The sequence below is a fragment of the Tauraco erythrolophus genome, chromosome 4 (genome assembly GCF_009769465.1).
Source record: "Tauraco erythrolophus isolate bTauEry1 chromosome 4, bTauEry1.pri, whole genome shotgun sequence".
NCBI classification, from domain to species: domain Eukaryota; kingdom Metazoa; phylum Chordata; class Aves; order Musophagiformes; family Musophagidae; genus Tauraco; species Tauraco erythrolophus.
In genome coordinates, this window is record NC_141468.1 from 54482281 (window position 1) to 54626459 (window position 144179).

The window sequence follows — 144179 nt, forward strand, 5'->3', positions numbered from 1 at the left end:
TTAACTCTATCCCAGCCAAAACCAGCACACTGGGATATGGTCATGACTTATTCTTTAAAATACTTTAAAATTGAGGTTTTGACTTTAAGGAGGTAACAGAAATACTGCAGATATTTTTATGTGGAGATGGATATCCCTAACGTTTATGAAGTGCTTTTCATTAGAAATATCCTAATTCACTTTTTAAGCTTTTATGTCTAGGTATGGACCTGCCTATTTTGCGATTCTTTGTAGAATCTATTCATTAGCACAAAGTCATGTAGATGAGTCTCAAAGTTCTTTGGATAAAGAAAGAAAAAGAACATTTCCAAATATTGAACCAAGTATAAATTGATGTACCATCATCTCCTTGAAAGTGCAGAAAGCTTGTGACAAGAACTTTGATCTTTTGGACCATACTTATTATCTCTTTGGAGTGTCAACACTCAAACTGTGATAAAATGTCAGTGGCAATGCTATCCATTTTTGTGCTGATCACTTTCACAGAGATATTCAGCAACTGAGCCTATTTCTCAATCCCAGGTCATTTTTGAAGCACTAAATCCTTCATCCCTTTTTTCTGTGCAACTGCAGAAATTTCTTCCTGCTAAAATGACATTGATCATGCACTCTTAAAACAAAATGTACTTATTTAATACAAAATGTGAAGCAGGTGTGATTATGCATTTTAATATAAAGTTCTGCCTCATTTAAAAAAAGAAGATTAGCAGTGCTCTCCGTAATGGAGGAAAAGGAAATTGAATTTAATATCGGGGAATATTTTACTGACTGTCTTACCAACTCACATATGGTTCAATAAAATTTGTCAGGAGCTGTGGAAGTACTTCCAATCTGTCTGGTAAAGTACCACAATAATAGAAGACTTTGACAAAAGTCAAACTATAGATCTGGCTGCAGGTTTTGAAGCAGGAACTATTTAACCAAGATTAGGGTCAGAACCACCAGGTGGGTACATTGTACTTCCAATCTATTTTTAAGTAGATAATGATCTGGAAAACCTGAGCAAGACTTAGGTGTGGGCATACATGTGTGTGCCTGTAACATGAATATATGCCTTCTCGAATGCCAGTCTCTAGTAGTGTTTTGTTAGTGCTTCAAGGTCTGACGTACTGCAGACCTGAGGGAGTAGCATAACCAAGAATTCCTTCCTTGCCTGTGAAATGACTCTGTCATGTTTCAGGGATTGGAAGACCCGAGTGTTCAGGAGCTCCAGTAGCCTTCCTTGTGCTGTGGTGTCATTCTAGCTCCCAGATGTGACCACTTGCAGGGAGCGAAAGAGGCACTAGAGGAGGTCTAGGGGGATTAGCAAGCTGCCTAGGACTTTAATTCCAAACAAAATAGGGAACTGCTGACGTGGCCATGGTGAACAAAAGTGACAAAGGAGATGTGATTAGATTAGACTTCTGCTTACTTAAGTGGAATTCAAGTAGACCAGGCATGTAAGTGGAAGTCAACAGAGTCAAAGTGAATATTAACTATTTTTTTTTCCCCAAAGATTGTGTAATTTCCATCCTAGACTTTGGAAAAGAACTAGTGCACGTTGCTGTAGGACTAGTAAAAAAGGTAGGTGTGGACATATAACAAATCTATCATGTATGTTCTAAAAAGAAAAATCTAAACAAAACCTCAGCCAGCCAATAGAACATATATTTATATATAATTATTTAAGGCTTGAGGATAATGCAAAGTGGGATAAATGCTGCAGAGGTTTACTAAAGGTTCATTATGTCAGGCAGAGAGAATATCTTTCTTTGCTAAAATTAATGTATTTCTAGACCAAGGAGGTGTGGTTGACATCATCTGTCTGATTGGATATCTGGAAATGAATATCTGGCTATTAATAGTCAAAACTGAAAAACTGGGGATTAGTATAAGTAAAATATGTAATTAGCTAAAGAAGAAACAACACTGGTTAGTGCTGAATGAGAAAGTGCGGGGTTGTGTAGGTGTCACTACTAGAGTTCTTGATGGATGCGTCTTGTCATCAGTCTTAAATTTTTCCTGAAGTGACTTGGACACTGAAAGTGAGTTGATGAAATTTGGTGATGTGGAGAAAGGAGGAGTTGGGTCAATTAGCTGATCACAGAATGACTAAGTCACTATTTTTATACATCAGTTGGAAAGGGAAATGAAAAATCTCAGAATGGATTTGAATTTGATTCTGTACAGAAAAAGGAAGTATTTGTCATTATTCAGCACAATGGAGAGGTCCCTGTTAAAAGTGCTAGTTGACAATTTTGTTTACTTCTCAGGAAATAAACTTATACGTTTGGGTTAGCAAACTCTGAGACAGAATATTCTTTTTTCATTCCAAGGGAAAGAACAGTTCATTTAGTGTAAAAGACGAGACTAACACATGAACAAGTTGGTATAACCTGTATGTGATAAATTTGGAATAAACCCGGAGATTAGAGGCTTTCTAAAATCACAGTAGGGAGGTTTTACCTTCTCATCAGTGCAAGAGAGTGAAATAGTTTGAAGATGGTGTTGGAAGAAAACTTTATGAAAAAAATTTTGCAAAACATTATGCACAATAGTGGAGAACTGGGCTAGGTAAAAGCCCAAGAGGTGCTGGGCCATCAAGATTCATCAGCCTGTTCAGGAAGGATGAAAATATGAACATGGTTGCATAAGTTGAACTCTTGTCTTTCAAGAAATCTGGTAGTTTCTGTGTCCCTCTTCTGCTGAGGTTATTTGGAAGAGAGGATGAAAAGGAAGGGAAGGCTACTTTCATCCTTTTTTTGGTCATGTGGTAATTGATTTGAGAATCATCTGGAAGAAGTGGTTTGTTGAACGTGCATGTCACAACCGCCACCCATGCTGACCCTGATTGTACTGAGAGCTGGAAAATGTAAATCTCTGCAGCTGGACTCAGTGTCTCAGCCCCCTGAGCTGACATAACTAGAGCAGTTGGACTGATGTTGGAGACCGTTTGACCTTCTGTATGTTGCTATGTAGTTTTTAGGGATGTAACTTCTTTTAGATAAAACCCAGTTAGACAGTTGTTACAAGGAGCACTGTGTAACTGGTGGAAATAGCAGAACTAAACTTAGACAAGATTACTTGTCTGGGAACTTACTACACCAATTGTGAGCAGCAGCTTGGAGCGCTCACCAACCACAAAAGGTCGACCAGCCTGGGAAATGCTCCCTGTCTCGTAAAACTCGTTCACCTCAGCCTGGCCACCTCAGGGACATCTGACCATGCAGGATCTCCAGGGATGTGTGGAACTAAGCTTGCGTGGCCAGAACCGATGCTGGTAATACCCTATTCCTCCCAATTTGTGATGATCGCTGCTCCTCCTGGCAAGGAGAGGGGAAGCAGAGATAACCACGTTTCTATAGTTTTGTATTGTTTTATGCATTACTGATTGCTCCTTCACAGGGGCAATGAACGTAAAAAAAATATTTCATGTGTATCTAGCTATTTTGTAGTTATTAATACATGTGCTTAGTTTGTCGTGACCTAAGCTGCAAAGTTAGGCTCAGTGTCATAACAGATCCTTTTCTTTTGCCAATAAGAACCTAAGAGGTATGAACTTTACTTTACATGGAAATGAGCCCAATAATGCACTAATATGAGGAAAAAAAGGACAGGGAAAGTGTTTTCGGAGACTTTACCCTGCGTGCTTGTTGATAGGAAGCAAGGATTCTTCTGCAAATTAAGCTGACTACCGTTAGATTTGACACAGTGCTGAACGGTTTGCTACGCGGGCTTGCACACCTTTGCCAACGCGAGCAGAACATTTTTCCTGTAGAATCAATTTGCGAGAACAGATCAGAGAGAATTGGAGAGAAACGGTACAAAGGGGGAGACCGAGGGAAGGATGGTGCAGATAAGGAGGGAGAAGGAAGCAGAATATCAAAAAGATGGAAGGAAGAAAAGGATGGAGATAAGCAGGGATAAGGGATACACAATGGAGGGCTGAAAAAAGAGGAGAGGGCATGAGGGAAGACAAGCAGACAGAAGAGGGTGTGCATGAGTGCCTATAGGAGTTGCTAGAAAAGGCTCATGTGCAGCAGAAGCAGAGAAAGATGCAGGATGGATGCACGTACTGGGGGAGGGGGAGAGGCAGTGAATACACACAGCAGGAGGGGAGAGAGAGAGAGAGATGGCAAACATGCATATAGGAGTGGCGGGAGAAATAGTGGATGTACACAGCAGGGAGAGAGCAAGTGAGAGAGACACACAGCAGATGCACACAGCAGGGGGGAGAAACGCATAGAACTGGGAGGGAGAGAGCAGCGCAGGGAAAGTATCAGGAAGTCACAACAAAATTAAACAATAAAATAATAAGAAATCATAAAAATCACACTTCGAACATTTGTCATTATTTAACACAGGAAATCAAGTGACTTTGAAGAGAATTTACAGTAGTTAAAAATTTTAAGCCCTTCAAATGTTAATAGTGTTTGGTTTGGAATAAGACTATGCTTGAATTAATGAATTCCTCTTTGCATTCGCAGCAAAGCAGATGTCTGCTTTCCGTGTCTGACAGGGGACCCAATCCATTGCTTTTTGACGTCAATAGGACTGTGGCTCTTTCAAGGGCGTGCATTTATCTTGTCAATGTGCTCTCACCAACCAGCCTGTCTTCTCTGCTCTGATCTCGCACAGGTGAGGAAGGTGGCTGGGAAACGTCATCACTTAAACTTTGTGGAATCTAACAGCTGTCGGATGCCTCTCAATCCTCTTGTGTGTATTTGGGCACTGATCCTCATTAATCAGTGCAGCATGCAGTTGAGGGGAGGTCACTGTGATGTGCCTCCACGTGTGGCTTATCACGGTACCAATGGCACAGACAAGGTTAGACCACCTTGATGGTAAGCAGAAAGCAGTATAAATATCAGAGCAGTCAAACCATAAGATTGGTTAAGGGACAGCTTGTGGAGGATTTTTTTTTTTCTTTTATTGGATTAGATTATGTATATCTTTTCCCAGTTTCTGTGGAAAATATACAAAAAAGCTCCAACAATTTTTATGAGCATAACGTAAACTGCACTGGTATGCATATGGAGGGAACCCTGGCACTGGAGTGATTTTGTTATTACAACTGTTCAAAAAGTTACTCCTCTCTGACTGAGCTGATAATTTAATAGACAATCTATAAGGGAACAAAGTAGCATGGGAAAAGTGACTCAAAGGGAGACACTTTTCACTTGTGAAGAGACAGTGTCGGTACGGCAAAGGCACGGGAAGCTGTAGGTTGAAGAAGCTGTTTCTCAACAAAGCAGGGTTTCTTCACCGGGAGAGGGGGCTTCTGTGTGGAAGAAATGGGGTGTTGCTGGAAAACTTGGCCTCTCATGACTGTTTTTGTGGGTGGAATCACAGGAATGCACTTAAGATGGGCAGTAGCATGGAAAGAACTGCTAGGAAAGTCTCTCTCTCCTCCAAATGCTTTATACCCCCTGAAATAAATTTATTCCCATGGGTGTGAGAAAGGCTCCTCAACATAGCGTTGAATGGAGGCTTTTGAAGGGAGAGTTACCAGCGTCCAAATTCATGGGACAAAGTGAGCACAGCCAGTGTATCCATGCAGACCTGTGCCTTTTATCAGGGAATGGGAATACAAGGCTTCAGTGAAAAGTAGAAGTATAATGACCGGATTACTCTAAGGTGGGAACATAGAAAAAGATGCTCAAAAAGCAATAAGTGCTCTTATTCATATCACCATTTTCCTCCCTTCTGAATTCTTACTTCTTCTAAAAGCTCAGAGAGAGAAGATTTATTTTCTCGAGGTTTCATTTAACCTCTGCAGTATGTTCTGTGGTTGCTGCTGTCCTCCTGCAGTGTAAGGGGTTTCAAGGAGTGCTGTGCTCTCTGGCCAAGCAGACCTAGCGAAAAGGAGAAAAAGTGGGTGAAATATGAGGGTTTCAAGAGAGAAGATGTATACGTCAGAGGCTCATGTCAAAATGGCAATGCTATAGGCCATCCTGAGAAATTAGGAAGTCTTAGAAGGGTCTGTTTGTCTCTTGTCCAGATTTGGAAGGATCTCACTGCCCGTTTCTTTCTGCCATAGTGAAGTCTATGTGTGTGATTTGACAAATAACGTGGAAAAGTAGGGAGGGAGAGACCCCTACCACGAGAACTTGACTTTTTGTATAAATGGAACCAGAAATAAATATGGAGAAAAGTGGTTGGACTGATGTATTCAGTTAGATTTTAATGTGTCTGAAAAGGTAGTTCAGAGACAAGCTGGCCCTTCTGCTTCTGTATGCATTGGTACCTGCTCCAAGGGTCCATTAGTGCTCTTAGCCTAAGTGCCGTATGCATTCACTGCCTGTAAACATACCTCCCTCAGTCTCCTACTGGCTCAGGGTTGTGAGTTTCCTCTCTTTTTTTCTGAACTGGATGGGCAGGAAGATTTTGTTTAGACACTGTTGGAGTGGGGAGAGGTTCGGTTTGAACTACAGTCATGGCCATCTCCATCCTCAGAGGCTCCGTTCTCCGGTAGCATCAGCCCAGGCTTTTGTCGCTCTGTGCCCTCACGCTGCTTTGAATGCAGCATGATGTTACCGAGTCGTTTGAACGAGCAAAACAAATGCTGATGAATAAGAGCTCTCTTGTGCATATGTGCAGCCGCGTTTTCGGGGGGCTGCTGGGGCTGAGGCAGGGGGATGTCCTTGCACCGCTTCCATGGGCCCTGTGCAAAGCCATCTGAAGCTGATGGGAAGATGTGGCTTCAAGCTGGGCCCACCATTCGTAAACAATTAAATAATTGCTTTTGGAATGCTAAAAATAGCTAAGGTATTCGTATTGTCTCTTCCCATGTTGCCATAATAAGTTTAGTCTCTCTTCTTAGATGCTTTAAATTTCTACGTGACATTCAATGGAAAAATCTTGTTAGTCCAGATGTTTGAATAGGACTTGGAAAAAACCTCCCTTTAGAGATTCCCATAATTCTGTTTTGTAACCAATGTGAGCCTGGAAAAGCAAGGATTATCTTGGGCAATTCAAGTGTGACAAGACGAGCTGAATCTTATTATCAGAAAGAAAAAAAAAAAAAGAGACTAAAATACAAGGGCATCAGTAAATGGTGGTGATTTGAAAATCCAGTAGATACAGTGTCAGAGGGCCTGTTGTAAAATCAAAAGCTTAGCTGAGAGTTTCAGATGGATGAGAGGGGATAACTCTGTGAAGCAAACATTGCTTCTAAACAGAACTCGTGTACGAGTGTTGTGGTGCCAGGAGCTGGGTACCACGATTGCTCTGTAATTCTCTAATGAAATCTCTGCTTTTCAATAACTGTTATTTTAATTTTTTAAAGATATGCTTATATATTAATAGCATAACCAGCTACATTGTGAAATATATTCTACTGCATATGTAAGTAATACCTCATAAAAAAAAAAATCTTGTTTATGAAGTGGATGCTATGAAGATTTAATTCTGGAGGGACGACCTTTAGAAATACCTATAAAATACTAAAACCTTTCTGTTTTTCATCAGCTGCTCTGTTGAAATTAATTTTACAGAAAATCAAATTAGATGCTGTTTGTTTAACTACCTGAACTGTAGCAGTTACGTGCCAGATAGAGGAGTGTTTTGAATATAAAATAGTTCAAAATTAAGTCATTTTAAAATGAGAATTAATACTGTGAGAAAACCTCAGTCCCCTTCAGCTCTGATTAGTGACTGTGTGATACTTAAAGGGATAGACTTGAATATTAATATGGTTGATGTGTCCTACCTTAAATCTAGTCTATAAAATATAAAATTAGACATAAAGCATAAATCACATCTCATTCTGTCATTTCATAACATGTTCTGGGGTTTTTTTGGGTGCTTTTTAAAGAGGGGAGTGTTGTTTGTTTTTAACTTCAGCATTAGCAGTGTTGTGATATAAATTATGCTTCGTATTCAGAATGAAATTAGAGGACCTTATCTGGATGTTGATTGCAATTTTGCTGATTTTTGTTCAGGACTATGTGGTCTGCAGACACTATAGCCTCTTTTCTCCTGTCACCAAGCAGAAGAAAAAATACTGAATTCTCACACGTGCTGAAAGACGGGCAGGAAGAGACAGAGAGGAAGAGAGCAGAAAGTAAAATGGCAAGTAAGGGAAAAGAGTGGTGAAATGCAGCTGAATTTCTGTGCACTTATGCAGCACAAACTGAGACATGTGCAGCAACGTGACAAAAATGTCAATTATGACCGTGTCACTGCTGGTAACTAAAAGGAAAGGCCTGCTCAGCTTCTGTGTTTCTTGATATGTAGCAATACATTGTATGCATAGCGTTTTGCTTTCAGTTATGTTATCGAAACTGAATTTAGATAATGCCATAATTGCAAATATATTACAAAGAAGGAAAAGATAAAAGGTTTATATATGCTTTCAGACCTATCTGACCTTCCATGTCTCACTTGACAGTTGGAAGCAGTTAGAACATACCATGCAATTTTTGGAGTCTTTTAGTACTACATTCTTAGCAGGTGTTTTTGGGATATGGTTTAGTGGGAGATTAGGGACAGTTGGACTGGATGATCTCTAAGGTCATTTCCAACCTAGAAAATCTATGAAATCTATGTCAGTTAGTGATACAATATGCACAAAATGTATCTTAGTGACCTTATTTTAAAAAAACTTTTTATTCTTATTTTTATTTTCAATATTAATTACAGATTCTGAGAATATTTCTCTAATTCTGTTTTAATTTCTTCTACACTTAGTCATTGTATTAAATCAGTAAGAACCTTCCTTTCTGATGTCTTTGTGTCTAGGGGCTTGGCATAAGAATAAGAATTCAGAGCATCATCTTCTTTCTTCCCCCCCCCTCGGACTTTTTTAGAAAATGGTTACAATGTTGACTTCCTGAAATAGACTAAATACAAAAAAACATGTTTAAGCTCTAAGAATTGCATGGTAGCAATATATTGTAATTAATTTTCCTCAATTAATTGCTTACACTATATTAATGTATCAGATTCAATTCTGATAAATGCAACTTTCCTTGTTTTCTAAATGTACTCCTACTTCTGAAATTAGTTAAAAATAAACATGACAGTTACAGATAAGATAAAATCTGACACTGGGCATGTTCAGAAAATTATGTTCTTGAATAAATGCATTATAGTCTTGCAAAGCCCTTATTTACATGAATATGTCAAATATCATGTTGACCACATTTATTGCTTCTCAGAGAGAACTTTCAAGTTAGAAATTTAGAGTATTATGTATTTCTGAACAACTCTTTCTTTAAATTTTCCCTACAGAGAAATCCTTTTAAAATTTAAACCTTCCTTCTACAAATTAAATCATAGCAAATTGTAGTAGATCAAAATATTGCTGCATTGTTGGTAAATTTCTTTCTCTGAGGAGACAAAATATGGGGTTTTTTACAGGTGAAGTATATTCATGTGCTAGAAGTTGCAAAAGGTGTCAGCACAACTGAAAAGATACAATGTAGTGTTTTGTGCCTTAATTTTGTTCGTATTATTAAAAGTTAAAAGATAAAGGAACAGAAATTTATCTTAAGTGTACAGTGGCCAGTTAAAACATATTTTAAAAACAACCTCCTCTCTCCCTAAACCCTCATGGTATAGTCAATTAGTCAGAGAAGAAAATCATGACTGGGCAAATTGCCTCATTCCTCCTTGCAAAGTCATAGAATCATAGAATAGTTTGGCTTGGAAGGGACCTCAAAGATCATCTAGTTCCAACCCCCCTGCCATGGGCAGGGACACCTTCCCCTAGATCAGGTTGCTCAAAGTCTCATCCAACCTGGCCTTGAACACCTTCAGGGATGGGGCATCCCTGTCTTCTCTGGGCAACCTGTTCCAGTGCCTCACCACCTTCAGAGTGAAGAATTTATTTCTTGTGTCTAATCTAAATCTCCCCTCTTTCAGTTTAAATCCATTGCCCCTTGTCCTATCACTACATGCCCTTGTAAAAAGTCCCTCTCCAGCTTTCCTGTAGGCCCCCTTTAGGTACTGGAAGGCTACTATAAGATCTCCCCGGAGCCTTCTCTTCTCCAGGCTGAAGAACTCCAGCTCTCTCAACCTGTCTTCATAGGAGAGGTGCTTCAGCCTTCGGATCATCTTTGGGGTCCTCCTCTGGACCCACTCCAACAGTTTCATGTCCTTCTTGTGTTGGGGACTTCAGAGCTGAATGCAGTATTCCAGGTGGGATCTCACGAGAGCATAGTAGAGGGGCAGGATGACCTCCCTCAACCTGCTGGCCATGCTTTGCTGTGTAAGTAACATATTCCATAATCCATCAAGCCACTGCTTTGTCTTTAGTATCCTGTTTTGGCCGTACTATGTTATTTACAGGAAAATGCAAGAAATATTTTATTGGATGACAGTGAAATACACTGTTTAGATAAATTCTTCCTACCCAGTTAATGAATACTTACTTGGCTCCTCTCTTGAAGGACACTTGATGATCTGGGGAAAAAAGAAAAGGCCCACTTAAGTTTCTGGCTTCTATGATTTCTTGTGGCATTCAACTTTTAAAACTAAATTTGTGTAATAAAATCAAGTATTTCTTTTCAAGAGGCTAAAAATGCATTACTACATTTAAAAATTCCTTTTTTGTGTGTGTGCTGAGAAGAATTAGCCACTCATGCCTACTCTTCACTGTGTGTATATTTATTATTTTTACATGCAGAAACCCTAACTTAGGAGACTCCTGACCAGCTCCGACGTCTCAGCTACAGAGAAGGAAAGCTGTCATGTCCTGTATGCTGTGCTGTTTGCTTTTTGCCATCAGTCAGGGCAGGTCAGTTTTCTAATTATAAGGTGAAAAGCCATGGGTACAGCATGAGAGATAAGGAATGGGAATAGAGAAGACAAAACCTGTTAGTATGCCTTTCTAAATCAGTGGTAGGAATGATGTTTGAAATGCGCAGTGCAATGTTGTATCAACCTGTTTCACACAAAAATGTTGGAGAGCATAGAGAAAAATCTGAGCATGAAAACCATTTATTTTTGAAAGTAGAAATAAAAAAAGTCTGAAATTATCATGTCTTCAAAAAGATGATTTTGATAGTTCTTGTTAGTCTTTTTTTCATAACAACAGAATATTCAGTAAAACAGTAAGGTGATAAATTCCCAACGTTTGAAAGAGTTCTTCCAGAGGGCTGCTCCGGTATAGTACTGAAAATAAATCAAATGAATAAAATGTGATGTAGTGGGGAATGGTTAACACGCCTTTTCAGCTTTTGAAGAAGGAAATATAGTTCTAATTTACTTTACATTTCAGCATATTTTTTCTCAAGTTCTTTATCAAATGGTCTTAGGATATAACCCAAGAAAGTGTACCTAGATGACTTTCTATATGAGGGCAGACTTAACAGGAACTTTAAGCATAGAAGAGGTACCTGTGTGGGAAGTGCTGTGGTAGAGGTGAATACAAAGATGATTGCTGCAGAAGGGATAAATAGGGACTAGCTGTTCATCATCTTCTGTAAGAACCAGGGGAATCCAGTGTAATTATAACCTAGTAGGCTTAGATAGGGGGAAAAAAAAACCACCACAGCAGTTGTTTTTTTTCCCCGAACTACAGAATTTAAACTGTGGAATACATCTCTCTACTATTTTTGGAAGGTCAAAAGTACAGACTGATTTAAAAAGAGACTGGAAAATCAACAGAGAACTGGCTAATGAGTAGCTATTAAAGACAGTGGTGTGCACGCAACCTATGACTCGGGAGATTCCTCATTTACTTAATGAAATGTATTTTGTACGTTCCGCAATGCTAGCAGCTATGGAGATGGGCTACATACTAGATGGACTGATGTTCTGATCTGCAGTTACATTTTCTAAATTCCAAATTTGTATATGGCTATATGTACAAAAATCCTCGCTTTATTTTTTTTTTCCAGAGCCTAACAAAGATCCAAAATCACTTACTGTAGTGTATCCCCATGAGATACTCTGCAGAAAACATAGGTTGCTGTGTGGTTTGTTGATACCTGTTTTCTACTTGATAAAGGTGCATTGCAACATCAAGACCAAAGATGATAGTGTTCTACTGCTGAACTGGTTGGGTACCGTAATATTAACAATTGTTCTTGCTCTGAAAAACACTTGAGGATGTGATGAGGAGGAATGTTTTGAAAAGCTAACTTTCTCTATCTTAAGAGATACTTACATTAAAGTTTCTAGTGGCGATTACACTCCCGTTGCATTCTGCCTAGAAACTGCTGATTGCATTACTGAGTGATGATTGAACCTCTGGAAGTGTTATAATGTACGCACTGTTGGTGCATGGCGTGGCAGAAAGCAATATCCTTCTATATCCCAGTTCAAGACTGAGGAAGTAAATACACTGTGTGGTTTTGAGTAATTACTTGCACTCTCTTCATGAATCTATGTCTCTGCAATTTATTTAAACATAAACAACTCTCTGGTTGCCTCTGACAGTTTGGCTTTTCTCTTCAAAATTTTTTGGTAGAAGAATGCTTTCTCCTGTTCTGCAAGTGTTTAGTTGCTCATCAACCTATCCAACCTGTCATTTTTTGAGAGCCCGGTTGGGCAGCAGTCGGAACAGAAGCCTGTCGTTGGAGGCCTCCTGCACATTGGGCTACAAATGAAAGAAAGGTCTAGTTTTTGTCCGTTATGTTATATTTGTGACTATTAATATTTTGCCTTATTTGAAGAAAATGTTTATTAAATTATATTTAAATGTACTTATTTAAATGTAAAATGTAGAAAGGTTAATCGGGCAATCATATGTAGATTCAAGTACGACAGTCCTTGAAAAAGTGTATATTATAAAGCATAAGTATTATCAAGTGTACAAACAGTAAATAAAAAATAATTCCTAGTGTATGGATCTGATCCTTTAGAGAAACACACCTGACTGGGAAATGGTGAATTTATACCTTTAGTGAATCACCTGCTGGATAAGCATAACAAATAAAACAGTTGTTTGCTATGTAGGACTTCAGTATAACAGCAGAGCCAAAGATTATGTTTTTATCCACTTGTATCAGCAGAATGCTTAGCGTTATACTCAATTTTCAGCACATATTTATATTTCATTGGCCTCTGAACTGGAAGTGAAGCATATGCCTATGTGGTTTGCTGAACAGTGGTGGACCACAGGACGCTTGAATGCTTTTGTGTGCTTAGGCTTAATCAAGAAGTGTATCTGGAATGTAGGATGTATCTAGCAATCAATATGTTATTGGTTTGACAGATCTCAAATTCAGCTTGTTTTTAGCACAGCAGTGTGTTTTCACTGGAGCAGTCTGCTTTGACTTGTAGAGTTTTATGCTTGTGTAGAGACTCTCTTGTATAACTTTCCTTTCAAAAGGAAACTAAATAAATTAAAAAAAAAAAAAGCCACAAAACAACTCCCCAAAACCCAAATGAGGAAGAACAACTGCGTAACTCTGAAGGGAAGAGCTGTGCTTTGTTCTAAGGTTAAAAAGGAAAATTGAAACAAAGGAAGGACCATTTGATAGAATATAGGATGTTCAGGTAAAATGAAGTCAAGTTTTATCTGTGATGAAGAAGATACCTACTGTCTAGCAAGCACGGTCTGAAGAAGACATAATAACTAATAACTTATCTGTACCTGGGTTATTAGGATAAGTCTGCAGATAAAGATATGTGTATAATGGAAGCTTCAAAAGCTGCAAATCTGATGTGATAAATGATTCAAAGTACCACACATTAGCTTAGATTTTAATGTTTGTAAAATGAATGAAACAATACATCTATATGCCAAAGCCATATTATCATAAACGTATTTGCCAAAATAGAAGACATAAATTGCACTTAAATTTAGTAATTTGTGATGGTATGCTTGAATGTATCTTCCTGATTAAATGTGAACAATTGCTCCTTTAAGGTAAAGGTCTGTGTACGTGTGATTAATCAGATTGAAATGACAGGGCGGACAGCTCATGCCATGCCTAGTTATCAGAATGATTGATTTTAGTCGATGCTGCTGGATGAAAAAATATCTGTTAATAACTACAGCTGCAAAACTCCTGATGTCACTGATAGCACAAATCACTTCTCACATTCTGTATTATCTGGCTCATTTGCAGATATGGAGCATACAAACTGATCCATTGGAACGCAAAATTATATCGTGCAGATTAATGCAAGAGGGATGACTGCAAAGTGCGTTGCATGAGTAGTGTAAGAAGCTGAAAATTGCTGCTGTTGTAGCTGTCATAGACGTTATTTTCTTTGGTATGTGTGGAGTTTCTGCTGTCAGGCTTTTATCCTGCGGACTGTTTGTGCTGTACCTCTCTTCCTGCTTAAAATAGAAAATCAGTCACTGAACCTGGGTGCTATTAAACGTTCTTAGAATAGTTTTTAACTAACTTGATTGATTTGCACTTTCTGATGAAAGAACATTTGGTTGTTTATTGCAGGCTCTGAACAAACATGTTGTTCCAAAATCAACAAATAAGATTACAAATTGCATTACATCAACAGAATTGTTTACCGTAGGTATATTCCTTGCCATATAGTATTTATCTGTTTAGTTGATATGTTTTTATTTTGAAAGATCTGGAGTTTGTCTTCATCAAACATCGTGTCTTATCTGCATTTTGCAGGGGTTAATAGGAAATGTGGGTGTCTTATGGACCTCAGAGCAGGAGGGGGACAACAAATAATCTTACATGTTTGGTAGGATGCCCTGTTCTTGCATTCTCTATTTACTACTGCTGCAAAAATCTGCCTATCCATTTGTACTGCTTCCTTTTCTCCCTTTTCCCATCTGTCCAAGGTGCTTAGCACTCAAAGGTGGAATAAGCTGATGTTTTTGGTTTGGTTTGGTTTGTTTTTTTTTTCCCCAGTCTGTCATGTCCATAAACTGAGAATGAACATAGGGCTGAGAGAAGTGCAAATCCAGTGTTAAGTGCTTCTCTCTCTCCCCCAGTAAATTCACCCCTTGTTCTAAATCCAGCCCCTTACCCAGTCTTTCTTCACTAGCTTTTCATCTGCCATTCCCCGTTCACTCAGAGCGGCGCATTTCATATACCTCCAAACCCAAAAACCTTTGCAGGTTCTCATAGTCCCCTGTCTCCCCAGAATTCACAAATGCATCTGTTTTCAGGAAGCACATACAATGGTGGTCTGAAATTCTGGGGTTCTTTCTTTCTCCAAATGATAAAATTGTCCTTTGCTTTTTCAAGCTTCTCCTTTCTGCTTCACAGGTAAGTTCTTCAATTTAAAAAAATATTTATATAAAACCCCCCAGACTTCTTGAATGAGTATGCTTTTTCATCATTCTGCTGTTTAATTATGGCTGGTATTCTGCAGAAGACCAGAGTGTGGTCATAAGGATACCAGTTAGCCTCAACATTTTATAGATGTAAATGACAGGCAAAAAATGTTCAGTTACAAGAAAGCGGAGATGATTCTTGCTTAGTAGGATATTAAAGCATTACTGTCATTATTATTTGTTCTTATTTCTCCAGAGGACCTCGGTCTTGATTATGATTCCGTTGCTGTAAGTGCCTCTATCAATCACAGGGAGATCAAGTCCTTGCCTGAAGATGTGCATATAAAGATACCCCATACAGCAGCATGCCCTGAAGGAGCTTGATGGTAATTTCACAGGTGCCAAATATATTAATGTGAGTTCAGGTAGACTGGCATGTTTCTGAAGTCTGAGATATTTCAAGATTAAAACTTCTATATATTTATTTATTTTAATTATTCCTGTGATTCTCCCAGGAGTAACTGTGAGGCAGAAACAAAAGACTTGCCTGCCTTTCAGATCTGCAACCTTCTGAACTTTGAATGGAAGGGTAACATGGTATATATGAGTATGACTTTATATAATAATTTTCATTGTTGAAGAATTTTTTATAAACATTAACAACATAACCCTCAGCAATGTCTCTGTGGATATTGCCCTTTTATACATTGAGAAAAGATGTGTGGGAATTCTGTGTTAGATGCTTTCATCACAGGAATGGAAAACTGAGGATGAATCCTTGCCACTAGTGCGATTTACTTAGGAATTTACTGAGGAATCATCCCTTAATCTAAAAGTCATAACATTTTAAATAACAAACTTTTGATATTCAGAATGGACTCAGTAACCCCCTGACTGATAATTCTGAAATACTGTTGGCCACAGATACCCATAAATTACCTTCCCTCACTTTCCTTTCATACAAATAATGAACATTGCACTAAGCTGCCAATATGCTTTTGTCTTTTTTTTGAGCAAAAGAGTAATAGTTGACTTTAAGCTTGCTCATGTGTGTATGGTGTTCCTGAGTTCACGGTTTGATTTGTTTGCAGATACAGCAGTGAGAACTGAGAAGATATGTTTCAAATACTGTCAGTTGTTTTCATGTGCGAGAAGAATCCCAGCCATGAAGTAATCTGGACTGAGAGGAGACAGGAGTTCTTGGCCACAGTCTTTTACTAACATGAGTAAGCTGTTGCTTTGGCCATAAGATTGAGTGAAGATGCACCACCTAAGGACTTTTAGATAGAAGGTCACAGTTTGGCACTGAGTACAGGGCATAGATACACATCCGCTCTGTCTCCAGGCAGAGCTGTAGGACTCTTCACGTGTAAATAAATAACCTGGTGTAAGACAGATTATGTTCCTCGGATATCAATCACTGGTAAATATCGTGTTTCTACTCACGATGTGAGAATGCTAAATGGAAGCTCATGAAGATTTCAGATTGCCATTATATTTACAGTCCTGGGGCTTACTGCTGAGAATTATTGGATGTCTGCCTCTGAATATGGGCTGAAAGCTGCAGTGGGATACTCATTCTCAACTCGCCTCTTAGACTTTCAAATCAACATTAATCTTATTTCCTACAACCCTACCTCTGAATCACTGTAAATAATGCAAAAAGCTACCAGATCTTTGCTAGTTGGGCTCAGTGAGGAAACAAAACCCTCACTTCCTGATTCCATATCTGGCAAATGGTTTGGACCAAAGTGTTCTGGGTATTGTGTGATTACAGGGACTGAATGCAGTGGGAGAGAAGGGGAGAAAATATGACAAATAAGCTTGAAGTGTTGGAGTGCCTTCTAGTAGCTGCATGATGAAAGGGCAATTGTTTCATTCCCCTTCCTTCTACTTGGCCATCAGCTCTTTTTCTGTCAGCAGTCAGGTATCTTCCATTTCCAGCTGCAAATAACACATCTCTCCTTGTGCTGGCATCAAGGGGCAGGGTCGGTTCAACCCTGGATTATTGCCATCTTTATGTGGCAGTGACTCCAATTTCTTTGCAGCCTGTTCGTATGCTCCCCTCACTAACCCTGTTCTCCACTGGTCAAAACAAAGGTGAGAGATTGTTTATGAAATTCAGGAATTCTGCATTGGAGACTGTTGGTGTTTTGAAAGGAGCCACACTTGGGTATTCTGAGTCTAGACTCTGATATTTTTCAGTATGAATGCAGCTGCAGTTTTTTTCCTTATGAATTTTGACTTATTAAAAATAGTTCCAGATATCTTTTTTCTTATTCAATCAGAATAGATAGATACGTTTTTGACTCGTTTAATATATCAACAGAGTAGTTTGTGATCTTTTTTTAATGAACAGTCTGAATAAGAAGGAACTCAAAGCTTGCTAAATACTCTTTTAGTCTTTGTTGGCAGTAATGAATGCATAGCGCTACATGGATATTTGTTACTCTTTTCCTTCTTGACACAATTGCTCTCATTTTGGGGTTGGATTTTTTTTTAGTTATGCAACATCCTTGTTTAGTAACAAAAGGACGATTGCCAACAAAAGAGTAGCCCAGCCATGGAACAGTGTCAACAGAGCCAAAACCATCTCAGCCAAAATGGCAACTAAGAGGGAAACACAGCACTTCATTAAGCTGGTTTTGTCCAAGTACCCTGGAAGTAGGCCTAAGGAGGTTATCTAACCAGCTCAGCCAAGCCAGTGAGAGAATCATTGCAACTTGGTGTAGCCAGCTTTATCCTTAATGAGCTTTAATGTGCAACAGCAGAATTCAGGCTGATCGAAACTCAGGTCTGGGTTGAGGGATGTTGTTTCCAACTGGGGTATAAGGAGTAAGATTTTTTTTTTTTTTTAAGTCCTCTTTTAATTCCATTTTGGTTTACTGCCACAAAAATTTAATTTTGGTGTGCCTCCTTATGAGAAGAAGTTGTGCTTTCTGCGGTAATGTTCTACTTCGTATGACATCATGGTTAGCACAGCATGGGCTTCATGACAATGAGCCCCATGAATTTTCTGAGAAGATGACTTCGGTGTGAGGGAAAGCTTACTATTTTGTTGTTACTTTGTGTTACAGAGTAAATAATTTCCAGATAAGAAGTGATTTGGCCTATCGCAAAAATGTGCAGTGTTTTTAAATGTAGAAATCAGAAGCTTGTATTGCCTACTTTTATGAAACAGTGACCTAGAAGAAATCCATTTAGGAATTGAGAAAGGGAGGTAGAGACTTTTTAGAGGTATATTCAGCCAATTTTGAGTCTCTTAAACTATCTTAGATATTTTCAAGCATTTTTTTTTTCAGTGGATTCATATTTCAGACAGTATTTCTGACAATCTATTTTATGCTTCAGTGACCACAAGGCTTGAAATCGTAGTCCATATTGACACAGTAGTGCCAAATTTGTAGTGATAAATGGATAATGTTTTTATTTTAAATAGGTCTCTGGTGTTTAATTTGAGATCTGTAATTTTTTTTTTTTGGTTCATTACTTCTGCTATTTTTCTGTCTAGGAAAAAGTGATCAAAAGAGACAAAGGGATCAAGGTGGAATATTGCTTTAGACTTGTTCATATCAAGAAAAAGAAGAAGAAACAGGTTATTCAAGGAAGGGTAAATGTACTCATACCATGTGTTCATTTTGCTTTAACAGAATAAATTTTGTAATTTTCTGACTTTTTTTTGTGTGTGTGACAAATGAAAGATTGTATTTTTCATGGTGATAGTTTTTTCTATCCCAACATTGCCACTATTAGGAATCTATTTAAAATGTGTAACCCATGATTCATAATTGGATAATATGCTTGCTAATGCTATTTTCCTAAGCAAAGATCTTTTATTTAGGTCTACCATGAATTAAATTTCTTGAATTTCAACTGAGTGGTAGTGTTGCTAAATTATAACTCCTATACTAAAAGCGATAATACCTCCTATCATTATTTAAGTGTGTTGTACTATGCAATTATAAGAAGGAGGAAGCTGAAAAGGAGATTAAGCACTGAGCGAATGCTTCTATTTTAGCATGTTCTCTATTATACTTTATCCATTTTACAACAAACCCAATTTCCTTGTAAATAGGCCCTGAATCCAAAGAGTTAGACATGTTATTTGCTTAACTCTACAGAAATTTTAGTTTTAAATTACTCATGTAAGATTTTCCTGATCTCAGTCTTTAAAATTTTGTAGACTTTTTTCATGTTTTCCTCACCGTAAACCTCTCCTTACATCCTCATTTCAAAACTGAAATAACTGAATACATTCTAACAAACAAATAAAATCTTCGTGTACTTGCCTACATAAAATCTTTCAGGCAGCCATTGAATAATCTCAGTACGTTGTGTAAAATAGATGGTTTTGCTGATCAATAGATCCTTCAAGTGTATACTCTAGTCTTAGAGAATGAAATCTATGTAGTCTACACTTAGAAAGTGGTGTCACTTCCTTGAATAGGAGTTTGAAGCCTTTGGAGGACAATGAGTTTTAAAAATAATAAGAATTGTCGAGCAACTTGTTAGCCAGCTGTCATATAGCTACTTTGACTAGTGTAGCCTGGATTTTTAAAATCTTTGTATTATTTTATTTATTCATATTTTATATCAGAATAAAGTATAGTTCATATTGTTATCTGTTTTTTCTTCAGATTGGTGGAAAATATTCTTGTATTTTCCTATGCTGTAATAGCTGGGAGAGTCCACCTTTTATATAGACTACAATGATATAGAGAGGACACAGAGTGAAATAATAGTGTGTCAAGAGTGCAAAGAAGGGAGTTGCTTACCTGATGCCAATGAACAGCCTGAGAGAGCTGAACAGTAATATGTTATATCTAAAAGCAATGCAGGAAAGTAATGGATACTTGAACTGAAAAGAACATGCTTCCTTCTAAAACTGGTGACAATTTAAAGGCATACTGAGGTGAGGAATAGGACTAATTTTGCTTTCCCTTATTTATTTGAGTCTGTGACTTCTATGCAGTTATGTGTGTTGCATTTCCCTGTGTGTGTTTTATGTTGCGAATTATTCAAATTCTTGTTTTTTCATGTGTATCGAACCTACGTGTGTTTATTTTCACAAGGAAAATCCATTTGGCATGTGGTTTTGTCTTCAGTTTTTTCCAGGAACCCATGATCTTGCTCTATTTTTGTTTTGTTTTGTTTTGTTTTTTGTTAAATTTAAGCTTCCTTTCACAGTGGTTGCAAATATCTGATTGTTTCTAGGAATGCTAAGCTGTTCTGTTATAATTAAAACAGAACTTATGGTTAAGAAAAGATGAAATGTTTCAACTGGCACATATTTATGTACGTGTGTGTGTATATACATATTCATATATATGCATGTATTCAATATATGTGTGCATTCAATATATCACATATTCGTATATGTAAAATACAGTTTTATGTATGTAATACTTATATCCTGAATAAGTGATAAATATAATACTTACACAATGAACTGTGATATTAAAAATACACTAAAACTTGAACAGAGATTTCAGAAGGCCCAGGTGAATTTTTGTCTTTAAAGTTCTGATGGAAAAGCTACCATTTTATCATTTGCTTTGTTGTTACAATTTCAGTAAAGCTGTTTTCCATTAAAAGGAAGAAAAAGGGGAAAATAAAAGTAATTCAACACAAAACCTTCTCTTTGGGATTTTTTGACAGGACTTGCTGTTGGATTTCAGCAGGCTGTGCGTTCGAAGAGATGTTGTTTTTCATTCTGAGGTGTGCTCACTGTGCTTATCACAGTAAGCTACTGAAATCATAAAATATTTCTAATACTGTTAGACTTGTGATCACTATCCCACTGCCAGATTTGGTGAAACTTGGCCAAAAAGTTAAATAAAGCACTGTACCTGGAAAAAATATGATCTCATTAAGCCTTATTTCTTCAGAAATCAGGCCGAAGCAGTGTTAAAAGAAGACAAGAAAATACAGTGCTCTTAATAAAGAAGTGTAGACATATGTTTAATATTTAGATCAGTGTTTTTAAAGACAGCTAAGGCTTTTTCTTAGGATGGGAGTAGGGACTGATTACTGCCTGATCTCATCTATAATTCATCAGTCTTCTCCATTTATTTTGATACCTGTGAATTTGTAACATAGGCGATGACTCTTTAAAACAAAACGCTTCTCCTCCTCTTCTTTTTCTCACTGATTTTGTTTAACTTCAACTGTGTTGACAGAAAGGAGTTGGAAGGAAGGGAATATGGACAAATTTATCTCTGTCATAAGGTAAGTTACACTTGGGAAAGAGAAAAAGCAAGGAAGAGCTTCTAGTGTTTTAGCATGCATTAGAATATTAATAGAAAATTATCACAGTTAAATAAAAAATTCTGGCTTCTAAGTAATGTGCCAGTTTTCAAAACCAAAGTATTCCTTGTTGTCTCTTACTTGAGAGATATAAATCAAATTGCCTACTAAGACCGGGAAATGCTAAAGCACATCTTTTATTTATCATGCCATGTCCATCTATTTGTCTTTTCTCCTATTGAAAATGTAGGTTAGTCTGAGACTTCAAATTGTTGATTTTCTACTCTCTCTCTTTACTTGAATGTCCTTTATTTTGATGTGCAGTCAAAGAAGCATGAGTATAAGATTCCATGCTGTGCGTATAAATAACTCCTGTAGCAACTGGCAAGAATTAAAACATGGCATTAGCTGTGACAGCAGCATTAGCTGGAATGCTTTACCCAGGATACCTTAACTAATCAACTTGTGTCTATTTAAGAAGGATCTAATTAGGATACTTTTGTTACATGAATGAAACCACATTGTTTATTATAATAAAACCTATATAAAATAATGAATAGAACATCTTCTATTTTATAATTTCATTCAAATTAGATGACTTAAAGGTAATTTCTACGTTTTAAGCATTTACTTTGATGGCATTCCCTAACAATTGACTGACTATAATGCCTCAAATGTTTGCCATTATTAAGAAACATTTGATGTAAGATTAGATTGGTCATAAATATTTTATAGGGAGAAAATATATTCTTTCAGGTGCTTTCCAATGTCTTTATGCTTGTAATTCTGTGCATCTGCATACAAATAAAAGGAATGCTCTATTAGCATATTGCACTCCTGCCGCATCCTTGTGTTTCAGGTGAGTCAGTCTCAAAACACTCTAAAGATTCTTTCAATTTTGCTTCCAAAGTCAGTTAGGTAAATTTTGAGAGGGCTTGCCTTCTCTCTCCTTGCCACTGTCATCTCAGCAGCCTTTGGAGTCAAGTTATGACTGTTCCCAGGCGTCCGAAGGGCTGTCCTAGACACTTCATAGCATGCTTTGTGCTTGGCACTGGGAGGGGTGGGTCCTGCAGCTTCCTTGTTTTATTGGACAGCAACCTGGAGACCACTATGAAATGTATGCTGTGTTGATTTCTTTCGTAATGAGAAACTGAAGAGTTATGATGTCTGAATGATGGTGTGGGGTTTTGAGGGGCTGTGGGCTGGAGGTGCTTCTGCTCGGTACCTTGAATCCCCTTTTGAACTGTATCACTGTTGATGGATTTTTTTTTTTTCTTCCCAGGGAAGACAAGGTTTGCACCATGGTAGTCTCCTATGAGTAAAGCAGATCAGTTTGCCTAAATCAAGCACGTGAAGGGGAAAGTGGACAGAAAAAATTGAATTTAATTTTTACAGGCTGTTATGGCAGGATAGCTACAAACGTAACTATTGTAACTTGTAGGCACGCGATTTAGGGGGAAAAAAGTGAACCTTCTGAGGAAACGAGCCATGTTCTACGGGGTTATTTCCCTTCCATCTTCTTTGCCTTTTAGTCAAGAAACTGTGTACCACCTGCTGTTTACGCATTAGGCCCACATCCCTCCTGACTACTACTCTCATTTTTATGACCAGAACAGCAGTTCCCAAAGTTTCCCTCTCAGGGGCTCAGGACACGTATCTGGATTGCGATTCACCTGCGGCAATCAAATATCCCATGAGTTAGTGACCTCATTTGTAAGTACACTGTGTCTTACAGCACGTGGACCCAAAATGAGGAACTGCTGATGGGAACCATGTGCAAGAGTTGGATGTGAGCAGCAGCAGCCCGGTGCAGAGCTTCCTGGAGACCAGTTGCAGTTTTTTGCAAAGAAACTGCACACCTCGGAAATGGTGCTTGGTAAGATTAGTCTGCTGTGTGCTTTAGAGCTCTTCTTCACTGTAGAAGTTCAATAAGCTCGAAGGAAGCATTGTGTGTGCTCTACAGCCTGCCTGCTCCATTTATTCTCTTGCTATCTGAAGACAAATCAGTACTGTGTGTATATTCTGGTGTGATCACACATTAAGCAAATTTCTTTCAGTGAGTTAAAATAGAAATAATACTAGTCGCTAAAGAGAGGAGAATAGTATTTCATAGAACCATTTAAAACTCTTTAAGCAAATGGAATTAACAATTATTTCTTTTAAAAGATTGCTTTCTAGTTTAGGTCTTTCCTCTGTTTTCTGCAAAGTTTTGTGCATCTAAATTTTATCAGGTCTATTTTTCTTGACAGGTAATGCTGTTCTTCATTTAGAATTTTGATTTGCTTCTTATGAGATTTCTTACTATATAGTACGAGTGCAGTTATAACTTAAGCTTGAAAAATCCCACCCTGCAAATGCATCATCATTGGGGACATTTCTATATATACTGTTGTTCTTCTAGCTTTGGAGGGGACCCATGCTGGTGGAAAAAATGTAAATGAGAAGCTTCACATTAGATTGAATCACTGAAATCTTCCTTGAATTTGCCATTTTCCAATGTCCACAAAACAGGTGTAGAGATGTTAACTTCCTTGAATGTTTCATTACCTCTGTGATAGCCTTAAAAATCTCTGTGATCCACATGCTACTACATGGGTGCTGGGGCAACAGCCTTCCTTTTAATGAAACAATTGTTAAGAAAGATAAGGGACTAAAATAATAAAATCTAAAAATATTTCTCTTTTTATGTACAACATGGGATTCTTATGCTTTTAAAGTAGTTTTAGCTGTATGCTTTGCGACAGCTTTTTTAAAATTTATTTTATTTTCATTTAGCTATGGATTCCCCTTATTTGTCTATACTAATGCAAGCAGTAGTCCCCATTCAATGCATAGAAGGGTATTATGAAGTTATATACGTCTGAATGGTGCCTTTACTTTTTTCCTTCTGCTTTTTTTGGCAAACAGGAATTGGAAAGAAAGAGAATAGGCTGGCAATAATCTTTCTTGCTGTTTAATGAAAAACGGTTACAAAGTCAATAGTAAGACAGAATTTATTTCCCTTCAGCACATACAAAAGAAATACAAAGTTGTTTACAATACCACCGCTTTACCATTTACTTCCCTTTTTCACTACATGATGAACACAGTATTTCTTATGTAAGGAGACCATTTCTCTTTTCATACACCCTGCAATATAATAAAAGCAATTAGTTTCTTGAGCACTGGTACTAATAAAATCTCTTCTACTGGTTTGATCTTGGGATTGGTTTTACTTTGGAACCTTAGAGATTGAAAGATTGAAGCTTTTCATAGGTCTTGTGCCTGAGCTCTTTCCCATCGTGGCTTCTCTGGTACGTATGTTCGTGCCACAGCCTGATCCTCTTCAGGGGTGTGTGTTGGAGGTCTCTCCCCTTCATCAGAAGTCTCTTTTGACAATACTTATAGGAACAGTGTGTTTAACTCCTCCACCCCCAAGTTAAATATCAGCAAAACTAGCAGTTCAGAAAGTGATTAATGAGAGTGGCAAGCAGGCTGACAGAGCAGATAGTATTGACTGCATAAACCTGTTTAGCTAGGAAACTGCGTTAAAAGAAAACTGTAAAAAATAAGTGTAACCTCTAATGCTTCCTTGTCGTGTGCTATAGAAAGTGAGAATCACTCACAGTAAGTTATAGTTTCAAGGAAAATATATGCCGTTATGATGTGTGATATAACTTAGTAGGTAGGCTGGCTTTCACTGCTGCCTGTTACGAAGTCATTGCGCTGCCCCAGATTTCCTGTACTGTAGTGGTTCATAGAGAATATATTGTAATGAATGAGCAAAACTCTGGTGGAACTTGGAGACTGATAATATAGCTTCTTTTAAAATCACTAATTTATTTCTTTTAATATTTGATTCAGTAAAAGCTGAAACTGAAGCAAGAGCAGAAGTCTCTTCCCTCTGTCCTTCATATTCTTTTGGAAAGAACTCAAGATTTGATTTTCATTTTATAAAGGTATGGCAGGACAGCTATTTTCTCTCTGGTAGCAATCCTCATCTTAATTATTTAGAAAAAACGGGGAAATACCGGGGTTTACATGTTATTTGAGCCAGAAGTTGGGGGTTAGCAGTCTCATCTGTAGTGGTGCTTGTCTGCATCGTGGAAGAGAAACAAATAAAATTGGGAGAGCTCATAACTTTTGGATTAGTTTTTCTAATAAAAGTAAATTTTTTTGACGCTCTGAAGTCAGGAAATGAAAAAGTGAAGGTTCTCATGGCAACACTTGCTCAGCTGCTTTACGCAAATAGATTTTCTTTTAAATTTTTTTTTTTGTAAATTTCTAATGCTTATTATATTACCATTTGTTTTGCTCTGCGTGGAAGAAATTGCCTGCCTTGCAAGGTATACATTGCCTTTTGTGTGCTGTCAATAGCTAAACAGTACTAATAGTAATGATTAAAGGACGGGATGTACAGCTTGGCTAAGTCCGATTAGTAGAAGTAGGTTTTCATTTCCTGAGTCTTGATTGTTGATGATATTGATGTGACCTTAATTTTAACTGTGTCTATGTTTTGAAATGTAAATATAAAGCAGTACATCTGCAAATGTCATCAAGCATGAGTGAGACGTGCTAGACTCGCTATCCCTCCAATGCAAAACACAAAAAGCAAGGAAATAAGCAGCAGTTATTCGATATCCTGGACTTCACTCAGGTCTGCATCTCAGCTTGATCTTCCTTCCTTCCATCACACACAGCTCACCTATCTTTACCCCTCTATACAACTGCCTTTTTTTATCATGCACGATTATTATTCGACAACATACTTAACAGAAATCACAGCTAACGTTGATAAATTCAAACTGTCACATAGTTCAACTATACTCTGCGTATTCCTGCTCATGAGTCGTGCTGGCTAGTGCAAGCTAGATGGTGAGATCACATAGCAGGGCTTTTTAAAGTGCTTCTCTGGATTTTTCTGGACTTTTGAGGACTGGAGAGGTATCCTCGACATTGCGGGTGCTGCCCTCTGCTGCTGCCTCTCCTCGTTGTAGCCTCCGTTGACGGTGAACATCCTTCACCTGGGACCAGGAACCTCATTGCAAGACCAGGGCTGGCGGAGGTGAGGTCAAGGTAGGACCAGCAGGTGAGGATCAGCAAAGGTGTAAGTGTATACTATGCTACAGTATAGTGCGGGAAAGGGCCAAGGGCCGGAGCTTAAATACAGCTACTGAGCTGAGGGACAGAGGCAGGTTTCTCACAGCTTTTTCCCAGCAGCCAATCCAAGGTTACCTAGCGACACTGTATCAGAGCTAGCTTTGAGCACAGGCAACTAAAACCCTGGAGAGGTGCGGGGAAAGGCTGTGGGGTGCCTCTCTACCTCACTCAGGGCTCTGACACAACCTGTTTCTACAGAGTGTATCTATGTGAATAGAGTTTAGTGGCTGTGTCTGCCTTCCCTGCTGAGAAATGGTGTGAGAACGTGACCAGGACATGAGGAATTGACACAAGTGGGAAATTCTCCCAAAGAGCGTTTTGCTCGGTTGGCTACCTTTGAAACCCGTGCAGCCAGGCTTCCTGTCATCAGCAGAGCAAGCATGGATCTGAGCGTTGCAGATCTGATGGCAACTCGGATCTTAGTGGCTAATGCTGTCAGGGGAAAGGGAGGCGCTGATTCCTCGTATGGGATACTGGAAAGTAGAGGTGGAAGAAAAACAACTGGAGAAAAGTCGACTTCTGAGAATGCTTAATATTCTCAAGTCTTGTAATAGACTTATTGTAACTCTAAAACTTCTGCTTGGATTTCAGAAGAATATCTCCCATCCAATATTTGACACGTTTGCTGCTCCCTGAAATAGTAAATTTTCCCTTCCTGTCTTAAGCTTCATGAACTGCCATAAAGAGCCTAAATATTTCACCTTTCTTTTGTCATCTGTTTTCTGTAGGAGTTGGGAAGCTCTGTTGTTTAACATATGAAGAGTGAATAATTGAGAGACCTTGTTTCCTTCCCTCATGGATGTGAAGGCCAGCAGTAGCCAATCGATGAGTAGGAGATCTGCATTTGTTGATTTTTCTTAAACAATGCAAGAAAGCAAGGAAAAAGAAGTGGTTTTCTCCTTTGTTTCCACTTGAAAAAGAATAGCAAATAGACTGTGATGTAACATTATTAATGTTGCTTATGGAAGAGGATATATTTCAACAAAGTAATTACCGAGGATCAGAGAAGATTGGCTAGTTGAAGGTCAAGCAGTTCAAAAACTTGCCCTCAGGTCTCATTTTGTCCCTCAAGTTCATCAGATGGGATAGTTACTTTTGGTCCTTCTCAATATTATTGAAGTGGTCCATTTTATTTCCTAAAACTGAGTTAAAGATGGTGAATTTCCCTTTTTAAAGAGGTGCCTTTTTCAGCAAGAAAACAGACAAAATATTAGAAAAGGACAGGTCTAGAACTGTTATTTGGATATCTTTTAGTTTGTGGGGAGGAACCCTTCAGTGTTATATTCATAGACATTTACGCGCTGTCTTTTTATTCTTTTCTCGAAAGATCTAAATTTCAGTTGTCAAAACTTTCTCTTTTCAAATGTAGCAATGGAAAACTTTAAAGCCAAGCGAACAACCTTTGGCTTGAATTTAAATCCGTATCATCAGGGATTATAAACTCAAATCAGACTACTTTCTACCCAACAGATTCTGCAGGAAATGCAATATAATTTAGACATCTTTTCAGAGTCAGTCCTGCCCAATCTGCCACCGCGCACATGCTGAGTAAGGGGAAAGAAGAAACCTTAGTACTCCAGACAGAAAGTTACAGCTCCTTGTGTTGACATTGTCTTGCATTAATCCTTCTTTTTCACCCTACCTCAGCTTGTACATCTTTGGCAACTGGTGCTTGTTTCCATCTTTCTTGTACACTGATTACTCCTAACTGTCTTGTTTTCATGGTAAACACTTTAGCTACAACTTTCCTTCCTTTGCTTTGACTGGTGTGCTTTAGAATTCTTGAAGTGTTTTCCATTTGAGAGGAGGAAGTCTCAGTGAAAACATAGACAAGTCATCCCGAACTGATGCTACTTGACTATTTTGTTGACCGTGAGTACTCTGAGGAGCTTTAACACTGAGGGTGTATGGGTATATATATCTCTGTATAATATAGATGTGTGTATATAGTCCTGGTTATGGCCTGCGTGTGCGCACGCACACACACAGTGTCTTCTGTGTGAGGGCTTTCTAAATTCACGAGGTACTATTTTTCTCCCACACAAGAGGTTTCTGGAACCATGGCGATTCATAAAAATCACTAAACATTGAGGAGTGCAGAGGCCAATGCCCCTGTAGGCATTTATTATCGTTTTGGTTTCAGCAATGCTGTGCGTATGTTGTGTTCACCTCAGGAAAAGGACTCCAGTAGCATGGGCTGGTTTTAGATATCAGACAGAAGATGGTCTTCACAGGTGATGTGCTCCTGTTCCTCAGAAAGCTAGTGTTCTGGAAGAAGCTTTGCTCAGCCTTCCAGCTGCAGTGCAACAGCAGTCATGCAATGCTTCCAAGAACTGGAATACTGTGGGGAGCATGTGTTAAAACACTTATGGGAATGATGTGTAAACGTCACTTGCTGAAAGCAATTAATTGGTTCTTTTTACATATGCTGAAGAGGAGCAGGGTAAAACAGCAATGAGCCCATCATGGACCACACAACCATGATGTACTATTTTAACAAACTGGAGAACTCATCCTATCCAAGCCTTACCCCGCGTCACAGTGTGCACTATTTTTTATCCAGCATGCACATTAAAAAGGAACAGAAACAAAATAGAAAATGCAAACCTTCAAGGTCAGTCAGTCCAAATAATGACAGGCAATACAAATGCATTTTTATACATAAACAGAAAAGGAGTGGGCAAGCTCTTTCTCATTATGCCAAATAGCAGTCTGGCTATGATTTAATGCATTTGAAATTAAGTCTGTCTCTTCAGCTGTACATTTTTACTAGGTCTGCAGAACAGACTGGCAGACAGTGTGAGCAGATGCTTCTGGTTGGATCAGGCATAGGAGATGAAGGATAAGTTTCTTTATGCTGGCTTTTCGGTCTGATAGCATCCTTCAAATCTTTGTGCAGGACAACAGCAGCATCAAGCTTTAGGTGTTTTCCAGATGAGGTGTTGGACCAAATGAGTCTACTGTTGTATCATCGTAGGGAGTCTGTTAAGGCAGCTTCTGTTTAAAGATCTCTGCTTACTGCATTGGTAAAGAATAGTTATAACTCCATCTGACTTTAATCTCTTTCTGCTTCTTTCCATTTCTTCATGGCCTCTTAAAAAATGTTTAGAGAATTCTTGTCATTTTTTCACCCAGTCAGTACAGCACCTGGTCCTCTGTGGATTTACAGTATGTGAAATCAACACCTTATTTCATAAGTGGAAAAAGGGAGGTTGTGGTTTGAGTTTTTTTTCTTCAATAATGGAAGTAGTAGTAACCTACTTTAGTCTCCTGCTGCCTTATGTTTGTGAGTTTTCTGGACAATTCTGGTGGTAAGACGTTTATCAGTAGTCAAACTCATAAAGTCCCAGGTCCCTGTTCCTATCCCACAAGCAGTCCCTGCCTCTAATGGTCTTTTCCTGAAGACTATGGAAAACATATCTTGCAACCAGCCGTTATGAACCAACACGTACCTTACTTCAATATATACCTATGAGCAAGTGCCTCTAGAATGACATGAGATACAGTGTAACCAAATCCATGTTTGGAATTATGGCTGAGTGTTGTTAACTGAAAATATTGCAGGTGTGGTTTATTATTGTTGATGTGTCTAGCTCAATAGCTTAAATTTTTGGTTTACAGTAGGGAATAGTCTGCAATCTCTGAGCAATGGTTTGCTTACTTAAAAATTAAATAAATTGAATTTGATGGAAAGGAACAAGAAGCTAAAGAAAAAACAAAAGAAAAGATTAAAAATGCCCTTCTTCATAGTTATCTATACGCATGATTTTTCTTTGTTCCTCTTTGTTCTTTGTTTTTCTTTTCTACTTAGAAGCTTTGTTATCTGGATCTTTAGTTCTTCCTGCTTCTTTCATATCCTAGCTGCTCTTTCAGCAAGAGTTTATGGCCTGAGAGCCAATTGCCTTTTTCTTCTTTAATTATGGAAGCTGAAGGCCACTTTGTCTGCCCTGAGTGCTTAATTGAAGGAGGACCATGCATGCTTTTTTGTTCCTGCCTAGCCTGCCAAGAGTATGGCGCGCCGCATAGAAGAGACAACAGCTTCTTTGGTGATTACTTTTTAACTGGCATCCTGGACCAAGGAGGGAGCCAGTAAGGAGGTTATAGTACTCTGTCCCTTATTTAGGAAGGATTGTGATGGCCTTGTCTAAATTAAGTATATGCGGAACGTTCTTCAGTTTTCTTTTTACATTGGCAAAAGCTATGGAAAGTTGTTTTTTTTTTTTTTTTTTAAGAAGGACATTTAATATCTCCAGCGTCAATTTTTCTTTTCCTTACAAAAAGGGGAAAGGATTTTTATTCACAAAGAAATCCTCTACTTTCTACCATTTCATCACTAAGTAATATTTTTCTCATGAATTTATTTTGAAAGATATATATATATACGGTCACTGTAAGCTGGTTGTTTGGCCTTTTATATGCCATCTGTGTGAATCAGCCAGAATGTGACTTTGAACAATAATTATCTCCATTCGAGTTCTAGTCTTTATTTGCCCTCGTTTAATGTATTTGCTCAATTTGATATCTGAGTGAGTCACTGTTATAAAAGGCATGTCTGTAAATAAAATTATTAAATACAGCGATAAGATTTCTAAGCAGAGAAACATATTTGAATTGCTCTTACAGTATTTATGCTAAAATGACAACCAGGCACTCCAGTTCTACCCTGAGATACTTGCTAAAATGGTAGTGGGACTGAGCTTGGCTCTGACTTTTTCAGAACGTGGGGATCTTATGAATGAGTCATTAGGGATGAACTGTCATATATCAAAGCTTAATTACTGCATAAGTTTATCCTTCAACCATTCTCATCTGATCTTTTCATACAAAAAGTCAGATATTTCCGGTTGTGATGCGTTTTATTTTTCCAGGAACAAACTCGATGATGCCAAAGGAAGCTGTGGTTGCACTTTAGTGACAGAATACAAAAAGGAATGTGATAATTAAGTTATGTTATGAATATTGGTTATAAATTATGTTGTCTTATGTAAGCACTTGGGACTTCTGTTGTCTTTTTCTTTCTACTGCATCATTTTTTCACAATATTGGAAGCCTGGCCGTGTGCAGAGGTTCTCTTATCTAAGGATACCAGCTGTTTACTGGAGGTTGAAACTAGTTGTTCCTTTCTCAATCAATGTCTGTCACAAGGAGACAAAAACGTGTGCATAACTTACATGATTTGTTTTCATAATGACGAATGTAGTTTAGTTAGGAAATTGATTATAAAAATAGAAACTAGGCTTTGAAAAGCAATTTGAAGATACGGTGCAGATCTGTTATGATCATTTTAAGGCTAATGAGTATATTTCACTTACGTAGTTAATCTTTTCAGTGTCTAGCAACAGTGTTAATGTGGGAAGCCAATGCTGAGAGTCGGATGCACGCTTTGCTGATATGCACCCAAATTATGTGCTGTTTAATGCATTATTTTCATGGAATGAGTACATAGAATGCAAATGTAATATGAAACTGATGCATTAATCCTCTTCAGAATATACAAGTATCAGCATAGAAGTACAGTGATCTCATTAAGCTTTCTTTGAATAATGTCGAGAGAAGATTTTGAATCATTACTGGTTTAGAGGCACGAGCAACATTTTGAGAGTAAGGTTCTATTAGATTCAGGCTACCCTTGAACCACTTTTCAAATTCCAGCCTTGAAATATCACGAAGTCTAGGCCAAAAGAAATCTTCCTTGTATCAAGGGAATACTGTCTTAGTGTGACCCAGCCAGGGACTGGACTCCATGTCGTGCTGTTCCTGCACTTCTTCCAGGGGCCAGTGTTGCTCCCTAATACTCTGTATTAACTCTGACCAAAATAAGGGGGCATCCTCTGTGTAGCTATGGAAGAACCCTCTGCCTTCTGGTAGCAACAAACTACTCAGTGTTTATTTTATAAACTCTATGAATGTTGCCTAGACAGACCAGTTATTTCAGACTCCCTCAAGGCTTCGATTATGTTTTCAGTACCTTGCTGCCTTCTTTGATAGTCCTTCCATCAAATGAGGAGACAGAACAGGTGTCATCTAAAAAAAAAAAAAAAGGATATGAGAAAAGTAAAATTATTTTGGTCTTAAATTATGTTAATTTGCCTTTTAGCATGCTAGAATTGTAAACTTTCAAGTTCTCTTAGTTCAGTATGGCCTTTATACAAGCTCATCTGTAGTTATTTTGCTCTACTGACAAATGTAAGAAGGAGGCAAGAGAGACAGTGACAGCAGCCCTAAGGAGGTGGCAAGTAAATTTTAGCATGATGCTTGCTTTCTGTGACTTGGTTTAATCAAAATCAGCATGGAAATATCTATGTTTCCGCTTTGAGCTTTATTAGCCCATGCAAAACTTTACCATTTTAACTCTTTACTTCACCTGACGTATTTAATAAATGTAGCAGCAACTTAATGAAGAAGGCATAATAAATAAGTCTTCCCGTAACTTTAGCACAAGAAAGTGTAGATTATTAAAAGATCCAATTTTATTTAGGAAAAAAACAGACTACGCATTCTTGATTCTAAATCCTAAGTATGTGTGAATAAATTGAATGAAATACCACTTTACTTTAGCTGAGAAGACCAGCGAAATGTCTCTAGATTCTTTGCAGGTTAAGTCTCTTTCATTTAAGAAGACTCCCAAGACTTTGTCTTGTCTCTGCATTTCTCAGGTGATGCAGTCTCAACTTTCAAGGCACTGTTTTGAGATACTTGGATACACACTGAGTAACTTGGACATAAAAGACCTGAGATACCTTTTGGGATTTTTGGGTTCTTTTGTTTGTTTCCAATTCTAGTATCTTGTTTTGCCAGACTGAGTATAAGATTGCTTTGCGTGATGGGAGATGGGGATGGCTGAAGGTAGAGTCAGAGATGATTGTTCATGTTTTCTTAAACACCAGTTCTTGTAATCCTTCTACGTAATGGTGCCTCCAAAACATGTTGGAGAAGTTAGCTAATCTTACTATGTTTAGCTTTGCATGCAAGTGGAGATCTGGTTATGTATAAAAGAACTTAAACAGAGTTGTCATACTAACATTTAAATCTTTTCTTTCCAGCACAGCACCATTGTGGGTGTGTTACATAAATTGCCACAATGGAGTGTATTTCAGATCCTTCAGCTCAGAGGCCATCTGTCTTTGAAAGTGTCACATTCACCTGCTCATCGCTTCTGCAGCAGTGTTCGCGCTAGACGGGGTGCATCCAGATGAAGTTAGCAACAGGAGCAGCTCTTCATACAGCTGAGTTTGGAAAGACTTAGTAATCAAGTCACTCTTTCAGATGGGAGCAAACACCACAAATAGATCACTCTTTCTATCCAAGAGAACACCAAGTACTTTCTGCTTTGCTTCAGAAAAGAGCAAACTATTTCCCTGAGGGATATTCTTCTACTCAGTAGAATCCAGCCTCTGCCAGCACTTCTCTACCATGCCTGACCTGCAGGTAATCACAGAACCCTAATAAGAAAATTGTCCTCAAGTCCTTGGATAGATCTAGACAGGATTCAGCATTTTTGTAATTATAAATACTTGTCTATGTCTCCCCATTTCCCTTCCACCTTTGTATTTCCTTGAACTCTGAGGAAATGGAAGTAAGCCAGGACATGCTGTTGACCACTTCTCCTAATATTATTTGTTCAGAGTGTTTTTTGGTGTAAGAATATGTTATCTAACTTTTCCTTGTTCCATGTTTAATGTAAACTGTGTAAGTTGTTGAAGGAGGAACTTGACAGTATGGATGTGTGCTGACAATTTGCGCAAAGAATTCCAGCTATGGGTCAGAGATTTTTCTCTCTAATCAGTGGCAATGTACATAACCTTTCTGTCTACTCTGAATGTTCTTGTCTGTAAAATGAGGTTTTACTTGCCTGCCTCACGGGCATGTTGAAGCTTAATTAGTGTAGTTAATAAATGCTAAGTATTATTTTAAAAGATCTATTGCATTCTGAAATGATCAAGTTTGGATCTTAATTCACAGCTTTATGGAGTAAGGTTAAGTATTGATTACCTTAGGTTTTCACAAAGCCTCTCCTGAATTTAATAAGGGATTTTACAAAATAACTCTTGAAAGCACTTATGATTAGTCTTAATAAAAGCAAACTTGTACTTGCATAAAAATAGTAGAGCTTTGCACATAATCAGTTTTGTTGAATGACAGAGTCTTTGAAATGCAAATGTTGTACAGGTCTTCCCCTTCTGAAGAATATATGCTTGTTGTTGTATTAACATATGTAAAATGTTTTTCTTCAGCTATTTTCTTCAATTATTTTCTTCAGGCTCCACTATAAAGGAAGAACATCATTTAAAATCACACTCATTTGGCATTCTTTCAACATTTCATAAGTAAAAACAAATTAGATGGCAAAAATTAATTCCATTTTTGTAGGATGGGGGAACAATGAGTAAAATGTTGGGGTTTTGGGGTGCCTCATCATGTTTAATTGTATTGGTATCAATCATGAAAGACTGTAGGCCCACGATCCCTTTTTCTGCATTACTTGGAAGATGAGCATTGCAGTTCTTTGTTCTCTCTTCTCGTTTCAGACCCACTGCAAAGAGATCGTGTTTTTTTGAAATCGGAGGTATTGCTGGAAAATTCCATCAGCAGAATTGAAAGATGCAGCATAGAAACAATATGTGTTCTGCAAAGTTTAGAGGACTCTAGGAGAAGCTTTCTTGACACCAGAAACTAAAGATGCTCTATCTATGTCTGTTGTAAAGTTAGCCATGTCTCTGTGTGCCTGTGTGTGTTGAGTGTGATTTTCCTTTTTCTCTAATTACTGTTATTCTTGTACTTCTTGAGGCCACTTCTTGCTATTATGGCATGTGATTAAAATTAACCTTACTTTAGTCAAGGATTCTGAGCAAGTTCCTCCCATGGATTCTTCCAGCCTAAAGGTTGCCTAAAGCTGCAAGATGAAGGTGTGGTTGAAAGGGTCATTCTTTTGCTGCAGTGTAAGCTTCTTTAGTCGTGTTAAAAGTCATCTCTGTAGGACACAGAACATCCTTGGGGATCATGTCAAGACTCTGGGATTCTCCTAGGAGCTAAGAATCATCTTAAGTCTCGTTTTAATTTCTGCTTTCATCGGTAGGAACGTTTTTGACCTTGCCTGAGTAAATACACAGAAATATGTAGAAAACAATAAAATAAAAACCCACCCAGATCCCTTCATCTTAATCCCTCAAACATTCTTCTCGGTCAAGAAAAAGGGCAGAGGAACAAACAGCATGTTAGGTATGAATCATATTGCTGGATGCCCTTTTAGAAAATGCTCAGGTGTTATTAAGGCAAGGGTTTAATATGTGTATACTTGCTAATATGCTCAAATCGGTTGTTTGTTTTAATGCATGCGTTGCAGTAACTACAGGTAGTTGTGTTCACAGCTGTGGTAGATGCATGTACAGAAGTAGTCACGCATAAGCACACTGCTGTGTAATGTGCAAATAGATATGGCTTAAAAAGGATTTATCTCTTGGTGATTAGTTGTTGATTTCCAATGATGAGAGGGGGCCCTTGTGCCCTGGTGTAGTTGTTAGGTACTCCAGTAATGGAATTCAGGTTAGTTGTCTTTTAGCAAAAATTTACAATGTCTGAGAACAGTCTTTTTACAATGAATGGACAAAACACATTTGAGGATTTTCTACATAGCACAGTTATGTCTCTCCATCTATTTGAAGGGAAAAATCTGTGTGCAAATTTTCTACTGAACTGGCATAGGCAATTAGTTATGTCCTTGATTCAGAGCTGGCACTCTTCTAGATGCATCTGATGCTTTCATTCATTAAGGAAGATTTCCAGCAAACATTTTCATATCTGCATATATTAGCAAGTTGAGATGTCAGTGAAAACAAAACAGCGAAGAACTTCTGTATGCTCTAACACTGGCCCAAATAAAGTGAGTGTTTAACTGTCCTTTAGGAGCTTAAAACTAGCTCCCAATGACTAGTCTGACACTTCAGAATGCACCTTCTGTACTTTGGCGATTTCTTTTCTTGTTAGGACTTCTTAGATTCCACTTACTGTACAAGAGAAACATCTTTGTAATCTTAAAGATAGTCTAAAAGGCTGCCTTTTTTTCCCAAAAATATATTTCAAGATCTCAGTGGAGAGCTTTGGTTGTTCCATCTCAGAAAATAACTGATACCTTAGATAGGGAATTCCTGACACTATGTAAGTCGCCAGCCTTGACAGTGGTAGAAAATGGACTACTGACTTCTAAAGCTGGTGGGTCAATAAGTCGGGAGTTCTTTTGGAAATGAGGAAATGGAATAAAGACACATCAAGGGAAGTTCAGATTGGACATTAGGAAAAGTTTCTTCACTGAGATGGTGGTTGGTCACTGGAACAGGCTCCCCAGGGAGGTAGCCACAGCACCAAGCCTGTCAGAGTTCAAGGAGCATCTGAACGACACACTTAGTAATATGATTTAGTTTTAGGTAGTCCTGTGAGGAGTGGGGAGTTGGACTTGATGATCCTTATGGATCCCTTCCAACTAGAGATATCTATGATTCGATGATTTCAGACTGCAGAGTTTTTGGGTGATTGAACTAGGACTGTAAATTTTAAAATATTTTGTAATTCATGTCTCAGGAACAGGTTGCAGATTTTCAGTCTTTGAATAAATGCACTTGGTCTAGAATAGGATCTTGGGAAATCTGAGAAAGTAGCAATTTTTTTTCCCCAGAAAGAAAAATTAAAAAAACTCTAGGTGAGTGAAACAAAGGACATTTCTTTTCTCTTTTAAAGGAGAATATGGTCCCACACTACGTGTCCAGGAATGACACTGGAAGAGTATTTTTCACTTTTTTTGTGGCATAGTTTGCAGGGTGATATGGGGAAACCAATAATTATATAGTCTATTTCTTTGGCTACCTAATCTGTTCCCCTCTCCCCTTCCCCCATAGTCTGGAGGATGAGAAGAGTCTCATTGGTCTCATTGCTGATGAACAGTTGAGGAAGGAGAATTATCTTTAATTTTTTTTTTCTTACTGTGTATTTTAGTGAATAACTGTGAGATCTAAAAGTATTATCCTCGTCCGCCTAAGCTAAAAGACAAACAGTTTCTGCATGAGGTCTACCTGTGGAGCGTGGAGAGGGAAGGACTGTCACACTCCGAGCTTGACCTGTTTTTCTTATTTGATGAAGAGAATGAGCAAGTGTCTTGGACGCCTGTCAGCTGCCTAAATGAAGAAACGTTTATACTAAAAGAGATTTAACTGAAAGTATGTAGCAACAAATATTAACTTCCTTTAGTTAGCACATTCCTGCTGCATTTAAGAGTTTTCTCCAAGGAGAATATGCAGAGCCGTGTGTAAAGGAGCATGAAATTCTTTTTTAACTTAGACTGTTAGTCAACTCTTCATTTCAAATGCCCTGTTTAGTCCCTAAAGGTTAAAAAAATACTTAGTTTGTGTTTTCTTTCTATAAAAATAATTTCCTGAGGGTTCCCTGGCTTAGAGAAAGATGGTGGATAAATTCAGCAGTCTTATACAATTCCCAGAAAGTCAGTCGCCTTGTGAATCTTGCAGGAACTGTTTGAACATCTTATATATGTAAAGTTTGGAAAAAAAGTCCTGTGAGAACATCATTTAGTGTCCCTAGGTAGGATGAAACTGGCTTCAATGATTTTTGTATTGTAAAAGACAGATTTCTCGTCCTTACTCTTCTAGGACAAAACCTTTTCATATTTTGCTAATGATGAGCTGTTTTTAAATGTTATTTTATTTTGCATATAAATTCTCCTAGAGTGAATCAGGTTTGTATTCAGGTATGTGTGCATGCAGGTTCTTAAAATAACTACAAATGTTTACAAAATGAAGTGTGAAAAGTCGTAATACTGTCGTAAAGTCAGTCTAATCACTAACATTTAGCGTGGTTTATTTTTTTTTTTTTACCAGTGCATGAAAAATCTGCACAAAGACAATATTTATCATCATAAGTCAGATGACATTGATTACTTGAATACAGTGCTTAATTGGCTCATTAAATGACCCTTGAGATGGTTGTGGTGGAAAACAGGTACAAAGAACAGATCCAGATTCTGTCAAGTTTGCTACCAGTGACAGCTTGGTGGCTGCTTACCAAAGAGTAACAGGACCTTTGGGAGCTCGGCTAACCCACGCTCTTGTCTCAGGGCAGCATCAGCTGTACCTGCGTTTTTCCCAAAACTGCTACATCTATCCATATCGATTTTGGCCAGGACCACTTGTGGACTATGGCGGTAATCAACATAATCTTAATAACTCTCTGCTTTTTATTTTAAATCTCTATTGATAATCAATTTACATTTAGTCCTTCACTTACACCATGCTACAAACTCTTTCTTCCAATAAACTTTATTGATGGTAAGTATTAGCATACTTTATGTTCACAGTTAGTGCCTGTTTAGTGGATGTGAATGCCTAACAGTTGATTTTAATATCCCAACAGCAAAATTCAGTTGTATCATTCCCCTTGTAAATAGATGACAATAAAATAGTGAGTTTGACAGTTTTCCGTCGGTAATCTGTTTGGAAATAAATAATTTATTGTCATAAATATATCCAAAAGAAAGTTGCCTGATTTTTCTCTTTTTTTCTGCATCAAAATATCTGTTTAACTGTTCTATATTCTGTAGGTTTTTAAATTACTCGTCCCTGTGAATTTTGCATTAACTTTGCCAATTTTATATGAAAATAAGGAATCTCATTATTTTTACAGTCACCTGGAAAATTTCCAGCTCTAAGGGTTTTTGTAATATATTTATCAGTATATGATATGAATTCAGGATTTTTAATAAGTTAGACTGTCTCTGACTTACAAGAATAGAAACTCTCATGAGACTGGAGCAACTGGCTCAGGTTAACCATGCACCCACTTTCTCTTAAGCTGGTTGAAAAGAGGGGTAGGGAAGTACTATGCTTGCATTCAGCAATTTAAAGACTATGTTTTAAAAGCATGATAACTGAAAAAAAAGTGTTTACTTAGCCTGAGTTCTGTTGTGTTGAGGAGATGACAGTCTCGTTTGTTTAGCAAGGGGTTAAACAGAAACTAATCCTTTAGGCTTACTTTGAAAGGTGGTTATCTTTCCAGCGAGAGAGCGCATTGTTTGCTTTGCCAGAAACAGTGTATTTTTCTTTAAACCAGTATGTTCTCTAAAAGAACAAACTTATTAGAAAGACAAAAAATATCATTGTCATAAGCATTGTCTTTAAAGGATTCAAAAAATTAATGGAAGTGCTTTCATTTGTATCTAACGAGCATAGGCATTTTGCATGATGTAAGCTGTATTAAAGCTTTTTGTGAAGAGATTATTTTTTGTGTGATGAGTGCTCTAACAGAAGTATCATAGGTTATGGGAAACGGAACAGTAGTGTGGTTGGCTCAAGTTAATTACATTTATTCAGATGAAATACTATTCTACTGTACACTTCAGGACAAGCAGAGAAAATACTGCAACCTTTTTTAGCCAGCATTTATCTATTTCAATTATTTTTGACAGTGTGTATTGCATGTGTCCTTTAGCTACAGTGCCTTTATATCGACAGTTGGTAGCACAAGCCTTTCAAAGCACAAAGGGTAGCAGTACTTCAGCCAATCTGTGATAAAAGGGAAAAAATGAAATCACTATGGAAACTGCAGGAAGAATCTAAAAGCTTTCTTTCTAAAGTAAACGTCTGATGTTTGTGACTGCGGGGGCAAAAAATTCATAAATCTGTACGATGCTATCATTTCTGATTTGTTATCGCAGCAAATGCCAAGTCTAAGCAGTCTGACCTTAGCCTTATTAAGTGCTTTCTTTTCAGATACAGTTATTATTCGACAATAGAGAGACTGCAGTGCTACAAGGGGGAAAACTAATATATTTAAAATGTGTGTGTGTGTGTCTCTGTGTGTGTGCCTGCGTGTGTATATATATAACTATCCATCTTTTTTTCCCCGTGAAGCTTACGGAGTTGGGAACGCTGAATGTGGGAAATCAGGGACTACTATTCTGAGCACAATTGAGAAAACTGTGTTTCGTCCCATTGCGTGCGCCTGTCTTTCATCTCAAACTGAAAATCTCTTAGCCTCTTCCTCCAATCCAAAAGCAAATAAATACTGCGAGGAAGAAACCTCTCTCCTCACAGCACATAGGGCCTCCACGACTGAAAAATGAAGGTGACTGTCAGAACTCTGATGAACCTGTTTGGACAACAGACAGCAACAAATACCTGTCTTGGTGGAGGAGTTTAAGAGCACTGCAGAAATCCTCAGACAGTACAGAATATCTTGGCTCACGCAGGCCACTCTCTCTGCCTCAAAACAATACCAGTCAAGCTCCTCCGTACCTACAACTGAAGAGCTGCAGGAACAGGAGGACAGTAACTAACACAGCTTTCAAATTTGAATCTCCTTATCTTATTTAAAAAAAAAAAAAAAAAAAAAAGGAAAAAGACATGAATTCGAAGAAAGATGAGATACCTGGTAAGTATTTTTGTTGCATTTGGTTGCTTTAGCTTGAAGATTATTTTTAGTCATATGTATCTGCCATAAACAGGATTAAGGCTTGAAAGAGTGTGAGAGTTTTGTTAAGTATTTTTAATTATGGAAAAATTCAATGTCTGTTTTTGCATTTCCAACTTTGATAGCTTTTGGATTTCTTTGTTTTGTTGCTCTGCTGTAATTAGTGTATAAGCTTTGCAAGTTTGATATTTCAAGATGCTCTAAAGAGCACTGCTGTTCCTAGGCTCTTTGAATATAAACACGCACATTGGTAATACAAATTATTGTATATTATATATATACACAATAATAAGCTTTAATATTTGTTTTAGTATGGTGGTTTTAAAATATACTGATAATGACTCAAGCCAGGCAAGTACTTTCCAACTAAGTGTTTCAAGCTCTCAAAACAGTGTGAATGTTTTAACTCTTATTGGACAAATTTATATATGAAGGTTTAATCTGTGACAGATAACAGCATGAAATTATTTCACTATAAACGTGAGAGGCCAGGAGAATTCTTGATTATATTCAGATTTCGTGGTATACTGGTGAATGCTACTATAGTGTATGCATATGTTAGTAACAGTAAAGACTTGAGGTGAACAGTACTAAACCAGAGACAAAACAATTCTTACAGAAGCAGGTCAGTCTTTCAGTAACAAATATAAATCCTAAAAAAGATGTCGTTTGACGTACTGGCTTCATTGCAGCTTTTTATACAGATAATGAAAACCAATTATCTGTGGAGAGAATTTGACTTTGTGGAATGGAATTAAATTGCTTTTTAAAGGCTTCCTTAAACAGCACTAGCTGGAGGGAAGTCCAATAACATTTTTAGCACTGAATTGTAATGACTTTGCTGCATTATTAAATGATGTTGTATTCTGACTTTTATCAAAAGATTCCAAGGAAGAAAACTATGCACAGCAGGTTGAAACTACAGGGGCAGTCCTGGCTGGTTTTTCTCCATCCAGCTACTTTACTTATGGCCCTTCGAAACCAGCAATCCCTGTGGATGAGCACTTGAAGCGGTAGGTCCAAAACCATCTAAAGCTGATGAAAACAATTGATAAGTGTAAATTCCTCCTAACAAGTGAATTGTCAAACTGGAATATCCGTAATGTAGCCTGGTTACTTAAACCACTGTGATTTAGGAACTACAGTGAAAAATTCAATTCATGTTCATCGCATTTGGGGGGGGGGGGTGGTGTTTTGAGGGTTTGGGGTGTTTTTCATGGGCGTTTTTTGTTGTTGTTGTTAGGGTTTTTTTAAGAAGAAAATGTTTTATTCTATTTATTCTATTTATCTCTTTTCTTGGTATGGAACTGCATACAAGATTCATTTAAAAAGTAAACTTTTTGACAATGAATATGCCCTGTTGCTGTAATTCGTGTACTACGAGTTAGCTAGGTAAGTGTTTGGGCTCAGTTTTGAATGGAGGGAGGTTTTGTAAAGTATGCATTTGGGATTTGGAATCTGAAACCCTACAACAAGAAAAGTGTTTATTTGAACAGTTGTTTGGTCTGCTGATGTTGGCTCTGAAGTAATGAGGGGAAGAAAAAAAAAAAGATACTGTCAACTTCTACTAATTTTTCCCAACAGATCACGTATCAGAAGTGTAATCTGTAAGAGGAACATGAACTGCTGAAATGCATCTCTGATGCTGGTTTCCTATGTTATTATGTAGAATGTTTGTAATTATCTTGCTGAGTCGTAATCCCTGACATTTGCTTTCACAAAGCATCTAGTGGAGAATGCAATACCCTAATTATGTTTCTGTGAAAGAGTTGAGGGGGAAAAAGAGTTGTACTCTTTAGCACAGCATTTTAAAGAAAAGCTATTTCATTAATAATATATAGATCAAATTTTGGGAAGGCTAAGGATGCTTTATCAACTGTGATTCCTGATTGTTTTATATCACAGTGTGCAAACATAGTTGAGCATATGTTAATCATAAGTTCTTTTCTAAACTGCAGGCTGTACTTGCCTACATCCTAAGCAAAACAGCCACTGGCTCCAGTCTAAGTATTTTTATATCTTTATGTTTGCTATCTTGTTTTCAAGTATTTTCTGCAAAAAATAAAGTCTAGTTACCAAATTTTAAATAAATATATTTTGTTTAAAAAAATAATTGGTGCTTTCTCATATGACGTTTTGCAGTAGCTTTTATATTATGGAAATGAAGATCAAGAATAACAGTGAGTTAAATTTGAATTGCAGCTCATAAAGATCCCCTTGTGTTACGTTCTTTTATACAGTGAGCTAGCCACAAACAGTGGGAAGTTGTAAAACTGATTTTTGATCACGGGAAGAGCTCACTTTTTATAGATGGATTTGTCTACAAACTGAGGCAAAGGTTAATTGAGGTTACATACTTGAATACATTATGTGTATTTCACCTCTATAACAGTTACTGAAACTGTGCTTTTTTTTTTTTTTGTATCTGGTACGAATAATTTCTTAACACAAAGCTATTTACTAAAGAATCATTAAAATGGAATCTCTGAAGGAAAATGGATACGTGATACTGGTATGTTGCTTTGTTCACCAAAGTGAGGCTGTGTGGGTTAGCTGAAAGAAATTACTCCAGTAGTCTGTTCTCAAGCAAATTTCTCAGACGCAGGATTGTTATACAGGACATACCTGACTTTCTTTACATTCTTCTTTTGGGAAATCAGTTCAAACTGTTCAAATATCCCATGGTACGCGAGACTAGATATCCGATGTTATGTTCATGATGCCTGCTTTTATTAAATGAGCGGTACAATTTTTACAAAAAAAAAAAGAAGGTAAAAAGGAAAAAAAGCCTTGCATTTCCACCCCCTTAAGCAGGCCCCTTTTCCTCCCCCCTCTCTGTGCTTGCATGGTTTTTGTTATTAAAAAAAAAATAAAATTAGCGCAAATCAGTATAAAGAAACATCACCCTTTACATAAATCCCATAATTTGTACTTGATAGCAAGGCATCTGTTACCGGTGACTTGCAGTAGACTTGGCTGGGAAAAGCCTCCATCTTCCCGCCCAAAGGCGACCTCCAGAGAGTGCAGGAAGTGTTTGGGCAGAGTACTTCTCTCCACGCTTGTCTCAAAGCCTAAAAAAAGTTGTTACCCTCATGGACGCAGCCTGGGGATTGCTCCAGTAAAAGCAGGGAGGGTTTCTGAGGAGGAGGAGGAGGTCGTGCCTTCGTAACAAGCACTGATTTCTCCGTCTTCCCGCGAAGTGCCCAGCTCTGACGTGAGCTCGCTGCAGAGTTTTCCTTCTCATTCTCCCGTAACCGCGTGTTTTTTTACTGCTGTGTTGGTTTTGAATGCCGCACGCGTTCGCATAGATACCAAGCCAGCAGCTGACGAGGATATGCTGACAGAACTCCGTGCTGGAAGACGTATGGGAGGCTCAGTTCAGAGTGAAATATCCCAGGATATTACCTCGAATGAGGCCTAAGCAGATGTTGAAATCACATATGACCATGCTCAGGAGCTTGTCACGTGGTCCTCAGCAGGGCTGCAGACTGCTCTTCCCAGCGCAGTATCGCAGGTCTCCATTTAGCAGTGGTATAGGTGTGCTGAGTGGAGTAGACATTTCCAGACAGTAATGTGTACTCCACGGCCCTTAGGTGTTACGGCTTCATGGCCACGTTCTCACCTGTGAGGGGCTGGCACAGCTCCTCCACACTCTGCACTGGAGGATCTGCCTGGTGTGTTTCCCCAGCAATTTTTAATTCCATTTAGTGGCAACAGTTTGTTACCAGTTTGCTCAAAACAGAAGGGAAAACAGTGCAGAATGCTTCAGAATTTGTAATGAGTTCATCTTTTCATCTAAGAACACTGTTAACTTGTAAATACATTTATAATTGAAAGCTTTTTTCCCTACATAACACCAGGCATTTACATAAGCTGATAATAAAAACTAAAGTCCAATGGACTTCTCTGTCCTTGAGGACTGATCTTCCAATTACATGAACGAGATACTCTGGAATTAAACAGCAACAGGGTTTGTGAATGAAGAGTTCTGGTTCTTTAAAATGCATTGGGTAGTCTAGAAGTATTCTGCCACACAGGCTGTGTTACACTGACTAACACTGATTTGCTTTCCCATTTGTCTGCTCACGTCCTTGCTGCACTGCAAGGATTTTGAAAGGCACTGGGGCACCTGGCATTTTTGTAGGAATGTAGTACAATTCTCAAACATGTGGAAAAGATTGTTTTGAAACACTATAAAGTGAGCATTGGCAACTTTCAGAATAAATTGCTTGCAGTTTTTTTAACTTGTTTTGAGGTTGCTGATAAAATGATTATTTATGTGGTAAGTGGGGAGACTTCTCTTAATTGATAGGTTTTGCCAGGTTAAAATACGGGTTTTGATGTCATGTCTCTATTTCACACTTGTGTAAGCAGTCTGAGTATTTAAAAAAACCCTCTGCATTTTATAAATCTGATTTTACTGCTGCATGAAAAGTTTTCTTGTATTCTTTGACCTTCACATCTTAAAATTGCCTTAAATCAATGCTACCCACCCACCCTAAGGCAAGTATACCCATGCACATGCACGTCCTACTGCAACCTGCTTGAAATGCAGTTAAGAGTAGCTTAAACAGAAGAAGGGAAAAAAAAAGTGTTTTAATGCTGAAGTCAACACCTGGCTGAACTTATACAATATTTATACAGAATGCAGAATCATTAGCTTTTCATATAATAACGCATTACTTCCTAAAAGTCAAACACAGAGTGTAAATGTCAGGATATTTTCTCTAACAGCTTCATTGACTGTGTCTTTGTGAATAAATTCTTAAGCTCCATGTCATGTAAAATAAAAAAAAAAGCCCTTTTTGTGCACGTAAAATCTCCTTATCGAAATATAAAACTGCTGCAAGACTGAAAGAGTATCTGCTGCTTCTTATGCCAACTAACTGGCTATCTACTGCTCTAGCATAGTTTTCTGTCAGAGATGCTAACTTCATTTCCAGTCAACACTGAAAACTGATTTCTGGTGGAAAAACTGCTGAAGCATTTGCACTACATTGCTCTGTTTCTTAATACCTAGAATATTTAAGCAAAGATGCATAGTATCTTTTCAAACTGTTTTATTTCTCCATGAATTAAGAGAATTCAGAGGAAAGCAGAGCAGGAATTATTTACCTTACAGAACTGGAATCATGTTTTACTCCTAAAGCGTGCTATTGCTGTGTTGTCCAACACCAGACTAGATGAGATTTCAAAATTAAAATCAGTACTCCTACATTTGCATAGAATTACTGCCTATGTATGTGAAACCTGGAACACTTTTCTTAACAAAACCAGAACAATTTGCCTGTCTTTTTTTTGTCTTTTTTTTTTCTCTTTTCTGCATTCCCTGCCCTTCCCTCTCCAGAGCAAAAGGAGATCTTTGTAAAAAGTAAAGCCCTAGTAAATAAAGAGTTAAACTGAAGGCAGGCTCACTGGTTTGTTGAGATCTGTCAGAGTCTGAGTGGCTGGCTACATATCTGTCTCAGGAACAATAGCTACCTGTATTCTGCACGGACTGCTGGGCAGGCACTAGCGATCTGGCGAAGGTCTGCCTCCGTTAGAGGCTTTTTAGTGGGAATCCCTAATGATGGCCCTACTTCTCACTGGGGGCAGGGGTGGGGAGAGAAATCTGCTCTACTCTCTTGAAGAGGGACTGAGCTTTGATCATTCTCGTTCAGCCTTGGCTTGGCCCGAGGTTTAGGCTCCCAATCCTGAAGTCAGCAGGCTCTCGTCTCTCGCACACGCTCGCACACTCACGCGCACACCCCTTTGCTGGTCTGTGCAGGCACATTAGTGTCACGGCTGTAACTGAGGCACAGAGCAATAAACATAGCAGAACCAATCTCCATGGTGGCAAGAGGGGGCACTGGAGGTGACAACAATGGAGAAGGATCTTTCTTCTGACAAGTTTTAGGTAAGAGAGAATATTTATACCCTCGGCCAAGTATTTTATAGCCTTCTAAATAAGTTAGAAATTGTTAGGTTGCAAACGTGCCTTGTTATAGTAATATTTTAGTTTACTGCTGTATCCAGGCTGTTACTAGCTTTTAAACCTGTAATTGCTGTGCTTTGTGTTACGAGAATGTTTGCAGAAAGCAGGCAGGGTTTTTCCATGGAAGTGGCGGCTACTATAGTAACATTCTTTAAAATATAACATTTCTAACATTTGCATTCTTAAAATTAACCGTGAAGCTTCATTTTGGCTAACTTAAAATTATGCTTAGCTATAATAAATATCCATATCTGATAAAATGTCGTGTAGCTGATAGCACATGCAATATTAAACCAGTGCTCCCTCAACCCTAATTTGTAATTATTTTTACACCCTTAACTGCGCTGGGGTCAGAGAGTTTTAAAAATTAATGAGGTTCCCTGCTGAGTTCAAATAGTATAATCTACATGAGTTGTTGCTGCAGAGGGCTGAAATTATTTCTGCATATTTTTAATTAGGTGTAGAATTTTTGTTTCAATATATTGCATTCAAACACTTTCCTTCAAATGTCAGTTTCCGCAACCTGCAGTAAGAAGGGAATGGCGATCCATTTTTAATAATGACAAATTGAGTGCGGGAAATACAGGGGATACAGTGACAATACAATGCGAACATTTGCTGGATACGTTTCCTGATTTCATGTGTTAGATCTGTGTTAGGTTCCTGCAGCTGTGACCAGTTTCACCTATTTACAAATAACTACTGCTCTAGGGAGAGGAAAAACAGCAATACCTAATGCTTTGTGTGCGATTGGAGTAATAGGTTACCGATGTGTTAGGAATGTTAAAAAGAATTGTTGGAGTACTTGAAAACATATGTCAAAGAGAATAGCAACAGTGCGAAAAGAGGCAGTAAAAATGAAATAATGTCCTATCTCTTTTCCTGGAAACGCTAGACAGATAGTATCATCAGCGCTCCTGGAAAGTAGAATTCGCTGAATATCCTCAAATGGAAGGACTGGAAAGGAAAGGGGGAGGGAGCTGTTTACTATGCAATTTCCATATTGAAATAATGACAAAGTTTCATACTGCAAGATTTAAGGCATTGTTTATTATTTATTATAAACTACAGTGCATTATGTTTAAACAGTGAGCATTTTAAAGCTGAATATAGTGCAATCAGCGCTAAAGACACGTTATACACAGTCTTCCATTTGCAAGACCCGCTCTGAGCTTCCTGTGATATATTGTTATGTAAATACGGTGCAGCAAGGGAAAGCAGCACTATGGAGATTCAATTTACTTTGAAAGTTGTTCATTATGGAAGGGATGAATGTTATTTATTTGATGTGAATCAAAGGCTCGAAATGACTTTTTCACTGTGAAGTCTATTGTGATGGGTGCAGCGTGATCTAATCTTTTTAATTTTGGCTTTCACACCAGTGGAGATGAAAAGAGATCTGAGCTCATTTATTGGTTGCTAAGTCTTACTGGAGGCCTAAGTACCATTCTTGGTTGCTATGGCCAGTCTGACCTCAATCTATGCAGTTTTAGGGACTTAAGCAATCCCTTTTTTATTTAGGAGCATGTACCTTGATTTATGTCCAAAATTGTGCCTGAATGTCTTTGTCTACAAGTGATAAATGGTGGTGTACAATTCATCAGTTCTTACAAGTAAACACTGCTGTCCCACTAAAAATATGTTTTGTTCTGAGTTAATGGTATGGAACAAGCCAGTCTCCACAAACAGCTATCTTTTATTGTAGGGAGCCACTGAAACTTGGAGCAAAGTGAAGGAAATTGGCATTCATCTTCTCTGCCATTAGCATTTCGTTTGTGCTCTCTGGTGATGAGCCTGTGTGTCAATTGACAATGAAAGGCTAGCATTGTGCTTCCCCGCTTGAATATCTAATCGATCAATTATGAATTTATTTATTCTGTGCAGATATTAAAAAGTCAGGAATACGATTTCTTATGCTGTTTGCCTGCCATTTTGTTATTACTAACTGTAAAAGTATTTGCGGTCAAATAAACTGTGACTTGGCTGTAGGAAATTCCCAGTTTCTTAGGCAAGTTCCTTGTATTCAAGTAATATCAGGTATTTGTTACTACCAGACATGTACTACTTGTGTGGTTCTTAATAGAGCTTAGTCTTTCATGTATGTTAGAGTTTCTTTTATTAGGAGCTGTTCTAAAAGGTAATTGAGAATATAAAATGGTTTTTATAACATGAGCAGTAATAATTTTGTTGCATTGAAATTGCTGTAGTCATTCAGGTTGTACATACACTGAGCAAATGGTGGTACTGAATACACAATAGCAGAAGCAAAATCTTCTGCTGGTTTCTTTGGTCTTGGTTTTTTTAGATAGACTAGTAATAAATAAATAAAACTGTATGGAGCTGGATGGTAATATGGCTTCTGCTGAATTGGCTACCATAGATTGCCTAGTCCATAGAGGGAAAAGTCAAATCAGTTGTTGATCTTAACATTTGACAGTGTTATAAATATATTGCTTAAAAACCCAAAACTTTTACTTTTTAAAAATGTAAGGAATAGCTTGCTGTAATAGAGTTCAGTACAACTAAGCACACGTGGAGCAAGAATAATTCTTCAATTGTATGCATTTTTAAGTTAGTGTACTTGAAGTAAAAGTAACGTTTCCTGAAGCCTGATTTTTTTCATAGCCTATTTTCAATAATAGGCTACAGTGAGGCTTAGTATTTTAATTGAGCCCATTGAGCCAATTTTTAGTCTTCCTGAGGTGAATTTTTAAAATTTGAATCTACAGTGGTGACAGATTTTCCCAGTATACTCTGTAGCTGATAATTGCTACCCAAATAAATTCTCAAAGAAACGGAATTTACAAAGGTTTCTGGAACTACTGAGCTGCTTTTCAGCATCAGATTGATAGCAGAATCTGCAGAGGCAGTTCTTTGGGATTAGTTCACGATAGTGCTACTGCTTCAGGGCTTTCAGAGTAACAGTAGTTATTGCTAAAAATGGTCTGAGATTTTAGTTTCAGAACTAACCTGGATGATGTTCTTGTAGAGGTACTTTATAATAGTCCAGCGTTCATATACTGAAACAGTTAAACCAGTACTGCACACTTGGAAGTAGACTTTTTGATGTTTTTTTTTTTTTAATTTCAGCATTAGCAAGGAAAGAGACCTTGGTTTTTTAAAAATGTTTTTGAATGAGAAATGTCTTAGAAAAACATTTAAAAATACTAATTAGAAGTAATTTATTTGGACTATGATGGTATTTCTACGTTCGCTATTTGTTTCCACAAATGTAAGGAAAAAATAGCTAATTTGTTAGGAAAAATTTTAATTTCATACCACAACAAAAAAGTTTTGTTGAAAGGTGTGTATGTCTTTGGTCTTTTTCACACCCGTATTTAAGTTAACTGGTTTTATATACACCGGTAGAAATTGCTTTTGCAGTTATGGTTTGTAGGATCAGGACACACACTGTGTCCCTGTTCTTGTTACATTTTGGTCTTCTAACATGCAAGTATAATAACCGAAATACTCGCTTCAGAGCTCCAAACTTCCACTTAAAAGAGGAGAGTACAGACATTATATATCTATATTTCAGTAGTGCATAATACAACAGTGTTGATTAACTGGAAAAAATGTCACCACCACCTCAGTAGAGTACAAAAAGTGAGAGAAAAAAACATCATTGCACTCTCTGGGACTCTCTTCAGCTTATGAAACAAGTTTCCATTACTGGTATTACAGTTTTAATTTCTGTAGCAGAGTTTCCATTTATGAAACTTAATATGAGTAAGATCCATGAAATTGCAAATTTTTGCAGGAAAATAGAAAATATTTATAAGCTTATTTTAATCGGTGGTCATCTGTGAATAAAGTTAATCATTATTTTTTCTTGTCAACAGCTGCCTTATGGGCAAATTTATAGTCCGTGTTTTGAAATAAAGGTGTAACAATGGAGAAACCTGTATTATTGCTTTTTAACATGCATGGGTTTGCATGTAATCTTGCTGATAACGTGCATATTTTGGATATATTCACTATAGACTCCTTTAGCAATGTTGACTAATATTTCTTATCTTTTTGAAGAGAAGAATAAATCATAATGTGTAAATCAGTGTAGAATCATAAATCTTGAGGTTTTTCCCCTCTCTCATGTTTTTCATGAGATATAGGCATGTTCTGTTGCATGTACCCAGAGTGAGCAAGCTGTGACATGTAAAACCTATTCCCATTGACTGTTTGAATTTTAGATGAAGACAAAACTGCGTATGAATAAATTTCTGGAAGGTATATAGTTTTGACTAAAGTATTTTATTCACACGATACCAAGTTACGGTAGGTCATACACAGGTAAAACAGTGTGGAGGGATTATAAACTAAAAGATTTTTTAAATTTGTTTATTTGGCCTTTGAATGTTTTGACAGCTTTGGCACAGATCATGTGTCAGGGACACAAATGATCAAGCCCCCAGATGAGATGTGGCTTACCCAGCCTGCTCTTGCCCCTGGCCATAAGTGGCAAGCAAGGTATCAGTGATTCATTGGGCAAAAAGCCCTTGGCTCCTGTTCCCTTCACCTGGGACAACTGAGTCACCCACCTGAGCAGAGGCTGGGTCAATCCTCTCTTACAAGTGAACACTAGGTATTTGTGTCTACTGCTGTCACTGTTTGTCATCAGGCATGCATTTGTGTTTACCTGATTGGTCTAAGGCTACTAATTTATTCTTACTCTTAATTTCCTGGTGTAATTTGCCATACCTCAGCGTCTGACTGTCCACAGGACTTTATGTTCTTGTCTCTGTCTTGAAATATCTTATTGATTGAAGTCTCACTGAGATGGAAGCAGAGTCTGGGTGACTCAGGTGGTTTTTATTTTACCTGCAGTGGAGGACTTTTAAGTTCGATGTTGAATGGTAATAGCACAAACCCTTTGATCATCTGATTGTTGACCCAGGTATCATCACTATGTCATCCCTTTTCTCTGCTGGACATCTTTCACATCTTTGCTATTGTCTGTATATCACTCTGCATGTTGAAAATGCCTGAGAACACAGTAATTTCAATAAGTTACTCCATTACTTCATTACTCTGTAGCAGTCTTCCTGTACGCTTAACGAGAAAGAAAAAAGATAGTTGTATAATTAAATCCAGCATCATAAGGTCCAATTCTGAATTCATGATCATCTTTAATTTTGGTACATCTATTGTTTGTTTGATAAATTTGCACCCTCTGTCATAGTCTTTAAGATGGATTTCTGAGTGTTTATATATATAATGTGCGGATGTGTGTGGACAATTTACAGTTTGTGAGAATTACAGCTTTGAATAGCATCCATTTTGTTGAAATAAAGTGGCAACCAGAATAAACCCTCAAGGTTGTCTGAATATTGTTTCCTGTATTGTTTTGTTTGCTGTAAATCAATAGATTCTGCCAGAGCCTGGCTGAGCGAGAGTAGTCCGCTTTGTCTCTCTCCATCAATTTCGTCGTCGTCAATCATCCCGATGATACTATTGACCAATTATATCAAATATTTTCTGGCCCCAGATATGGAGCGTCGTATCGTTCTCTCTGCAAAACACAAGGCAGAAGTAGTTACCATCTCTTCGGCTGAAGTCCTTTTGGGGCAGCTGCTCAGCAATTTGACTCTGCTTGCATTGCAGGCTAAGCCGCCCTCCACTAAACAAAGTACCTCTCTAAAGGGCGCGTAGGAAGATGGTTAGGGTGGATCACGTGAGGAAGGGTGGCCTTAGCGGCACAGTGGTTGTGTGCCTGAAGCAATGAGCCAGGGCCTTTGGAGCAGCTTAGCTGACCTGGGCCAGCGATGCCGCTGCAAGCGCTGGTCCTGCCTCCTTTTTGTTGTAGAAAGGACTTCTCAAGCTTGCTGATCAACTGAAAACTAATCTTTCTTTTCTTTTCCTGGTAGGGTTAGTTTTCAGACAGATCAATCACCTGATCCAGCTGACTGCATGGCTGCTTACGCCCCGGTGCCCGCAGCAGAGAGGCAGCTGTAACGCAGCATGAGGCTGGAGGGGTCGGGTCAGCCCTTTCGGCAGGGGCAGCCCTGGGGCTCCAGCAGGATCTCAAACAGAGTTTGTGGAAACGCAGCTCTGGCACACTGTGCTGTCCTTGCTCCTGTGCCTTCTGGAGCCAAAGCCACCTGCTTCGGTGATTTAGAGTGTCAAATAGCATTGCGATTAGGATGCTTCTCTGTCTCTGCATTTGCATCTTGAAAAGGATCTGATACAGAGCTTCTTGCTCCAGACTGGCAAGTAAAACCTTGGAGCAGTCTGTAGGTCTGTCTCTTACATAAAAATTTTATCCCCTTAAACCTGAATGTGAATGGAAGACCCCCTTGAACTCCAGGTTCAGTTCTCAATGCTCTCAGTGGGCTATCCTATGATTAAATCACAAGTGTGCTGCTAAAATTGATAGGTTACGTTTTCCAGAGGTGTCTCTTACCTCTGCGGGTTTTTCTCTAGCTCATCAAGGTACTTCCTTTAGCGTCTTTTGCTTTTATTCAGTCTGCTGTTATTGATTACGTCGGTTCCAGCCCTCTCCTTTAAAGAGGTAAGAGAAGTTTGCTCTTTCATTTCTTGCTAGTAATTGGTCAAGCACTTCTACAAAATCATCTTTATCTTCAGTAGCAGCTGTCATCTTCCTCTGGGCCTGCAGCATCAGAAAATGGTGGCAGTGTATTCATTGCTGATGGCATTGACTTGGATCTGAAGAAATCCATTTTTGTAATGTTATTCTCAGCTTTTGGCATTAAATTTTTAAATTTTGCTACATCAGCTATGCTATATAGACAACAACGTGATCTCTAGAAATAACTTGTGTAGCAGTCTTATTTTTGTTACCGATTTGTATCTCTCCTTATCTTCTTAAAAATCTTATTTCCTGTTATTATGACAGGGTCTTTGCATCTGAGAATGGAAAACTGAGGCCCTAAAGACTTTTGCTTGGCCATCAGCTGGAAACTTTTCATTTGAAAAATGAACTCGTTGGAAACTGAACCAGCCTTCATTTTGCCGTTTAACCATTGCACTAACCTTGGTTCTGTCACTGATGAAATATGGCAAATTGAAAGAGAGTGAGCATGATTGGGGCACTGTAAGTTTCTCCATCAAATGAAGTGATCAGTGCGGCGTATCTCAGTTGGGTTGTTGCATTGACCCAGACAGAAACTGTACTGTCCCATACCAGGAACGCTGCTTTGAGCAGACTGTGCTCTTCTGTGATGAAAACGCAAATTCACAATTAACTTTTGGGGAAATGCAACAGACACTAAGAAAAAAAATTCCATAATACTGGGTATTATTGCCCTATAAATTGTACATTTGAAAAGTTTTATTGGAAAACAAATTATTTACTAGTAGGCTGAAATACACAATTTTAGAAAATTGCTTTCTGAGAGAAGGAACTATTAAGTGGTTTGTACACAAAATTTTGCCAACGTAAATAAGTGTGTACTGATATTGTAGAAAATAACAGTCTTCCTGAGAAGTAACTTGCGATCGCTGCTATCTGCGTTCAGCGTATTGTGTCAAAACTGTTATTGCACAAAACTGGCATTTTTCCTTTCAGTTCATCACCCCCCGTGTCCATGAAATTCACTTAAAACCTAATTTTTGTCCTTATACATCCTCTTTATCTAGAAATCTTTCACAGCTCTAGATGTAATAAAAGCCAATTATATAAATGCATTCTTGCACAATAGTGCACATTTGGATTGTCAGTTTGCTTTAAAGTTTCATTAAAAACAATAGATAAGGAGTATCTATAATTTATGCATTGTGGATGTATGTTCATATATGTTCACATTAATCATGTTTATTCTTTAACCTCTATACCTACTCTCCAAAACTCTCAATCTGTCCTGTAAGACATGGTTTGATGTTTCAGTAAGTACATGTTTCATATAGAGGTTGAGACTTTAATATGTTGGAAAAATAAAAAAAAAATAATTCTATTGCTTCTTAGTTGCCAAGAGATCCGGCACACTGTGGGAACATCTTGTGAGCAGAAACTATCTGCAGGGCCTAATAGGTACAAGGAGGAGGAATGATGTTCAGGTATTATTGCAGTAGTTCTCAGGCATGTAAGGACAGTCCCGCTTTTCTCTGGATTTCCACAGGATAGATTCTGCCGCCTCTTACTTATCGTTTAGTGAGTGTTTCCATAGGGTCTCTTGTTGTTAGCAAGTTGGTACCAGTCTTTACTGTGTTTTTGTTTCCATAATCCACTTCTCCCTCTCAAGGTATGCCTGAGAGGAGGTGAGATTTATTTTAAGAACGATTTACTCAAACTGAAATGAGATGAACTGGGTTGGCAGGTGAAGCCATACTGTCTTGCTGAAAACATGCCTTCTCGTTTCAATCAGAGGAATTTACCATCCTGGGGTTTTGAGTAGACCCCTTGGGCAGTCTGTAGTGAGTAGTACCTTCTCTTGCATTTTACTAGTCAGTTTTGGTCACCTGATGATTCAGTTGTCATCTCAAAATGTCACTGTTTTGATATATTCCAACTGGGATAAAGATGATGGAGAAGTTGCAGCAGGTAAAAAAAAAAACAAAACTAGCTGATTATTCATTTGCAGACTATTTAAATAGATAAAAAAATAATTGTCCGTACCTTCTCTCTATAAAACAAGTGATTGACACTAGAATGAGCATTCTTCTTCTTAGATGAACTGATTAAAGTAGACAAATACCATGGTCAAAAGGCTTTCCAAGTGTGTTTTTCCACAGTACAAGTGTTGTTACAATGCACCTGTGAATATTCAGACTTACCTTTTTTTTTATTAAATCACTTTCCTGACACTGTCCAATACACTTTTCTAGAAATAGGGAAAAAGGAGCAAGAATTGGAGAAGTCCCCTACTTAACAGCTGGCTGACTTTTGCTATGCTCATTATGTAGATAAATATCCCTCCATTTAACTGATTCTCCAACCTTTGTGGATTTTAGTTTCTGAGGACGGAGGTGTGTCCTTCAGCCCAGTCCATGCATGCATCTGTCGTGAGGGTGATGGAGTAAAGGGAAGCAGCTAGGATTTAGATCTGTCCCAGTCTGAACAATATGATAGAGGCGACTTCTCTGTTTTATCTACGTGGTCTCAACGCGATGGGAGGCCACAGTGTGGACCTCAGCGCTGAAGCGGTGCTGCCATCACCCTCTGCCTGCTTGCCCAGCCAGGTTTGGCATCGACTGAATCTGAAGACTTCAGGATAGCGAGGCAGCAAATGCTCCTGCGAGGTTTCTATGGAAACAGAAGTGGGAGATGAGAGGCAACTAATAAGAGCTCAAGTCAGGCAGCTCCTGGATGGTGATTTAAAAATACGAACTTTTAAAAATAACCTTTTACCTTATTTCCCCCCACCTAATCTTTGTTTCTGAAGAAAGGGATCAGAAAGGCAGTGGGTTGCTAGCAGCAATGAATGAGAGCTCTCACTCGCCTCTTTCATCTGTTGGCTGTTGTGCGAGAGCTGTAAGTAGCAGTTTACTAAAACTGGCTGCAGGCTTATAAAGTGTATAATAATTGTAATTTTGGACTAGAAGAAAACATGAAAGGCACTTTCAAGGTATTCTTCCACTCCTGTTTTCATCCTTTTGAATGCAGTGGCTTCAAGGATGGCACAAAGGCGCTTTCTAAACTGTGAACTTATACTAGATACTAACTCTAGCAGAATGCATGTGTATTTTACTGCATGCAAAATGCTGTTTGGTGTGTTGTATACATATTGCAAACAGGATCTAGATCTCTTATTCCTTTTAATCTGTTTCCTTCCTCTTCATCCTTCCCAGCATTGTCCCTACGCTGGCAAGTTCTCATTTTGTAGACTGACAGCTCTTCAAGAAAAATTTTGTGAAGTTTTTTCCAAGAAGGATCTTAGAAGAAGGTTACTGTGTGTCTGTGAAAAAGGGAATTCTTTGACAATCTTCTGTTTCATTTAAATTGTTTAAATTTTTTATTTTTTTCATCAAAGTGTTTAGGAGATGGGAAATTATGATTTCGTCAATTTCTTATATAAAATTGAAAACTGATACAACAGGTCGTAGTTGGTGTTAAGGCTGAGTTTAGTGCATTCAATCTCATCCTGCACTGATTTTTGCAGTTTTTATGTTAATGTGACTCTTGGATGCTTGTATTAACCTTTAGAATACAGGAACTAGATCAGATTGTGACTCACCTTCTTAATCAATTTTTAAAAATCTGCTGAGAATTTAAAAAATGAAGAGACACTCAAGAGAGGTGGGAACTCCAGAACTTACTGTTACATGGCAGTTCTCATCCACACGGCTGCTAAACCAGAATGAGGAAACCAGCTAGCTGATGTCCTTGTGCATCTGCCTGCCTCTCCTCAAACTCAGCTCTCCTGTCCTGTCCCTCTGGATAACGCCTTAGGCATCCTGAGAAGCCTGGGGCAGAGGTAGTGGGATACTACCTTCTCTGCCCTGTTGTGTGCACACAGGAATATTCCCACTCTCCATATTGTATCTGGAGTCTGATTAGCTCTGTGGGGCCACTTGTCCATCCAATGGGCATGTCTGTGTCCACATGATTGTATGATGTGGATAACACTGCTGAGAAAATTCTCCAGAGAAACAAAGTGGTGTCAAAGATCAGAAATCAGCAGTTTGTGGGAGCTGGGAGCACTATTGAGAGATATAGATAAAGTCCAATTCTAGGGCAAGGAATAAACTCCTGCACTTCATGCCGCATTGAAGAGGCACTTCCAAAATTAAATCAATCAATCAATCAATCAATCTGCCTGTGCAGCTGAGCAGGGACAGAGAATAAAGTGGCTGGTTAAGTAGAGGGAGAAAAGTTACTTTGCTGGAAAAAGCCATATGTACAAGGGGAGCATTTAAACTATTTTCTCTGTGCATTTAGTAAACATTTTTTCTAAAATTTCCTGTGGAAAATTTGGTTACCTTTAGAAAAAAAGTTATCAAAACTGAAGCTCCACTATAGTGTAAACCAAAGGAATTTTAATTCACCTCTAAATGCAAATTTTTGGAGGTTGTGTAACTTTCCATTACACATATGTTTCAATTTTTCTCAGCCTTTTTCGGGAACAAGGAGAGGAAAGGGAGTAGGGGAAGGAGTAGCTAAGACTTATTTTAATTAAATAGTGATTTAAGTATGAGCAATTTTCAGCATCTTAGTATTTTTTCCAGAAAAGAAGAAAGTGGTTACTATCTACTGTGAGTTTTATTTTTCCCTTTGATGTACTTTGCATTCCTCCTGTTGATTATAATATACTTAACAGTTGTGCTTGCAGACTTGCAGATGTAGCACATGCTGATTTGTCCTCCCAGAGGCATGGTAGATTTGACATGCAATTTTTAAAATACTGTATTTGTCGCTGTTGAAAAGCTTCTAAGACTATAAACATCATTAGTTCATAAAAAAACCACACCAAACTCAAACTACATCAATTGCTTTAGCTTGCTGTGTTTGTACATATACACAGGTGTAAGTGTAGAATATCCATAGAAATATTGAGTGCTGTAATGGTGTAGATACCATAATATGTAAAAGCACTTTTCAGTAGGTTTTTGCTGCTGTAAAAGAATGACTCTTCATAATAGCTATCTTCCTCAGCACTATGCTGACAAGGTCTTGTTATTTTGAGTATCGATTAGAGATGCCAGGATAAGAGTAGGGTTATAACTGCTGGCAGTATGGAAAGCAGGTCCCTTTTCAGGGACAGTCAATGAAATTTAGTCTTGTAAGTGTGAAAGTTCCCCTTGGAATGTGATCAAGGCACTTAAGCACTTTTTAATTTCTATAGAAAATCATAGACTTTCCTGGATTGCCTTTTAAATCTGCTGCCAAGTGACAGCAGTGGAAATGCTGCCAGAAGGATTGGTAGACATACCTATCCATTTGTGGAAAATAACTGAGACTTTATGTAAGTCTTGGTGTTTTTAGGGTAGCACCAGTCACCACAGCCTTCGAACATGATTTATTAAAACATTATTTTTTCTTCTTGTTAACTAGCCCTACTGCCATGAGTTAAGCTTAAATATATTATATTTGATGATGTTTAATAATATTTAGACTAGTCCAGCTGGCATGAGTCACACTAAGGAAAAAAGATAACAGTTTTGATGTGATTTGCTTAGATACTAGTGCGACAGGTCCTAACACATGTCTGTAGAAGCAAAACAGTGTTAACTTATGATAGTTCTATTGCAGGGCACTTTCAGGGTGTGGGGAGCAAATATTAGCATGTTATTTGAATGTTTATTTTGGAAGAAAGAGTTAGGAAGCAGTTTTACAGCCTTGGTGCTGCTTCTGTGTAGGTTTGGTTTTTTTAATCCATCCTTATGAGGTTTCCCTCTATTGCTTTACCAATTTCATTGTTCTTCTGGAATGTTGCCTTCATGCCTGTGGAAGGAGAGAAAGAGAGAGAGAAGGAGGCTTTTGGGTACCTTGAGCTAATCTCATCCATCCCTCAAATTATCCCTGTTCTGCAGGGGCTGTCTACCCCGTGAGTATATGATAGCCATCCATCAGCATTTGCAACGCTGTAGAGGTTGTTTCAGGCTGAGGTCAGATTTGTAGAGCTTTTATTAAAGAATCACTGATACTACTGGTGGAAAGAAACCTGTTAGAAGGTCTGTTTAATTTGTAGTTTTTATTTTTCCTCCCTGTGTGGAACTATCTCTTTAATTCTACCTTTAAGCTTTAAATGTTCTCGGAAATGAAACTTGCAGTGACAGAGGGGACTGTTTCTTGTCTTAACAAATATCACTAACTGATGGTGTTTTCTACTATTCAGTCTTACTTTTCCCCTTCTTAATGTCATCTCACTAAAACTATTATATCTTCCACATCACACTAAGTGGTTTACAGAATCTGATGAAATACAGATGAATGTGTTCCCTTGGCCACTGGTTCAGGCAAAGAAGCTCAGTTAGCATCAGCTCTCTCAAATTTAAAGAAATTGTGTCTAATTTTTAAAGTTTATCATTATCCAATAAATTTATTTTTTCACCATTTTATTATTTTTGATAGGGGTCAGGGTAAATGCACTTCTCCTCTGAGGAGTTTTTTACCACTTCTGAGCAAGTTCCTGAACCTCTGGCTTTTTTGGGACTGTATATAAAGGGGCAATTTTGGGCAAGTTAAACATATGTTAAAATAAAGGAATCAGCTAGCCGGTCAGAGGGCTTTCCTGAATGGTTGTTTAATGCTGACAAATATTATGGCTAATTTAGATACAACCATAACTACATACAGCTATCAGCTCAGGAAGAGAGGTACTGAAAGACTCATGGACCAAAATGATATATAAGAGTTGACTGCTGGAGCAGTCATGAGTCTCCTCGCAGGAGCGGGCTGGGGAAAGGGAGAGTTTCTTTGAACAGGGAATTTAGTGCTGTGTTCACAACAGGCTGAACAGGTTGAAGGATTTGGGGGGAAAAGTAAGAAAAATAGAAATCTCTCTCTCTCTTCTCTCTCTTATAGTACAATTAGTTCAGAGTTGGCTTTCCTTCCACCCGAATGCATGAGCAGAAGGCAACAAGAGAATAGCTGGTTAATGTTTCTTCTGCCTGTCCAGGAAAAGCAAGTTTTAAAACCCTTCCTGGCAGTGTGAAGCTGGGTTGTCGAGCTCAGTACCAGAAGAAATTAAGGAGGACAAGGGTATAAATGAGTTAAAAATGGAATTAGCGAGTTTCATGGAGGATAGTTTCCATGTTGGCTGTAAAGTGTAACTGTCCAGATGTAGTTCTGCTCATTCAGTTTCTCTTTAGATCTCCAGTTTAACGCAAAGTAGGAGGATTATGTCCTGGTTTTATACTCTTCTTTAACGGCCTGCTCTGAGCCATGGTCAAGGACAGCATTCAGGGTACTGGCCTGACTATTTTTGCAGGTTAGGGGCCCTGGATTTTTTTTTTTCTTCAGAAATAGGAGACACTCATTTCAATGTATGTTTCTGTTTGCTTTTTTAAAAGGTTGCACTGAAAATAGATTCTCAAATTATATTATTCAGGCTCTTCTCTGACTTGGGTAAGGAGATAATGCACAGATGTTCATTAGGTACCTGTAGCAATCAGAGAGGTTGGATCTTTTGCTAGAGTCTTCTACTCTTTGAGCAGCTCAGCAAGTCTCAGTTAGGAATTTAATTATGTATTTATCATTGCATACTCAGCTTACAGAGTGGATCCAACTCATGTTTCAATTTCATGTTTCTAGAAACTGCATGCCACGGTGTTCTGTACTACTTTTGAGATCATTTGTGTCCGTTAGAATTATATCATAAGCAGCTTCATTGTGAATTTGTTTACATAATTGTGGTCAAACTAGGTGGATTTAATAGATTCTGACTTTCTTTCTCTCCCTGATAATGATGACGGCTATTATTTTTCTTTTTAATTTCATACTGGTACAGATAGAGGACTTCGGTTGGATAGAATTTATTTAGATTTTGATTTCAAATAATTAGGGAAGAAACAAACACCAGAAACAACTTCTTACACAAAGTCGTCTTTTCTGTAGCTTCTTAATAGATGGCAATCTTGGATATTTTAGGAATCAATCCATTAAATCGTATTTGAGGCTTACGTACCAGGTTTATGGTAGTATGCTGATTATTTCTGAAAAAACATGACCAGCACATAGTGAATTATGCTGTAGAGTTCTTCAGAGTTGAAATAAATATTTACAAGTGCATCTCAATCCATTCTCCACTGTTGTTTGATTTTTCTATTCTTTGTTCCTGGAAGCAGAAGTAAGATAAGATTGGGAGCTGGTGTGGATGGGCTGGGGTGAGCGGGAGAGAGATTAACTGAAGACAGATAACTGTATGACTTCGCTTTAGATGTTTAAAATTCCTGCTTGGGTTTTGAAATCTAGTATATTTAGTAAAGAAAAAAAATACTAATGTCATGAGCATTTTCATTTGTGGGTAATTCTGTTTTAAATTGTCCTTTCCCAAGAGTAGTTTTAATATTGGTGCTATCTATTCCAGGAGAAGAGAAAGCAAAGATTGCTTTTAGATTGGGAGTTGTGAATTTACTTAAACATGAATCCCTGAAGAGCAGAACCACTTGAGTTCTGTTTAGCTCTACCTTAATTGTGTTGAAATGTTTCAGGAGATAGTTATTATATGAAATATCATCCATCACTTTAAAATGATTTCACATAAATTTCTAAGTATGAATTGCAAGAGTTACTTGAGTTACTAGTTCATAATTTTGAGTTGTGTGAAAAAAAAATCCATGAGATGAACGTTAGTTCTCTTGTTAACTAGCTGAATTATATTGAAATGCATATATAGTAAGTACTATATCTATACAGAATAAAAACATTTTGGTGGAATTGCCCTGAGTGTATACCTCTTTAGCAATATATAGTCCTTCATCCTCAACTCCTGGAAAATATTTTCTGGTTATATTGAAGAGTATAGAGATATAGATTGTTAAAGCCCAGGGAAACCTGTGTTTTATCTTTATTGCAAATCTTGTTGGCACATGAGTGCGTATGATGGCATGTACATCCTTTGTTTTCTAGAATTCCAGAAACCGATGCACACTGTTGTGAAATTTTGCTGTTATAATCCTCATTTTATATCTGTTTACACAGCAAAATTTAAATGACTGAAGCCTACAGATTCATAAAGTGTAAGCTTATATTTCACATTTGGTTCCTGAAAATGTGTCCTTTTCCTGGAAGATGATGTGAGAGGATGTGCATTGGTCAGAAATAGGCACAAGTTCCCAAGCGCCAAAGATCTTAGTATTTCATAGCTCTTCCCAGCTGGATTTCAACCTAATTTGGCACATATATCGTAGTTGACCTCAGACAGAATAATTCAGATGTTTGAACCTCTCAGATGTGTAGCCAAAAGCGAGTTGTCTTGTTGCATGTATTTTTAAACATCTGCAAGCTGAGCTGGGAAGCAGAATGCAAATTCTAGGACTCGAAGATACCTGTGAGGTTATGAAAATCCTTTTGGGACTGCAGGGAATCCTGGAGCCTACGAACATATGTTTTTTCCAGACACACTGTATTTAGAAGTTTAGTATTTGCCTTAATTTCAAGTAACTCAAGTACAAATGACAAGAGAAGTAGCTTATCAATAATTTAATAGTAAATGTACAATCTGAGATTTATCTTTTGTTGAACCTTTTAACACATATTCCATGAGGATGGGAGGAATTGTTTCCTGCAGTTTGTATTTCTGCTATATACGGATATAGACATAATTTGTTGTTCACTTATGCCGAAAAAGTTTAACGCTGTAGCCAGTTAACACCAGCAGAATTGTTTCTTTCAGTAACTCTCTTTTACTCAGGTAGATACCAATATGTAGACAAATGAGATTTCTGATAGACTGCAGAGGAATTCCCATGCCTCTTAGTTAGGAATCGGAAGTGGCTAACTTCTCGGCTCACGATCATATGGGGTTTACGTAGGGAGTTTTCGGTTAGCACTTTGAAACTATTGGCTGGTATAAAGATGTGCTGACTATTTTAGCTTGATTAAATTTTGCATATATATATATAAATGCCCTATTTTCATTATACAGTAATTTTTCCTTGAGATATTCCATTCTCTGACGATGTGTGGGGAAGCCTACATTTCAGCAGGATGTCCTATGTTCACCAGTTGACCTTTGAGGGAGAATTGTATCTAAGCGTTGATTTTTAAAATATTTGTACTGTCTGCAACCATGGGTTTGATTCCAAGAAGGGATCGTTTGGTCCTTCACTGTTATAAAGCCTATAGGATGAGCTCTGTTGAGATTTTCTTCTGAGGAAGTTGTTCTCATAAGCACCTATAATCCAGGATTCTCTCAGCTACAAAAACACAGCATTGCTCTTTTTGTAAGCTCTTACTTTTGGCCAAACGCCTGTTTAGTTGTAGGCCCATAACTTGCACCCACCCTCTTCTACCAGCCATCCTGAACAAAGTTGCATTTCAGTAGTTGGTGAAATGACTTGTTTGTGCAGCAATTCGTGAGGTGCTCTTGAATCTTTGAAATGTTGTAATCAATTTTCAGAAACATTGTGAGCATTGATTAAAACAGAAAAGATCTCTTGCAGTAAGGAAATGGGTGTGTACCATCATGTTTTAGATGACTTTGCATCGTGTGCTGTGACCCAACAACGCAAACTCAGTAGGTTCAAAACTTCCCTTAGGCTTGCTTAGTTCCAGTCTGTAGGGTCCTTGGTTTTAAAAGCTGTTGTTTTGTGAAAGTGAAAGCAACAAACTACACCGGCTCCTGGAAACTTGTGAGTTCATTTGGCATTCCCATGCAGGATCTGCTGCCAGTACGCGTCCACAGATGAGACCAAACATGCTGTCATCTTTCCACAGTGATCCCTTTTCTTCTGAAAGTCTTATTTTAAAAAAATAAACAAATATGCTAGTCTGGGAAAATAAATTTTCTTGGCTTTGAGTTTTAGCATGACAATGGAGTGAATTGCTTGAGAAAGCAGTAGAAATTGCCACATGCGTTTCATATAATATTGGGGTCATGTTTGCCTCCTCATCTTCAGTAATGAGGCATGCAGGAGCTGTTTCTCTGAATAATCCCCTCATTGATCTTATATGACTAGACAATATCTAATATCGTGGCAGTGATAGAACTGAGTGTGGTATCTTTTGCAGTCAGCGAAGGTGAGGAGCTGTGGTTATGATCTTCTTCCCACCTGTGCCATGGAAATCAGTTGTCTTTTTCTCCCGTGCACCTCAGTAGGATGTTGGCCTTGAGCTTTTGAAGCTTGAGGTGGAGAAAAAGGAGAGAAATAACTGAACTCCGTTCTATAAAGCAAAACATCTATGAACAAGATCGAGATGGGAATCCAAGTGTATTTCTGAGTGCTACAACCGCCATATTTAGGAGCGATGATTTGGTACATTGCAACCAGGAGTATGAAATGGCTTTAGCTCGTCTAATTTCAATTGAGGATGATAGACTGTAGTAATTTTCTGACTATATACATTATAACAGGTTGGTATACAAATACCTGATCCAGAAGAAATGTGTTAGAAATGCACTCTTATATGCTCAAATACCTTTTAACATATATAGATTTGAAAGGTGCCAATGACTTACAGGGATGAACGTTGTCTGGGAAAATGAAGCTCCTCTGAGACTGGCAGTTTTGCGATGTTGAGCTGAGAAACAGCTGTCTGAGCAGTGTTTCAGAGAATGGAAACAAGGAGGGAGATCTGCTACAGCTTGTTTGAAGAGAACAAAAGTGCGTTTTGGTTTTCTGGGTTTTTCTTCCCTTGTAATTATGACACTTTTGATTAACTGAAGTTTTTGATGGTGCCTCATCAAGAGGTAAACTGAAGTGTAGAGCCTGTTAAAGACCTAGTTCAGCTTTACAGTGAAGAAAAGCTTAATTTATAATGAGCTTGAAAGGAAACTGTGTTCTTAGTGAAAAAAAACCACATTAAGCAGAGGCCATCAAATCAAGCTTTTATAGGAGTCTAAGTATTTGGCAGGACGACTGTTCTTGTGGGTATATTTTTGTCATGTCTTAACATCAGACTTGTCACAAAGCAACTCCAACCATGTCATTTCAAACTAGAATGTCACCTATATTGTGGAAAACAGCCTTTATACTTTCTGTTTCTCAAGATTTGCTGACAAAGCAGCAAAGTTACCAGAAATCATCTTTGTCTCACCTTGTGCTTTTGCTCTGCAGATGCTGGGGTCTTGCTAAGCCATCACCAATCTGAACAGCAGGGCTGTGACACGCCTCTTCCTGCATCCCCGGGGAGCCTGGCGCCGAGTGCACCAGAACCCTCCAGGGGGTAACACAGGTGCGTGAAAAATGTTGGGAACACGACTCCTTATTGATTTTACATTAATGTTTGACACGTAGAGCGGGGATAATATTCCAGTGGCAATTACCCTCAAGACATCCACCATTATACAAAATAAATGTCAGTGCTTGCCCTCTGTAGCACACGCAGCCTTCTAAGTCACACAGTTAATTTGAAGATCTTGAAATTTTAGGTTGTCCACTCCTCTTTCCTGGCAGAACACAATTGATTAGTATGTCCTGAAATCATTATTAAAAAAATAACGTCACGGATTTTTTCTGGTCCTTGTTGCTATTCTTTGGAGTCTTAGAGCAAGAATAAATGTTTGGGCAGTACAAGAAAAATGAATGTTTAGGTCTGATCCATCCTGCTCTCTGCTGCACCTTTCTCTATCTCCCTCAGCCTTGCTGATGGTGTCTTAGTAAAAGTCCGGTTTCAGATAGTCAGTACTGGAGAGTACACAGAGAGAATGTTGATTTTGAGCATAGATTAATTTCTGATAAATCATGAGTCAGTGACTGGTAAAAGTCAAGTTCTGATAAAACAGGCCTCATGTTTGCAGGTGTACAGATTTTTATATTTGTATTTTTTTTAACAATTTTGATTTTCCTTGAATTTTGGTTTCTAAGCTATTACAATTGCACTCAGATGCAAGCTGAAGCTTTTGCAATTTTATTGTCAGTGGAAGGTGCATGCTTCACAGTTAGAGACTGAAATCTACCGTTTAATCAAAGGTGTACATAAAAAGGGAAAAGTCTGCCACACTCTGTCAGAGTGTAAAAGTTGATGGTGTGGGAACACACTGAGATTTGCAGAGAGAGGTTGTGGTGTGTGTTTTTTTTTTAAGTCCTCTGCTAAGAATGACAACTGTAAACGTCACTGTCGAGAACGCTGTCCACTGATATGTGGAGATAAACATCGAATTAACATATTTTATTGCCTGAGAAATAATTTGAATGATGTGAAATAATTTGATTGTTCCTATTCTGAACCTGACAGGACTGGAAAAGTCCATATGTGAGCTTTCCATGGTGACTGAAATCACCCAGACTGGTGGGAGCTGTGTGTCTCGTGCACATAGCTGGTACCTTCTGGGACTGAAAACTTCATTTTCACTGTAAATTTTCCGGAGCCGTCAGTTCCTTTCAGGGATCTTTAATTTCTTATAAACTGAAAAAAATTAAAATGTTGGTAGGTTTTAGGAAAGGAAACACTGAGTTGTTCGCTTAAACTTAAACAGGAGCTACCTCATGGTCTCTTTCCTGAGTTTTGGACAGGTAGTACATTCAAGGCTTAAAGAACAAAGCACCATAAGCTTCAAACATATCTTCTCCTTATATTCTTTTGAATTACTGTACAGTAATTTATGTAAGTGGCTTCTGTTGCTCCTTTAATGACTGCCTACTTTTCTTGCTGTGTTTTCTTGCATAGGATCACAGGATGACTACACAGCTACTTCAGTGATATCAGTAATGGACTAGATAATGTTAGATTTCTGTACTGAAATATCTCCACAGTATGTAAAAAGAGGGAAAAAAAAAAAGATTATGCTTTTAATGCTTGAAGAAATATAACATTGATTAGAAAGTAGGTGGTTAAGATTAAGGCAGTTGAGAGACATTACTTGAAACTGTACTAGCCTTCCATATATTAGTTTTAAAATATTACCACTATATATTTCACAACAAAATGAATAAAAATATGACTTTTAACTCTGTACCATTTTCAGTGTTCTTTGATTCACAAATATTTTAATTTCTTCCCTAGTAATCTGCCAAGTCTAGAGTAAGTTACTGTGCATGTTTTTAACTGGATATTATGCTAAAAGTGTTGTTTCTTTTCTTACTGGCAATATATTTTTCAAGCATAAGTGTAAATGATATACCAAGTTAATTGAACAATATTTTTATATCACTTACCCTGTCAGGCACATAAGCTTTTTTTCAACAAGATAGGAAATGTGTTTCAACTTTCAGTTAGACAGTCTTATCCAATTTTTATTTAATGACACTCTTTAATTCAAATGTTTTCTAAGAAAAAAAGTGAGGAATATTTAATGTTCTTAAAACAATACTGAGAACAGCAGAAACTGTTTATCTAGAGTATAAAATATTTCTCTGCTCTTAGGAGCTGCAAATACCGTTTGTTTTGTCATATCAACAAAGTTCTCTTCTCATGTAGTGGATTATTGTTTGCTTATAGCTTCCGGTACAGGAAATTATTTTGAGATGCAGTTTAGACAGTAAGCCTGTAATAGTTTATTATGTAGTGAATTTCCGTTGCTCATTCCTATTGTGCAGGTAATGACTTTGGGGGCGGAGAGTGAAATGAAATTCCCCACTGAGTAGATAAACACCCATTTATTACTGCTTCTCTGGGTGCCAAATTATAGACTAGTCGATAGTGAGAACCTCCATCAGTTTTTAGCCTTTGACTCTAGATGAGTGAGGTAATCACATGACTCATATTGCCTCCAAAGAAAAAGCTCCTCTTCAGAAAGAGTGGTTGAAAGGCTGTTCCTGCATTATTAATAAAAAATAGAGGCAACACAGAATCCCTGATGTCTCGGGATGATGAGGTGAGACTTCAAATTGTCCCATAGGAAGCAGTTTTATTTTATTTATTTTCTTCCAACAAGTCTTGCATTTCCTTTGTTGCCACAGGCAGCTGTAATGCTTTCAAGTATAGAGTACAAAATGCAAATAGCAACTCTACTGTTGGTAAGCGGTTGGAAATGTTTAGTGGCACAGAATGGCAAACCTGCTTGGAATGTGTTATCTCATGCATACATTTCTATTTTGTAGTACATCTGCTTAGGCTTCCTGGGTAGCTTTGACTAGTAAGGAATAATGTGCAGGGATGCTTACGCTCTGCTATATGGTATGGTAAAATACTTAGGGCGAGCATCAAAAGAGAATAAAATTACTTCAGCGAAAAACCCCCACTGTTACTAATCAGTTGTGATAGACTTTGAATTGGTGAAGGATACATAGTCAGAGGCTCATTGTTTTATTCATGAGAGATGACATCATTCAATGATGTCATTTAAAATTAACACTTATTAAGGAATCACCTATGCTTAACATGTAATATCATCACCATTATTTTGATGATTTAGATTCAATGCTCCAGCAGCCCTGCCTGCAGATGCTGGCTAGCAAGTTTGACTGGTAACATTTGACAAGAGCCAGGGGAGCGATGACACCTAACCTCTGTGAGCTGTGACGAGCAAGGGAATCTCTCTGATCTAGTACATACCTAGGGATTATAGCTCACTGGCATCTCTTTCAAAAGTTATCTTCATAATATATTGCACTTCCGTATATATCTTGCTTAATGGAATTAACTTTGTTCAGGTGTATGAAGACATGATATTTACTTTTGTGCCCTCGTTTTTTGCATAGCAACTATATGTGAAATGTCTGTCAATTTACTAAGTTCTTAGCTGATGAAACAATACACTTTAGAAACAACATGCATTGGATAGGTGATGTATGTTGCGAGGGTAATTCACACCACAAAACCGAGTGCAAAATTTATTAAAGAGGTTTGAGTTTTTGAGGTTTTTTCTGTTCAAGTGATTTTAGGTTAGGCAGATATTTGTTTTAATTGCCCATTTGACAGTTTTAGTAGTAAAAACTGCTGAGGGACAGTTTTAGTTTAAAAACTGCAGCACTCAGCAAGTGTTAAGTGCGGTAGGGAAGTGCCATTTGTGTATGTTGGCAGTGAAAAGGATAATGCTGTGGAAGTTAACAATGTGTTTACAGTTGCACATCATGCTTTAGTTGGTCCACAACTTTCATGTAAGTCCAAAGAAAATCAAACAGGAAAATCAGCATTCTAGAAAACTTTCATGAAAACCACGATTTAAAAGAATTAATCTGTTGAAGAAAATGTTTGAAGATTTAGATTCAAATACATGAAAGGTTGCTGCAAAGAGGAAAGTAATAAACTGTCCTCTTTGTCTATGGGAACAGGACGAGAATAATAACGCACTTAAATTGTAGGGAGGGAGATTGAAATTAGACATTAGGGAAACCTTTGTAAATGTAAGGTTAGTGAAGGACAGCAGCTGATTGATTGGAGGTGCTGCAGCATCTCTGTTGGAGATTTTGGGAATGAGTTAGGCAAGTGTCTGTCAGAGGCAGCTAAGTGATCCTGTTTGGGAGCAGAGAGGTAGGCAAGACAATCTCCTGACATCCCTATCCACCCTGCCCAGCCCAGGTCCGGTTTTATGCTGTGCTTGGGACCCAGTGAGGTTAGAAACTCTGAAATGAAACAGCTTCTTTACCCTAAACTGTTTTATGATTGCATGTCTTATTTTAATCTTGTTAAGGTATAAAATAAAGCTTTAATATACTTTTCACCAGCAAGCTTCCATAGCTTTCTTTTCCCAAGAAGGATGTTAAGAGAATAGCAGCATGAAAATGCAGCATGTCTGTTTAATACTATTTGAACCCTGGTTTTCTATTATTTGGCAGTGTTCTTTGTTCGTATGTTGTGAATGAAGTATTTTTCTGATTATTTGAAATTAAATTTGTGTATTGTCGTTGGGTAAAATTGAACCTCAGAAATTTATGCGTAAGTTCCATTTTTATTTAAAGAAGATTTGATGAAATTAATTAAAATGGGGATTGCAGAATGCCCTTCTGTTTTTTTTTTTGATGTAGGAGCATAAAAAAATAAACTCCGTTTTATTCTGAGTCTATGTGACATTACATCATTTCCCACATGAATTTAAACTTTTATTCTCTAGAGAAGGTGTTATTTACAGTATAATCCTACGGTATTGAAAGTAATATAATGTGTCTGGTCGCAGCTGATGAAGACATTGTTTTCTAGAAAGGATGGTAAAGTTCATCGGAGCATTAAAGAGGGTATTCTTGGTCTCTCAAATGTAGATACAGTCTAGACACTTGAATAATCAGCAGAGTCATTAGAATGTCTGCCTGTAAGTATACCAGTGTTGGTGGTGAGAAAACAGAAGTATTTCTTGCTCATCATTGTCTGTCTTTGCCATTTTTCTTAGCATCCGACCTTTCATGATTAGATATTAGTTTGCATGACTTGTAGTTTTTCTTTCCATTTATTCTTTTTGTTTCACTTCATCAGCTGGAATGGGAAAATAATATTGGAGCCCATTGATGTATTTCCATTGAACGATAACAGAATTTAACTGACTGATATCATGCAGTCCTAATTAATTTTATTTACAGCATTGGAGATTAGAGAAGTGCTTTCTAACAGAAATCAAGCCATTGTTTTCACAAATGCTTGTTCCAACGTGCTCTTAGATTTGGAAAAAGATCAATGCAAAGTTCTATCAATATTTTTTAATTGGGAAAAATTTTAATTGTGATCTCAGACTTCAAATACATGTGTGGTCTTTCTGAGTACTGAAATAGTGGCATACGTGGCTCCTGCGTCTCTTCAGTCTCTTCTTTGACAAGCACAATTAAAAGTGTGTTTTTGCTGCTGCTGTCACCACGCATTAGTTCTACAACTATTTTAAAGGGGGAATTTGCTTTGAATCCAACAGGATGGGGCTGAAGCACTACATGTGAGAGAGAACGTATACTAGTGGGTTTTTAATAGATTTAGAAAAAAACACTGTTTGTCTTACAGAAACAAGTAAAGGGCCTCCTGTGACACATAAGATTTTGTAAGCACACTGAACTGGCAATCAGCTAATCTCTAGTGTCAGAATGATATCAGTAATTGGATCCCCTATGAAACAGCAGGAGTCAGTGGTGGGTGAATTGTTTCTTTGCTGTGCAGTGCAGGCAGCTGAGTTCTCTGTGCTCAGCTGCGAGGCTGTGGGAGCACGATTGCCCCAGTACCAGGAGAATTGAGGCAGGTTTTTAATTACTGCTTTATTGAATTATTTTGTATTATTTCTTGCAAGTGCGCAATGAAGCACCGTGTGAGAATACTAATTTCTACTCAGTTAATCGTGGGTGGTAGCATTTCCACTGCCTGCTTGTAACCTGCTTCTGTCTTTTAGGTTTGTATTAATCATGAGAGATACCACTTTTACATTTCTATGGTTAACTTGGGTAAATTTTTGAGTCAGAAGTAACATTATTAATGTGCTTCTGATATTATGATTGAAAGCCACTGGAGAGATTTCAGCTTTACAGGGTACCACCATGGGAATGCCTTGTTGTTTGAGAACAAAAACAACCCAAAATGTAGAAGGCAGAAGTAAGAAAGGGTTTTATTTTCTGTTGTTTGTAATACGTAGGCCTGTTTTGACTCAACTAATTATCAGAAGTCCCTGTTTTGCTGTGAGTATTTTCACCAAGAGCAATAACTCCTACAAGACAGATGTCCTGATATTTTGAAAGAGTGGTTTAAATATGTATATGTGTGGTTTTTTGCATCTATTTGATGTTTAAATTAATTTTAGAGACAGCTGTGGATGTAAGATGCTCTTTCTCTTTTAAGTGCCTCAGTCCATACTTCTGTGAAATAGTATAGCATATTTTTCAAGCCGTTTAGGGCCATAAAAGGCTAAGTTTTTAATCACTAAAGTGCCAAATAAAGCCAAGCCTTTGAAACTGTATAAAAAATGGTTACTATCACGTAATGTATTTAGCATGAATTGAAAAACACCTTCAAGCTTTTGAAGTTGATTTTTTTTTCCCAGCTTTGACATAATTTCCCCTCCTTCATCACCTGCAACTGGTATTGATGCTCGAATGAATCAAAATACTTGGAATCTGCTTTCCTATCTTATGCTAAATCTGGAAGACCTCAAAATCAGTCCGTATTCAAATTATTTCCATTGAGCAGAATTGGAAATGGAGAATGTCACTGTGGGGAATATATATAGGTGAGGAATAGGGAATGTATAGGCATGGGAATACACAGAGGGAGCATTTTAAGGTGGGTTTTATTTATAATTTGTATTTGTGTGTTCTACATTTATACTCTATTTCAATAACTTCTTCAGAAATGAACTTAGTTTCAGTGTTTATCCTTCAGCCACAGTGTCACTGTGTTTGTTACTTTGCAGATCCGAACCAGCCAAATAGAGGAAGAATAGTATTGTGCCTTCTCAGTCATGTGCCATTGATATATGCGCTGTAACAACGGTAAACTGTTGTTTCATGCAGTTGAAGCAGGATTAAAACTGGCTTTGTAAAGAGATCAAGGAAGGATGGTTTAAGTCCAGTAAGTTTTAATAGCTTTTCAAGGAAAGACAACTTTTGATCTGACTGGGCATAGAAAAGTAGGGAGTTTCTTTAAGACATCATTGCAAAGAGGAATCACCAATTGTTGTAGTAGATAATCAACCCCATTATTTGTCCTTTAATTTTGTAAAGTATATTATTTCTCTTTGAAATTAATTACTTCTCTTCCAAGAACTGTTTCATGGAAGTTAGTTCTTTAAATGAACTGGTGAGCTCACATCAGTTTTTTCTGCCCTCAGTAGTTAAATAAAAAAAAGTGAGGTGTATCAGCCTCATTTTATTAGTTGCCTAATGAATGCTATACACAGAACTAAAGTCTCCTTTTGCAGAGTTCTTAAATATCTGAGTATGCCTTTACCCCAGCTTTCCTGGCGTGCTAGCCCTGGAGCATTGGTTCAGAGGTGGGTTTAAGGTTTTTCCCCTTCCTTTTTCAAAACTACTGCTCTGATAGACGCGCACACATTGTTATATTGGGGTTTTTTTAACATTGTTTCCCAACCACTGCCTCCTGCCATAATTTCCCCAGTCTTGGTTTTTTTTTTTTTTCTCCCCTACTTGGAGAATGTTTTCTGTGAGAAGGCATTATGTGCAGGATTTTGATACAGCCACTTTTCAAATTTAGAGTACTTCTTTTCCAGCTTATTTTGGCAGATAGAGCAAAGTGATAAGATCGCTATGTAGGAAAGTTGGACAAATACATTAGTGCTGTACTTGGCACTGATATTTTTCCAAATACCCCATTTTCTTAGTTGTCTTTTTAATATTCCACATAAACCCAGTATCTCAGTTTCAGGGTCTTAATCAGATGCCAACTTGATGGTTAGTGCTTCTCTTTTGATACCTTTTTTTCAACAACATTGTACAAAAGGTAGTATCCTTCCCTTTATTTTCTGTATGTGAGGAATGTCATTGAGGTTTTACTTTACCTTGTCCCAATATACATTTTTTTTTCCACCTGCTGTTTCTGTGGCTTGATGTGCAGCAAGGCAGCTTCTTGGTTCCCAATGCTGGGTTGCTCTGACAAGTTGCATTGACTAATTGGTCTCTGCCATTTTCTTGATCTTTGTCTCCTTTCTCTTGCTTTCCCAGTTAGAGCAGAGCCTTACTGAGAACAGCCCGCAGGAAAGCGCTCTCCTTGAGCTTCTGACAACCACCTTGTCTCTCGCCTAGTGCTATTATTAACGAAACAAAAGCAAAAGTCCTCATGTTGGCTTCTACTACTTCTTCTGAGTAGTGAGGAGTCAAACTGTGAATTAAACATCTTTTGCCTACATTGCAGCTGAGAAAGAAACAGCTGAGTGATGTTTCTGAGGCACAGAAACATATAGGCTTTTTAAGAACACCAAAGAGACTAATTGTTAAGTTTTTGATATTACGCTTAGATTTCTTTTAAAAGAAAAAAGATAATGGAATAGTATAATGTTACATTTAGTAGGATAATAGTATTAAGCACTGACTCACAAGGTAGGTATAGTATAATTGCAATACTCCCTTCTCATGTGCTACATATAACTTCTAGCATCCTTCTGCTCTTCAAATTGAATTCAAGTCCATACAGAAATGGATAGCATTACCAGTGTTCAGAAAAACGAAGGAAATCAATGCTGTGATTTAATCTTGTATTTACCTGCTTCACTAGAATTTTCATTCAGTTTGAAAATTATAAAGAATTATAAAGACATTATTTTAAAAACATTTTCTCATGAATTGATGCTATTGTAAAGCAGAACAGTCAACTTTTTAATGTGGAATTCAAGTTGGGAATTTTCAACAGATACAGAGGCACAGAACATTTGATGCATTCAGATTTAAAGTTACTCTTCAAAAAAAGTGTACTCAGCAGAATACAGGAATTTAAGATTACAGCATCTAAACAGTCTTGATTCTGTCCAGTCAAAATGCCCTGTAAGTATAATATCCATGGTGTTTGAAAAGTTTCAGCTTTCATGATTGTCAATAAATGAATAGCAATTTGACTCTCTTTTTCCACTTTTTTTTTTTCTTTTGCCTAAGACAGACAAATGGTCCAAAGTTAAACCTTTTATGGCATCTTACTTATGTGTTTCCCTGTTTAAGCTGCTCAAGGCTTTTTTGTTTGCCTGACTGTTTTTTCTGAACTTTGTAATTCAATGGTTCTGGACTAACGACTAGTCGGTTTTGGACCTAAGCATATATTTTTTATTTCTGATATAAATTTTTAGCCTAAGAATTAGATTATTCTGCCATATTCCTCATGATCTGAAGATGTGTGCTATCATTAGATCTCATATGAACTACAACTTTCCATCTTATGCTAACTCAAACTTTAATTTACACCAGGGTAACATCTGTAACATCTAAAGCACCTCTGAGTTAGGCAGGATGTAATGCTGCTGTTTGAGCAGCACAGTTGTCCAAGTGCAGTACAAACTAGCCTTGAGCTGCTACAAGGTGTTCTGCTGTTGCTTTGTTGGAGGATTTGCTTAGTGAAATCAGCACCAATGTCTCTGGATGTTAAGAGCTTCCTTTGTATATCAGCTTCTTTGGCAGCCACGGTAGGTAGTCAAACCAATGCAGCTGCACACTGTGTCAAACATCACCAGCTACTGTGGCAGATGGCCACCAAAGTTGTTGGCCTTCAGGCTAAATACTCAGTTAGCTTTAATTTTTGACTCTTGGGTCCATTCTCCCTTATGCTACAGACTCAGGGAAATCAGTATAATTATTTCAATAGAAATCATCAATAGAGAAATTTCATTTACTTCTTTTTGACCTGACTTCAGCCTGTATGTATACACACACATATACATTAAAAAAAATTACCAAGTTATGTAGATTAAAGTTCATTGATAACTTAGTTTAATTGCAGCTTTTGTTTTTTACCAAATTTAAATTTGCAGAAGATTTAGGTTAAAAAATGTGGAAAGTTTTAACAACTGAATTTTAATTTGATCACTCAGGATTAAAAATACATTTAAAACATTTTAATTACTAATGATACCTGTATAAAACTATTTGTTTAAAGAAGGAAAATCTGAAATCCTAGGATATGGTGTATTTTTCAGCCATTCCAGTAGACTAAATGGCTTGTAATAGCTTGTATTGGGATATAGCACCAAAAATAACGTCAACATTTTACTAGTAATATGCAAAGCAAAAGTTTTATCAAAGAAGTTTTTTAAGTTGTCACTGCTGTGTTTAATTGCTCATAGCTGTGAGTACGTGTGACCACCTTTTCTTGGCTGTTATTCTGAAAGCAGCTTTAAGGTAATTCCCCTCACAAAAACCAGAATAGACATGGATACTAAATGAGGAAAGCCTTTCAAAGACCTTTCTCAAAACTTAATCATCCAGTTTTTAAGGGGCATGTTATGTAAAGTGCCTATCATAGTTCTTGGAAACGAAGGTAAGGTTTTGAGAAGGAATCAGAAGATTGTTTATATTGGTCGTGGGTTTTTATTAAATGCTGTATGAACCTTTGTCTGCTGATCAGTTAGGTTCATTTGCAAATATGAAGGGAGGGGAACAAGATGATTCAGAAGAAAAGCTGTATTATATAGAGCCTTCTATTACATAATAGAAATCAAAATCCAAACTGGTAGTAATTCAGTAGTTAGCAATTAATAGTTATTATCTGGTAAATAGTAAAATGATAAATCAAGATGATACCTACTTGGTATTTTTGAAAAAACTCTTTTCCATCTGAAGCAAAATCTTTTTGCTGATGCTAATGGACATTGTAGTTGCACAGGGAGTGAAGCTGGCGGCATTTTGTAAATCATCCTTTATTTAATGGTCATGATTCACACTTGTGGTAAATGAGACCAGATGTTAGTTGGAAAGTCTTCTGGTTTGGCTGCATTTAATTTTTTTTTAGCCTTTCTTCTTGTGCTGTTTATGACGGTGTACACTTTTTATTAACTTCAGTGGATGTAGGATCATGCCCTTACATCATAATTTTATTGAGTCTTATTAGAAAAAATATTCACATAGACCATGTAAATGTTTCATATTTCAGAGAAAACTGACTACATTAAGATTGTGTTTAGAGAATGAGGAAAATAATTTTAAAGTAGATCATAATTCCTACAGATGGTATTTGCATTAATAACAAGTGCTAGAAATGTTTTTATGATTTAGCTCTCACTTGATGACAGGGGAAAATAGTAAAGAAGGAGCATTTCTTTGCCAATGCTGTTACTTGTTGGTGTTGTCTATGAGTAAGCAGAATTTCTGACTGGTCATATAAAAATGATGGAAAAATGTCTGTGAAATTAAGAAAAAACATCTGAAAATGTACCATATTCAGTAAAAGCTCATCTATTTTTGATGCATGCTGTGGCTTCAAATATATGTCCTTTTGTCAGTAAGCTAATATGAAAGAGTTTAATTTGGGAAATACCTTTTACCCTTTTCCTCAGTGGGATTATGCTTTCAGACCTATTCAAATTCATCATCAGTCTTGTACAAATTATCTTAGAAAGCCCAAGGAAAAATCGATGGGAATATTTCCCTCAGGGTTCACCATAGTGATTACAAAAATATCCATACTTACTACTGAGTTTGTACTTATATCTTCACAACTGATCATGAAATACATATGTAGCTTCCAGGGCATAATAGGTGTTCATTTTCTCACCACATGTGAGAAGGCTCCGGAGAGACCTTGTTGTGACCTTTCAGTACTTTAAGGGGGCTTACAAGAAAGTTGGGGGCAAACTTTTTAGCAAGGCCTGTTGCAATAGAGCAATAGGTGATGATTTTAAACTAAAAGAGGGTAGATTTAGACTAGATATAAGGAAGAAATTTTTTACTGTGAGGATGGTGAAACACTGGAACAGGTTGCCTAGGGAGGTGGTAGATGCCTCATCCCTGGAAACATTCAAGGTCAGGTTGGACAGGGCTCTGAGCAACCTGATCTAATTGAAGATGTCCCTGCTCACTGCAGGGGGCATGGACTAGATGACCTTTAAAGGTCCTTTCTAACTCAAACAATTCTATGTGCAAATCTGACGCATCAGACTTGACAGTGTGCATCAGAACATCTCCCATTTTGAACTAGCTCTACTAATACTCTGTCGATTTCTCTAATAACCCTTTAACTTTCCTAGGGTGAATTACAAATGCTTGCGCTCATGCAAAGCATAAACATAAATGTTGACAGTGTCATGCAACAGTGACTTCTTGTCATTCCCACCAGCTGCACGGTCCTATAATGTACAATGGCAGCTGGAACTCAACTATGGAATAAAAAACATACAGTTGGCTTTTGGGGACCCCTATATTAGTGTTGCCAAATTCCTATGGAGTGTAATATCTTTTTTTGTTCTTTTTTTTTCAAGAATGCAAAACTTTGCCAAATAGTGTGGCTGTTTGCCTTCTACTAGGTTTGTAAAATTGTCAGTGATAATGTTTCAATAGAAGTTTATTTTCCTTTTATTGTTTAGCTTAAGTTTTGCTGTGGCGGAAACTTGGCCTCAATTTTGTGAGGATGAAAGTCAAATTCTTGTACAAATGAGGACAAAATTAGATTAAGTTTCCTATTTTTGGAGAACCTCAGTAATGTTAACAATCCTCCACTTCCTACAGCAAATTTCTTATGGCTACGAAGTGGTTCAGTATTAGCACCACTGTCATCAGGAAGGAGAGCGGTAGTGGCAGGAGAGACTTGTAATTTACTCTAGTATTTTTAAATACATGACAGTATGGTGAAGGTGGTAGGAGAAACAGATTTTCCACAATGTCCACCTTGTTATAGACTGATGTTGCCTGGTCTTATTTGAGTATTACAGCAAGGAGGTGTTAAATTTTGTCCCTTCTGTTCTCCTATGTTTGAACATGGGTGTTTGACTGTTAAGAAGCCGTGTAAAATTATTATCATCTTTAGCATCCCTTCTTTTTGCCCAAGATTGCTATTTTGCACACGATGAATAAAACGGTTCCTCTTCCCCAAGCAGCACTCATACTCCAGACTCGTTCGCTCGTTCTCTGGAATTAGAGCATGATTGTGTTTCACCTTGAGCAATCAGCTGGTTGCCTTCTTAGGTGTTTAGAGATGCTGCTCTGCAACCTGGTGGGTACCTTACGTTTTAAAATTCGTGCTGTTAGAGCTTCCTGGGAGCTGCAGGCAGGTCCCTGAAGAGGGCGTCACATTTATATCCAAACCAGAACTGGGGAGATTTCTTAGGAAGGATGGAGTTCAGAAAGCGGTAGCCTTGCAACAGAAGTCCACAACTGGTGCCTTATACTTCTTACTGCTGTGGCCAGCAAAACATCTCTGCAGCCAGCGTTGCTGATGTCCTCCTGGAGGGATGGATAACGACAACTTGCTTGTTGTGGATGCTGGGTTCGTTGAGTCCCGCAACTTAAAAGCATTGTTTATTAAACTAACCTAACAAGGGAATTAAACAGATCATAGGCTTATCGTCGAGCGAGTGAAAGACAGAAAGCGCGTAATTGGAAGGAGGAGTGTTTTGACAGCTTCTGCAGATGGCAGCAGACAGGAGGGAGGACTGCATTCCTGAAGTGTAACTTTTTATTAATAAGGTTCAAATAATTCTAGCAGTTCTTTTGAGGATATTGTATTTGTCATGAAAAGTATGACTGGATTTCTTTCTAGACATTGATTATGACCGTTTTACTTGGTTGTGGGGTTTTTTTCATGATTCAGAATGCTTTCTGAGCAATGCCATTGTGCAGATTATATACTAATTTTTGAAGCAACGCTCCCATTTGTTTTTGTAATGGTATGTTCTCCAGAAAGATCAGTTTGGTATTGCCTCAGAGACTTTGCACTGTTTTATCATTCAGCTGTGTTTTCATATTCAGTACCATATCTGAAGCAAAATATTTAAATGGAAGATCGTTTCAGAATACTTATTTTTCAGAAACATATATAAACATAAAAATAATACAGTGAAGAATTTAATTTTTTACATGCTTTTGCCTTTTAAAAACCAAAAGGATTTCCTTAGAGATTTGCCTGTCTAAATCTATTTTCTCTCCAGCATATGAAATGACAGGCTATACAAAATGCCCAAATATTAATTTTTGTGGCATGTCTGTATATTCATCCGTCAACCTTCAGTGAATTTTCTGGTTTTCTATTAGCTTGTCCCAAACTGCTGGCAAGCTAAATTTCTCTAACAGGCATCAATTCACTGCATTAAATGCCTGTTCTGCCCTGCAAGACGTATTGATTATTTTTTTCTCAGCAAAGTGACAAATACCATTTTCATGACAATAATAGAGATTGATTATGATTTTATGGAACAGAAATGGAGCCGATATTGCTGAGAGAACCTTGAAGCTTATAAAGAAATGAAAAAAAAATTGTTCGAATTAATAAAGAAATTAATGAATTCATCCGTTGCTGATGAAGCTGAAGCGTTTTTGATATGATGAAAACTACAGTAAATGCATGATCATTGCTGAAGTGAGGCAAGTTTAAATGTATTTATAGCATCTGGTGTATGAAATTACTTGGAGGAACACTAGTAATCCATTTTGAAGAGCTCAGACTCTGAACTCTTTAAGACTTTAAGATAAATTTTTCTATGGATTTAGGTATGCATGATCATGAGTGAATATTGCGGTGCTATCCTAATCAGTGGAAGCTGAACATGAAAGACAAAAGAAATATTGTCAGGTTTTGTGTAGGGGTATTTATTTTAAACCTAAAATGAAATAAATTATTTTAGGGCTTCTTTTGTTCATTTTCATTTACATCTCGTGTTGTTATCTCCTTTGCTGGAGATACAAACTGTAGGTCAGACTCCTTTCCCCTTGTTCTCACACCTTATGCACTATTTAAATGAAGCTGGAGAGATAGACAGTGAAGTTTCAAGATGAAACTGAATATTTGAATTTGACACAAGAATAGATTATTCATGACATTGTATCAAAGCAAATTATAACAACGGAATTCATGCTGGATATAACAGCATTTACAATTTGTATGTGTTTTTATATTGTCTTATTTCAAATGAAACAAAATTTGTTTATGGACACTTTCATATAGGCAGGGTTTTGTGTGTGTGAAAAAACTGTAAAACTCACCTCTCATTCAGTAACCTTGTATCAATTTTAATACTTTTTTTACTTTGGAAAATGTATTTTCCTGATTGATATATAGTTGAAAAACTAAGGTTTGAGTACGATGGATGTAAGACTTTCAAGCAAACTGAAAGGTTGGACAGCGAAGAAAAAAAGATTACACTGATAGCTATAGTCCCTGAAATGGCACTATATTTTGCACTTAGTTTATTCTCTGATCTTCTTCGTCAAGATATATGAAGATACATGTTTTAGTCTAGGAAATTCTATCCAGTGAACTAAGTTTACAAAGACAAGCCAGAGTAGTATGCAAAACCAATTAGTTTTGTGTCTCTTGCACATGTGATGTGTCAGTACAACTTGGAAAATTTTAATTCTGTCTCCCTAAAAAATGTTGTAATTAATCACAGTTCTGATCTTCTGTTGAGCCAAAACCAAGTCTGATTTGAGGCCAAACACAGAGAAGAAATGTTTCAGAATTAAATGTAAGGGCATTTTTTTTGTTTTGTTTAGCATACTTAAAAGTATGTTCAGATGATTTTTTTTCCTAAAATCCTATATAAAGCATAAGATGAATTTTTCTGTGTTTTCTTACATGAAAGATTCAGATAGTATATTGTTTCCCTTCTGCTGAGTCTATATACATATATGTTGGAAAAAAAAATGTAGAACAACAGATAGTGAGAGCTGATGATGTAGTATTCAAATAAAAAGCGAAACAGATAAACACACACATCCCACTGTAGAACTCGCGTAGAGCTCAATGGTTAAAATAACAATAGAGCCAATTTCTGCATTTGACATCATGAGCTTCTGAACTGTTTGCATACTGCTCTAAAATTTTCTACTGTATACTTTGAGTGCAAAAGTTATTTCCAGAGTATATGTAAAACTGTCCAGCAGTATTTAAAGAAAGATAAATTAAAATAATGCCTTCATTATAAAAAAGAATGGCTATGACCTTTTAAATGACCGCAATAGTACCAAAACTGCTGGGGAAACAGGTTGAAATTTTTTGAGGTGGCAGCTGTCTCTCAAGAGAAATGCCTTTGGAATGTCTCTATGAAAGTGGTTGTGATTTGGTCTGAAGGTACAGTGATTTTCCCATGGGCAGTAAAATATTAGTGATAGTAGATCCACCAGGTTACTTGGAAGAGCAGTTGGCTGACTCTCTGCTTCCGTATCTTCTGTGACTTTTGCAGGGCGTGTACCTGAGATTTGCAGGAGTCCTGGTGTCATTCACTGTTGGCTGTAAATTGTAAAATGATGGGCTTCCTCTCGACTGGTTTATAGTGTGCTAACAAGCGTGTTTATGCCCCAAGAGGTCAGGCAGTTGGCATTATTAAAGACTTAGGCGCAATCTTATTTTTCTCTGTTTTCTTCCTCTTCCAAAGAGAACTCTGTCCAAGGGGGACTGAGGCTGGAGTTGGCCTTGCATGGAGCTGAAGAGGATCCAGCGAGTCCTTAGAGCAGCCGCAATGGATGGCTCTGCCACTAGTGTCACCTTTGGTCCCCGGGCAGGTGGAACTGCACTTATGAAGTGCCACCACCGTTCAACCCCTTAGGACCCAAATTAGTAGAAGCAGCTGAGAAGTAGCTTCCCAAAGGAGCTGCAGTGGTGAAGAAGGACCAGGGATACCCCACGTCCTGCTACATGCTTCAACATTGCTCCTTAACCCATGGCGAATGTGGGCATGGTGAACTGCCTGCAGCACTAACCGGGTGGCCTTCTGCAGTGTGCTCTAGTGACAAATTTAGGCTACGTGCATGACAGTGCTGTCTGGAAGTGTATAATATCTGCAATGATGTATTTTTTTTACTATTTTCCGGTGCAAAACGCTAAGTCCAGAGGAGTTCCATCAGCCGTCAGTGTGTTCTTAACAGTATCGTGCTTCCACACCATTTTGTGAAGCAGTAAAGTTGTGTGGCTATAAAATGGCATCGGAAAATAAAAGTTAAAATGCACTCTGTGACTTCTTGCTGAAACAGAAAATTAGCCTGATTTGTTTATAGCAAAGTAATTCGATTCGACTGCTCAAGGCTAGGCAAATGTTTCAAAAAGTTATTTTACATATTATCCACAGCTTGAACATATGCAATCAGGAAGTAATGTATTACAAATGAAACAGCACATAAAATTCCTCGTAGGAATACTTGCTGAATTTTGTTCTACTCTTCTCATTTTGGCTTAGTGTGCTGAAAGAAATGCTGTAGAAATTCTACTTAAAACTGTGCTATACAAATTCATATTTACAAATAATTTTGGAAAGGTAACGAAAGATTTGGAAACGCTTATTTCTTAGTTTAATTTCTACTTTGAAATATAAATTAGTTTTAAAACATTAAAACTGAATATAATGCTTGCATGTGATTGATGATTTAAATTATTGCATTTGCTAATATTTAATATCCTGGGTTTGTAGTGAAATCTTTTAAGAATTTAGAGAGATTAGAGGCTGTGGGATGAAGCTCTATTTTCATGCAGTAGGTGAAGGACTCTTAAATCAGTCTCTGGAGTTATTTAACTGTTACCAATTACTCCTGCATTGTAAACAATCAAAGTGCTTGTATCTGCAGGCAGTAGATAACCTGAAAATCAAATATATCAACTCTGCCCAGATCCTTGAAGAGATTGTCCTGTCAACTAAAACAAGAATAAAAGATGTGATTGTAAATAACATTCGTGGGACAAGCAGGTTAGTAACATTCGTTTAAAAAATAAATAAAGAGCCACCTGTAGCAGGCAGTTGACATTAATTGAACATCTAGCAGAAAGCAGAGCCTTAAGAAACTTGCAAGCATGTGTACGTTCAATTGACTTTGTTCCCCCATTGTTTTAAGTTATGGTTTGCCATCTTCTGATGCAAGGGTTTCCTTTATCCATTCCTTACAGGAAGATGTAGTGTCTAACACAGATCCTTGCAGAAGTTTTAGAAACCTCTGCGGTTCATCTCTTTTGGGTAATGGAGTAAGTGCTAGGACTACATATTTTTTTCTTGTGTAGGGGTCGTGTTTATGGCTAAATGCACACCACAGAGGGTTTAATACAAGAATTAATTGAATTAATTAATTAAATTGAATGGTGTTTCTTACCTATCAGTAACAGCTTTTTTTTCTAGTTTTGTTTATTACCAATTATAATAAGAGAAAATGAACTAATAATTATCTATAGTTTTTGATTGTTGAAATATCTCCATCTCTAATTACTAGACATAAAAAATGAATATTTTTATATAACACTATTTAAAATACCATCAGTATTAGGAATAATATCAATTCTAGTGACCGTCAGACTTATTTAATCCTACAGTGCTGAAGTTGTTAGAGCTTTGGCTGTTCAACGTGAGTGATGGGGTACAAAAAGAGATTCCAAACCAGTAATATCACGACAGATATTTTCATTGAAAATCCTGGGCTGACCCTGCTATACAAGGATGGTTGTGTTCTTAGGTTAAGTATGTGCTAAGCTTTTTTCTTTTATTTTGAGGGAATGAAAGAATGATGGTAACAATTTCTTTATAGTCATTTTTGGTGGAAATATTTGGTAAATAAACTAAATGGGAGGAGGAAGAGCAAATCTGTTAGCTTCTTTTTTTCTTGCATTGACTTTTTTTTTTTTTTTTTTTCTCTTAAAGATTGCTATTTAGTCCATTAGTGGGTTTCTTTCTCCTTCCCGGCTGGCTTCCTGTAGGTTTCACTGTGGAGTAGCAGGTGTACAATTCCAAAGTGTCTTTACAAGTGGCTCAGCAGGGCTTCCTGTGCCGTACATTCAATGGAGACAGCTCATCTGTTTAATCCTTATGTTTTAGTCAACCTTTCTTATTATGCGGACAGGGCTCCCATGCTCAGCTGGATTTTGACTCTCAGAATGAATTGATGGAGCTCTTTGATCTTTGCTGTGTATTGCATCTGTTTCATCTTTCATCTTAATGCATGATCTTCCTAACTCCTAGCTAGCGCTTTATTTTATTTATTTTATTTTTTTTCACTTGAATCCATCAATTTTACTTTGTTCTTTTTGGCATGCCTTTTTGTGTGCAATGAACTTGATTGCACAAGTTTAACATAATGATAATTAAGTTAGTACGGGTGTTTAAAAACACAGGCAAAGACCCAGACAGCCATGTTTGTTTAGGGTTGGCACTCAGCGTTTTAGAGCCTTGATCAGAGTCCTCAAATGCGATTCATGTGTTTTTTTTACAAACTCGCAGATTACTGCACCTGGTATTTGTGATAAATAGCGGAAGTACGAAAGAATCATAAGATGTGATGATGTATACATTTCGAGAAGCCTGCAACTGGATATCAACAGCTGAACTAGAGAAGCATTGAGCAGTGTTCTGCAGGACCAGTATAACACAGTATTTTCTTGAGGTGTAAAACCTCAAGGGTCTAACACATGAGTGTGTATTTAAGTTCATCCCTCCTAAATTCCTTTTCAAAATTAAGCAGCTCCTTAGGTACTGGTAAGCAGTGATACTTTTCCTAACTGTGGGTTTATTCTGCTTTAGACAGTTTTTATTAAAGACATTAGAAGTTCCATTTTTGCTCAGTTAAATTATGAGTTACAGTTAGGTTTTGACTTTTTTTTTTTCTAACTAAATTTAAATGTGACAGCCAGCAAGGGATTACTCTTTTTTAAATGAAACAAGCAAAGAAACAATTATGATTATACTTTTTGTTTGAAACTAACACTACCAACAGAGCATTTTATAATGGTATATTTGATTCCTGCACTTATACAATAGAGTTTAAATTCCTTTCTCAAAAAGATTTAAATCAGTGTTCAGTTTTAGGTGAGAGTAGCGACTTAATTTTTCTAGTCATCATTAATGCTAGAGTAGCAAGAGCATTTTTAAGTGAACAAAGAGCTTTTGGTCTGCAACAGCTAAAATCTTAAGGAGTCTTTGCTCATAAGAGGTTTCATATATTTCACTGCAGTCAGGCATCTTACATACATGACATACTCCATATACCAGTCATATTTTTGTCTTAGAAACACTTTGCCCTTTGGGAATAGGCAACATCGGGGCATGGAAGGTTTTTTTGGGGTTGGGTTGTTTTGTTTTTTTTTTTTTGTGGGTTTTTTTTTTCCCCCCCTTAGGAGAAGACTCCTTATGCAGAACTTCCACCTCCCTGTTTGGTGTGGTGAAGCCTGGGGTAGTTGATTGTTAAGTGATGGGAAGCCCTCCATTTACAACTGGAGAGGGATCCTTCAGTGATGCTTCTTTGGTTAACTACATATGACTCATTCGGTCACATTTCATAGGAATCTTTAAATATCTTTGTGCATTTACCATCTATATAAAGTGGGAAAAAAAAGCATAAACTACTAATTTTTGGGAAACAGCAACGTTTTTCCTTTTGAACTTGTTAAGCATCATTTAAAAGAAACACAGCACCGTGCAGAATGTTTTTTTTTTTAAGATTTGAGTATCCATATTCTTTTGGCAGCTTTGTAAACTTCAGTGACATATAACACAGTCATGTATTCCTTATCACAGACTTCACAACATGTGCATTTTGGAAATTGGCCTCACAAAATGACTAATGTTAGGCTTGATTTCACTGTGGCATGGGTAGATACCACGGTTCCTAACAACAATTTTAAGTAATGAAAGAGGAAAAAGAACTAATCCGATACAACACAATTACTTCTGCAGAAAAAAAAATAATTTGATCATTTTTGCATGGTTTAATAAATATTTTCCCCCCCAAAAAAAACCAAAAGTATGTTAGACCTTTATTTTTTAGGTCCTGCTTGACAGAAGACTCTGTAAGAGGTTGCTGTCCTCTGATACAGAAAATAATAGATAACAGCCATTGATGTATAGTCCAGTTTTAGAGTATATAAGAAAGAAATTTAGATTTGGAAAAAAAATGATTACTGACTTGGCCTGCTTGTTCTTTTTTTTTTTTTTTTTTTAATTTGCCTTTGGAGCTATTTCCTTTTAACTGCTCTGAAATTAATCAGGTGTAAAGTATTATCTGTCAGGAAATTAACTAATTGTATTGAAAGAAGCTCATTAAGTCAATCTGGAAAATTATTAAAATCCTGAATGCCCATGTTGGGCAGTTTCACAATTTGAGACCTACCTTTGGAAAATCGAGACCCAAAATGTAACTACATTAACTCTTTTACTTTTTATTTAAAGAATTAATTATAAACAGACAATTTTAGTGGTTTGGGTTGTTGTTTTTTTTTTAATTTCCTGTCAATTAAGTATTTTAGTTTATGTTGCTTTGATTGGATCATTGCAGATACAAACTTTCTAATGAGTCATGTACCAGAGTTTGTTTCTGCCACGCTATTTTTGTATTTCATGCTTCAATTTTATACAGACAAAATGTAGTATTTTAGAAGGCTACTTCAGTTGCAAGTGCATTTTTTATTTTGGGGAAAAAATATAAAATGACACATAAAAAATAAGTATCGTATAATCTAAAGTGATTGTGTTGCTGTAACATAGCTGTATGTTTTCATTAACGTATATTGTGTTCGTTGTCTCCAGAATGAGCATTTGAGTTATTCTGTTGTTGTTTCATTCTGTTTCATTCTGTGTGTGTGTGTGTGTGTGTGTGTCTATCTGTCTGTCTACCATTCTGGTTCCAGTTTACACTGGGAGGTAACTTTTGCATAGGAGAAGCTTCCAAGCTTTTTAACCACAATATTGGGAGTGAATTTCTGCACACAAGTTTCTTGCAAAATGATGCAAACTCTGCCTTTGGGGAAGAGCTATTGCCAGCTCCTGGAGCTGTGGTGCTCAGATGTCTCACTTGATCTAGTGAGTGGCTCTTTCATGTGAAAAAAAATCTTTCTGTTAAGACAATGCAAGCTCTTTATTGTTTCATCTTTATGGAATGATACAAACAAAACTCTTTAATCCAGAGTTGTTAGCAGTCTGAATGTGAATCGATGGCTTGCCTTTTTTTTTCCTTAATTGAGATTTAATTATTTTTGTAGATTTCAGCTCATTCTTAGTTTCTTATTTACATCAGCTTTCCTGTTCTATAGATATATTGTCAGTTATTTAACTGTGCAGTCTTGCTACTGATTTTTGTCATTCTGTGACACAGGAGAACTGCATTGAAATCTTGTCTAATGTGTTGCATTGAGCCAGCCTGACATTTCATGTACTAAATAAACTTCCACGCCACGGATGGGCAGAGTTTGAGAGAGTACACCAGGAAAAAATTGCTCTGTGCTTGCCTTTGTGCTTTTTCCTGCTATTGGTCGTTGTCAAAGGCAGGATGCTGGTATCTGAGGTGGTATATATATATATATATATTCTTAACGATCAGTTTAAAAAGAGATATATCTGACTAGTAGCGTAGGTAACAGAATAACAGAACATTGGTGCAAGCAAAAGGGAGTGGCAAGGAAAAAAATTTCAGTTTTCAGGCTCACCTGCAGCCGGTCACAGCAAAATAGAACAAAAGTCCTTTAGTTCATGGGTACTGACAGCATTACAGCAGGAGAAAAGTGATGCTGTTTATCATGATGCAGGTGGAGAAATGGTCTGTTTCCCCTTTTTCTTTCTTGGTCGGTTCCTAGACTGAAAGCAAGATTGTTTTCTTGCAATGCGTTAATATTTCATCTCTCTTCATTCTGTGCTGAGAAATGACGCAACATGTGGCCTCTTCACATCTGCCTCATGGCACTTCTCCCCCCCAAGAAGCTACACGTGACCTTTGCAGACATTGTTCTGCACTGTGAAACTTTATGGTCTCATTCTTTTCAGAGGACTATACGTGCAGTTTATGATGCGAGCTAACTCTTGATTCACGCTGCTAAAAATAAAATTCAAACAAAATACCTGTGATGATCTTTGATTAATATGAAGTGCCAAAATGAGAAACTATACCATAAGCTCTCTGTCCATAGCTACAGATGCTCGCTCTTGGAATGAGAGAGGAATCAGTGAGTGAGAAGGTCAGTGTGTCACCGAGCCTTTGAAGCTCCTGATTTCGGGAAGAGGTTCACTGCAGAGAGACGTTGCTTCTCAGACCCAGGGTCTGCCACATGTGCACCCCTAAACCTGCTGACCGGCATCTGTGCACCATCCTGCCTTGGCTTCATGCCCTTGTGTTGTTCCTTTCCTTCTACTTTGTGTGTTGTAGCACAGTCAAATGTATAGGCTCTTTATTAATTGGCAGCTGCTGAACATTAAAAGTTAATTTAAAAGCCCACTGGATTACAGTGTGAAGAGTATTCCTTTCATTACATTGCCCATTATTTTAAATGTATAATTTACATATATTATCACTTAATTTCACTTAATTTTTTGTAATGAGGTACTGAATGAAAGGTTTACAGGATTTACTAGAGTACAAATGAAAGGTTTATTAGACAGGCATTTTTAAGGTTAAGCTTATGAATAGGTATACATAACTTCAAATTTATATCAGTCTTGGGTTGTGAAATACAATTGTGGCTATTGATCAAAATTTTTCAGAATATTCTTTTATTCGTTTGCTTTAGGTCATGGATCTTAGCCTTTTCTATGCTTCCTTCTAGGTTGTTTGTTGTGGTTTGTTTTTATTTTTTTTTCTTTTGTGGCAATTTTCTGTGTTCTGTGAGTGCAGCAAATATTGTGGAAATCTTGAAGTATTTGTGTTTACCAGAAAAAAACTCTCCTTTGAGCCTGGACCACTATTATTAAGGTCATGGCTTGTGTTTTTTTAAACTGGATGTGCTTGAGATTAATTGTGGCCTATCCTTTGTTGTACTTCCCTCCCTTCTAAGGATTTTTTTTTTCTACCTGACCCTGAGTTTACTTTTCCTTTACCACTTACTTTCCTTTTCTCCTGCTATACCAGGTATGTTGTCTAGTTTCTTCCATGGAGGTTTTTCTGTGCCTTCTTCTTTGTGTGTTGTCTTTGATATTTTTCCTTTTCTCTGAACCTTTTGTTCTATGGATGATTTGGCAATTTTCATCTTTTTGTCTTAATGAAGAGGAAAAAAAAAACAGACAAAAAATAGCTGCTTTTTCCAAAGGTTTAAGAAAGGTGAGGGCCAAACTACCCAGAGGAGCCGCCCTGCCCTCTTGAAAGAATTACACGTAATTCATGTAATTGGGTTCATTTCATAAATTTTGCTATTTATGTTGCTTTTGCCTTAGCCAGTTCATAGATAAATAGAATAATTCAGGTTAGAAGAGACTCCAGGAGGTCAACTAGTCCAACCCTCTGCTCCAAGCAGGGTTAAAACTGAATTCAGACCAGTTTTGTAATCTGCATGACAACCAATAGAGAGAGAGGTACATCAATTGGAAGAGTCATTCTGCCAGTATCTAACTATTGAAATGGATATAATAATTCATGCTCAGCAGATCCCTGTCATACTCTTCTTCATCCTAGTGGTGACAGAGGAGAGCATAGACGACCCACCTAGTTGCCTTGTTTATAATAACTGAGGGTAGGTGAGATTAATTCTGTATTTTTCCACAGCAAACTCTGAAGTAATGAAAAAGTGTGAGAGAAAAGCATGATGTATTTATTGAAAATGGACAAATACACGTGCTGCTAGGGTACCAAGTTCGATTCTTCTTTCATGCTACTCCTAGATAACTTTCAATCTGGACCTGTCAGAGACCATCCTGTTTGTTTTCCAGTTCCACTGGCTCAGATCTGTTCTGAAAACTTAGAAACTTGGTCCGGTCTATGCTGGTGGCTGACTGGAGATACTACTTTGGATAGCCTTATGTATCTGATGTGTTTGGTTCACCTTTTAGAAAAATGAATGAGTTGTTATGGCAGCTTCCTATTTTTGTGCCCTTTCCAAGTTCTTCATTAATTTCCTACTTTCATTTATTTCCTCTTGCATTAAAGCTCTGTGATAGGATCAAGACTACTTCTTTGTATTTGAAAGCTGTCTAAAAAAAGCAAGATGTGATTCGAGTACAGCAATAGAAATGAGAAGGAATAATGCACGAAGGGCTTCCTTAACTTCTGAGTAAAATCCTCTTGGCGGTTGATATTTTAATAAAGTGAATTAGTCATTTTAGTTGGGCTAGGACTGAGCTCTCTAACAGTGAGTCTGCTGTTGCATTGGTGACAATATGGTGTTGAGGTACTTGAGCTAGATCTTACAAATTGGGTATGGGTAGCAGTGCAGAACTGGCTCAGTCTTTGATATCTGCCTGAGAAACTGGGTAAATACTTGATCAGTCATCCAAAATGACTAGGAGTGATGACATTACATAGGAGGATTTAGTTAATTTATTTTCCTGCCCTCATCCTTTCAAACAAATATCAGAAAGCAATTATTTGTGTTTTGACCAATAATGGACGCCTTAATGATTCCTGTATTTCGCCTTGTAAACTTTCTAAAGGAGACAATTACATAAACAAAAAATTTAACTTCTGAAAGGCAAAGCAGGTTCTCACAACACGGTAATTTCAAGGGAGTGGATTCAGGCTATAATTCTTAATCCCACATGCTGCTGTTTTCTAACTGTCCTTATTTTCTGTTTGGCTTGTGAAAATATTTGGATTGTTTGGATTTGGAAAGTGTGAAAATTTTACCTGAATTGTATGTGAAAACTTCGGAGAAAAATTTATTGTTTTCAATGAATTTGCTAAAACCAGGGCTAATTTTATGCTGTCAAGTCCAGAGCATATTCTTAATCGAGATGAAGACAGTATTGCTGTATACTACCTTTAATATTAAACTAGCCTTAAATTAAGGTGAAGTAAACATAGGATTACATTGTCTGAAAAGATATGGTTTTGGAAAAGCAATCTTTGGTCCAAGTGCCAGGGCAGCCTATGTACCATGAATCCAAAAATGGTCATAAAATTTTTTGCGTATGCTTATAAATTTGTATTAATTGACTTATGTACTCTGGTCTAATTAGTTAAATGGAACTGTCAGCAGGTATTTTGAAATGTACCAAGTTGGGATTTTTTTGTACCAGAATGCATAATTGGGATGACATTTATTCTGTTTTAACCTTTGTTTCTACTTTATATGAATTAACTTCCAGTACTTTGCAGCATATTTGGTTTGTAAAAAAAGGTCTTACAGCAGGAGCGCAAGATTGTCCAATGCTTCCGTAAATGAAAGATTGTCCAATGCTGCCGTAAATGAAGAGCTCAAACATATTGTTATTTTGTAGAATGATGCTGAAATTAGCTATCAGCTCAAATTTAGTTAGGATGCTTTCATATTTAGGGCTTATAATGTATTTGCATGTTTAACCTTCTCAAAGCGTAGGCTTCACTAGTTGAGATTTATAGATGATCAGACTAGTTGAGAGGAAGATGTATACAGAGAAGGCTTTAATGGTAGCTAACTGCTTCTGTGGGCCCAATTAAGACTATCCAACTGTGAAACACAGTCCCCCGAGTAACGGTGCGGTTGGCTTGCCTGGGTTTTTTGAGGTGGGGGGGAGGAGGCTTGGAATAAGGGAATATCCAGTGCAGCTGTGAAGGAAAATATACTTTATGAGTTCTCCTAGAGGAGGGAAAAAAAAAGAAGCAACCCTCAAACTTTTGGTATGCAGTTTAATAAAGGTTAAGGTCAGCTTTACGTATGCACCACATTCTAGATTTGAATGCTGTAGTAGCTGTGCCTGAAATCTGGACGTGTTGTTGGTCCAAAATCAATCTTGTTGCTCCTCAGAAGGCAATGAGAGATAATAAGTACCGTTCACCTGATTGCCTTCCTGTTCTGAGACAGCTGGTGACGCTTGTCTTCCTGATAACCAGGAGTTTCAGATCTAAGGCAGGGATAAAGAAAAGCTGGGAGCTTGCTGAATCTAAATTTGACAGTCGATGGCTGTGTAGAGGGTCAGGAGGGATAGAATCTGTGACACGTATAAGAAAGGAACAAAATTTATCTGCTCTGGTTGCAATGATTAGATGTCTCTTTGTCTGGCTTTCTTACAGTGGATGATTGATTGTACCCGCCAGCCGGCTAATATCATAATTAACAAAGTTGCTACCATGTCTGAGAAGTTTAACAGAAAAAATTGCCGTCAGTATGATGCCATTGTCACGGAGATCACAAGCGCTGCAGTGTCGACTTTTGTACTGGTGGAGCCGCAGGACTATGTAGATGTGCTGAGAAGTCGTTCACTGGGATAACTGAAGGTATGTTTCTTTCCCCGTACATTTCTCCCCTGTTTGTTCTTTTGAAAAATGAAGTAGATGGTCCTTTGATGGTATCTTTCATTTCAAGGTGCCGCATGAAGCTATTCTGTCGTATTTTCCTGCAGTTGCAATAGCAATCTAGAATACGTTTTATCAATGCATCAAAAGGTGAATAATCAAAACTATGGTTCAGTGCTACTCACCCTTTCTAAGTGGTCTTCGCTGTCTTGTCAGATGCTTTTTGTGAACAATACGGATATGGTTGTTTTCGTGGCTAGTTTTCTCAGTTGGAGAAACTACAAATGCTGTTGACAGTGCATATTCCAGGAACTCGTAGTTCAGTTTAGGTTTATGTTTTTTAATATCTCTTTTCATTCATTACTTCAAGAAAATGCAATTTAAGAAGTGAAAAATCCCACGGAAACCCCCATATACTTCCGTTTGTAATTCAGCATTGAAATATCTTGCTAAAATATTCGCTTTTGTGTATGCATATTTGTGTGTGTGTGTTTGTGGGTGTGAAACGAGAGCAGTGTTGGTGCCGTTAGCTGGAGAACCCCTTCGCAGCACCTGAGAATCTCACTTATTCCTTTTGTACGTTTACCTGGTTTTCCAAGTTAAAAATGATTCCGCTGAGCCCTTCTTCTCTGCAATTGTATTTTTACGTGCGTGTGTGTGCACACTGCGTGGTAGTGCAGTTATGCTCTGGAGTATGTGTTGAAAATGCCAGCCTGACATATTGCTAATGAGTGTGCATATTGACAGTGACGGGGGCGTGTGTCTGTCTATGTGCCATATATTAAAACAAAAAGAGGAGAGAGACGGAGACGGAGAGAGACAGAGAGACAGAGAAGGCAGTATTGGGATGGGAAAGAACAGTTTATTTACATTACGGTATGTCAAAATGTTATTATGGCTAAAAAATCCATTTTAAATAGAAATGAGATAGCATATGACGGTTCCTTCTCTTTCTCACAGGAGCTAATATAGCTGTGGTAGAAGAATAAGGGAGGCTCATTTATTTTGGTGGTATTAGTATTTTTCTGCTGAAGTAATTCTAACTTTTTGGTACCAGTTTCTAAATTTGGGAAATGAATTCTTTGCATTGTGTTTCGATTCCGTACTGAGCTCTCCCTGAGTTTTCTGTTGCTGCTCTTCTCTGTATCTTTACAGGTAAAATAGTTCTGAGCATTCAGATGAAATTGCTACAGTAGACTTTTGAAGGAATGTATTGCTGTATAGCTAATGTAGCTGTCGTTTATTTAAAACCAGCATATTTGGGGCATGCGCTCTTTTTTACAATTTTGTGTTTAGTCTTAAATAATTTTCTATTTTGAGCTGATATTATTGCAATGGTAATTTAAAACTAATCCTGACTTGAATTTTTCAGTGAGATTTTGCAGTGCTTAGCCAATTTAACTGCAGATAATTATTTTTAATTAGTAGACTAAATTGGAAGTAACAACTAAAATATTTTTTTTCTTTATTTCTGTATTTGTTAATGGACTATGCCTCAAAAGAGACTTCTGTTTTATGAGGAAATACTTTTTTTCCAGGCCAGAGAAATATTCCTGTCGTTAGGATTATTCCTATCATCAGTAACGGATTCTAGGTTTTAACTTATCCTTGTAAATCTACTGCCTTTCAGGAGTTGCTAAGCAAAATTAAAAATCAATATTTTGTTTTGAATAGAAAATGCTGTGAACAGTGACAAAATAGATTAGCATTGTGATTGCAGACAATAGGGAAGATTAAGTTACTAAAACAGTATATTGTTGTTCTAAACTAAACCCTGTAATATTTTGTGTAATTGAGACTTTGTGCTTTGTGAGAACGCAGTTGGAGTATCAAATGGTTATGAGGATTAGAGCAGACAACTAAAGCAATGTCACAGTACATGTGGCTGTTTTTTTAACAGGATTATCTTCTCAGATGTGTAGAAATGAGCTCTTGTAATAGTTTCGGAGGAATTAATAATTTTAGTAAAATGTTAATGGCAAATGTGCTAATGTAAAGAGTTAGAAGATTAGTGATACATTCTTTTGCATGGAAATAAGAATATAATAAATGTCCTGCAGGTGACTGAAGCTACTGCAATTTTATTGGAGATTAAAGTTTGATTGACCTTTGCTGAGGTGATTAACCCTTCTGAAATTAAAAGGCAGTGATAAATTATTCTGTCCAATTTAAATGCAAACACAGAACAGAATGCTGTGTCATTCAAGTGTAAGAGAAAAAAATGTTTTAATTTTCCTTTTGCACTTAGGGAGATGTGATTCCAGACGGCAATTGGTAGAACTGGCCAGTGGCAACCTGCCTTTGCTCTGCTCCTCACTGCCGGAGCGGCCACGCCATGGGAACGCTGAACTTGAGGGCAGCAATGAACCATCACATGCAGGAACATCGGCAGGAAGGCATGGAAGAAAGTCAGGGAGGTAAGCAGTGAGAAGTCGCTGTGGATATGCTTTACCTGCGCTGGCTGACGCGTGCATGAGCGGGCGGCGTAACACAGGTGAGGTTTCCTGTCCAGCCTTGCAAGGCAACTCGCCGGAGCTGGGTCACTTACCGATGTGAGCTGTTGCAGAATTAGAAGTAAAGCTGCATGTGTATTGTCCTTTGTGTTGTTTTTTCCTTCTCCCTGACCCTTAAAAGTCAGCTTGCAGAACCGCACTTTTTGACCGACAGAGCGGTTCCTCAAGAGCAGGCTGAGTGCAGGTGTGCTAATCGCTGCGCTGCTTAAACACTGTGATTCCGTTCCTTCCTACTACAAGTGCACAAGTGGTTTCTTAGGTTGGAGCCAGTACGTCATGCTGGATGGGTAGGATCAGGACACGATCTTAGCAGTTGACTAAAGCCTGTGGGATTACTTGTGTAAGTCAAGTCATGCAGATGGTCATTGAAGGCGCCGTGCCTACGCTGCTGAACAGCCTTTAAAAACCTAGGAAGTTAGTTTCCAGTAGATTTTTATAATCCTGTTTCAGAGTAGAGTTGGTATCTGTGTGTGCAAACTTTATTAATTAATATGAAATTGGAAAGACCTCAGCAATACACTTTCTGCATTTTTTATGAATCTTTCATTAAAAGTTGAACACTTAGAATTCTCCCAGAGTATCTGCCTTGCTTTTTTTTTTTTTTTTTTTAACGGACAAATGAATGTCAAGGCAGTGGTTTGTTTTGTAATTAATTGCACTTAGTTTTGCCAGAGTGAGAGATCAATGTATTGTTATAAACCAGCATTCTATCTAAAACCAGTTCTGGAGCACTATAGTGACTCTCTGAAGGCAAACTTTCCACTGGCTAGAACCATTGTGATTGGATCCACTTTAAGTTCATGTGTTTTCGTTGCTTTTGGTGAGAAATGATGTATTTGTTAAAAGCCTTGCACCAAATTAGCAGTAAATTAGAAACAGTTCAGTTACTTGAGGTTGGTTCAGTTTGCATAAACAAGACTTTGAAGCATCACTGCCTCCTTCCTTTGCCTGCTGGTCCAGGGAGGGAGGCAAGTGGATCAGGTCTGCACTCAGGGCTCTCCCTGGTTCTCGGCACACAGTGTACTGGATCAAACTACTGCCTTTGTTTTTTTCTTTTTTTCCCCACCTTTCCTTCCTCTTCCTGAGTGCTCCCCTCTCTGACCACCTGAGGAGAGATAAAATGGCTCTTTGAAGGCTTCTTTTTGCATGCCAGCAGCAGCAGTAGTGCTGGGAATTGGGCTGAAGGGCAGAAGAGCTACTGCAACTGTTTGGCCTTGAGTGGACCTTCTGCCTAGTAAAATTTCCTATTCTTTCATGCAGCTGCAAAGCATTAAAATGATAATGAATGTGCTGTCTGCATTCCATATTCAGTTTTCCTCCTCACTTTTCATCAAGGAAGACTTCATATTGCATCTGTCAAGGTAGGGAAGTCCAAGGAATTGCAGTTCAGAAATTAAGGACCCTGAGGTAGTGGCTCACTTTTCTGTCTCGTCTTTTCATTTACACTTTAAACAGCCTTCAGAGAGATGGGCTGCTGCTTCTGGGACCCAGTGAAGAAAGTGAGGAATAGATAAAAGCTAAACTTGTGGTGGGGTGACCTAAATGGAACAGCTGGCGAAAGTATAGAGGGGATCCTCCAGGGTACTGAATTATACCTTCAGGCTTGGATTAGTAAGATGTTTAACAGAGAGATCCATTTGTGAAAAGGATCTCTGCCTGATTTTAATTATGGAAGTAGCAGTTCCTTCAATATTTGTAAAGTATTGAGGTTTTTTTTACTCGTGTAAGGTGTAGAGTACTAATTGGTGGCTTTGGGCTCTTGCTTCTGCCTTCCTCAAACTAAAATTTTTCCATGTTTTTTATTTAACCCTGTGAATACCAGGGGCATGAAACAGTTCAGTATTTTTTGTTATGAATAACGAGATGCATGCTCTGTAGACAAAATAAATATGAACTTTAAATATTTCTTGTTTGCTTATAATCCTGGAATGCTTTTGAGTGCTTGAAGTAGGATGAAACTTTTCTGTAAATTGAGGAAAATGGTGTTTATAGGATCTTTGTAGTCATACATATCCATTGTATTTTAGTTAACAATAGTAGGTATATAGGACCCAACTTATTTATTTTAAAAATTTTAGTAACTAGATGTCTCCATCCCTTTGCACATTTTACAGTAAGGTAGTGCAGGAGAGGAAAAAGAGTGAGGCTGCATATGTGAGAAATTCCTATTGTACCAGCCAACTTTGATATGACACTTTTTTTTTTTTTGACATGACCGTTATGCACCTATCTGATACCAGCTAATACTCCCATATGTGTATTAAACCTCAACACCAAATAAAAATTCCAAATCACAAGAAATAATGATACTCTAACACCATATAAAGTTTTCAGATGAGTGGCGCACCAGGGAAATTGATGATGAAGTAGTAATGTACTCTACATGTGTGTCCAGTGAAGAGATGCTCCTAAATATGTCTGTTTATATTTACCGATGTAGTCAGGCAGAAGAGAAACAGGGCAGCGTAGTAAAATATTTCTGGAAAGTCTATTGGAATACTTGCTATATCTGACTACTTTAGGCAAAAAAGTACTAACCAGGTGGGTGGCGGGGGAGAGGCTAGGATGTTGTCACTGTACTCACTTCCTACAGAGTGTAACATCTAAAATAAACGCCGTTAGTCATTACACCTTCTGTTTTGCTCTTTCAAAAAAGTATTTACTGAGCCGGGCAAGTTCTTTGAGAGACAGGTCACATAAGATTGTTTTGATGATATTCACTGTATGTCAGTGTTAATAAGCCATGTGAGAGATGGGACAGCTGTTCAGAGTGTGGTAGGACACATAGGTGAGTGTACTGCATATAATTGCAAAACACACTGCAGTTTCAATAGCTGTATAGGGTTAGACCTTAAAGTTGTAAAGATTTTTTTTTTCTTTACACTTGAAGTCTTTAGCAAAAGCTACGTATTCTATGTTGCAAATCTACACATGATGAAAATGCATTGTATATCCCTCCCCAAAAGACACCCTGAAATCAGAGCAGAAGATACATGCTGACTAGTCTGAATAAATGTATTAAACTAATTTGGAAGTAAAATTATTTTGTCATATTTATTTATTTGGGAAGAATAAATGAGCTGGAAGTAGGCAAAAATGGTAGATTCATTTTAGGCTTCTGTTAATAATCAGTAATTGCCTAGGCATTTTTTTGTCAGTCTTACAATTTATGGAAGATTAGCTACAAGTTGATAATTGCATTTTTTGTCCGTCAGACTTGTGTAGTTTTCTGAAAGAGTGCATAACAGAGAACTGCATTTGAATAACTTGAATAGCTGCATATGAAAACTCTTGGAGCATAATGTTACAATGAACATTTCTTTCAGTGCCAATAGAAATGAAAATTCTGTTATGAATATACAGTTTCTCACATGCTTTAGTATTTTTTTTGTAGTTTTTTGAGAGTTTTAAATTCTGGTTTTGGGTTGAGGGGGAGCAAAGTAAAGGATGTGAAATTTTTTCTTCTGGTAAAACTTGGAAGGTCAAGGGAGAATGTTTTTTAAGTATTTACTACTTTACATTTTCTTGAAATGGGTAGTGGGAGAAATTTCTAGAAGCTTTTCATTAGAGTAAACTAAAATATGCCTTCTTTGAACAAATCTAATTGAAAATGAAGTGAGGGCATTTTCATTAAAAATTGCCTGACTGAAGATTAGAACAAGTCGGACCATTATGTTCAACAGTTCAAAAACTGCTTGAGGAAACATTAACTTTTAAAGTCTTGTTTGAATAATCACTAAACCTTTAGTCAGAAATGAATCCACTTTTCCATAAAGAAACACTGAGGAAAACATTTATATGAAAAAATATAGTCCAATTTCTGAAAATACAGACCAATTAGTGAGATTTAATTTAGGTATTTGTCACTGAGTATGCATCACGTATATGTTAGAGCTGATTTACCATTATTTCCTTGTCCTATTTGCAAAAAGAGACTCCTACTTATTGAAATATTACTGAAGAATCTAGCTTTCCCCACAAATTACACACTTTTTGCATAAATGTGCCTAATTACCTGAATTCAGTTTTGATTAGCAGTGTTAATTGATGCAGCTGTGGATGGGCTCTGTTTACCTAAATTACCATGTGCAAACAGCAATACGTCTGAAAGTGAATATGCTAAACTGAAAATACTAATTAGCTAAGACAGATTGTTATTCAAGTCACATCTCAGAGCTTTTTAATGAAAGCCTGAATGTGTCAGGGCTTTATGATATTCAGACAGAAATGTCTATATTACATATGATTTCTAAATTTAATTCATGGTAACAGATGGGATGTCGGCCGGGGTTCTTCTCCATCGCTTCCAGTATTAATGTGAATATTTTACTCTACTGGAGATGTTTTTGAGTGTGTGTATATGAGAGAAAGAAGTGTGTGAGAGAGAGAGGAGGGAGGAACTCATTGTGTGTGTTGACAATGTGCCAGCCAAGAACATCTAACTGGTCTATTTTTGACTGACATATTTGCAAATTATAGCCACCTACTTTCCCAGAATGAAGATAAACAAACTATTTTGCAAATTTAATAAAGCTAGATAGTAAGTGTAATAAAACCAAATAAAAGAAAGGTTAAACAGATCTCAGTAACAGAGAGATCTTTTGCAACAGAGATTTTTCGTTTTGCAATAACAAAAATATCAAAAATATTTCAGGTTTTGATATAAGTGGAGATCGGGCTTCATATTTCAAATTGTTGTAGAAAGACTTTTAATTACATTAAGCTGTGTTGTGAAATACAAATACAAATTATTGTCTCAGTTTTATGTAGAATAGTACAGATTTAGGTATTCAGACAATGCACTTAATCCCTCTTAATAGTTGGATGCAAAACTGTAAATAAGTTTGAAAGTAGTATAAAAGATTATCTAGAGCATATACATTGACTTACAGATCAGCAGTTGTACTGTGTATGCTCAGTCTTCAATCCATTTATTCTTACTTTTGCTTCAGAGCTTAAAATATTCAGAGGTCAGATCCCATGTGAAACTCAGTAATTCCATCAGAAGCTTTTCCCACAATGTCTTGGCAAAAGGCAAAGCAAGGATTATAAGTACTGTGCCTAGCTATTTGTACCAAAATAATAGTTACAGTTGTAGTGTTCTAATTTTCATATTTGGACACTTCTTGCATAAGCGTTCTCAAGATATTTGTAATATATATCTATAGATATTCATAGATTCATAGATTTCTAGGTTGGAAAAGACCTCAGAGATCATCGAGTCCAACCGTCCCTAATCCCCATTAAACCATATCCCTAAGTAGATCATCCACCCTATTCTTAAACACATCCAGGGATGGGGACTCAACCACCTCCCTGGGCAGCCTATTCCAGTGGCTGACAACCCTTTCAGAGAAGAAATACTTCCTAACATCCAACCTGAATCTCCCCTGACTAAGCTTATACCCATTTCCTCTTGTTCTGTCACCCATCACTAATGTAAAGAGCCCTTCCCCTACCTCCCCACCATCCCTTCTCAAGTATTTGTAGGCTGTAATCAGGTCTCCCCTCAGCCTCCTCTTCTCCAGGCTAAACAGCCTCAACTCCCTCAGCCGCTCCTCATAAGTTTTATTTTCCAGCCCCTTGACCAGTTTAGTTGCCCTTCTTTGGACTCGCTCCAGGAGCTCAATATCTCTCTTAAAGCGAGGGGCCCAAAACTGGACACAATATTCCAGGTGCGGCCTCACCAGTGCCGAGTACAGGGGCAGGATCACTTCCCTGTTCCTGCTGGTTACACTATTCTTGATACACGCCAGTATCGCATTGTCCTTTTTGGCCACCTGGGCACACTGCTGGCTCATATCAAGCCGGTAGTCAACCAACACCCCCAGGTCCTTCTCCGCCAGGCAGCTCTCCAGCCACTCTTCTCCGAGCCTATAGCGATGCTTGGGGTTTTTATACCCCAAGTGAAGGACTCTGCACTTGGCCTTATTAAAGCTCATGCCATTGGCCTCAGCCCAACTATCCAGTCTGTTCATATCTATCAATGTAGGTAGCTATGGTTATAGTTATAAAAAGTACCAAATCTTTTGACGTAAATTGGTCAGAATCTATTTTCTTGTGTGTTTGTGTGTTGCAGTTGGGGAACTCTTTTGACTGTTATTCCACAGTTATGGTGAATATGGTGAACAGGATTTGGCCTGGTTACTTAGTTTTGGGAACACAATACTCCTTTTTCCAAAGGCTCAATAGTTCTGGTTTTGTGTAAGTTGACATGTAGAGCTGATCATATTTTCTACAAGCAATTATCTAAGCTCCTAAGCTTTGTACCTGAGTCCTTTAGTCATGCTCTCTTGTACTTCATTGGTGTAGGCTTTTCAGATGGAACATATTCATAAATAAATCAGCCACAGATACCCACATTGTTCAGCTGGCAATTAACTCAGGCTGAAGAGGAGAACAGTAGTGGTGTGACTTAGATGTGGACCACTATGATAAAAGAATCTCTTCATTCCTATCACAGTTGCAAAATATTGAGTGATCCTCTATAATGAACTGTCTCTTCAGTCCAGACATCTGACCTAGTAAAGAGCTTTTATCCCAAATAAATCATATTTATCAGGAGTTCTGAGTCATAAAATGTTATACTAGCTCATTCAATGACAAGTACTCCATGACCCTTGATAGAGCTTGACTCCCTTATGCAAGGTGTAGCTGAAAGTAAATGAGAAAGAGAAGCATCTCCTTGTGGAGCATGCAAAGGGAAAGAGGCAGACACAGAAATCCAAACTGATTTTAAGATAGAACTTGGAAAACTTATAAAACATTGCATCCAATGATTGCTTTCACTAGTAAAATACTGGAATAAATGATTCGGAGATGAGCTCTTCTGGGCAGATGATGATCTTCAAGACAGGTAGATGAAAGAAAGAACAGGTTAATCCATTGTTTAAAAAAAATCTGCCAATGCCTTTTTTAAAAAAAAAATAAGGTAACAATTTCCACATAAAGGTCTTAAGAAAGCCAGTATTTGATGCAGAAAATCTCTCCAAACTTTGACCTTTACTCAACTATAATTTGAGAGGAAAATCAGTGAGAAAAGGAGTCTGTGGTATGTGCTTTTAGCCTTCAGAATTGGAGTTCAGGCCAGAATCTTAGTGACAGCAATAGCAGATGAACGATCGTGAGAACATACAGAACCTAAATGATATTTCTACCTTTCTGTAACCTTTAATTCAGTTGGTTGATCAGCGGCTATTCAGGGCATCTATATGATACAGCTGCAAAAGTTGGCTTAGCGTTACAATGGGTTCTTGTTTCCATTCAACAAACTGAAGGTGTGTTTGGTATCTTCTGATACTCAAACGCTATCACCTGCTGTGTCCAAACTATACATTCTACGATTTATGCATGAGATAGCCTCGTAAAGAGATCCAATAACATTAGTAAGATTGTATTATCTCTTTCTTTAGGATTTGCACTCTAATTCCAAAATTAGCCAGTGTCTTATGAGGTGTGCAAGCCTCAAATAAGAAGGACACAGAAAATCGTGCAGGACAAAGTAAAATTGTGTAATGTCTAATTCCTTGTTTTGTTGTTACTTCTCAAAAAGAATCTTCAGCAATAAAAGTGAGTGGTCATCAAATTCCTATGGAAAATAGATCAATTTTGATCTATTGGGACTGAAGTGCTTTAAAACAGAAGACATGTGAAAGCTATGGATGTAAGCATCACAATAAAAACATCCTTAGTATATAGGAGACTTGATTCTGATGAAATGTACCTAGCACAAACTGCACACAAGAACCAAGGAGGAAGAAAAGGAGATTATAACTCCTTCTCATGCCACACCACCTTTGTAGGGTTTACATCACCATATCATGTAGAGACATTACAGCTCTGGTTAAAGGGAAGCCCATCTAAGAATAGAAATGTTTCTAGCACTGCTTATGTGTATCCTCGTTTTCAACTCATCTGTCTTGCTCCTTACTCAACTATTCATGTTGAATTTCACTCTATTCTTCTATAGCAGAAAGACCAACCTGTTGCTAATGCAGAAAGTCTTCATTTCCTTCTTAAATGCTTATGGTCTTTTCTCTTGCCGCATGTGGTCTGCGTTACTATAATTCTTGTCATACAGAGTTGACTTCGCCATCCAGAGGGACCTCGACAGGCTGGAGAGGTGGGCCCATGTCAACCTCATGAAGTTCAACCAGGCCAAATGCAAGGTCCTACATCTGGGTCGTGGCAATCCCAGGCACAAATACAGACTAGGTGGTGAATGGATTGAGAGCAGCCCTGAGGAGAAGGACTTGGGAGTACTGGTGGACGAGAAGCTCAATATGAGCCGGCAATGTGCTCTTGCGGCCCAGAAGGCCAACCGCATCCTGGGCTGCATCAAGAGGAGCGTGGCCAACAGGTCGAGAGAGGTGATTCTTCCCCTCTACTCTGCCCTCGTGAGACCTCACCTGGAGTACTGCGTCCAGTTCTGGAGCCCCCAACATAAGAAGGACATGGACCAGTTGGAGAGGGTCCAGAGGAGGGCCACGAAGATGATAAGAGGGCTGGAGCACCTTTCCTATGAGGACAGGCTGAAAGAGTTGGGGCTGTTCAGCCTGGAGAAGAGGAGGCTCCGGGGTGACCTTATAGCGGTCTTCCAGTACCTCAAGGGGGCCTACAGGAAAGATGGGGAGAGGCTGTTCAGGAGGGCCAGTTGTGATAGGACAAGGCGTAATGGTTTTAAAATAGAGGGAGGTAGATTCAGATTGGATATTAGGAAAAAATTTTTTACCATGAGAGTTGTAGAGCACTGGAACAGGTTGCCCAGAGAGGTGGTGGATGCTCCATCCCTGGAGACATTCAAGGCCAGGTTGGACGAGGCCCTGAGCAACCTGATCTAGTTGGAGATATCCCTGTTCCTTGCAGGGGGGTTGGACTAGATGACCTTTGAAGGTCCCTTCCAGCCCTAACCATTCTATGATTCTATGACTTGGAAGGAACAATGAGGCACTGTGTTGTGTTGGTTACTGCTCTGTGAATGAGTTGGGTGACTATACATATTCATCTCCTCTGTTCTGATAGTTTCACTAGGTTCACGGTTGAACCATGACACTGCTGTTGCGAATTCAGTGCCATGTTTCTGGTCTTCAAAGCAATTAGTGTGTCAGTGTTGGCTCTGTTCGCCACCTCTTTGACTTGACAAGGTACTTCTCAAAACAAGGAGCATGCTATTGCTGTGTTTGGAAATCCCTTTATAGACTGCACATCAAAAAGCATCTCCTACTTCTGTAAATAATAATTGATGTTTTCAATATCTATCCTAATTTAATATGTTGGATTTGTGAGATCTCTTTGCTTGTGTTCTGAAAAGTTTACAGGAACACTTCATAGTTCACTTACAGGAAAGCACTTGCAGCTCATTTACTCACTTGAACTGTTTTTAAAAGTCAGTTTGAGTCGACATCTATTGCACAATCTCTTGTTGCTAAACTAAGTGAATATGTTTATTATCTAATGAATCTGTATGATTTAAATCAATTAAATATTTTCTATTTTTGAAGTTAATTGTATAACATTACGCAATTAACATGCTCGAAAAATAAAAGCAGCATATATAACATGTTCTTTCTCTCTATATTCACGTTCCAGCCCCAAGTATCCATTGGTGTGGAGTGTTCTTGTTTAAAAACTCACCCTTCAGGACCCTGACAGAAGTGAAGTCCTCTAGTCTCTCCCAGGCTCTGTGTCCCCCTTCTCCAGGCTCCTTTTCTCTTATAGTCCACTAGATATTTTTACTTTCACCCTGACTTCTGTTTCTGTACCACGACTATATCTTGCCTCATTGTTTATCCTAATCCTCTTTCCTCTCTGTCTCTTTCTCCTTATCGTTGGGACGCAATTTGGGTAACTTCAGTTTTTTCCTTTTGATCCTGTTTCCCTTCTACTTTAAGATCTTTAGGCTGACTGTGAGGTTTTGGCTGGTCTTGCTTGATTACAGTTACTATTTCTTTCTAATAGCATGAGAGTGATGCTATGCATCTGAAAAAAAGATCTCTTACCTTTGATAGGCGAACCCAAAGTGTGTTAATCTAGCAGGCTACTGTAGACACCTGGAAGTAGTCACCAGTGGTGAATAATTTTTTCTCAGAGTCTTGTGTCAGCATGGGTTTCAAAAAGCCTTGCGAACGCCTACTATTTCTGTCTAATGTTTTTAAACACTCACTTTTTATGTGAGCTTCTCCAAATGCTTTTCTCTGCTAGACACTGTCGTCTCTTTTCTGCTCAGATTCAGCTTCCACCTACTGTTTTTTCATGCATTAATTTACTTCATGTCTAAATTGCAAGACACCAGTATATATGTCAAAAAGGCAAGTGCAATAACTGTGTGTTATCTGCAAACTTCCATCAAATCAAGACTGATAAGCAAAAATTTCTTTTCTCTCATCACTAGCTTTCAATACATCTACTTTTAGATTAAATTTCCTGAAATGGTCTCTCTTCTTTAATACAGAATACATCATTCCTGTTAAATTTCTCTATGTGAATTACGATAAATCTACTTTTAATCTGAAATTACTTTCAACTATATAAAACTACAGAAGATAGTAAGAGAAGTAAAAATAGAGTGAGTCAGAACCGTCTTCATCAGATTAGAGATACTCTGCTTTTCGTGTGGTTGTCCATATCTGTGGAATGCTCAGAAAGCAAGACTCAAGCTATGTAAATAAATTCTTTTCTCAGTTAACTCTATTAGCTCCTTTGTCAATCACATTACATTGAAAGTTTTCTTTTACTCCTTGCATAGCTCCACTCTTACTACATCTTCTTCTCATTTATTACTGTGTTTTCTTCATCTACATTGGCCAACAATGATTAAATCAATGCTGCTGCAAGACTCTCTTATAACAAATATTGTGTATGTGTGTTTGTGTGAGCATGCACATGTGTGAACTTATGATATATATACTTTGGGCCAGTTCCTATTTCAGATAGAACTGTCATGAAATGAATAAAGCCTCAACATAAGACAGTAAATTTTCTTATGTTAGAATGTCTACTAATGAACTATTTCAGATGCCAATTGTCAGCTACACAAACTGAGAAGTAGAATAAGCAGTATGCATATTTGTATGTAGTTTGATTCTTTCCAAAGCGTGTGTATATGCACTGACTGTTGCCTGTGTGGTAGTTAGGAACCAATCTGTGTGTGGCACTTCTATGTTGCCATAAACTTAGGGTATTTTGTTTGGGTGAATGTCTTCTATAAGATACATGATTTTTGAATAATGGCTTTTCCAAACCTACAAACTCTCAGAAGCAAAATTGCATGACCAGATAAAAATATACCTAAGTGCATTTAGACTAGTGAAAATACATGTCAGAAAAGTTGTGTTTTGCATTTTATAGCAAGTGTCTTTCTATCTGCATTTGGTGTACTCCTATGTGTATGCATGTACAAATGCATAGCCCATCAAAATGGCTGCAAAGTTCACACAGGAGATTTATAAAAACTCTCACCACCTCTCTCTTCTTTTTCCTGACGATTCCATTTTGGGTGGCCATCATTCCAAAATTTGGAGCATTTTCCAACAATTACCAGTGTCTTTTTGCAAATATCCTGAAAAAAATTCCTTTTCTCTTAGATGCAAATTTTCTGTATGCTTATTAGTCTCCAGAGTAGTATCAGACGATGTTTAAATCAGAGACTATTTTTATGTTAATTTTCTCTCTGGGTATGGAAATTGTACTTTTAGAAAGAAGGAATAAGGCTCAGCCAGATTCCCAGTGGAACAAAATATTTCCTTCCAAGCGAATAAGCTCTCAGATGTGTAAAATAAAATCTTAATATTATCATTACCTAACCCTTTTTTTTTTTCAGTTAGATTGTATGCCTTTAAAATGGTTTTATTGTGATTGTCCTTTTCGTTTTAGACCTATGCAACTTGAGTCTGCCTTCAGTAATGTTGGTTTGTTGTAAAACATTATGCACAATCTTAATTGTTTCCTCATTTACTCATTATAGAACAAACTTTGATTCCTTACTTGTACGATATATTTCTTTGTAAGCCATCTTTCATCTCTTTCAAAAAAGTATGTGTCCATGCATGTGTGGAGGAGAGATAAAAAGAGGTTTTTAGGCAAGTCACTTTGTTTCTCTTTCATTTCCATCTTCTATTTCATCTGGATCGGCTATAAGGCCTCTGAGGGAGCAAAGTGAGGAGGTGGTGGGTTCTAGTCTGTGCTGCAATGTGGTGCTCTCAGCCGGGGGCTCCAGGCACTACTGCGATACAAATAATGAAAAGTAATAATGCATTCATACAAATAGCATGTCATGGAGAAGAGGCATAAATATCAACAGTACCATTTTAAGTGTTGAGTATATTTGTCAATATTTGTGAGTGATATGAAATAATGAAACGTCACAAGACTATGGCAGACCGCTAAAAAATAATCAAACCATCATAGTTTTAGCTTAATGGAAAGCTCTCCAGGGCAACAGGCATATCCAGTCTTGCTTGTACAGTGCAAAGTACAGTAACTCCTTGGCCCTAACAATTTAATCTGGGCCTTATTCGTAATATAGATATTATATATTTATATACGTATACATATTTATATACACATATTACATAATTGAAATGTTGATTTGAGTTGACAAAAAAGGTAATCCACCAAAAAGAATGTGCATGTTACTGCTGTCTAGCTTTGATGTAGCTGTAGAGGAGTTAGTGCTCTGTCGGCTCAGAAAGCCAAAAGCAGTTCACCAAATCTCTGTTAAAGAAATGATCAAACTCCTAAATTAACAGTAGACGTTAAAGGAAGCCTGACCTTAAAAAGAGGTTTTCTTATGATGGCTACCAGGTTTAAATGATTTTAGAGTTAAATTCTTGGAGTAGATCCCAAAGAGAGTGAGCTTCACTCAGAGTGGAGTCTGAGGCCATAAAAAAGACCTGCATCTTTTAGCAATACAAAATTTGGAAAAGAAACCTGTGGTGTCTGTATTGCATTATATAAACTTTACATCGCTTGGTGAGATGATGAACAGCATAAGGAGAACCTTGGCCGCATCTCCATTATACTGTTTTAGGGCATCCAAGCAGTTTACTCACCCATATGTTCTGGGTTCCAAAATCAGTTCTAATAACAAAACCCAAATGTACAAAAGTTGAGATTCAGTTTTGCTAAATAATTATTTATGGTGTGTACAACTTGGAGAGAATTCAACAATATACTGAAGGAAGATCTTTCTGGCTGTTGATTTAAATATTACACTTGAAAAATAGGTGAAAAGCTTAAAGTTTGAAGTGTAATGCTCAAATCATTAAGGATCGTGTTTCAGAGAATGCTTTTAAAATGAATGCTGATTGGAAAGTTATACTCACTTTTCATCTCAGAAAGACAGAAGAATTGTGTTAACAGCTATTGATTATGCAAATATTCAGGTTTGCAGTCTCCTGATCAACCAACATTGAATTACTACTTGAAATGCTGAGAGAAAAAATGGTTATAAATTATTCTTGATCTTTTCTTGTATATTTTTAGAGATCCCTTCAGTAGTGACTTTAATAATGAGAAAAGATTTTTTCTTTCTTTCTTCCCACTAAATATAGATAAATTCTTATCTGTTTCTCCTACAGTATATACAGTATTTTAATTGCATTTCATTGTTCCCAAACCTAATTTGTTGGAAGTTAATTTTAATGATATTAGAGCTGGGAGCTGATTCAGTGTTCACATGAGAGAATTTGGCAAGATGGACTTTTATGCACAGTAAATCCGCAAGTTGAGGTTTTTTCCTTATGTCTTTAAGAAGATCTAATTTATTTTAAGAATGAGTTGGTATTTAAGACATAAACATTACATCTATTAAGTGTACTACAGCCTTTTTTGAGAGTGCTTTAATGCTTCTGTATAGCACAAAATTACAGGTTTTAATTACATCACAGAGTGGCTTTTAAGGCAGAGCAAATGGTTTGTAAATGTTTAACTGACATAGAATCATAGAATCATTTAGGTTGGACAAGATCTTTAAGATCATCAATATTCAGATGTATTCTGAAGAATGCAAAACTAGCTTACCTGTCCTAATATGATGTAAGAAGAAGATGGAATATTTTCTGTACTTTCATTAAGAACCTTTCTATATTGAGCTTAAAAAACCCAATCAAACAAAAATAACCACCACCAACAAAAAAGTAGTCATCAGTGTTTTCCAGTAACGAATCAGTTCAGAAAGGAGAAGACCTGTTGGAGTACTTGGAATTAATAAAACTGGTAGCTATCAGCTAACTCTGCTGATTGGAGTGAATCATGATAATGATACTCGTATGCATCTCTCAAGCCTTTCCTCCTTATCTGTAAAATAGTTACCTAATTCTTTTGTGTGCACTATATAGGTGAGCAACATGACTTGCTGCAGGTCAAAGTGACACTGGAGCCCTTTTAAAACTAGAATTGTGTCTGAGACATGTTCTATAGCCAGCTTTTTGCTGTTTTGATTTTTTTTTTCTTTTAAGAAGAAGGGTACAGCTTGGGCTGATCAGAACAAAATTGAAGAGTACATGGGCAACTTCTAGACTTGGTAAACCAGGAGAATCCAGCCTTCCCTCAAGTCCTGTGAGGAGTCTGGCTGTTGGTCAGGGTAGACAAATGGCATTTCACTTTGATATCAGATGTGTGGGGAGGAGGGGCTGTGCCTCTGAAATGAAGGGGATGATGTATTACAGCCAGCTAATGAAAGACAGGCAGGGAATATCAGTTTTGTAGCTCGCAGGGGTACGTGCTCCCAACAGAAAACACAATTTATTGTGTGGATTCCCATTTTTTGATTGGCTACAGTTAAAATCATAGGCAGAACAGGTTTCGGTAATCCAATGTTCACAAGACAAAGAGCTACAATTTCTGTTGTTCTTAAAAACACAGGACTGCAAGGTCTTTATTTTCAAATTTAATATTTATAAAAGTTGCAGTCTCCTGGTCACACACAGAAAGACAAAAAGAAAGAAGTCCTGCGAGATCACTGCTTTGGTGCAGTCCTGTTACACCAACTGGCATTCCACTTGGTTAGCAACCCTATAGATGTAAAGACTGGAGAGAAGTGTGATTTCTGCCCCTAACCAAACAACTTGTGGTTGAACTGTGAGAATATTATTTAAAAATAGACCCTGAATAGAAGTAACTGAAAATTTCTCACCTTTCTAAGCAATCTGTTTCAGTGGTTAACTAACCTTATTGTTACAGTAAGAGTTAGCAATAATTTGAATTTTGTGTAATTTTTACCATCAGCATGGTAAACAAAAGGCACAGATGGGAGGCAAACAGTCTTATAAAAAGGAGGAGGGTGTTGTCACCAACGTGTGAGGGTTAGATAGGATCAGCTTGGCTCTTTCTGGATAGCGCAACATGAGCTGATTGTTTTATCAAAGTCCCAGTTTCTCCCACATGTTTGTTGGCTCAGATAGAGTGAGATGGATGTCATACTGAAAATCTTAAAGACACTCTGTCCATTCTTTAAATTGTCTTTGAAACCTGGCTTATTCAAGAGAGGGGACAATATGTAAGATCATATAGCATCACTTCCAAGAAGCTAGATAAAATGTCTCACGCCATGTGAAACTATCAGCAAAGGGAGAACAAAACCACCAAAAAGCATAATCTCTTTTCCCATGAGAACTAGAGCTGTTGAATCTAAAGCCAAGCCAACGTGTCCTGCCTGGTCGGCCCTCCAGACAGTGGACTCTACTAAGAGGGCAACAGAAGAGCTGTCACTCTTGCTATCCTTCCCTTCTACATCTGGTATGATGAATCAGGATTTAAGTTACTTGTCTGTTAACACGTGCTGCTCTTGAGGAGACAGGGGAAAAAAAAAAGGGAAACAAAAGAAGTGAGGATCTTGGAAAAAAATGAAATGAGGTGGCATCACATTACTGTAAGTGGCATCAAAATATGTTGGAAGAATATTCTTTGGAAAATTGAGTCTCTGACATTAAATGTTTGTGTCTTGAACATTCCCTATTTTCATGACGAAAAAAAGATTTTCTGCAAAAAAGATTCATAGGGTTCATAAGTTCATCTTTGATCTTAGATTGGGAGGGTCACAGAGCTTAATTTCTGTATCACTCCTTTTGTTGGAAAAAAGTTAGAGGAATAAAAATCACAATATCGTCATGTTGCCACAGACACTGGAGGGTTTCTCTGTAGCTACACATCTGTGATCTTAAAAACCCAAATTCCTATTCTGTGTCAGTATCATCCTGAAGCTGACTAATCAAGTCTAAATCAATTGTTATAAATCTAGTGTGTGATTATCTCTCCCCAGCTCCCTTTCCATATATTCAGGTGCGCATGTCTTCTTTCGAAAATTCTTCCTAAACTGTTGAAGAAAGTGTTATGTTTAAATCGTCCATGTATCTTTTCTATTGGGAAACAGCCCCATTTCAATTTAAAATATCAGCTTCCATTAGCAGAAAAATTCCCTGTGCTTTTTGTTCCTTGCTACAGTTAAGCCTTTCTGTTTTCCTTTCAGAGCTATAAAGTTCTGGAGGAGTGAATGTATATGCAACCCTTTTGCTGCAATTCCTTATTACTCTCTGAATGTGCGAGGCTTAAGGGGAGGGAACATGACTGTATGGAAATGGCTTTCTTATCCAAGTGGAAACAGTTTTAGTCAGCTTTCAGGTGGGCTTCATAAACGTAATACAGTAGAGGAACTCACAGAACCATACTTTAATGGCCATTAAAATTGCCTCTGCAGTGCATTCAGAACCAGGATACAGTGAATACTGATGTTTTATTATGAATGGAAGACAAATGTCTTCTGAGGAAAAGAAAGTCTAATGTTAATTAAACTTTTCCATGGGTAGGGGTAGATAATTCCACTTTTATGTTGTTAAATCTCCTTTGATTTTAATTGCATGATGAAAAAATTTACTGTAAGTGTAATGTTCAAATTTGATTAGAAGCATTTGTGTTTGCTAAGTCAAAGAATTAAATGCTTTTAGTTAGGATGGGTTTGAGTTTGGGTTTTTTTGGTTTGTTTTTGTTTGTTTGTTTATTTGGTTTGGGTGTTTTTTTTTTCCCAAACAGCTATATTGATAACAAAGCTTGTACTGTCAGTGTGTTGAAGGTCATTTTTATAACCTGTTCAGTGAGAACTCCTCTGCTTTAGGTGAAAAGAGAAATCAACTGAGCATACCTAAATTTGTCTAGAAAATCCTATTTCACTTACTGAATTTCAGTTATATATTTCAGATTCACATGGAGTTCAATGAACGCTCAGATCAAATATGAAAAATTGTAGCAAGTATCCAATGATATGCACAGGTTTTTTCCCCTCTTTTGTGGCTGACTTAGAGAAACAAGACACATTCTTCTCAGAGATGGCAAAGGATAAACTGAAATGATTAACATTAAAACATACCTAATACTGTGATATGTTTTAGAACTGGAAACAAAGGTAGGATATGTCTTATCCATCTGTCTTGCCTCCCTGTGCATCTGTCTGTCTCTCTAGAGCAAGTCAATAAAATGATTAGAGCTGGCATCTCACAAATGTACACCCTTAAACCATGAAGCAATAATACTGTGGAGGAAATTTTTTTCTGACCTTTTCAAATTACATCCAACTGTCTAGGGAATTTCTCAGTGACTAGAGGTAATAAGGTTCAATCCGTTTTGCTGGTTGGCTTCAAATTTAGCTCCTCAGAAGCCCTAACTTATCTATTCTTTTTATCTTGGCCTTGGCATCTATTCAGTACAGTAATCCATGCATCTAATCTTTTTTTTTTTCTCCTTTCTCAGGTTTAGCTGATGGATCACATTGTGAAATCTGCAGCCATGAAAGGCCCTCCATTTACTGCACCCTTCAAAACGAAATATTAGCATGGGAGGCTAAGCTGGTATGTTGCCTTTGAGAGGCTCTTGTTGAATTTAATTAGCTTTTAGATTTCATCTCCATCTCACATCTCAGCTTTCACTATTGTATGTGATTTAAGCTTCAGTGACTTTCATTATTTAAAACTTTTCCAACTTAGCTGTGTCACTTTAGAATACTGAGGGGGAAAATAAAGTTTAAAGTTCATTGTCTTAAATTGATTTCTGTTTGGTTTTTATGATGTGAGCTCAGAAACAATAGAGAGACAGCCTCCCAGTAAGTTAGTGAATAATTCAAGTGAGAAAGGCAAACAGACATTTGTGCATGGCTTGTTTCTCATTGTACTCCATGAAGTAAAACTGGAAACAGGTACAGAACATTTTTAGCAAAATATTGAGTAGAGTATTTTGATGCCAAATATTTTTATATCTGGGAGAAAATGCTTTCTTTTCAACTCAGTTGGATATCTGGTTTCATTTTTGTGATTTACACAGGGTGTTATGGAGTAGTGACTTCAATTCTCGTTCACAAGTAACTCCAGGAAAGCACAAGGAGAGCTGTCAATAAGAAATGGTAAGCTCTTGGTTGTTAACTTACTCCCCATATGGTTAGGACCTAGAGATTCATTTCATTTCAGGCAGGGGAAAAAAAAAAAAATTGTCCTTTGCTGCTGTTGCTTCCCCAGAGTATTAAGTCTGTGTTTGGTTATATCTGATGTGCTATTGAATGACCTGCAGAACATTGCAAGTGCATGCATATCAAAAAGCACCTGTAAAATATTTACTTTTAGTCATGCAAGCAATATATTGGAAGACATATGCAGCTAACTTACATGTAGTTTCAAGGCAAAGCAGTACCTGCAAAGAGGTTGGCAAAGATATGCGATAGGTTTATTCTTCAGTTTTTCCTGAATTCGTCTTCATTTTGATTCTGCCTTCAGAAGTGTAGGGATACATGGTCAAATGGATAAAGTACAGCACTTGGAGCTTATAGATCTTGTCCTTGTATGTAAATGAGCCTCTAACAGGGCTATGATGTTTGTTAAGTCACTTAATCATTTTGCACCATAAACTTTGCTTCTGTGAAAAGCTGTTGATTATTACTGGACAGAAGATGATCACAGGGTGCAACCTGACTATTTCATTGTCTTTAATTGATTCAGCTGAAATAAAATAGGTTCATTTTTAATCAAAATCTATTGTGCACCATTGATATTAGCAATGTTAAAAGTGGGATACCAAATAATCTGAAGGCCAGTCATATGCCTGGAAGTTGGCCACAAAATTGTTGAGAATATCTTTAATTCTGAAATTAATTTAGGGAAAACAGTACCCCACATTGACAAGTGTTCTTGCATTCACAGTTATTTCTTTAGTGTCCTTACTGTCACATCACGAAGTGTTGCTAAACGAACAGATCCAGATATATTTTTAAGCAAGCAGGAATAAGCATTTCAAAATTCCATTAGTATTTTAGTACAAAAGATAACATTGGCAGTGTCTTAGATAGTGTCCTTGTTTCAGAGATAATATGAAAGGACATATTTTGAGTGCATACAAACACACACCATGGTACTAAAATAAAGTGTAGTCAGTTAAATGAATATTTGTGTGGATATGTTCATTTATTCTCACATCTTGGAAGCTCCAGTGATAGATGTAGAGTTATTCCTTAGTAGAACAGTTTTACTGTTCTTAATTCTACATGAATTAGACTTCTGACACTCCAGCATCCAGACTGGCCTCCAGGTATGGAGACCAGCAACCCAAAAGTGTTCATAGTTCGCCAAGTGTATCAGAGGACTGAGAAATGTCTCATGGAAGCAGCAAGTTTTAGCGTTTCAAATCAATGACACTGTTGTTGACTGTATGTATATTTGTTCTTACAGTAGGTGTTTAAAAAATGTGTAATAATTATCCCTCATAATATTTCGGACAGAAATACATAGAGATGGGATTATTTTGAATGCAAGTAGGATATTAAAGAGAGTGGCAGTGCAAGTTTTCTTTCACTGAGCAAGTTCTTGTTTCCAGGATTCTTTCTAATTTGTAGTTCTGAATGCTGGACAGAAGCAGTCCTGTAGACAGGTCTTTCTACCATACTGATAGTTTTCAACTCATAAGTATTGAAAGTGAATTTGAACTACTGCTACCGCTACTAAGGAGAAAGGCATTTATTTATTTAAATTCAGTTCATCACAGTGTATGTTGCATAAAAAGAACCATGTGTTGATATCTATTTCATTTATTGGAGTGTTTATGTGCCAGTAGTTATGAGCTATGAACAACAGTTGAGCTAAACATGGTGGTGTCCACTTGGAATACAGTTGAGCATCTTTTCCTTTGTCAAAGCCAGGCATTCTGGATCACTGAAGGTCCAGAAGCTCAGAGCTATATTCTAGTTTTTGGTGTATTACTCAGGAATATCAAACTCTTCTTTGCAAACTAAGCCGTTCTTGAAAGCAGGTGATTAAAAAAAAATGAACACAACTGTTTTGCAAATCAGACATGCTACATTATGTCTTATAGTGGGAAAAGTAACAAGAGAAGTCCTGACGTTTGTCTGGTTTAATGTCTTTATGGCTTTGCCTTCTATTCTGTCATTTCTGATTATTATAAATTGAAAGTCCGAGAATAGAAAAACAAAATGAATGCCAGGGATAGGTATATGGAAAATGGTGTTTCAGCTTTGCTCTTTTCCTCAGTTCTTAGAAAATATCCAGTTTAACAAATCTTGATGGGAAGAAAATTCTGTAGATTTGAGTGTATACATCAGTGATGTTAAAATGGGAGATTGCATTGTGCACATCAAAGGGATGTGTGAATGTTATTGATACACCATTCTTTACTGTTCTGTATTATTTATATTTTCATCATTAGTCTACAAAGTCTTAATAATTAGCTCTCTAATTTCCCAGAAAAAGCATGTTAATTTATTGAACTGGCTGAATAAAAAAAAAAAAAGCCGATCAATCTGGCATTGTAAGTTAATAGTATAGAACAAAGCGTCATCATAATTAGTTGAGAAAAGGACTTTCCTTGTTCATTCCAGTTTATAATAAAAATCCCTCGCCAGAGTGACTTAGAAATAATGCATTCAGACTGAGCGGAATTACCGCCTAGCAGATTCTATTTATCTGTAGCTTAAAAAGCAGCTGCGTTTTTGTAAAAGCAATGAATGTGGCAGCCCTACTTAAAGGTAGAAGAAAAAGAACACCCTTGTTTTGTAATAAGGGGATTTTCAATTTAAAAGAGAGAGCGAGCCTGTTGTGTGAAGTATGGTTATTACATTCGCTGTATTCTATCTCCCTCACCAGGAGGCTAATAACGAAGGAGTCGGTGAAGGAGACCACTGCCACGAGGGTTATCTCGCAGCCCCAGATGCTGGATAAGTTGAAGGAGGCAGAATCGTTTTTGGATGACATTCAGGAAGGCCTCGAATGATTATTTGGTGGAGAAAAGACTATTCTTTCCAAGGTAAACAGTCCATTCCGTCTGTCTGCTGTCGGTGTTGGTGTAAAATATGTTTATATCAATACCTCCAAAGTTCATTTTTTATCGTTTTCCAGGTTTTTCTCTCCACGCAGCGATGATCTCTCAGGAGTCCTTTTTGAGACAAAGAATCCACTCCACGTCCAACCACACCTAAGGAAATGCTTTGAAGGAATTGCCAAGCTCACTTTTAATCACGAGAAAGAAATTACCCACATGGAGTCAGCAGAAAATGAAAAAGTAGAGCTCGTGCTGCGAATAATTCCTGCAAGTGCCAAGGGGCTAGTTGAGAAATGGCTTCATGAGGTGAATATCTTTAGCTCTTACTTAGGGTTTAGTTACTGTATAATCATTTTCTCTTTTAGGAGCAATGAATATCGTAAGCATATTTCCTAACTAAATGGCTCTCTGAATATTTGTCAAGATGTTGACAGATTTCAGCCTTATTGTTGTTATTTATTGCAACTAATTTAGCATCTGCAAATGTGCAGAAATTAATTCTAATAAAAAGCTCTCAGAGTCAAGCTGTCAGCAGAAGTGGATCTGTGTCTGAAACTGTATATGTGAATATATGTTTGAGTCTATATGTATGTGTTTTTGTGCTTTCATGGTGTAATGTCTGTAGTTTGAGAGGATACCATTTAAAAAATAATCAGAGAAATGTAAGATTTTGAGTGCTTTCCACCCTGCAGAAAGTGTGTCCCATTGTGTCGGAGGGATTTAATTCCCAATTGTTTTAACAAAAGAGGAGAGAAATTATGTCACTGATAACACTCTAACCTTTGCCCTTTGGGCCTCTCATCCAAATTCATTGGTTTCAGTACAAAATTAGTTTGGTGACCTTTTTTTGTTCGCTTTGTTTAACCTTCCTCTGCCAACAGAGGAAAGCGATTGAGCCCTTCCATTGTTTTTTGTTTCTGGGCCAAAACCACGTTTTCCTTCCCGTGTGCTTCCCTTTCTCTGGGGGCAGGATCAGCCCCAGGAACGCTGCTTCTCCTTCACCTGCTGTTGCAGGTTGTGGTCTTATCCTGGGTGACTTGTCCCGCAGTGTCCTTCATGGGGCTACCAGCCAGCCAGGGCAAGCAGCGGGGACTAGCACCCAGCTCCAATGGGAAAGGGAAGGGGGAGCCAGGAGAGCACTACTTTTATACCCAGAAAATTCAGTAGGGGCTGGAAGGAATCCCTGGGCAGCGAAAAACGGAGCAGGCGGTGGGTCAGAGGGGTTTGCCCCCATTACACGTTGTGTTTCTGCCGGCTGGGTGAGCAAAGCCCAGCTGCTCGAGTCCTCTCGCGAGTCCCCATTGCCCATGTAACGGAGCTGCACGGCAGCAATGCGCCAGCTTCACACTGAGCCCCTTTTAGGAGTGACTGCACGCAGTTTAAAGTGGTCCCTCTGCAGCATCCTTCAGGGTAGGGAAGGGAGGAAACCAGGACAGGATTAAGGCAAGCCCAAACATTGCCCACCCTGTTCTCCATGTCTAGTCACTAGCTTGGTTTTTGGACTAGTTTACAGAACAAAGTTATCTTAGTAGCCAAAGAGAAAAAAAAGGAGATGCTGCAGTGGGTAAGTGGCAGTCCTGAGGTGTCCAGAAAAAGCCCGAAGTCTCGGTACACCAAGCCTGCATTTTGCTTACATACTTATTGGTTTTCACCTTTTCCCACAAATGAAACGGGGTTGGGGAAGGTGAGCAGCTGTGTTTATTTTAATACATCTCATTTAACCCTCACCTAAAAACAAATTGGAAGGTTTGGGAGTGCATTAATCTGGACCCAATTAGTGTCTCTTTCTCCCTCAAAAGTGCGACCTGAGATTAATGAATATAAACTACAGTTTCATATGCAGTCTTTAAATCATTTGCATGTTTTATGCATGATAATTGAATTTATTTATGCACTTCCTTTCATTTAATGATTTCTTGCTCTTTTCTATGCTATCAACATTATATTATGCAAGAAATAGGATTTGGTAGACAAGAAAGGATAGCCGTATATAAATCAAACCTGAGTTAATTTTTAGTTCTAGTGTCAACAGTCAATGGTACATCAGAATTAATATTGGTACCATGCCAGTGGGGTTACATGGCTGAGAAAATGTAAAATATTTTTGGTAAAGCAGAGGCTTTTATCTTAACAAGAAATTTCTGATGCAGCTTAGTTTGCTTGCAAGTGTACAAGCAAAATTATTTTCAAATGGCAGTTAAATTATTGTATTGACTTTTCAATGACCCTAGAGACTTGTGTTTCAACTTGGCCAATTAGTAGTAATAAGAAGATGAATAGTAATTACATTAATAAATAACTGTTTTCAGACCAGGACCTCAGTATCATAGTCTGGCTTAGAAAATAAGGGTATATTACAATTTGTCTCATTTGGTCTTTGATCAGGAGAAATATGGACTTTGGGGCTATAGTAAATTTATGATAGCAAAGAAGGTAGAAGTCCTAGGGACAAGTGAGCCGTATTAGCTAGCAGCGCTGTGGTAGTATCTGTTCAGTGCCATAAGCAGGGAATTTCGTTTTGTTTCTCTAATTAAGCTCAGATATCTTCAAGATATCTTAGTGATGGTGTCTGAATTTTTTATAATGCATGCCAGGAAGCTACTATGGAAAATAGTTTTTAAAAGATACTGGTAGTGGTGCTTTCATAGCTTTAATCTATACCAGTTTCTTTTGTGTCTCTTGTCTTTCCTTCTGTGTTGAAAGATGTATGTGGGAGTGATATTTTTCTGTGGTGTCCTGTCTTTTATCAGTGAATTAAATGGTTGTGTCTTGTGATTGTTTCTTGATTCTGGTAGGTAGGAATGTCCTTAAAGGCTAAAGTTCTGTTAATTGTGATGTAACCATTTCAGTGTCTTTCTTGTCATTGAAATGCAGTTTAAAATGTTCAGTAATGTAGCATGATATCATTGGTTAGTTTTGGAATGGTGGTGAAATCATGTGAAGAAAGTAAGTATTGCATCTGATCAAGATAAATTCACTCTAGTGTTTTATGGCTTTTTATTCCTATGTGATAGTAATAAAGTCTCATGTAGGGATGGAAGCCATGAAATACATTGTGAAAATCATCAACTCAGATGGGGCCATCAGGATAGCATGCTGTAGTTGTAGAGTTATTGAGAATGATTGGAAGATTATTTAGTATGTCACCATGTTGACTATCATGTTTTTGTATTTTGTTTATTCATCCTTCACCCATGTAGTTTGATGAGAGAAATCAGTTTGTAACGAGACAATCCATCTTACATCAGTGTTCAGTGTTCAAATTGTTCATACATCTTTCATTTTCTGCCAAAGATAACACTGTATATGAAACGCTAAGCTAAGAATTTAATATAGCTAATAAACACATGCCAAAATGAATACAAAGAAAAGCCAATGAATTTCTAAAAGCTTGAAAACTAAGAAGGAATCAAAGCAAGGTCTACCCTGTTAGCAAGTGGTCCAGGTTCTTTATTTCCATGTTCGAGACTAAATCTGAGAGATGATCTGGGGATTAAAAAAGAATTTTCTCCGCTTACGTGTCTTTCTGAAAGTGCGTGATCTTTTCTCTCTCTCTCTGGAACCGAGATAAAGGCTGACAGTGTTGAGGGCAGAAAACAATTTCTGACAATTTCCTTACAGTACGGCCATTCCACATATTGACTTACTGCTCTGGCTGCTTCATTCTTGGGTACCAATTTCCCTTGGGAATATTTTCGGGAATGTTACTTATTCTGATACAACTGTTTACTATTTTCCTTCTGTATTCTTTCTCTGAAGCATATGTTAATAAAACATTATTGATTTTTTGGTACTTTGACTCCTTTATTATTTCTCCAGGTGTGAATTTTTTGTCTGCTAAAAAGTACTTTCTAGTTATTGTAACTAAAGACAATCTTCTGGTGAAAACCTCAACAATAATTAGGCAGGGGGAAATTATAAAATTTCCCATTTTATAATTAATTTAAATTTGCGGTTTAAATTGAATAGCACATGGAGAATTCAACCGTGATTAAATTCATAGATGTCATGTGGCAATTATTTCAGTCTTACCTGAGCTTACAAAGGTGGTAGATACTGGTTTGTACCAATGCTGCCATGTGAAGAAAAGTTTATAAAACCTGTAAAAGAAGTTACCTTCAGACTTCTATTAAAAGGCAAAGTATTTTCCTCTTTATGTTTTTAATAAAATTGGTCCCAAGAGTATCCAGGATGTACTGCCAAGGAAATAAACTGGGTTTATCTTTCAACTTCATGCTTGGCTAAGATAAAAATTGTCTTCATCATATACTTTGGAAATTACCCTTCAGAAACCTGGGACAAAGTTCTTTAAATAGTTTCAAATCGGCTCCTGTACTGTTTTTCTCCGTTTCTCCCAGTTTAAAGTATATCATTGTCCTAAATAATATGCAAGTCATCTTTACTGCAGACTATACTTTGAAAAGTAGTCTAAAGTCCCACTGAAGAGTATATTTTCAGTACTGTATTTTGTCTCCAAATTACTTCCAGAGTCATATGTTCTCCAAGTTGAAGTACTTTTAAATGGACCAAAAATTAAGTCCTCAGTTTAAGCAGTACCAATCCATTAATCTTTCTAGATTACTTCCTTGCATTGCCGTTTTCAATAAATTACACAGGTGTGAATGGAACTTGTTAAATAACTGATTCATTGTTAACAGTTGAGGAGAATCTAGCTCATTCTCCTGTAGTACTGGTTCTGCAGCAGTCAAAGGAAGCTAACAAGTACTGTGCATTTTAGCAAAAACTACTCTGAAAATGCAATGTACATATTTTCTGAATGCTTTGATGCTGGTTTTAAACCCTCAGGTAACCTAGTGTAAATAGGTTGAGGCACTTTGCTTTATTAGCACAGCATAAACTTCACTCTTGCAAACGGTTGCCTCAACCTTGGCAAATAGTAAGGATTAAAGGAGGGAACTCAGAACTGAGTTTCAAAAGGCAGATTTTGTCACTGGGGCCACTGTCATACCTGCATTTTTTGTGGGAGACACCTAGTAGTACAAGTGTGTGATATATTCACTCAGGGAACTCAGATCACTTCTATGATCTGGAGGAGATTTAGCCAGTAAAGAAATATTTATTCCTCCCCAATAAATTAAATGGAGTGCCTACCTGACCTTTCGGTCACTGACACAGGCTTGCTCTGCCTGTTTAGTGCTGAAAATACAAGATTTGATGCTGCGTCGTGCTAATGCAGCTACACTGCTTTGTGTCCACTGAAAGCAAATCTTTCTCCTTGGAGCATAAGCAGGACCCGTTCATGTCTGTTGTCACATGGCCTTTCAGCATACCTGTAGGGGATTTCATCTTGCCAACTTAATTTATCCCATTTGCCTAATGAAATACAGGATAAGACTAAAAATGCAAGCATGGCTTTTGGAAACTGCCTACATAATTTCAATGCTCTGGTTTTCCAAACAGAAGTCACAAAGCAGTGCACTGAGATATATGGACAGAGGTGCCAGGAAAGTTACGATCCTCTGAAATAACATCAGAGGTAAATATCTCCCTGCATACCAGGCACTAGAATTGCCTACCAGTGCTATTGCACTTTGATACCTTCCTTGGTGGCATGCCTGCTGACATAACTCCACTGACTTCACTTCATAACCAGCTCCAAGTGCTGTGGGTGTTTGACCCAGGAGTTAGTGAGCAAGGACTTATTCTGTAGTGGTCACACCTTAAACGCATTTTTGAGTTTCTAATGTGTTTTTCTTTTGTTGATGGAAGAGAGAGGGTCAGCTTGGGATTTATTTTTTTTCTTTGTAAAGTAGTTCATCCATAGAGATTGTAGATACCTTTTTTAGTCTATTCTTTCCTGAAAATTTTATTATTTCTACCCTAATTATTTTCCTTTCCCCCTGCCTCCAGGGTAGAGCCGATCTATTTATTTCCTTTTTTCTGAGCAAGGAATATGCTTTCTTATGAATCCTGGAACATGACATCAGAAATACCTCTCTGAATTATGCGTTATAAGAACTTGACAATCAAAGTTTTAAGTGACACCTTGCCGTGATGGTGAAGAGAGTGTTTCTCTTGTCAGTGTCAATTTGAGTAAAAAGTGTGTGCATGCATGTTTAAAATGTAGTCACTTGTCAGAAAAAAAGCAAGGTCTTGTCACAGAGATGAAATGTTAAAGTTACCACTTTGTTTAATATTTTGTAAACGTCCATATTGTGTGCATTCTTTATTTATTAACAGCATGAGTCAAGAGCAAGACAATATGCTACTTATGCCTTCAAAATACTGTCTTAGGTAGTGATGCCTTCAAAATACTGTCTTGGGTAGTGTACATGCCAGCTTTCAGGAGAAGCAACCTCTTGGCAATCTCAGATCCAAGCAGGATTTTGTAAGTCTTTCTAGGACAATGCAAACAGCTTGAGAGTCACCTGTGAAAGGGTGCAAATCTCTCAAAACAAGCATAATGTGTTTTCCAAGGCCGGGAACATAAAATGAAGGGCAGCTGTTTTCTGCTGGAGCTAGTGCTTTAAAGCAGTCTTCAAGGGTAGCATCATGGAGAATAAATTACAGCAATTGAATCTGGATGTAAGAAAGGCTTTGTTAGCTGTTGGGGAGGGCTATGCCACTGGGGGAAGAAGAGAGGTTTGCAATAGCTGTGTAAATATAAAATTGGAAAGGCTATTTCTGGAGGCTGTCACTTACCTATTCTCCTAGCCCTATCGTTGCCTTGCTGATGCAAGCATCAGTTGACTGTTCATCCACAACCCCATGCTGGGTTTTGGAAAAACAGGTATGACATTATTAGACCAGAAGTTGAGGTGCTATTTCAGTTTGTGAGGTTAGGGGTGGAATGATCTATACAGGGCAGGGGAGAGAGAGAGAGAAGTTTTTCTGATTGAATTTTTCAGTATATGTGAAGTCTTAGGATTAGTTTGAAAGGTGCCTTGTCAACCTTGTGCTTTACTACCCTTAACAATATTTAATATGTATTCTAATTGTCTTTGTTTTTCTTGATTTCTTAAAAAAATATTATACAGAGTGTATTACTTTCCAGTCCTCTCCCATACACTCTTTTTAATTACAAGCTATCACCCAGGACTTGACTATCTAGCAAACGTTAACTGAGTTTTGATATTTCTCTCTACTGTGTCAACATGGGGGGTATTTGTTTCTGGTTTTCTACTCTTCAACAGTCATTGCTAAAATAAAATTGGCATTTTCTTTCCATGGAAAAACGCACATATGACAAGAATTGCGCCCATTTTCCCAGCCCAATCTGTTGATTTACTTAAAGACATTACATACCTATACAAACTTACCTTTCATTATGTCATTTCCCATATTTCTGGGTAGAACTTGGGGACCTTATTCCTAACTATTTGCTTGGACAGCTGAAATTTTTGAGAGGATTTTTTCTTTTCAACTTTGAAATCAAACGCTTTGGCTGGATCTAAGTTTTCAGTAGATTTGATGAACACGAAATGGCATTTTGAAGTATTTAACTTGGTTACTTTTGGAACCTCAGCAAGTAGAGAAACTCCAAGAACTATTACAGAAAAAATAGTTATCTCGTAAACCTATTTGGGACAAATAGGATTTTCATTGATATTTCACTTATGCTTCCTGTTCACTAGGTTAATTTTTCCCACTCCCACAAGAAAATACAATGAGGAGGGCAACTCCTTGGATTCTTCAGCCCTGCAAGCACTTGTGCTTCTGAAGGACATTGGAAGGGGAGGTGTGAGGAAATGCCCTGGTCTGCCAAAATCTGGAGACTCAAAGTTGATACAAGTTTGGTGCTTGCTCTTTGGCCAAAGTTCTTGAATTTTCTGAAGGAGCTGTGAGTGCAAGTCCTAGTAATGCCAAGGAGCTCTCGACTTATGGCCTATTTCAGTACTTTTCTGTAGGATGCTTTTACTGTCTTCATTGTAGTCTTTGTCCATAAGAAATGAGACGAGTCCAGGAAACAAGATGCAGGGAGACAGGGAGAGGTAGGTAGGCAGTGGAGGTGGGGAGCCACTGATCCTTTCAGTGGGTTAGTGAAAGCTGCATGACTCTGGCTTCATTCCAGCCCTCCTCTGCACAGAGGCTTTTGTGAAGCTCACTGTGGCTTCTGAAAGGAAGGTCCCTATTCATCCGGGCACTGAAGGAGATCATGCTAATAGGCTCCAGGATCACAAAGACACTCACCACCTGCTGTCATGAACGCAGGTCAGGCTTTGTTTGCTATGCTGAATGCCTTTTTTCTTCAAAAACTGAAGTGAAGGTATATATCTGATGGAGTTTATGATTCTTTTGTGTCAGCATTTCAGTTTTTAAAAGGAGAAAAAACAGATATTGTCCATATTGTTACACGTAGATAGTGGATGCATCTCTTGCCACTGACACAAGGTAGAGTTCAGAAGAAATTCCTGAAAATCTGTATGCAAATGTGTAGATAATAGAAAAAAATCTAAAATAGCCTGATTTAAAATTAAGGCTTATTAAATTTAAGCTGAACATCATCATTTTATGCAACAGAAATCAATTATTTGGCAGGCAATATAAGTATTCTCAAGTTTTCTGAACTAACATATTGCTTCTAAATAGTCTTTGAACTTTTTACTGTAATAAAACATTTGTATTTAATTTCACATTAACAAAATGGGTCTATTAGAAGCAAAAATCTACATTTGTAACCAGTCTGTCAAATTTGTCCTTTGAGAGGGATAGAAAATAAATAGTCTATAATGTAAAAAATGTTCAGTTTACCCTGTTTTACATTTCCAGAATTTAATTCACGATGATTCAGGATTCTCAAGAGTGTAAAACTCTGTCCTGAAATAAATAACCAAATTTGAAATGTAAACACTACAAAGAACCTGTATTTGAAGTGTGATAGGCATTTTGGTATTGATGTCAGAAGTGTGTAACGAGTCTTATATGTGAATCGACACGATCTTTTCTTACACGATCTCATGAACACCCATTTTAAGAAATCAATTTCTTAGTGTGTTGAGATAATAGGAACTTTTTGAAGGATGTAGTGTGATAAAAGTTAAATTAAAGCAGTGCTCGAAGCAACAAATATAAACATCTCCTGAGGTATCGCATGCTGTATCCCAATAAGAGCACAGCTGCAAATAATTTGAAAACTAAATTGTATTTTTACATCAACACAGTTAGACAAAAATTACTTATTAAGTAATTGCTATTGTGACATAAGCTTTATGCAGTAGCTGAATTACTTGGCACAGCTAAAACCTCAAACTACCTTGGGAATTTACCACATTCTTTAATTTTCTGATTGATTAAATGGATTATTTGACATTTTGGCAGAGCTTTGAAATCACAGCATAACAAAGACTCCTTTCATTGCTCATTATTGCTCTCTTCAGGCTTAGTGCAGATTCTTGAATGAAAGGTTAAGGTGCTTCTTTTGTGGGTAATTTTGTTCCAGTTCACATTTTTACTAACAGTGTCACATTTCCAACTTAAATTCCCCTACTGTGTAAATGCAGTTCCTTATAATAACAGTATAACCTATGGAGATATGTAATCTTGAAAAACATTTTTATATACCTCACAACAGTGTGACTGAAGAATTCAGCATGACTCGTTTGCTGTCAGAAAGACTCTTAACCCTTACACCACTGGCATTTTCTGAAGTGTGGGAAGCTGAGCAGAATGGTGGGTGTCTTTGTTCAGTTTGTGACAATGTTCAATTTTTTACTGCCTGGGGTGGAAGTAGATGGCATCAGCCAGCAATTTTAGGGGACAGCTCAGTGATAGCCGGGTAACTTGGAGATCATTTGCCATTATCAACTTGACATCAGTGAGCAAATGCATTGCCTAACTGCACTTAATGCCATTAATGAGCAGTAGCCAAAAAAAAAAATCCAACTTTCAATTTAACTGCTTACATCTTTTTATTAAAAAACAGCTCATGAGGGTACCTAGCACGTTAAGAGGCTGTGAGGAGCAGCTCCATGCTGCTCCTCCAACACAAGTTTGGTGGAGCTAGGTAGCACATATGTAGATGAAGTGAGACCTTCAGTGTCTTGTACTCATACATTTTAATGACAGAAATCCTTGGCAGTCCTGGGTAGGGGACTCCTGATTTCAAGCCTGTGTCTTTTCTAATACTATGAATACAATTGAGTCAAATTGCTCTGGCAGTTATCCTCAGAGGGGCTGTGTGTCCTACCTCACAGCTGTGGACAGTAGACTGGGGCTACACAAGCATGAGGACATGGCTACAGCAATTCTATTGCCGTGGCAAAATTTCTATTCAAAAAAATCCCTTCCGTGTGCCTGCATCAGTAACGGAGCAGACCTCTCCAGGTTGCTTCTGACATACAGTAAAATATTTACACAGGATTTACACAGGCTTCTGTGAGCTCCAGACAGGTGTTCTGAGCCTTGGTGGGTTCATGGACAGTTGGGACTATATGAACCGCTCGCTATTCTTAAAATAAAACTTTCCTTGCAAACCACCACCTGCTATGGTCCATCTCCATCGCTTGTGCATTTCAAGACAGTGAAATACCTTTGAATAGGGAAAACTAGGAGATCCAAACCTTACAAAGGTGAAGATATGGTTCTTTCATTTTCCCATTCCAAGGGAAGAAGAAAGGTTAGGGTCTTGCTCCACCTCCAGGCACTTACAGATGTGTCTCCAAGGTATGAAGTTATGCTCATGTGTCTAAGAATCCAAATTTGTTTCCAGTTATTACTGGTTCAGAGGTGATGCTCTTACCTGTCACACTTGCCTTCTTGAGAGTGGGAGCAGGATCACAGTAATTAGGAGGCTTTGTCTGAAGCTATAGCTTGAATTGGAAGTTGTACAATAGCCAAGGCTGTCCTGCCTTTGACAGTCTTTCCAGCTAAAGTAGACCCAGTGTTTCTGATAGTCCTCTATTATAAGGCAGTTTAAACTCTAAGAGTGAAAATCACTGTGTAAGTAAACCTGTACATGATAATATTTTATTCATCTGAAGTAGTGATTCTTGAAGTCAAAGTTGTGCAGTGCTTTATGTTACGTTTCTTTCAATCACTCATACCTTGTTCAGGCTGAAATTTTCTATGCCTGGAGTCTTCTTCAGGCAGATTTAAAAAGAAATCAATATTCTGAACTGAAAACGAAACCTCAGAACCACAATTCACTTAGAGAGGAAAAAAAAATCCGAGCATCACTGTGCTAGTTTGAGGTGAGGATCTATGGACTGAATATAACCTTTCCAACACAATTAATGAACCATGGTTGGTTCATATGATGGAATTTGTGATTTAAAAACTTAGGAAATAACATACACAAAGAAGAAAGCAAAGGTGTCCATTTCTATGCTTAAGAAGGTAAGAACCTACAAATCTGAAAAGAAGGGAGATGCAATGTTTACATATATTTTGGCAAAGTCTTCAGTTATGCATTGATTGTGTGTTGCAGTCTGCATAACAAACCCAGTGGAAACTGACAGTGAGATCCTAGCCTTCTCCATAACTAAAAAGGCAAGTAATGTTTCACCTGAAGTGAAACACCTTCTGTTAGGAAGATTGAGGAATTCCTGCTCCCGATATCCCACCTCAAATATCTGATGTGAGTTCAACAGCTCTTAGGCAAAGGCTTGATCATCCTAATAACTCATCAGCTGGATGAGAAAACATGAACACCACCAGTATCACCTCTGGAGTGTGGTGTTTTGTGTTTTGAGAGGTCAGAAGAGTTTAGGATGTACATTTACCAGTTATGCAGCTGAGGTTGGAACATCTTAGAGGGAAACAGCTGGTGCATGAAGTTTAGGAATTGGTAGGTTCCAAGGGCTAGAAAAACCAAGGTACAAAGAAGGGCTGGTGGGGAACGTGATGCTCAAGGACAGCCTTGGCTGCAGTGATCATGAAATGGTGGAATTCAAGATTCTTAGGGAAGCAAGGAGGGTGTACAGCAATTTCACTACCCTGGATTTCAGGAGAGCAGACTTCGGCCTCTTCAAGGATCTCCTCAGTAGAGTACAATGGGATGAAGCCCTGGAGGGAAGAGGGGCCCAAGAAAGCTGGATAATATTCAAGGATCACCTCCTCCAAGCTCAGGAGCAGTGCATCCCCACAAACAGAAAGTCAGGTAGGAGCACCAGGAGGCCTGCATGGGTGAACAAGGAGCTACTGGACCAACTCAGACACAAACGAAGGCCTACAGAGGGTGGAAGCAAGGACAGGTAGCCTGGGAAGAATACAGAGCAATTGTCTGAGCAACCAGAGAACAGGTTAGGAAAGCTAAAGCCCTGATAGAGTTAAATCTGGCCAGGGACATCAAGGGCAACAAGAAAACTTCTATAGATATGTCAGTGATAAAAGAGATCTAGGGAAAACATAGGCCCTCTCCGGAAGGAAATGCGGGACCTGGCTACCTGGGATATGGAGAAGACTGAGGTTCTCAATGACTTCTTTGCCTCAGTCTTCCTGGCAAGAGCTCTAGCTGCACAGCCTAAACCACGGGATGCAAAGGCAGGGACTGGGAGAATGAAGAACCGCCCACTGTACGAGAAGATCAGGGTTGAGACCACCTAAAGAACCTGAAGGCGGACAAGTTCATGGGACCTGATGAGGTATATCCGCAGGTCCTGAGGGAACTGGCTGATGAAGTTGCTAAGCCACTATCCATCATATTTCAGAAGTCATGGCGGTCTGGTGAAGTTCCCACTGACTGGAAGAGGGGAAACATAGCCCCCATCTTTAAAAAGGGAAAAAAAGAAGACCCAGGGAACTATAGGCCAGTCAGTCTCACCTCTGTGCCCAGCAAGATCAAGGAGCAGATCCTCCTGGTGATTATGCTAAGGCACATAGAAAATAAGGAGGTGATTGGTCACAGCCAACATGGCTTCACTAAGGGTAAATCCTGCCTGACTAATTTGGTGACCTTCTATGATGAAGTTACAGCATTGATGGATAAGGGAAGAGCAACTGACATCGTCTACCTGGAATTATCCAAAGCATTTGATACTGTCCCACACAACATCCTTGTCTCTAAACTGGAAAGACATGGTTTTGATGGATGGACCACTCGGTGGATAAGGAATTGGCTGGATGGTCACACTCAAAGAGTTGTGGCCAACGGTTCAATGTCCAAGTGGAGGCCAGCGACGAGTGGTGTTCCTCAGGGGTCAGTACTGGGCCAGTGCTATTTAACATCTTTGTTGGAGACATGGACAGTGGGAATTGAGTGCAGCCTCAGCAAGTCTGCAGATGACACCAAGTTGTGTGGTGGTGTGGACACACTGGAGGGAAGGGATGCTATCCAGAGGGACCTTGACAGGCTGGAAAGGTGGGCCTGTGAGAATCTAATGAAGTTCAACAAGGCCAAGTGCAAGGTCCTGCACGTGGGTTGGGGCAATCCAAGCACAAGTACAGGCTGGGTGGAGAATAGATTGAGAGCAGCCCTGAGGAAAAGGACTTGGGAGTGCTGGTTGATGAGAAGTTCAACATGAGCCGGCAATGTGCACTGGCAGCCCAGAAAGCCAACCGTATCCTGGGCTGCATCTAAAGAGCGTGGCCAGCAAGACCAAGGAGGTGATTCTGCCCCTCTACTCTGCTCTTGAGACCCCACCTGGTATACTGCATTCAGCTCTGGAGTCCCCAGCACAAGAAGGACATGGAGCTGCTGGAGCAGGTCCAGAGGAGGGCCACGAAGACTATCCGAGGGCTGGAACACCTCTGCTATGAAAACAGGCTGAGAGAGCTGGGCTGTTCAGCCTGGAGAAGAGAAGGCTCCAGGGTGATCTTATTGCAGCCTTCCAGTACTTAAAGGGGGCCTACAGGAAAGCTGGAGAGGGACTTTTTACAAGGGCATGTAGTGATAGGACAAGGGGCAATGGCTTTAAATTGAAAGAGGGTAGATTTAGATCAGATATAAGGGAAGAAATTCTTCACTCAGAGGGTGATGAGGCACTGGACAGGTTGCCCAGAGAAGTTGTAGATGCCCATCCCTGGAGGTGTTCAAGGCCAGGTCGGATGATGCATTGGGCAACCTGGTGTAGTGGAGGGTTTCCCCGCCCATGGCAGGGGGGTTGGAACTAGATGGTCTTTGAGGTCCCTTCCAACTCTAACCATTCTATGATTCTATGATATGATTCTATGATTCTATGATATGATTCTATGATTTCTGTGCCTAGTTCCTGGTAAGCCATGTGAAGAGAAGTGAGATTTGTAGGGGAAAAAGATTGTGATTATGCAACTTATAAATGGCAAAGGAGTCTGTGGCTAAAACATTGCCTATCTCTTCTCATGCTCAAACGATTGAGATTTAGATGTGCACTTGAATTATGGCTGAGGTAGCTGCAGAGGGGATGTTTGTAGTGTTTTAGCTGTCCGTGTGCATTCTTTAGTCTGCTACAAATGGGAGGAAATACGCCTTGGCACTTACGCATCCACCTCAATCATTTCAGTTTGCATTTGCTAAGAGCTGGCAGCAGTTACTGATGTGTGGCAGCTGGATGATGAGTCTGAACGTGGGACCACAGCGGAGTATCAAGTGTATGTGTGAATCCTCCATATGCAGCAGGTTCTAGCTGTGACAAAGTCATTACTGACTTGATTTAAAATGAAAGAAATCAAAACCCCCACGTTTTACATCTTGCCTATAATGCGATGATACAGCAGTTGTATAGTATAAGACTATTTAAGCCATGGCTCTAGAGCTAGAGTCATCCCCTTTGGGTCACATATCTGTCTGACGTACCTCAGCTCTAGAAAGAGCAAGACCTTCAGGTTTCTTTGCCCTCAGAGCAGTGGCATGTGTATGATCAGCCACTTGTGCTGTTTAGAAAGCCCTTGCTTAAGTGCTGGTCCTAGCCCTTTGTGTAGTGCCACTTTGTTGTCAGCTTTATTCTCTCATCTATTACATAAAACTGTCTACCACCATGCAAAAGGCTTGTAAAGTAGACTGTAAAGTTGCTGAAGAAAGGCTTTGATTTTAAATCAATATAGCCATGATACAAAATCTTGCTTGATTGTGCAAAAGGTCAGTTTTTCTTCAATTGCAACCCTGAATCTTAGGCTTAAGATTCACTTGGCTGGTTACACTTAAGTAAAATTTTGATTCTTTTCTTATGCTTTACGTTGTAGTATCTACCTCTAGTTAGCTCAGTGTAGAAATGCACCCTAGGTATCAAAAATACAGGCTCAGAATGAACTGAGACCAGAATATAATTCAGGTTTTATTTTAAATGGCTGTAGCATTTGCGTTGTATTTTGCATTGTGGCAGTATTTCAGTGTGAAAGCTCGATTAGTTAGTTCTATCCAGAGTAAGTGGTAGTTAATGAAACCTTTTATTAATAAAGTTTAGATAATTACCTGGGTAATTGTACATACAAATAATTCAGTAATTTGAAATGATTTATTGTGTGTATAATGATACTTTACTCTCTTTAAGTGCAGCTTAACATGTAATTACGACACTCAAGGGACTTGCAAAAAGTATTTTAGTGATCATATGTTATTAGTTCTCCAGGGACACTGCTTTTTTGGAACAGTACCTGCAGACAGATTCAAACATCAAGCCAACATGCAATATTGGCATTTAAAGATTAAAAAAAAATAATAATAATACCAAAAAACCCAACCTCCATGGTGTTGTTTTTGTTGGTTTTTGTTGTTGGTTTTTTTGTTGTTTTTTTTTTCTTGTACTGTTGAGGCCACTTAGTTCTCTTGACAATGAGACTCCGCCTAGAATCAAGGTAGATGCTAAGTGTCTTTCTAGAGTACTTGTCAGGATATGGTAATCCTGATATGAAAGTACACCATGTCATTTGATCCTATCTTCCACTGTGACAGTTCCTGTAAGTTGCTATTCTTCAGTTTCTCCTGGCTATAGCTACCTACCAAAGATAACAGATCTCTCAATTTTGCAGGTCAATAATGTTAATATGTCCTACTGCTTTAGTCTCTGATAGCATCTTTTCCATTGATACCTGAGTGATGTCTTTTGCAAATGCAGAATACACTTGTTCACTGAGAGTAATATGCATCTGATCATGGGCTAGATGTGAGAACATTGTCCCTGTGACATTGAAACTATTACTGTCTGACAAAAACATCAATCTGTTGGACTGAAGAGATCTGGTGATTTTTTTGCTTTTTGGTTTCCTTTGTTTTGTTTTTTTTTTGGTGGTTTGTTCTTTGTTTTTGGTTTTGTGGGGGTTTTAGTTTGGGTTTTTTGGGGGTTTTTTTTTTTTGTTTTTTTTGGTTTTTTTGCCTAATCTCTGATTAATGAAAGGCAGAATTTCCTGAAAACCTGACTTATTCCTGATGGCTTGCTGTAGATGGCACAGTTAGAAGGTTTGTCATCTCTGGGGAGCTTGGGTGTGCTGGAGCTCTTACAGTCCTTGTTTCGATGTGGTGGTTGAGTATCAGCTTCATGCCAGGCAGCTGGGAGCCCTGTGCCACCCCAGGGTCTCAGGACTCCAGATCTTCCTGTGCAACTGGGAGTGGGGCTGCCTGGGCACTGCTATTGTAGGCACCTCGGAGACCTTGCTTGGAGCTTGCTGGCGAGTTGGCACCAGGCAGTGGAAGATAAGTCTTGAAGCACGCGTGAATTATACTCTCAGTTGTGGTTCTATTCAATGTAAATGTGAAACTGAGTAACACTAAAACGATGACAGTTTCTGTTCGTCGTCTGTGCCACCTACGTTTCAGACAATTCTCCTGAGGAGTTACTTATCAACAGTGGTGTGTCCTGTCTCATCATATTCCACACACTTGAACTGTGTAAATAAGTTTGAACGGAGGCAGAGGAAGGGAAAGGCGCAATGATTTCTTAGTAACATATATTGAAACTGCAGTACACCAGAGGTTTAGCTGGTGAGGTTGCCACCTCAGTCCTGTCATATCTGCAAATCCCACCGATCTCTTTTTAGACCAAGTTATAGATAGCTCTTACTTGTTTTAATAGTTTAGATTACCCTATATCCCACCTGATTTAAATTTGATAGTAGAATCGGTACTTTTGTGTTGAGTAGGCATCTTCTTTCTTTTACACACAAAATCTTCTTTGCATTCAGTATATTAGCCCTCTCACGTCACTGACCAGAAGATGCTTATGTCCAGAAGCATTCATCACACTTAATAAAATGTGCTTTTCCCTTGTCATATTATCATAGCACAGGATCTTCTGGTCTCAGGTTTCACTTTGGTAGAAATTTCAGCTCCTCTGGATAAAATATGTGGTTCTGAAAAGCAACGTATATTTTATAACTTCTGAAAAATCTGATATGTGTGTTTTGCTCTTTATACAATTGTAAAAAATATTTAGCATAGTGTAGCAAAGATGAGGAAACTCCAGAAAGTGCAGAGGAGGTAGTGACATTAGAAGATCTTTCAAATGGTACAGCAAGAAAAATGAAGTCCCAAGAAGCAGTAGCATGAGGAATATAACATGTAATTTATTCGGTAAATATGTAGATTACCATTCAGCGGCATTCAAAATGTGCTAAACTGAGAACGAATACTGTACTTAACATTATTAGAAATCCTTAGTAAGTCTGTATGTACTGGTCATTCAGGATTATCCCAGGCATGTGGATTTTTATCATGATATTACTGCATCTAATAATACTAAAGAGATGTATATCTGATTAAGCTAGGACAAACGTGAATAGCTGTTACTTTAGGGCAATAAATCAAGGGAGCCTCTCTAGCCAAGCATAAAAGTTCAGACACTGTAACTTATGCAATGACAATATTGATCACTCAAACAGATGCCAGGTGGAAACAGCTACGAAAAAGCAGGAAATACCCAAAGAGATGGAAGTTGTGTCGGATTTCCAATTCCTGCTTATAGAGATTCTCCAAATCCATTGGCTACAGTGGATAAAAGAGTGTAGAAATAGATCCTGTGGTATTAATTGGCAGACCATGAATTCCTGAATCAAATCCATCAAGTTTCAGTTGGTTTGAGAAAGGATCTGCCTAACACTGAATAAAGAAAGAAGTAAAATACCATTTCTAATGTGTTTCTTTCAGTACAAGATCTTGCTCATGGGAATATGCTGAGAGATACCAACATGGGGGACCAAGCAGCAGAGGTTGCCCAGAGACACTGTTCCCCTGCGGTTTAGTTGCTGTTTTTCCCCTGCTGCAGTTGAGGGTTCATGAGGATGCCCTCAGCTGGGGGAACTGGATATAAAGCATTGACATAAGGAATAAATAAGGAACACATGAAGTTATGCCGCAGCAGATTACAACATGAAAGGTGAAAACAATTCAAGAGCTGATGTATAGAAGTAAAGAGAAGAAAGCTTAAGAGCAACTTGGAATGCAAAATAACCGACATCTCATAAGAGTATATTCCATATTTGCAGCAATGTAGGATCATTCATTTGGGCACCGAAAGTAGTATATCGCTTTACTGAACTGTGCTGTTTTCTCATGAATCTCTTAGGCAATAGCAGTGTAGGTCGGATTAAAAAAAAAAAAAAGGCTTCTTTCAGCCATTTTTCTTCTCAAGGCCTCACTTTGTCTCTCATGTTTTTACAGTCTCCGCTTCCCTTGCAGTTGCTTTCAAATCAGGGACAACTTGGAGGAGATTGCTGAAAGCAGTAAAAGTACACAGCCAGATAAAAACTCTAAAGACAATGTTGTTTGGGAAATGTTATTCTCATTGAAAGCCTCTCAGGAAGCAAAATTAGATTTCTTTAAAAACATTTTTGGACAAAAAAAAAATTACCTTTTTCTCTGTGTTTGGCAAATTACCTTCAGGCAGTCTGCTAAACAGAAAAAGAATTTATTACTGAAAACTCAGGAGAGGAGTTGCCTGTTGGCCAATTTGCCCATAAAGCTATTAGTTGTTCTGACCTTGGAGAAGAAAACTGGAAATAGACGTATGACATCTGAGGAGCATTTCAGCTTTTAGTACACAGAAACTTAATCTGATTCATATTATGAAAATTTATATCCAACCACAACTTTCAGCAAAGTGTCTTACTGAGCCTGACGTGTGCATGAAAATATTTTGAAAAGGGATCACAGTGATAGGAAGTTGTTCTTCTGATAGGCAGCTGCAGAGTCGTTCCTTGTCTGCATTGCATGAGGCACAACAATGCTCTTAGGGCTCCAAGAGCTATAAAACAAGCTCTTACAGAGCACTTCCTTTCCATCACCCTGATAAGAATTTCTGCTACAACAACCTATTTTTCCTGGTCACTTCTATAACCCAATATTTGTGCAGTGAATGCTATTTTTCCCACTGGTCTTATATTTTTACAGTTGGAATAGAGAAAAAAGCCAGTGGCTCAGTTGGTTAACACCTTCTGTAAATGTTGTTGTTGAACTTGTCCACAATTTTTGCTCTTCTGCTTTCCATGTTGGAACTTCAGTTGCTGTTTCTTATTGTAAGCCCTTCCCCCCATCATGTGATAGTGTGGCTGTTTTGGTGAATTTTACAGTCAAGTCCTAGGAAAAGGTTAATGAAAGCAAAGTAGGTTTGCCATAGTGTGATAGTTTGATGTGTGGGGGGGGGGTGTTCTGGTGGCAGGAGAGGGGATTTGCTCCCTGTGCCACCAGATCTGAGTCCCATCCCCCTCCGGGGGTTGAGCCAAATTGGCGCCTCTGCGAATTGCCCTATTTAAGTTGAGACAAAGGGACGGGAAAGGGTCTTTTGCCCAGGAGCAAGGAGAGGGCAGGAGGGCGCTGCCCTCGCTCCCGGCTCCCAGCCGGGCGACTGCCCGGGCCCCGGCCGGCGCCACGTGCTCAAGATGGGGCCCGGGGAGCCGCATGGGGGGCTCGGGAAGCACCTCGCTCCCGGGGTGCCTGCCGGGCCGAGCTCCCCCAGAGAGGATTAAGATCTAAGAGAAAACAGCCACAACGACCAGGTCAGTCAAGATGGAGCAGGAGGAGGTGTACTGGAGCTGAAGCTTTCCCTTGCAAATTGGTGTGAAGATGGCAGGCAGCCCCCCTGCAGCCAGGGTGTACTCGGCGGAGCAGCGACCCACTCGTGGCCCGTGGAGAAACCCACGTCGGGGAAGAGATGCCTGAGCCCAGGAGAGGCCGTGGAGCAGGGGATGCACGACGAGGTACTGTTAATAATGGGGCATGGGATGCACGACGAGGTTGTGAAGGCTTCTGGAGTCCGTGGGACGCCCCACGCCGACGCGAGTGGCAGCAGCTCCCTAAGAGGCCGAGACTGGTAAAGCCCGAACTGGTGCAATCCACGGGGAAGGATTGCAATCTTGCGGGCAGGACTTACACTGGAAAAGTTTGGGGATTTTTTTCCTCGTGAGTAGGGGATCCACTGAATCAAGGGAAAAAGGGTGTAAGGACTCCTCCTCCTTTGAGAAAGGAGCGGCAGTAGCATCATGGATGAACTGACCTGCACTCCCCCATTCCCTGTCCCCCTGCGCCGCTGGGGGGGAGGTAGAGCCAGGAACAAAAGGAAAGGGAGGTGGGGAGGTTGTTGTGTTTAAGATCTGACCTTGTTTTCTCTTTCTCCTCTCAAGTAACTGGTTTCATTCTCTCTTGTTAAAGTACTGTTAATAAATTGTTTTGTTTTAAGAAAAAAAGCCTGAGTCATGTTTTGCCCGGGACCATGGTTGCTGAGTGCTCCCTCTCGGTTCTTGTCTCGACCCTCAGTCCAAAAAACACGACACATAGCTAGATGACCTTGTCCTGTCTTGTCTTTAAACCAGTCTTTCTCACACAAGCAGTGCATGGGCAAAGATTTGCAAATGAAGACAGCAGCGTGCACACCTGGCAAACCACCTGCTCTGAACTTGCTCCGCCTGGCTGTGCCCCACACACTCCTCTGCCACCAACCTTGCAGAATAGAAAAGCACAATAAATGCGCATGCAGGGATGCAGCTCGTCATCTCTTTGCTTCTCTTTTGCCTACAAGTGGCTGGGAAATCTCAGGTCTTTGTTACCATTGGAGGGACAGGGAGAAATTACTCACCCATTACCATCACAGGCAAAACAGACTTGACTTGGGGAAAAATTAACTAATTTATTACCAATCAAATCAGAGTAGAATAATGAGAAATAAAATTAGATCTCGAAAAACACCTTCTCCTATCTCTCTCTCCTTCCCGGGCTTAACTTTACTCCCAGTTTTCTCTACCTGCTCCCTCTCAGCACTGCAGGGGGATGGGGAATGGGGTTTGCGATCAGTTCATCACACGTTATCTCTGCTGCTCATTCCTCTCAGGGAAGATACTCCTCACATCCTTCCCCTGCTCCAGCGTGGGTCCCTTCTACAGGGTATAGTCCTTCAGGAACAGACTGGTCCAAGTGTGGGTCCCCCATGGAGTCACAAGTCCTGCCAGCAAACCTGCTCCGGCGTGTGCTCTGCTCCCCACAGGTCCACAGATCCTGCCAGGAGCCTGCTCCAGCACAGGCTTCCCAAAGGTCACAGGCTTCCCAAAGGTCACAGCCTTCTTCACGTGCATCCACCTGCTCCAGCATGGGGTCCTCTGTGGGCTGCAGTGGATCTCTGCTCCACCGTGAGCTTCCGTGGACTGCAGGGGGACAGCCTGCCTCGCCATGGTCTTCGTCATGGACTACAGGGGAATCTCTGCTCCAGTACCTGGAGCACCTCCTCCCCTCCTTTTGCACCGACCTTAGCGTCTGTGAAGTTGTTTCTCTCACATATTCTCACTCTTCTCTGTGGCTGCAGTTGCCATTCTGCAGGTTTTTTCCACTTCTTAAATACGTTATCACAGAGGTGCTACCACTGTTGCTGATGGGCTTGGCCTTGGCCAGCAGTGAGTCCCTCTTGGAGCCAGCTGTTTCATTTTGGCACCTTCCTTCATGAAGGTACCCCAGTAACTCATGAACAGAATAACCCCAGCAGTCATCTCTTGTGCTCCTAACTAGCCAGCCTTCCTTGCCTTCACCAAGAACCTCATATTTTTCTGAATCTGTTATGTTGAGAAAGAGCTAGACAGAGATAGTAGCATGTTCAAGGATTTTGCAGTTTCAGATGGGGAAAAATTTGAAGTAATTGGTGGGGATGGGGAGTTCCTAGCCATGATGCAAGGACTAATCCTTCTGAGAGAGAAGAGAATTGAGTGTGATGAAAGTACTGTGCGGGCTTTCTATAAAAAATACCAAAGGATAAAAATTACTTACCCCAGGAAATATCAGAAAATCGAAGTTGTTCTTCCAGAGAAAGCTAGCCATATGGCATTGTTCTTGTGAAAACACCTTAAAAATAATTTAATGAAGAGGACATTTAATTGAAGAAAACTACAGACTTGAAGATAGTGTTGGTTTGCCACTCCACTGCAGAAATGTAGATGAGATTTAAAAGTTACAATAATTTATGAGCTGTATTTAGAACCCATAAAGAGATAGCTCGGATTCAGAATTGTTTCATTCCTGATGTGATTTAGAAGATTAAACTGTCATATTTTAGCACAGATAGATGGCCATCATTGCTACAATTAATCATGTACAATAAATTCTATTATTTAGAAGCTACTTCATATAAAAGTTGAAAATATTTTTTATATAATGCAAAATGAAGTAGATTAGTTAAGCCTTATAATTACGTTTTGTAGATACACGTTGATTTGTTTCATATGCAGAGGCTGTTTATTTTGCAAAATAATCCAATATACTGAATGCATACTGCAAAACAATATAGTAATGGAGTGTTTGCTAATGACTTCAATTTAAGGACAGCCTGCCTAATAGCTGAGATAAGATGTTACTAAAACAGTGTGCTAATGATTTGAAAATTACTACCAAAATTGCGTTCAGTCTACGATGGGTTGCAGACGTAATTGTGCTAATAAATATCCAAGTCAGCCCTGATTTTCCAAGCTCATATTATGATTACTATGAGTTTTAGACATCAGACGGGACTAAATCATGCTGTTGTGCTCACATGAGAAGCCTCTTTGGTGGCACTGCTCATTTGAGTAAAGAGAGCAAGCACACCCTTGGTAGACAAGAATGCATTAAATGTTTGTAACCAACTGGTCAAAATTGCTTAACTCGACATGTTCCTTGAAATTCTCTCTCCTGAAATTTGGTCTATATACTATCCTGAATATAAGTTTGTATGTATGTAGACATATAGAAGTTTAAAATGTGGCTAAGATGGGATTCTGTTCCTATCTATAACTGTAAAACTTTATGCCTGTACCGGTGTCACTATCACCTTTATATATGTTACTTAGGTGTTCAAAGTGCTCATCTAGGACAAGGGAGACCCAAGCTCAGTTTTCTTCTCTGCTTGCATAGCACTAAAGTCGAATCTTCCAGCTTATAAGAAAATGCTCTAAAAAGTACAGGGTATTCCAGAGAGTCAATCGTACCTCCTTGGGGAAGGGATTGTGCTTCAGTTTGTCCAAAGGCTCAAAGCATCTGTTTGGTTTCCAGTTTCTAATATGGGCTGCTCATGTAATTTACCTTAAATAAGAAGAGAATAAAATACATTAAATAGATCTTGGAATGGGAAATGAACTATAAGTCGTTGTTTTCAGTGAGCCAGCTTCATCATGGTAGCACCCTAGAGGAGCTTTCAATTTGTCAATTAGTGTGTGAGAAGAGGGCTCTGTCTTTGTGCCCTCTGACAAGGTATGAGCATGAGACAGGGTTAGAGCTGCATTGTCTTAGCAATACTGAGGTATTTCTGGGAGTTGCCTGACGCAAAATTGCACAATCCCAAAGCAGATGTTTGGGTAGCTATAGTACTATTTCACAGCTGCATCAACAGTTTATAAATCAGAATTTGGGGTTTATGAGTGAAAATCTCCGTGGTTTGTGGCCCAAAGCTTTTTCACAACCTCCTATTTCAGTGCTGAGAAAACATCATCCTGTGTTCTTATAAGAAAAGCTGGGGTTCTGACACAGTGAATTTAATTTTTTTTTTGTTGAGAAGGAGAGTGAGAACCTGTGCACAGCTACTTGTAAGAGGCCATACTTCAAAGTGCTGGTGTAAAATTGAAGATGTGAAAAACAGTTTGTCCTCTAGTTTTCCAACGAGGCAGAGATTGTGTGTTCCTTCTGCTCCCCGTTGCAAGACCAGGCAGCGAACCAGCCAACCTACAGCTGCATCAGCCCCCTCGCTGAAAAGTGGTGGCTGTGGCTGCCTCCTCGGTTGTTTGGCTTGAGTACGTGTTTTACAGGCATGTGGTCAGAGGTGTGTGCTGGCATGGCCTCGGAGGTGAGCTGGGGGAATACCAAGGAAGGCAGATGTGGCTTTAGAGGAGCAGGTAAAGGGGCAGCACCATGGCATATCTGCCTTGGTGGTACAAATTCCCTACTACTGACCAGAGGAGGGTTAAGAGGCTCCTGTCAGGCTCAGAGCTGTGCAGCTGCAAGCTGTGAGGAGCAGGGGTAAAAGGCTGTGTTCAGCTGCAGGTCAGGGAGAGAAAATCAAGGCTGAGCAAGGAACATGGGAGGCTTGATTCACTTGGCTGTTGCAAGTGAATTGCAGCTGTTCTACTTCAGGTTATTTACCAGGCCTGAATTCTTTCTTTATTCATCAATGTTGACTGTAGTTAGCTTGTTTTGGGATTGAAAGGAGCTAAGAGTCAATTATGTGTCTGGGAGCTTCTGAATGTCTTAAGCGTGGTAGATGGCTGCCACCCCTACCGCTCACGTCTAATGAGGTAAGGCAGACAGCTGCTAGCCTCCGGTCCAGCACGGGCTCACAGAAACGCTCCAAACAGCCAAACAAAAGGAAATGGGAAGGGAGGGAATCATGTCTGCGGGGGTTTGCAGAGCATTTGCAGCTACAACGCTGTTCGCTCTGCCTCTCTGCTCGCTCTTGAACAGCCCCTGTGCTCTCAGGTCAGGGGTGTTGCTTATCCCGCGTGTTCCACAGTGCCTAGTGCAGGTGGACTATCTTCAGGTGCTTCAAGGTATTGAGAAGGTAATTGTAATAAGCAATGAGTGGAACGCTGGGCTGCAGTGATGGTACCACATCAGAGCTCCAGCTAGCATCGTGGTGTCTGGCATTGCTTGCTACCTGCTTGTTTTCTAGGTTACATCTGGCCTCTGCTTACAAGTGCTTGTGCTAACACAACGATGGTTTGCTGGTGTATACTTTACAGCATCGTTTACCTCACTGCTTCTTCTAGTCCCCAATCTGTTGCATTTAACCTAGAGAGTTCACTTTTCCGTTCACCTCCTCTGACTCCTCTGCCTTGTATCTTAGTTAATTATCGGTAGACAAAGCCACACTTGATGCCTTATCAGCTAGAAAGACCGAATTAATCAGCTTTGTTAGGCAAAGGTTATAGCAAGGGGGTGACCATCCTATCCATCTGTTCACTCATCTCCTGAAGAGTAACCATAACAGAACTCTTAAAAATCCTATTAATGGATTATAGGTCAATAGCCTGGACACTCTGATAGCACTGCGAGGAACTATGGACAAAATGTCTAGGATTAATGGATTTTCTGAAGACTTTTATAAGGTCTTTTATAGATGTTTCCCTCTCAAATGCTAATATGTTCTGCAAGTAGAAAGAAAATGGCTTTTTACCACTGTATTCCCTTGATGTGGCTAGGCAAAGCAGGGAAGTACCTTAAACTATGTAAAATGCATTGACTTGATCAATTCATATGTAAAGTTCAAGGAGAAAACTTTGGCCTTTTGCCTTCAGAAGTAATCATCCAAGTCACAGAATTATCTCATCTTGACGCATGAGGAGTCTCATGCATTGAAATTCAAAAGTTCACCCAATTTACCACTGGTGATCAAATTGCCAAAATGTACTGGGGAAGCATCAGATAATTCACTGTGCAGCATACCTTGCTGAGGTGAATCCAATCTCCCTCAAATTCTGTCTTTTAGAAAAACATTATACAAATACGCTAAGAAATTCTGTCAACTTCTTTATCCTTTAATTATGGAAGCTTTCCTTCATTCGGAGGTGTATTATAACCTACTCAAATGGTAGGATTCTAATACAGTGTTTGCACTCAGCTTGCAGTAAGCATGGCTGTGTGACAGGATGACCATTTATCTCTGTTCTTTTTTGTCTTGACAGCTAGACTTGACATCTCGTATTGCTGCAGTGTACACTCACATCCAGAATAGGGCACAAAGGGTGCAGAACTGTTCATCGAATCTTTTGTCCCTTATGTCCATTAATGCGCAACGTTGAAGAAAAATAAATGATTAAATACGGTAAATTGAAGATTTATGCCACTGTTGGGAATTTACTGCTATTATCTCCTGTGCTAAAATATCATTTAAGTTTTGCACTTTTCCCTGTTGCAAGAAGGAAGGGGTCTGCAAGGTCTGAGGATAATTGGGACTTGGTCCCAAATAAATACACAATCCACATATTTTCTGGAAGAATCAGTAATTACAGGTCTATAAATTATTATATTTATGCACTGGAAATAACAACATGTTTTTTTTCTGTCTAGATTTTTTTTTCTTGTGAGTATCAAGACTTCTGATTATAAGCAGAGAAAATCTGGCTCTTCACTAGGTCTGCTAGTTTCCTGAGCCCTCTTTGCACTTCTTTCAGTCTTGCAGAAAAGGATCCAGTATGTCATTGCATTCTTCAGTCTCTGAGAATGAAAGTCTGGGCTCTTGCAGGGAGATTTTTCCTTGTTCTTGCTGAGGAATATATCATAAGGATCCAAACCTGTCACAGGGCTTGAGCTCTACAAGGAGCTAGTCTGCCCCGGTTGCTGAGGTTTCTTCCCCCATCAGGAGAAAAAAAAAAATGTTTACAGAACAACCCTCTCCCCATCCCTCAAAAGCAGAGAGTTCAAGAGGAGCCTGGGAAGCTGCCAGGGAAAGTCAGCCCTCTTCCTCAGCCTTCCTAAACCAAGGCTGGGCTAGCAGAGAGCCCTGAAGGGAGAGCATCGGAGAGCTGTTGTTTTTTGTTTGTTTTCAGGAGCAACCCTGAAAGAAGTCAGCAAGTGAAGCTGGAATCAGGCTGAGAAAGGGGGGATGCCTGTCTGAAGTGGTAAAGGTGTTTCTCGATAGCACCAGCGGCTCCAGAGCAGCAACTCTCTCTCAGCACCACACTCATGGGGTGCTTCTGGAGGTGTCTGACCCGAGAATGGACCAAGACTGCTGAGAGATACCTTTGAGGTGTGAAAAGCTCTCAGCATGAGCTCATCGGGCTGTGCATGAGCTGTGGTTCAAACAAGGAGCTCTACAGGACTGGCGGGTTGTGCTCACTTACCACCCAACTTGAATAACTGCCCAGTCAGATAGGCACTTAATTCTCTTGATGTCACACGTTACTTTAAAAATAAAACCAATAAAAAAACAACTTGCGAGCATTTGGAAATCTTTAGGAAGGTCAAGATTTGCACACGAATTGTCTCTGAATATCACAAATTCTTTCCGGCCTTCTCATTTCTGGGAAAACAGATGTAAATCCTAAGGAATGAACAATGCAGGTATTGTCTGAACAG